At 33.6% G+C, this 114,604-nt stretch overlaps 9 protein-coding genes and 3 pseudogenes across 9 annotated transcripts; 10 read left to right on the plus strand and 2 right to left on the minus strand.

Moving 5' to 3' along the window:
- The first annotated feature begins 5,291 nt into the window (after positions 1 to 5,291).
- Positions 5,292 to 12,565, plus strand: LOC145632582 (UDP-glycosyltransferase 74F2-like; annotated as a pseudogene).
- A 2,163-nt stretch (positions 12,566 to 14,728) lies between these two features.
- Positions 14,729 to 22,272, plus strand: LOC145630442 (UDP-glycosyltransferase 74E2-like). The gene is made up of 2 exons (XM_081682698.1): positions 14,729 to 15,465; positions 21,399 to 22,272. Exons 1-2 carry the CDS (start codon positions 14,818 to 14,820, stop codon positions 22,122 to 22,124), a joined length of 1,374 nt encoding a protein of 457 aa, XP_081538824.1. The 5' UTR covers positions 14,729 to 14,817; the 3' UTR covers positions 22,125 to 22,272.
- Positions 19,595 to 20,287, plus strand: LOC145631255 (mogroside I-E synthase-like). Its single transcript, XM_081683346.1, has one exon. It carries the CDS (start codon positions 19,595 to 19,597, stop codon positions 20,285 to 20,287), a length of 693 nt encoding a protein of 230 aa, XP_081539472.1.
- Positions 22,273 to 36,881: 14,609 nt separating the features above from the next.
- On the plus strand, positions 36,882 to 40,429 carry LOC145631899 (protein GIGAS CELL1-like). The gene is made up of 3 exons (XM_081684125.1): positions 36,882 to 37,192; positions 38,139 to 38,499; positions 39,772 to 40,429. The coding sequence occupies exons 2-3, from the start codon at positions 38,158 to 38,160 to the stop codon at positions 40,096 to 40,098; spliced, it is 669 nt and encodes a 222-aa protein (XP_081540251.1). The 5' UTR covers positions 36,882 to 37,192; positions 38,139 to 38,157; the 3' UTR covers positions 40,099 to 40,429.
- A 1,369-nt stretch (positions 40,430 to 41,798) lies between these two features.
- On the plus strand, positions 41,799 to 45,982 carry LOC145631900 (uncharacterized). Its single transcript, XM_081684126.1, has 7 exons — positions 41,799 to 41,958; positions 42,596 to 42,811; positions 43,559 to 43,700; positions 44,176 to 44,264; positions 44,358 to 44,412; positions 44,612 to 44,697; positions 45,603 to 45,982. Exons 1-7 carry the CDS (start codon positions 41,920 to 41,922, stop codon positions 45,756 to 45,758), a joined length of 783 nt encoding a protein of 260 aa, XP_081540252.1. The 5' UTR covers positions 41,799 to 41,919; the 3' UTR covers positions 45,759 to 45,982.
- Positions 45,983 to 49,606: 3,624 nt separating this feature from the next.
- LOC145631901 (putative disease resistance protein RGA3) lies at positions 49,607 to 54,086 on the plus strand. Its single transcript, XM_081684128.1, has 4 exons — positions 49,607 to 52,610; positions 52,940 to 53,082; positions 53,573 to 53,795; positions 54,001 to 54,086. The coding sequence occupies exon 1, from the start codon at positions 49,619 to 49,621 to the stop codon at positions 52,565 to 52,567; it is 2,949 nt and encodes a 982-aa protein (XP_081540254.1). The 5' UTR covers positions 49,607 to 49,618; the 3' UTR covers positions 52,568 to 52,610; positions 52,940 to 53,082; positions 53,573 to 53,795; positions 54,001 to 54,086.
- On the plus strand, positions 53,022 to 54,887 carry LOC145632583 (peptidyl-prolyl cis-trans isomerase, chloroplastic pseudogene; annotated as a pseudogene).
- A 19,952-nt stretch (positions 54,888 to 74,839) lies between these two features.
- Positions 74,840 to 78,252, plus strand: LOC145632584 (mogroside I-E synthase pseudogene; annotated as a pseudogene).
- LOC145631904 (mogroside I-E synthase-like) lies at positions 78,078 to 79,881 on the plus strand. The gene is made up of 2 exons (XM_081684131.1): positions 78,078 to 79,592; positions 79,710 to 79,881. Exons 1-2 carry the CDS (start codon positions 78,945 to 78,947, stop codon positions 79,767 to 79,769), a joined length of 708 nt encoding a protein of 235 aa, XP_081540257.1. The 5' UTR covers positions 78,078 to 78,944; the 3' UTR covers positions 79,770 to 79,881.
- Positions 79,882 to 80,594: 713 nt separating this feature from the next.
- LOC145631903 (mogroside I-E synthase-like) lies at positions 80,595 to 83,518 on the plus strand. The gene is made up of 2 exons (XM_081684130.1): positions 80,595 to 81,380; positions 82,654 to 83,518. The coding sequence occupies exons 1-2, from the start codon at positions 80,733 to 80,735 to the stop codon at positions 83,374 to 83,376; spliced, it is 1,371 nt and encodes a 456-aa protein (XP_081540256.1). The 5' UTR covers positions 80,595 to 80,732; the 3' UTR covers positions 83,377 to 83,518.
- Positions 83,519 to 83,762: 244 nt separating this feature from the next.
- LOC145631902 (uncharacterized) lies at positions 83,763 to 96,863 on the minus strand. The gene is made up of 15 exons (XM_081684129.1): positions 96,694 to 96,863; positions 93,965 to 94,613; positions 93,511 to 93,823; positions 91,894 to 92,040; positions 91,719 to 91,807; positions 91,474 to 91,566; positions 89,959 to 90,085; positions 88,289 to 88,353; positions 87,994 to 88,168; positions 87,536 to 87,727; positions 87,391 to 87,438; positions 85,950 to 86,096; positions 85,776 to 85,858; positions 84,292 to 84,407; positions 83,763 to 84,096 (listed from the first exon to the last, which is right to left on the minus strand). The coding sequence occupies exons 2-15, from the start codon at positions 94,558 to 94,560 to the stop codon at positions 84,011 to 84,013; spliced, it is 2,277 nt and encodes a 758-aa protein (XP_081540255.1). The 5' UTR covers positions 94,561 to 94,613; positions 96,694 to 96,863; the 3' UTR covers positions 83,763 to 84,010.
- Positions 96,864 to 99,833: 2,970 nt separating this feature from the next.
- Positions 99,834 to 108,965, minus strand: LOC145631905 (integrin-linked protein kinase 1-like). The gene is made up of 13 exons (XM_081684132.1): positions 108,655 to 108,965; positions 108,009 to 108,488; positions 106,200 to 106,274; positions 105,992 to 106,096; positions 105,573 to 105,658; positions 105,113 to 105,233; positions 103,574 to 103,653; positions 103,392 to 103,454; positions 103,180 to 103,301; positions 102,752 to 102,837; positions 101,597 to 101,718; positions 100,511 to 100,681; positions 99,834 to 100,119 (listed from the first exon to the last, which is right to left on the minus strand). Exons 2-12 carry the CDS (start codon positions 108,426 to 108,428, stop codon positions 100,543 to 100,545), a joined length of 1,419 nt encoding a protein of 472 aa, XP_081540258.1. The 5' UTR covers positions 108,429 to 108,488; positions 108,655 to 108,965; the 3' UTR covers positions 99,834 to 100,119; positions 100,511 to 100,542.
- Positions 108,966 to 114,604: the final 5,639 nt, after the last annotated feature.

The following is a 114,604-nucleotide window of genomic DNA, read 5'->3' on the forward strand; positions in this document are numbered from 1 at the left end:
CAGTGGAAGGCTGGACAAAGATTTGGAAGTAGAGTAGCATTTAAGGAGGTTGTGGCTAAGTATGCAGTGTTTCAGGGTAGGAACCTAAGCATTATTTTAGGAAATAGGCCTAAGCAACAGAGAATAGTTGTGAGGTGTTCTGCAGGGTGTCCATTTAGATTGTATGGTTCCTGGGACTCTAGGAGGGGTTCATTTGTGTTGAAATCAATCATGGAGGAGCATAATTGCTTAAGGAATATGGATAAAAACAAGCAATTGAAGTGCAGTTGGTTGGCAGAGCAGTTTCTTGATGTGTTCAAGGCTAGACCACATTGGCCTGCTAAGGATATCATAGAGACAGTAAGGAGGGCTTATAGGGTTATAATTAAGAGAGATTTTTCTTACAAATTGAAGTACTATGCCCATAGAAAGCTGCATAGTTCTATGAGAGAACATTACAGTAAAGTTGGGAGGTATTTAGATGCAGTAAAAAAGGTTAGTCTAAACACACAATTGGACTTAGTTACTTACATGGATAAGAAAAAACCACCTAAAATTTTTCAAAGGCTGTATGTTTGTTTTGAGGGAGTGCAAAAGGGTTGGAAAGAAGGGTGTAGGAAGGTTATCTGTATTGATGCATGTTTCTTGAAGACATTTTTGGGTGGGCAGTTGATGTCAGCAGTTGGGAGAGATGGAAATGATCAAATGTATCCCATTGCATGGGCTGTTGTAGAAGGTGAGCACAATCTGTCATGGGCTTGGTTTTTGGAGAACTAGAAGAAGAGTCTTGATCTTGGAGATGGAGCAGGGACAGTCTTTGTTTCAGATGAGCATCAGGTATTAACATTTTCCTCCATATTCTAGTATTGCATCTTCATTACATATGTTTTTAAATTTGATATATGGCTTAGTAAGTAAATGATGTTGTTTATGTGTCTCAGTCCATATTAGCTGGAGTGTGAGCATAGACATTGTGCAAGGCACATTTTTTCTCATTGGCACAAAAACTTCAAGGGTGATGACATGAAACTTATGTTCTGGAGCTGTGCTAAAGCCTATAATGAAGCAGACTTCAATGAGAATATAGCTAAGTTAGCTATAGCAGACCCACTTGCAGCAGAAGCATTCAAGAGTTACAACCCAAAGGTTTTCTGTAGAGCCTTTATGAAGGCTGAGGTAAAGTCAGATGTCATCACAAGCAATATGGCAGAGACCTTTAATGGTTACATAATTCATGCTAGAGCAAAGCATCTATTGTACATGTTGGAGGATATTAGGGGGGGCATTAATGAAGAGGCTAGTTGTGAAAAAAGAGGAGATGTCCAAGTGGAAGAGTGCACTCTGCCCTAGGGCTAAAAAAAGTTAGAGAGGGAAAAGGAGCAAGCTGCATTCTGTGATGTGCTGCCATCATCACATACAGTGTTCCAAGTCAGCTACCAACTGGACACTTGCTCTGTTGCTTTACAACAGAGGACCTGCACTTGTAGAAAGTGGGATGTGTGTGGGATACCATGCTGTCATGCTGTGGCAGCTATTTTTTCAAAAGGAAGAGTGCTGATGATTTTGTAGATGACTCCTACAAGAAGGCTACTTATTTGAAAGCCTATGAGAATTCAATCCCACCATTAGAGGGTGAAAGGCACTGGCCTTTGTCTGATCTGCACTTGGATCCACCCCCAATCAAGATTGGCCCAGGTAGGCCAAGAAAGAATAGGAGGAAGGATCCTTTTGAAGACCCTAAGAAACCTGGGAAGCTTATAAGGCATGGAATGGAAATGACATGTACTGTATGTCATTCAAAAGGGCATAACAAAAGAAGTTGCCCTGATAAAGGGACCTCATTGTCACAGCCACCACCTGCAAAAAGACCAAGGGGTAGGCCTAGAAAAGAGCCACCACAACAACCTGCCCCACTATGTCAGCCACCACCACCTTCCCATGTTATTGCAACTGCAGAACCTTCTAGGATTGGAAAAGGTGGCAGGGTGATCAGTAGGGGAGGGAATATAGGAGGCAGCAGGGGAGGAGGCAGCAGGGGAGGGAGAAGCAATGTAGGGAATGACAGTACTAGGGGAAGAGGGAGAAGCAGTGGTCAAGGGAGGGGAAGAGGAAGAGGAAGGGGTGCTGCAACCATACCTGAAGGCTTTGGAGTCTTTGTATCACAAGATGGCAATTCATATGTAAGCTATTTCACCTGTACTTACTAAGTGTTTTGCATGTTAGTTCTTTCCCCTCATTTTAATCTGACCCTATTTTTTGAATTGTGCATACAGCTTCATGGAGGTGCAGGCGGAACTAATGCTACAACCACAAGCTTCTCATACAACTGTAGTCAAGGCTCCACCTCATAGATGCATTTAGTTAACTTAGTTCTTAAGTGAACATTGATCAGTTGTAATATGTGTTGAACACATTTAGTTATGTTTTCGGTTTAGTTTGATGATTGTATGGATTTTGTTGACACTTTGTAGTTTGATGACATTATTTAATCTATGGTTATTATCCTTGCATATTCTGACTTTATATTTAATTTCCATATAAATTTTGCAATCACAAAACAAACACAAACCATATTAAGCAACATCATATATTCATATCATTGAAATCAGTTGCCAAAATGTACATAAACTCTTCAAATCATATGCTTCATACCTTCATCTAAATGGCCACATCTGACCAAACTGAAAAAAAAATGAACTTTTTTTTTAAACCAATTGCAGTCTGTACCTCCTACTACAGACATACCAACATCCAATAGTTGCCAAAAAAAACAGAACATACTCCTAGTACTTCAACATCCCCAAAAGCAGATGCATCCACCAAGTCCTATTCAATTATACCCAAAAAACTGCAACTACAACTAATCCACCCCCCCCCCCCACAAAATATAGCATCACCATCATCAACTAATTTAGCATGAGCACCAAAGTAAAAATGCCCAAGAAAACACCAAGGTCAGCATGAGCCTCTTGTCACTGTTATTCTCCTTCAACTCGAACATGGTCTCCGTAGTAGCAATACCCATCTCTTCAACCTCCTCGAACAACTTCTCCTTTTTCGCCTTCATCTTCTTCACTTTGTCTCTCATCAGTTCCTGTTCCTGCTTCAGCATATCCACTTGATGCTCCAGTTCAGAGATAGTTTCCTCCTTCTCAATAACAATTTGTTGCAAATCACATACATCATCAACCTCATTAGCCCATTTGAAAAATCCACATGTTTTCTGCTCCTACAAATTAAACACATTAAAAACCCCAATTTGAAAATGCAATTTTAAAAATAAAAATCAAGAACAAAAAAAAATTAACATAAATCTCACACACTTACAGGCCAGTAGGAGCACCCGTAAAACTTTTTCCCCTTCGTCGGACCGTCATAACGAACAGTCCTCAACGGCGCAAACTCGTTGTGGTAGCACACCAATTTTGCAGGGGAAGAAATTCCCTTCGACCTAGACCTAGAAGAACCAGAGCTAGCAGACAGTTGACTTGCCATTTTTGGAGAGAGAACAAAGTAAGATTCTTGGAGAAAAATGGAAATGAGGAAGTGAATGAGAAAAAAATTTAGGGGGGAGCAGAGCTTTTAAGGAGATGGGATGGGAGAAGAACAGAGGAATTAATTACCAAATTAACTTCCACCTGCAACGGTCATAAATATGGAGGGAAGAAACCGGAGAAGTATCAAGTTTACCTGTTTTAATAGGTCATGGATCTGTTGGAGAAGGTGGGGGGCAAAGGTTGGATTTTTTGGGATTACTTAAAGGTTGGATTTTTATTGTCAGACCGGCCAAAGGTTGGATTTTTAGATTCCATTTTTCCTATTTTTTTTAGAGTTATAATCTAATAATTTTTTGAATAAAATTATAATTCAATTTATACATATGAAATATTTTAGAGTTATAATCTAATATTTTTTTTGAATAAAATTATAATTCAATTTATGCCTATGAAATATTGGAATTTTTTCGAAAATAAAACTCTCAACTAACAATTTTATTCTAAAATTTCATCCAAATTTGATTGAAACTAATTAATTTATCTTATGAAGTCTATCTAAGTACATCCAACGTGACGCGACATTTGGCGAAAAGTTGGAGTGTCAAGTGTCGCTGTCTCGTGGCCTGGCTAAAAGTTTAGATTTATATATTAGTTATATGATATGATATATATATATATATATATATATATATATATATATATATATATATATATATATATATATATATATATATATATATATAGTTGCAACTCTATTTATTATCAAAAAGAAAAAAAAAATAAAGGTGTAAGTACAAAGACAAGGACCAAAGGAAATTTACTACCTTCGTTTCTTATTATGTGCAACAAATCTAATATATATATCATCTAACTAACTTACTTACTCTAATATATATCATATATATCATACATCACCATGATTTAATGAACAATTTCATAATGGAGTGTCAGTAATAGATGCCAACTAACTTACTCTATTGCCTCCAAAAAAAAAAAAAAAAAAAGAGTTGTTCCGATTTACTGAAGTGAACTGAATTGAATTGAATAGCGCTGAAATGAATTGTTTATGAGAGAAGAAAATTTTGAAATAAACTAAACTGATTGTAGATGAATTGAATTGAAATTAAGCTGAACATAACAGGCCCTTACTCTAGATTTTTTAAATCTTACAAGGCATTCTTTACCGTACTCCCTCCGTCCCTTAATACAAAACCTCATTTCCTTTTTGGAGAAACCAAAATACAATAATGCCTCTTTTTATTTAAATATTGTATTTTTTGACATAATTACCCTCTTTTTTATGAGTTGTCATCTTTATTCCTTCACTTTTCTGTACTTTTAACATCAATTCTCAACACTTTCGCTCTCTATCTCTTTAATTATTCCCAATTACTTTTTCTTTCTCTCCATCTCTCTCTAACCCACATGCACATATTATATGCTTTTAATCATTAATTTAAAAAAAATTACAACTTTCTTAGTTCTCACGCAAAAACCAAAAGAGACTTTGTATTAAGGGTCGGAGAGAGTAGGATCTAAGATGACATTAGATCAAATCTCACATGCTTGTATAAAGTTGCGACTCTCTTTATAATGAACAAAAAAAAAAGAAAAAAAAATTGCAATGACAAAAGTACAAAGCAGACAAGGCCCCAAGGCCATATATTTACTCCGTACAATTATTAATCAATGTTTCAAACGATTTTCAACCACACGTGCTAAATTGCCTTATAAATCTTTCACCATTTGTACTAGTCTATTTCTAGTTTACTACAATTATAAACCGTAAGAAAGTTCTAGCGAAGTAAGAGAACCATGGAAAATATCACACAAAAACATAGAGCCCATGTTCTAGCAGTGGTTTACCCAGTTCAAGGACACATTTGTCCCATGCTACAATTTTGTAGACGTCTAGTCTCCAAAGGTGTCAAAGCATCCCTAGCCATCACTAAGCACATCTCCACCACCATAAACCTTAAACCCGACAACCATGTTAGCCTCGTAGCAGGGGCAGAGAGTGCTGCCGCGTACCTTGCTAGGTTTGAGACCGTCGGGTCTCAAGCCCTAGGAGACCTTATTGAGGAACATCTTGGTACACATGACCCTATAACGTGTATAATGTATGATGCATTTTTACCGTGGGGTCTAAATGTCTAAGAAATATGGAATATTTGGGGCTGCTTTTTTTACCCAACCATGTGGGGTAAATTATATTTTTTACTTGGTTTACCATAGGAAGTTTTCGATGCCGGTTTCTTCGCAACCGGAGGTGTATCTTCCCGGGTTGCCTCCGTTGAATGTCGGCGACTTACCGTCTTTTGTTAGCTCACCGGAATCTTACCCAGCTTACCTTGAGTTGGTTTTGAACCAATACTCCAATTTAGATGAGGCTGACTTTGTGCTTGTCAACACTGTCTAGGAGTTGGAGGAAGAGGTAATGTATATGCATGTTTTTGGTCAAGTGAATTAGAATTATTGTTGATATCATGTACAACTTATTACTGAAATTTACCTGATCCACGTTTTCAAAAATTATTTTGTGTGTAATCTGATAAACTCATACGAAGTATAATATAAGAATAAAAAAATAAAAAATGAGGGGGACGAAGAGGTCCCTTAAATTTATTTACTCGAGAACAACTAAGAAATATACGAGTATTATTCACCTATTTTTAGAATAGAGATGAAATTTATGAACTTTGTTACCATATATTCATTTAAATTATTTTACCCTAAAAAATGAAAAGGAGAATAAATAGGAGTCATGATTTTTTAGCATGCACCAACAAAATTAAGGGGATATAGGAGGACAGTGTCATTAGTGTTTTTTTTGTTTGTTTGTTTGTTTTATATATATATATATATATATATATATATATATATATATATATATATAATAATTTGCTTAGGTAGGATTAGCTGTGTCAAAATCACACCCGATCCTGCCAAAAAAATATTCAATTCAGATTTTAACTTGAGCAGATACAATAATCTAGCTTGACTCAACTTAAAAAATTGACCTGACCTCATCAAATTCGATCCGGACATTCGAATTGACACATTTAGGCAAGATGAAGGGTGGCTAGACATTTCGAGAAAGTGGGGGAAGGCAAGGGAACCCCTTTCTCCGACAATGTTATGTTGCAAGTAAATAAAAATGGAGAAATTATACATTAATTAGGTGGTGGATCATGGTGAAACAGACTTGCATACACTACAATACCTTTTATTGTTATAAAACTCTTTAAAATTACAATAATTTGACTTTTATACTATTCAATTGCACATATTAACTTTGATCATTGACTTCAATAATAATACATTAGAAAACACCCGGGGGTTGGGATTCTACATAGTGACCCTTTAGTATAGCGTTTTTCAAGTTATGTCCCATCTTTTTGGAATACACATTGTAACCCTCTGGTACAGTTAACAATTATACAGTCACTTCGCCGCCATTATGTAGCCGTTAGCAAGGTTACTATTTTCTACTTCCTCCATTTTCTTTTACTTGCAACACTTCCCTAAAAAAGAAATGTCACAATACTTGCAACACACTATAAAAGGAAAGTTACTTTATGGAAAAACTATACTATTTCCTAAAGATGGGCACGGGCCGTGCCCGTGCCGCCGCGGGCCGTGCCTGGCCGTGCCGGGGTGGTGCCCGTGCCGTGCCGTGCCGTGCCGGCTCCGCGGCGTGCCGTGCCGTGCCGTGCCTGGGATTGGCACACCCCAGCCCACGGCACGGCACGGCCCACGTGCCTAGCGGGCCGTGCCGTGCCGGGCCGCGGGCCAAACCGTGCCGTTTTTAATTTTTTTTTTTTTTTTTTTTTTTTTTTCTTAAAAAAAAAAATAAATGTTAAAAAAAACGAATTAAAAACAAAAATGCATATAATAAAAAAAAAATACTACGTGCCTGGCCGTGCCGGGCCGTGCCTAGCCGTGCCTGGCCGTGCCGGGCCGTGCCACGTGCCGTGCCGGCGGGTCGTGCCGGCGTGCCGGCCCACGTGCCGGCCACCGTGCCGTCCGCCGTGCCACGGGCCGTGCCCGTGCCGGTCCCAAAAAAGTTGTTCACGGCACGGCCCACGGCACGCCGGCGTGCCGCCGTGCCGTGCCGTGCCGGCCACCGTGCCCGTGCCGGGCCGTGCCGGAGTCGTGCCGGGCCCGTGCCGGCACGGCCCGTGCCCATCTTTACTATTTCCCTTATTTAAAGCACATGGCCCACTAAATTACACTCCTTACAACCACTCATCCCATTTTAAAGTGTATTATATCATGTGAACCCCACATTTCTTAAATACCGTGAAAAAGTGTGTGTCGCATCTAAAAGAAAACGGAGGAAGTATTAATCACCGTTGGTGGGGCCACTCTCCACCTATTAACATTTACTTTTCAACTTATGTATGTGCTGAAAAATGTTCTATGTATTAAAGGTTTGGGGAAGGCATTTTGGACAGAAAGGAACCAAATTGAGCTCATATTTGACCAAAAAAAAAATGTAAAACCAGAAAAATGTAAAACCAGGTAATTACATTTTTTTTCTCAATTTTGACCTCAATTTGGTTCTTAAAGGACTAAAATGACCCCCAAAACCTTTCTCAATCAATTTCCGCAGCTAAGAAAATAAAGACACAAATTGAGACATGTTATATACACAAAATTATGCATTTGCGTTACTTTTTCTGTTTTTTCCAAATACGAGTTCAATTTGGGTCTTTAAGAACAAAATGGTGCCCAAAACCTGTAACAGAACGTTTTTTAGCACATCAGTTAGGCACACTCTCCATATATAGTGTAACCCCCGTGAATGTCTACATAACGACAAGGTCACTAGATATAGTTATTAAATGTAACAGAGGGTTTCACTATGAGTCTATGACAATATGTAACTTTTATAAAGAAAACACACAACTTGAAAGTTGGAATACATAAAATAGTAGAGCTAGGGTCACTACATATGTAGAATTTAACTTTGTCACATGTTTATTAACTTATGTCAAACCTTTTTTTTTTTTCTCAGATAGTTGATGTTATGTCCAAAGAGTGTCCGTTGTTAACAATTGGCCCAACAATTCCATCATTTTACGTGGACAAACGAATTCCACATGACAAAGAATATGGCCTAAGTCTCTATCCCATTGACCCTACTCCTATCACCAAGTGGTTAAGCACAAAGTCACCGAAATCAGTAGTGTACGTCTCATTTGGTAGCATGGCATGTCTAACAAAGGCTCAAATTGAAGAATTGGCATGGGGGTTGAAGCAAAGCAAATACCACTTCTTGTGGGTGGTTCGAGCTTCCGAGGAGCACAAGCTTCCAAATGGCTTTGCTGATGAGTTGGCCGCGAAAGGCCTAATAGTAAGATGGTGTCCACAACTAGAGGTACTCTCTAGTGAGGCAATCGGATGTTTCTTTACTCATTGTGGTTGGAACTCGACATTAGAGGCATTGGTTTTGCGCGTCCCTTTGATAGGAATGCCACAATGGACTGATCAACCTATGGTTGCTAAGTTAGTTGAGGGTTTGTGGAAAGTAGGAGTAAGAGTGAAGGTCAACGAGGAAGGACTTATAAGAAGAGAGGAAATCGTGGAACGTATAATTGAAGTCATGGAAGAAAAAAGGGTGGAGTTCATTGAAAATGCTAAGAAATGGTTGGATTTGATGAAAAAAGCAATGTCTAAGGGTGGATCTTCGGATAGGAACATAGATGAGTTCATATCTAAAATCTTAAGGTCTTAATAGTCCATTTGGATTAAATAATAAATAGTACGTGCTAATAATTATCATTTGATAATGTGTTTTAGTACATACGAGTACTATTAATTAATTCAAATTAATGCATACTAGTTAATTAAGCTCAAATTTCAATGCTATATAAATTGGACCCTTAATTGCTACAGGTATGAGATGTAGTTGGAAATGATTTTGAACTTCTAAAACACTATCTATCTAAAAATTATATACAAGGTGTATAAAAGGGTTTTTTTTTTTCCTTATTTAAAAAATATTAAAATAAGCAAGAAAAAATATCATATAAGGAAAAAAAACTACCTTTAGGTGCATGTATCCACTACCTCTATGTGCATCCAACTGTATAATAAAAGGATTGCTATTTTTCTATCAATTCTGCTTTTGGTGTTACTATTGCTTAAACTAAAGAAGGGTTTTTATACTAGCGGTATGTTGATTTTAGCTTATCTTATTTTGTGTTAAATATCTTTAATTTTAATAATTAAGAAAATTATATACAAAATTCTCTTATTTGAAATATTCATATTAATACAAATCAAATATCATCTCATTTGATAATTTCTTATCTCCAAAATTAGTGTACAAATAAAATCAAAATTTGATCAAATTTAATGAAAGTTGAATTAGAGCACATTTGATTGAATAAAAATTAAATCGGATCTAGTGAACTGAACATAGCTTTGTTCATCCAACAAACTTTTAAAACTACTCCCTCTGTCCCTTAATTAGATTCCTACTTCTCTTTATTGTAAGTAGGGCTGTACAGAGTTTGGTCTGGACCGTAACCAAACCGCATTTTAGCGGTTTGGTTTGGTTTACGGTTTGGAAAAATACGGTTTGGTTTCGATTTTTTGGGAAATACGGTTTGCGGTTTGGTTTGGTTTTTCAAAAATTATAAACCAAACCAAACCGTAAACCAGTAAACCGCATTTTAATATTTATATAATATTTATAAAAATTAAAATAGTTATTATATATTTTTAAAAAGAAAAAAATAATAAAAAACATGAAAAATCATTAGAAGACGGTCAGTAATTCAGTATAATACTATACTCCAAGATCAGTTTAGCTCCGGCAATCATTGATATCGCATAATGTAGCCCCTGATGTTGTCAAGTTGCTGCCAATTATTAAAAACTATAATGTAGTATGATTTTTTTTTTTTTTGGACAAATGTATTATGTTTTTTTCCATTGTAATTTGTTATGTATTATTTTTATTATGTGTGATTGTGTTAGCACTTGATTAGTTGGTTGCTATTTTATTAAAACTTTGTAGTGTAATTTAATCCGTTTGGGCTAATTATTTGAATTTTATTATAATTTATTAATATTTGACAATTTTTAGGAAAAAATGTCGTCTTATCATAAACCGCAAACCAAACCGCATTATTACGGTTTGGTTTGGTTTGGTTTCAATATTAATATGGTTTGGTTTGGTTTGGAAAATTGACCAAACCGTATTTTGCGGTTTGGTTTGGTTTATACTCAAACCGCACCAAACCAGACCATGTTCACCCCTAATTGTAAGAAATAAATGCTAGAATTAGGAATTTAATTAAGGGACGAAGGGAATAGCAATTGGCTGATGTCATTAGCTGAATAGAGCTCATCTTAGGTCTTCTATGGTTGATAATGTTAACACATTTTTTAGATCTAGCTCAATAACATAAAGGAAAATGCTATACATAGCCCTAAGGGCTATATATAAGCATTAAAAATACTTTAGAAAATTGTTTAAATTTTGAAAATCATGACAAAAACACACTAATTACACTGAATTGCGCGTGTTTTTGTCATGAATTCTTAATTTTATACAATTTTCAAGGGTATATTTAATGCTTATATGTAGCCCTAAGGGCTATATATAGCATTACCCTAAAATAAAAATACATAAATAAATAAAAGTTAAAAGTATTTTTAAAATTTTAACAATGAAATAAATGAAACTACGAAAAATAATGGAAAGTAGATCACTCATTGCGTAAGTTTACGGCCAAGATCGCATCAATTATTGAATACGTTTTACTTATGATATTACACTAGTGGAGAGGATTTGGTCCCCTTAATTAATGGCCATAAATCTCGTTTTATTATTAATCTATTACTATCATTTTCATGACTTTTTTGCTAAATGAAACAACTAAGCACTTACCATTAGCAACAAAGGGGGCATGCTTCATGGAATCATGGGTCTATGTTCCTTTTTGACTTTTTGTCTGCCGGCCATTTGGTAAGTTAGAGTGTCAGACCTCACTTATGTGTTTATTAGATTTGGGTCTACCTCTGTTAATAGTTATGTGCAACTTTTGCCATTTTATCCGCTAAGTATTATAAACAACAAAAATATTTCTTTCCTCTTTTAGTAAAAAAAAATTAGTCAAATGTCAATTTTACCCTCGTTAAAAAAATTAAAACACAATTTACTAACTATAATCAGATTTAATTAAACATTAATTTCTCACCCAATTTTCACCCCACCAACCCAATCTAACTCATCAACTTTTCATCTTCCACTCAATGAACCCAAAACCATCTACATTCATCCTCATCTTCATTCATCTTCATCTTCATCTCCATTCATCTTTCCCCATATTTTCTCTCTCCTCTTTCAACATCATTATCTCTCTTCATCTTTTTTTTAATCTTCTTTCTCTCTCTTCAACTTTCAAAAAATTTGTAGTGGGTTTCATGGATTTGAGATCTTCTTTCTCTTTTTTCACCTTTCAAGAACTTCAATTCGTGATGGATTTGTTGGAGTGGTGGTGATGAGTTCGCATGTGGTTTCCGTTAGATCTATAGGGTGTTCCGTGAGAATGGTAGGTTGAATTTTGTCGGTTTTGTTTTTCGTGGGGGTGGGTTTAGGGTGGTGGTGGTTTTGTGGGGGTTGGTAGTGGTGGTGGTTGAATTTGGCAGTGGTGGTGGTTGAATTTTGCTGGGTTTTGTTTTTCGTGGGGGTGGGTTTAGGGTGGTTTTTCGTTGGCAATGGTGGTGGTTTTATGGGGGTTGGTAGTGGTGGTGGTCGGGGGTTGGTAGTGGAGTTGGTTTTGTAGGTTGGTAGTGTTGGTAGTGAAGTCGGCGGTGGTGTTGGTGAAGGCGATTGTGGTGTTGGTGGTGTTGGACTGTTGGCTTGTCGTTGTGAATTGAAGGCGGTGGTGGTGTTAGGGTGTTGGCTGGTCTTGGTGGTGGCCGTGGTGGTGTTGGCTGGTGGTTGTGGTGGTGTTGGTCTTGGTGACAGTGGTGATGGATTAATTATCCTAACATTCTCTCTCCACCTTAATTACATACCCCTAGAATACATTAATCACCATTATCAAATTTTGCATCGTGAACCGTGAACTCCCCCAAAGTTGCACATAACTATTAACGGAGGTAGTACATGATAAACAAAAATACGTTTATCTAGTAGTATTTTTGTAAATAAATTAAAAAATTTTGTCAAATGTAGACCATAATAATGTTGATTTATTTACAGAAACACCATGATGACTGAGATTTTATATTAATTTATTTACGGAATTGCCACTAGATAAATGTTTTTTGTTCATCATAAAGATGAACTGGGGCTCCCTCGTCTAATTTACTGAATTTGTCTGAATTGAACTGAATTGATTAGAGCTGAACTGAATTGAAACAAATTGTTTATAAAAGAAGGAATTTAGGAGTTGAATTGAACTGAATTGAATTGAACTAATTGGAGGTGAACTGAAATTAAGCTAAAGAGAATAGACCCTTAATTAGAGTACTCCGTACTTCGTAGTTTAATTATTATTATTGTGTCTTCTTGTCAAAAAATTATAGTATTAATTTATTTTTTTCCTTCTCATTGATGCATCATATATTCATATTATAGATTAAGGGCCTCTTCTCAATCTTCTTATTGACTTAAATGAGCTGAACTGAACTGAACTTATTACTTATTAGAGCTGAACTGAATTGAACTGAAATGAATATTTTATGAGAGAAGGAAATTAGGAGCTGAACTAAACTGAACTGACCTAAACTGAATTGAACTGAACTTATTAGAGTTGAACTGAACTGAAAATAATATAATAAGATCAGGACCTAAGGACTCGTTAGGTTGAATGTAAAAAATGCAAATTTCTTGAAAATTTATGTTCTCATGTAATTGATTAAACCCTCCCCTCCCCCTTCACTTTTTCTGAATTGTTGGTTATAAGTAATATAATACTACGAGTTGTAGCATTGTTGTTAAGTAGTACGGAGTATTATACTTGGTCTTATTTGAGCAAAAAGTTTAAGTATCAAACCTTAACCCCCTAAGTTTTGGCCCAAAATTCGCCATTGCCCATTGCCCATTGCCCATTGCCCTTATGGTTCCTTATGTAGAAATGAAATACCTTTTTAATCTTAAAAATAGAGTGATTTTATACCTCCTATGTTCTCTATTTGATCAAAATAATTTGACTTCAATGATTAATGTATTTTATTATCAATAAGTATGTTGAGACGACTTTGACATGATCTTATCATTTGAATATATTTTGCCTTATCAAATAGAACCTTGTGATCCCTCAAAAATATAACATTTGAAGTAAAAGAATACGGGGAAATTGTTTATTACTCGGATACAAAACAGGATTGAAAAATAAACTATTATACTACTCCTTGTTTATATGTTCATCTTTTTGCTTTTAATCCTTGTTTTTGGAACTTGTTCATTATAAACAATCATAGTTAGAAAAAACTTTAAAACAAGAATGAAATTTCTATTGTTGAATTACTGTTTAGAATATCCCCATGATCTGACTAGTATAAGTAAGACCGCTTCTTTAGTTTTCACACAAAAAACTTATGTCCTTCGTTTTATATTAGTTGACATGTTTCAGTTAGACAATTTTATCACTACAAACTTTTATACGAAGTATGTAAATTTCTTTATATGTATTAGCAAAAATAGTAAAAATTTTATATTTGAAAAATAAAAGTTGAAACGAATCTAATATAACCCCACATGATTATGATTTTAAAGCATTAAGGGCATGTTCGGCAAAATATAGCTGTGAAGGTAGCTGTAGCTGTGGAGATAGCTGTTAGCCGTGAAAAAAAGATAATTTAGGTATGATTGTTCGGTAAAGTAGTGGTTGACTAGCTGTTACATTTAAGAATCAATATTTTATTTTTAAAACTATGCATTAAATTTTCAAAAGCTACTTCAAAAGCTACCTCTAATTTCAAAAAGCTAATAATCCTAACTTTTAATAAAAGCTACCTCCGCCAATAAAAGCTACTTGAACCATTAATTTGCTAAACACTCACATTTTTTGTTGAGTAGTGGTTTGACTTGGTCAAACCACTAAAAGCTACTCAAACGCTAGCGCCGAACACGCCCTAAATCACAAAACAAAGTTAAAGGTGTGCTATATGAATTAATAGTGCATAAAGTCAAAACGTGTCAACTAAAAACAAATACAATAAAAAGTATTTTATATGGAATAGGTATCCACCTATGAAATCTCAATACGGCGGATAACCTAGTGTCCAACATTAACCAACATCCTTCATAAATATATAGCTATGTATGATATGACCACCAAAAACTATTGTTAATACAAAACACAAAATCAAAATGATGGAATCCAAAGCAAATATGGGTAGTGAAGTGCATGTTATAGTATTCCCTTATCCAATTCAAGGTCACATAAATCCCATGCTACAATTCTCTAAACAACTTGCTTCAAGAGGCCTAAATGTTACACTAGCCACCACTTCTTCCTTTTCCTCTAAATTCCATGACTTAAAATCAAGCTCAATCACCATAGAAACCATATCCGATGGTAGCACCGAGGCCGCAACACCGGGAACCGTCGAAGAATACATGAAAAAATTTGATGTTGTTGCACCAAAGAGCCTAACTCAACTAGTTGAACATAAAATTGGAATTGGTCATAATGTTAGGTGTCTTGTGTATGACTCCGGCATTCCATGGGCTTTGGATATAGCTAAGAAATTCGACATCGAAGGGGCGTCTTTCTTTACGCAATCTTGCCTAGTTAGCTTGATATTTTATCAAGTTCATCAAGGTATATTGAGTATACCAGTTGAAGGGCCGGAAATTTGTGTTCCTGGGATGACTTTTGATGCACGGGACGTGCCATCTTTTGTTCGTCGTGTTGGTTTGCATCCTAGTTTAGAGAAGCTTGTGATTAATCAATTTTCGAATTGTGGAGATGCTGATTGGCGATTTTTCAACACTTTTGATGGCCTTGAGAGTAAGGTATGTTTGTGCAATTTTGGTTCTTGAATCTTGATACTAGATTTTTATTACTTCGTTCTGTCAGACCGTCGATGAATAATGATTTTTATAACTTTATTCTTAAATATTGCCAGTCTCTAAATAATAGATCACATTTAAACAGTTTGTTATTTTAAGGTTAACATAACCCCACATTATAAAGTTTTTAGTTGATTGCACCCAACAAAAAAAAATATATATATATAAATAAATAAAGTTAAGAGTATGCAAAGTGACTTAATCCTACCCTACTGTTATGTGGACTATATTGATTTAATTAATGAATAAAGTAGGATGGATAGGGTATGGAGTAGTTTTTTAGTTTTCCTCCTAATTAATTAAATTTAAAGTAATGACTACTCGGAATAAATTGGGTCATTGTGATTTGTGATGAAGATAATATTGTGTTTCAAATTTTCTATGCAGCCAAAAGCCCAATTGATCAACAAATTTTTTGTGTCTTGGTTGTATATTAATTTGACTTTACAATATTTTACTAAGTTGGAGTAAGTTTTAATTAGTTTTGGGACAACTATAGGTAGCTATTTGGTACAACTTATTTTATCTAGAAATTATAAATACTATCTAGATTTTGCACTGTAATTAAACTTATACTTCCTCCGTTTTTTTTTAGTTGACATGTTTATTTAGTCACGTTTGCCAATGCACAAATTCGACCATTAATATCTATAATTGTCGATAAGCAAAAGTTATAAAAAAAATTGATATTTTGAAAATATATATTGTGACGAATCTAACAAGATGTCACATAACTATATTTTTCATTATGTATAAACTATAAAGTTCAAAACACGGTCAAAGAAGAGTGTGGAATAGTGCAAAAGTCAAAATATGTCGACTAATAAAAAATATAGGTAATATATGAGTGTGTCATAACTCATTGAGGATACATTTCATTTTAAAAGTTTATGATTAATATGACAATGTGTCAATGTTACATTGAGCCTCTTTCGTAACCGACATTTAATGCATCATTGCATGCAAAGATTAGAACGTGCAAATGTGAAATCAAATGAGGTTGCATTATCAGGCTGCACATGAATGGCTAATCTTGAACAATCATCATGATAGATTCAATAATTTTGAATTCAGTGGAAATCCATGCATTATTAGCGGATCTTAATTAAGGTTTCCATGCATTATTAGCGGATCTTAATTAAGGTTTTTTTTAGTGCGCTCTCCATAACTTTCAATAAAAATATCCCAGGCCAAACACAATATTAATGTCATGTTCGGTGGTATACCATAAGTAGGTCAAAATATTTGTTGGAAAAATTAGGGATTTTGAACAAGGTATTGATTTCGATAGTAGGTAATATTTGAATCGCGTTTCTCAAATGTAAAAAAAAAATATTTTTAAAAGGTACTTATTGTCGCTAGATTACCCTTGCACACTTAAATTTCAATATAAACATTATGCTGCTCAACTTAATACTTATAATTGAAAAGAGCGATATAACATATGTATGCACTATGCTCATTACGTGACACTCTATCTAATTTGTACTAATTGTATCCCGCTATAGTTAAACCCACTACCTTTTGATTGTGATTTTTTTTTTGGACAAATTTGACTGTGATGGTTGAACTACAAAAACATTAAACTCACCTTTTTTTGTTTTGCGGATAACTCATCTTAATACTTATAATTGAAAAGATTCAAAAGTATCGAATGAAAGACAAATGCTATGTTTCACTCTTAGTCTCTTACCCAACTTAAAACTCAATTTAATTCAAGTTACCCACCCATATGAATTTCGTCTCCTTCATCTAGATTAGCTCTTTCCGTCCACTATGAAAGCTCTTGAAATAAATTGACAATATCAGTTTGGTCATCCTTCATCGTCAATAATTCAATTCAAGATTCCATAACTCATACCTTCATCACACATCCCATCATTTATCATTTCTTACTTAACTTTATTACTAATTTTATTTATTCACTCTTGTCGATTTATAAACATCACCACAAAAACACATATAAAAACGGATGTTCTAAATGTAGTAGTAAACTAACTAATGTAGATTAATAATATATAAATCAATGCTATCACAAGGGTTTTGTATATTAGCAACCACTTAATTTAAATGACTTACAAAAATTAAAATGGCACTAAACCTAATTCAAAACCCAACATATATATGTGGCCAAAAATGATTTGTCATTATATGCTCACTCAATTTTAGCTTGTGGAGTAGTCATTTAATTTTAGCAACGACAATTTCCCAATATTTTTGTCGTTCTTTGCACCTTGATATCAACTTTCAAGGCTGACATCGTCCATCAATTTATTTAATAATGTCATGCGTAGCTTTCCAGAATTTAAGGCCATATTTGCTAAGTTGATGAATAATACGAAGTAAAGCATTATAAGCATATTTTATTATATAAATGACATAGACAATGTGTGCACTATATTATGAAACAAAAGAGTATAATTTAACATAAATGCTTACCGTGAAGAAAATTGACATGCATGGTGCATGACTGCATGTATAATTCACGCATCTAATCAACTTCATGTAATAATCTTACATTCTTTACATAATTCTTATTAAATTATTTATCAAAATAATCCCTATTTTTAATTACTTTTAATGTCATTTAAGATCTTGTTCTCATAACTCTACTAGTGAGCAGCCCGGGCGTTGCCCCGGATTGCTACTGTTGTAGCCGTTTAATCGATAAATTTTTTTAAAGGCTTTTCAAAATTGAAATTGTGATCGTCAAACAAAAATTGAGTTATTTTTTGAGTCCTTTCTTTTACAGTTATACCTTGTGGTTTGCACTTATGTATATTTGTTTACATATTATTAACATAGTAGGTAATTGGCTTAGTTGATTAAATAACCACCTTTGTTATAAAAGGTTGTGGGTTCGAATCCTATACAAAAAGAACTACGTGGCATATCGACGTTTTTAGAAACACCTTCTAATTTATCACATAGTAGTAAGTATAGATAGATCAAATAAATGTGTAAGGAATACTGTGCTAGCTAGTTTGATACAGTATATTAAAAAAAAGCATGACCTTTTCCTAAAAAAAATAATTAAAAAAAATGACCTTATATTTGGATTATATATAATATTATAATGATCTACTCTAAATAATGCTATTCCAAACATATAATTATTAAACGTTGAACATATTTTATGTTCTTGGATAAGATTGAGTGTTTAAAAAGGGAATGGCAACAAACTGTTGAACAATGGTCCCTAACTTATCACAAGCCTATTTTCCTTGCAAATTTACGTGTTACAATTTTCTTGTCTTTCTATGAAATATTTCTCTAGCTACCTAATATATTACTGTCTTTATTGTAAAGTCAAGCAAGCTAGGAAAAAAACCGTTGTATATATGTGCAATTTAAATTTGTAAAGCAAATATGTGAGGTTTCGTAATCAACATCACTATTATCTTCTCTAGTTAAATGTTATAAAGGATTCTAACTCCAAACCATGAATGTGTTGATATTTGATTGGCATGAATACGATTGCTATGCATTGTATGTAGACAAAATTGTATCGCAATTTAGGAGGTATCTAGGCCAGTGAATACTAGAATAAGTAAGTAATTTTTGTTAATTTAAACGATACTTCGTAACATTCACGGTTCAAGATATCGCCTTTTTTTTTTTTTTAGGAAGTTTCAAGACATCACTTACTATATACATAAATTTGTTAAAGTATTGTCAATAATTTGAAGGCTATTAAGCTAATTAAACCTTAATTATCAATCTTACCACTTAATGATTCCCAAACTAGGATTAGGAACAAAAGAAATTATTAAATCAACTTGCAAGAGCTAATGAGCTAAGTTACTACCTATTTCCATAAGTTGGTGGTTCCCAAATATTTTGGGACATTGTTACTTAGGTATACTTACTATCCTTCCACCCTCAAATTAAACGTTACTTCTCTTAGCTTTTGGCTTCTTATTCGTTTAATATTAGAACGTGGCATAACTTAAACATGCATGAAAATTGACAAATAACTATCCTATATCAAGAACCAATTTACATACACATATAAATAAGAAAAGAGAGAAATATCATAGAATTATTATTACTTCATAAACATTGGTGTGTAATGGAGGGTGAAGTTTATCAAAAACCAATTAAAGGAGCTCATGTTTTAGTACTCTCATACCCTTTACTAGGCCACATTAACCCTATGCTTCAATTCTCAAAACGCTTAGCTTCTAAAGGCCTTAAAGTCACCGTAATCACCACCACAAGTATCTCCAATCGATTATGCCCCCAAACCACGGGTGATTCCTCGTGTAACATCGAGTTTGTACGTGTATATGATGGTTATGAGGAAGAACCCGATAAAGTAGACGTAGAAGCATACCTTAATCGTCTAAGGGTGTCTATATCCCTTAGCTTGTTTAAACTTCTTGACTATTACAAGCAAAATAGCATAAATTTTTACCCTACACCAAAAATGGTTATTTATGATGCTTTTATGCCTTGGGTGTTACAAGTGGTAAAAAAGAGTGGACTTGAAGGAGCTCCTTTTTTTACACAATCTTGTGTGGTTAATTCTATTTACTACCATGCTTATAAAGGTGATTTGATCACTTCTCTAAGCGGGTCGGATCTTGTGTCTCTGCCTTCAATCGGGTCATTGTTACGGGTTGATGATTTGCCTAGCTTTGTTTCAACTCCTAGCTTATATGCAAATGCTTTGGTCAAGGTTTTGTTGGATCAATTCTCAAATTTGGAGGAGGTGAATTGTTTGTTTGTTAATACCATGGATGTGTTGGAGATCAAGGTATGATTTTTAGTAATGTAAAAGCATATATATTAGGAGTGAAATATAAAGTTAATTTAAGAGTATGGTTTCCTTGACTATCTAATTTAATGCAAAAAATAATACTGACATTCTGTTGTGGAAATAGGATTTTCTGTCTAAATAAAGATCAAGATAAAATGGATTGTATGAATTTTGCTTGTTCCATTATACTACTATGCTTGCTTTGTTTCTAAATGTTTGATTGGAATATATACCGAGTCAAAGTTTGAATTTTTTTTTTTTTTTTTATTATAATCCTTCATTGATATACTTCTTCAGCGCTATTCCTAAATATAACGTCTTTTTTGCTTAATGTGGACGTAATTAGTTAGGAAGATTATGATTGAAAAATTTGTGAGAAATTGAAATAAAGTCTCAATTTCTATAGTGTCTAAGAGAAAGTGCAATTTTATTTGTCAAATATGGAGTATTAGCAAAAAGAAAATTGAGGCTACGTTCACTTCGTGATCAAATATTCTAATATGACATTTTATTGTACACTAATCTTTAAGATAAAGAATCATACCCAAAAAAATATTCATACTAATGTGTACTTTTAATTTAATTTAATGTAAAGTTTTATACATTTAACATTTGTAATATAGAAACAAAAATAAAATATGATCAAACATAATCATTTTCAAAGTTAGCAAATATTTGATTAAATAAGTTAAATTGGACATATGGTTCCGAGTTAAGATGGCTCATATTTTCTTGGTAGACCCTACAAGGCCCTTATCTTGAAGTGGGATGTGGAGTGGAAAGGCCGAAAGAGTTAACTGGAAAGTTATGGACTAGTGGTACTATTGAGGAGTACCATTTGTTGTTCATCACCTTTTTTATAAAGGGTTCCTTTTTTCTCAAAAAAGGAAATATAATCATATATAATCAAGGTTATGCAATTTTAAATGACTCTATAACTCCAATTTTATTATGGGATATTAGCCTTGTTAGAGGGAATGTAAAATCTCTTGATTTAGAATTGGTCTTATTAGATCATGTCGTTTGAAATAGTTACTTAAGGCCGGTTATGTTCACTTTATTAGCTAACCAGACTGATAAAATTAATATTTTTATGTGTTAATTGAATTTGTAGGTAGTAGATTGGATGGCAAGTCAATGGGCTGTGAAAACAATAGGACCATGCATTCCTTCAATGTACTTGGACAAGAGGTTAGAAGATGATAAAGACTATGGTCTTAGTCTTTTCAAAGCCCAAACTGATGCTTGTATCCAATGGCTTGATGCAAGAGAAACTGCTTCTGTGGTCTACATATCAATGGGTAGTTTGGCTTCCCTTGGAGGTGAACAAATGGTAGAAATAGCAAAGGGTTTGGAAAAAAGTAACAAGTTTTTTCTATGGGTTGTTAGGGCTTTGGAAGAAAGTAAGCTTCCTTTGAATTTCAAAGAAAAGATATCAAATAAAGGTTTGATTGTCAATTGGTGCCCTCAACTTGAGGTTTTGGCTCACCGTGCCTTGGGTTGTTTTGTGACACATTGTGGATGGAACTCGACATTAGAGGCTGTTAGTTTAGGAGTTCCAATGGTTGCATTCCCACAATGGACCGATCAACCTTCTAATGCCAAATGTATAGTTGATTTTTGGAGGACCGGAGTTAGAGTTAAGGTAGATGATCAGGGTTTTTTGAATTCCGATGAATTAGAGTTCAGTATTCGAGAGGTTATGGAAGGAGAGCGTGCAAAAGAGATTAGAAGTAATGCAACAAAGTGGAAGCAACTCACTAAAGAGGCAATGGAAGAAGGTGGTAGCTCTGATAGGAATATTGAAGAATTTATTGCAAAATTGTTAAGCTACTCTTAGATTCAAACTTTGTATGATGTTTTATGTAAGAATGGTCATAAGATTTTTGTTTTATTGAACTAAGATATGGCTAGCAATTTCATTGAGCTTTTAATGATGTTTAAGGTCCAATTGTTGATATCTACGGTGATACTCCTAATACATATTGATATTTCTTACCCCCTAACAAAGAAAATCATCTAAGAAGTTTAAGAATTATTTTAAACAAAGGAATTTTTTTTCTATTTCATTTTCTTAATTTTGTGCAAGGTAAACAACAAATTAAAGAAAGTACATTGTATAATATAACAAATATTCATAGTAATAGACTTCAATGAAACTCCTTCAAAATAAGTATTAAAAAAACTCACATATAATATTACTCCGTATTATTACCAACAATATTGTTTATAAAAATCAACCTTGAAAACATTTAGGGAATTTTGTGTGTGGTCAGCTACACTGCATGGTTGGCTAACACACACTGGGTAAATTCTGACCAAGTAATCCTTGACTGATCGAGTAATTTTTGACTGAGTAATCCTTGATTGATCAAGTAATCCTTGACCATATAACCCCTAATCGACCAAGTAACCCCTGACTAGTCGAGTAATCCTTGACCATGTAACCTCTAAGTGACCAAGTAACTTCTAACCGACCGAGTAACCCCTGGCCAAGTAATGAAACTTTGTGAAAAATATTTGTCGTAAGGGAAAAAAATAAATCATATTGCTAAAATGTTTTACTATCTCCGTTTCGTATTATTTACAACAATTAGACACTTTTTAATCACACTTTATGTTAAATCATTGCAAATAATATGAAACAAGAGTAGTAAACGAACTTGGTTTTGTTACTAAGCTTAAACTCTCAAGTTGTTTAAACTAAGATAAAAACTACTCTAAATCGACATTATTACCAAACAAAAAAAATTTGAGTACTGTAACTCTGTAAGAAGGTTTGCATTATTAGGATTATTATTATTATGTAAGACAATTTTAAACACAAATCTGACACATGGCGGATGAAAATTATCTAAGAAGATCGAAGAAGGCTACATATAGTCAAGATATAGTCAAATAGCAAATAAATTTAAATATTAAAAAAAAAAACAACAAAAAAGAATAAAATCTTCAAATACTTTCTCTGATCTTCCTAGGTTTTCAATTTAAAATCTCAGTAATTTTCCCCTCACCGTGGGTGTTTTTTCTTTTATGTATGTGAGTTTCTTAATTTCTTTGTTGTTAGTTCACAATGTTAATTGGATAGTTGATTACGAAGTATGGTTTTAGTGCTTGTTCTGATTAACTGAATTAAGCTGATGAATTGAACTAAATATTTTATGAGAGAAAGAAATTAAGAACTGAACTGAACTGAAAATAATCTAAAGAGAACATGCCCTTAATATATTAAGGGACTTAGGGCCTGTTCTCATTGACTGAACTGAACTGAACTGAACTGAAATGAATATTTTATAAGAGAAGGAAATTAGGAGCTGAACTGAACTGAACTAAATTGAACTGAACTGAATTTCAACGTAAGAGAACAGGCCCTTAGTTCTGTTTTGTTTACATAGTTTTCACATCGTAATTCATTATTTAAACTTGTCTGGACTTATATAAACATATCTAAATTAAATTTTTCATTATTATTATTATGAACTAATTAGAATTTGTTTTAGCTTGGTTTGGCTATATTTTTCTTATATTATTTTTATTAAAATTTGATTTGATGAATTGAACTTATCTTACTTGAACTAAACCTAAAATGCATGCAGAGTCTTGAAGAGTGAAAAAAATTCATTTGTATTAAATATACTGAAAAAATTATTTAATATTATTTCAAGTAAGACAAGTTCAATTCAAATCCCTTCCCATCATCGGAAAGCCCAACCCCCTCCCCCTCCCCCTCCCCTTCCCCTTCCTCTATCGAAAAACCCAGCCCCCACCCTAAAACCCCATACCCCACCCCTAAATCCACCCAGAGCCCTCTTCCTCGCACCTGAAATGCCCCCCTAGCTCCCTCGTAAAACGTCCTCCTCCCCTTCCCCAACTCTCAAAATTGCCCCTCCCTTCCCCCACCCCCAAATTCGACCAGAGCAATTTAAAGGGTTAGGGAAGAGGATGGGGCATTTTAAGGGGCGAGGGAGGTTTCGAGGGTGAGGGAGGACAAATCGACGTTTTTCAAGGTGGGGAGAGGTTTCGGGGTGGGGGCTGACTTTTCCTGCGGGGAAGGGGGTGGGGGTTGGTGATTTAATTATTTTTTATTTTATTTTTTTTAGATATTGTCTTTATTTATTGGAACAATCAGAACTTGACACGTGTCAAATAACCTAAGATACGGAGTAATAGGCTGTTGACTTTTGTTGATTGATCAGGACCTGTTACACAAATACGCCCCCTCACTTTCCCCCGAAAGTTGAAAGTATTCCAGAATAATCAAAAATTGGAATTATTTAAAATAAATGGCTAAAAATAGATATTATTAAAACCAATTTTGCCTGAATTATAAACACTTCCTTAGTCTCTTGGAATATTTTGAAAACAAGACTCTCACATCGTCCAATACTCCATATAATAAGTAACATTATTTTCATAAATTAACCTTCAAAATGTACTTACAAAACTGCTTATCATTAATTTAACTACTGTTGAAAGTTGATGACAGTCCCAAAAGAGACGTGAACAATCATGAGATATAAAGAATGCCAAGTATTAATTTAGCTATTTTTTACTAAGCTAAAATTCCCACCTCAAGTTGTCTAAACTAAGATATATTTACTCTACATTCCATATATTCTACACCTAATCCGACAAATTGGATTGTTGTAAGAAGATTGGCCTAAATTAGGATAATTAATACTATGCATTCCGTACAATTTAAACACTAATGACGGTCGACGGAATCATGGAATAGTGGACTCTGAGGCATCTCACATTCTCACCACTTTTATGAACAAAAGAAAAAATGATGGTGTATAGTTTTTATTATGAAAAAGTTAAATCTCTTTAGCTATTTAAACTAAGAAAATTATACCTTTAAAGGCTTTAATCTTTAAGTATACATTAATACATACATTGCATTTTTCTGATCTACCGAAAAATTATTACTACAAGATTTCCATATAGCAAATATTCTTTTTTTTTTTTTTTTTTACACCATATAGCAAATATTCTTGTTTAGGTAGTAAATGGGCTATTGCATGCCTAATCAATTGGTATGAAATACCATTAACTCGATACGTGCATTATCAATAGAGAAGGTATTGCGTCAATTCGGACTGACGAAATGCAGATTTTTAATATCCTCAATTGGCAGGGTGATATCTTCTATTGGCGAGATGATATCCTCTATTGGCTGGATGATATTATCTGAACTATTAGCTGGATGATATGTTTTATTGGCTACATGATATTTCTATTGGCTGGATGATATCCTTTATTGGTTGGATGATATCCTCTATCGGCTATGTCAGGGATGATATCATGCATATAGCCAATAGAGGATATCATCTAGACAATAAAGGATATCATAGACATAATCATAAATGATATCATATAGCCAATAGAGGATATCATTCAACTAATAAAGGAGGAGCATTTGTATTTTTTTAATTTGGTAATAACAAAAATTACTCCATCCAATCTCTTTTTCTATGGTATACTTTGACTTTAATGATCTCCAATACACATCTTTGACCACATTAATATTAATTTAATATAACGGTTTTTTCACCACATACCCCTGAGTTTATTTATTTATTCACCATATACCTATGAAAATTTATGATCCGGTGAGAACAGACCTATATGTGAGAATTCATACTTATATGAGAACATATTTTAAATTTAGAACATGTGAGTAAAAATTTAGAACATACGAGTAAAAATTTAGAACATGTGTCTCAAATTAAAATTTAGAGCATATGAGTAATAATTTAGAATATCTGATTTAATAATTAGAACATGTGACATGTGAGTAAAAATTTAGAACATCATACTTGACTTTCTGTAGCATAGCGTTTAGAACAAAATGCCTAGAAATTAAGAACCTAGACTCAATGATTCTTAACATATGTAATAGTTCTTAGAAGAATAAACTTAGCTTTTCAAAATATAGTTTTAATTGGAACATGATACTCAAATTTTAAGACCTTGAACTCAAAAACAAATCTGAACATATATGCAATATTTTTTTAAGAACATATGCAACATACAGTATTTTAGAACACTAGTCGTTGGAGCACGCGCGTTGCGCGTGCTCCCTCGACGGCAAGATAAGTATGATTCGTGAAATTGTTCCTTTTTTGAGGTCTTTGTGATTTTGTTTAGGTTAAGTAATTATAGAGGCGTTTTAATTTATAAGTTGTTAGAAGGGGTAGTGATAAAGCTTGTAAGATAAGTAAAATTCGTAGTTGTGTTCGGTTATTGTAATATTCGTGGTTGTATTCGGGTTTTGTAATAGCAAGGATACAAGAATTTGTAAGCACTAACAAGGAATAGTGATAAAGTTTCTATGGAGATATATGTATGGAAAAACAATTGTTATAAGTGAAGTTATTTAGAATTTGTTAGAATTTAATGATTTTTAAAAAAGTATACTATTGCTTTAGATATTATTTCAGAACATAATATGGTTTATTGAGTACCTAAATATTATCGAAGATCTTTATTTTAAAATAATTGTGATAATAAGGATTAGTAATAAGGAAATGCAATATTAGAGGTTAAAGTTATGTAAAATGGATTAAATATAAAATATATAAAAGAATTGTATACATGTTTGTTAGACTATTTAAAGTAGAAAATTTTCGAGTGGTTCTTCTATTGAAAATTATAATTGTTAGAGTTTGTAACTGATACAGTACATTTAAAGGGCTGTTTAGTGAACTCTGGTTCTTGCAAAAAACTTGTTCTTGATACCCCTCATGTATAGCTTTCCTTGGAGTACCAGAGGACCTTTCAATTGGTGGATAATCTAGGACCTCCAAATAAAAATAAATAAATAAATATAAATACATAAAATATAAAAAAATTAGATGCTATGACTGGGGTGTGCAAAAGTGTGTTTTTATACTTCTCTTTTTTTGGGTGGGGGGGGGGGGGGGGGATGGGTCCGAAGGCTACTTTCTTCTTGTTATCTCTGTACACCATGCTCTTTAATGGAAGGAACAAAATAGCATAAAAGCATAGTTGCCTAAGCTCGTCCTGAAATGATTAAAACAGGACAACAATAAAATATGCAAAAACCCGAGATCAAGTAAAAAAATGACTGATAATGAAGTACAACACCTGAACCAGCAGCAACAAAAAAATTATAAATTTTGTCCTCGATTGTTCAATAAAAAATTACTAAGCTCTTCAGAGACAAAGTACACAATAAAGAAGTTTAGCACTTCATAGTGTTTATACATCTACCAGCAGTCCACCAGGTACTGAAAATCATATTCATGTTCCATGGTCAGGACCTTTGTCCCGGATAAAAATACAGTTCAAAGATTACAAATATATATTTCATATATACTTGTATAGTTGTATAGAAATAGAAAACATATAGACGCATAGTTCAAAGGTCAACAACAAAGTCTTAATCTTAATGTACTTGGCATTAACTTGCAAGTGCAAATCCACCAACTCTACAAAATTTTAGCTTAGTTTAAGAGCATAACAGCAGTCATAATATAGTATCTTAATAACTGCAAGAGATACACTCACAAACTTTTTGCCAACTATCAGCATCTACAATATGATGACTGATGAGATGAAATAATGCAGACTGACATATAAGATAAGAGTTCCCAATGAATGAACCAGCCTCCATGTTCTACCCATGAAAGCAAGACAAAGCCTGTTGTAAACAAAAAAAGAGATAGTAAGCACGGAAAAAGATCAGGCATTACTTACTTTTCATTTTGATCAGAGAAACTTTGATTTCTAGTGTATGCCAATAGATCGAGTTGTACCAATATTTGAAAAGTCACTTCAAATGGTTACATTATCAAGACTTATTTACTATGGTGGACTGGTGGTGGTGGTGGTGGTGGTGGTGGTGGTGGTGGAGGGGTATGTGTAGAAAGGGAGGGATGCCCTAGATTCCTAAACATCATCATCCATGGATTAGAAGCCAATATAAAGACCTTTACTTTAGCAAAAGAAATTTCAGGATCATCAGTTTACATGTTGACATTCACTGGTAATTACTCTTTCTAAAGTGACAAAGCATGCCAATTATGTACCAACAAGTAGCAACTCAAAACTTACCAATGTAGAACACTTAACTTATAATGAGGTAAGCAGATAAGAGAAAAAGGCTCAAACCTATCACACGCTTCTGGTAGTGAAGGCTCAACATTACAGGGAAGACCAAAGACAACCCAAAATAGTTGCAAAGCCAAATCAAAAAGATCAAAAGTTCAAAACTTTATCATCCAAGAAAACAATTATAATCAAAAGTAGTTTATAATCCAAGAAGCATAAAAATCAAAAGTTCAAAACTTTATCACCCAAAAAGCATATAATATAATAAAAAAATCAAAACTTTATCAGCTAATAAACTTATAATCATTCAATTTAACCAAAAATCAAAACTTTATCATATAGAAAACTTATAATCATTCAATTCAATCCAAAAAAATGAAGTGGAATACCTCAGGAGAAAGACGCTTGCAGTGACCACACTAAGGAGCGTGGAAATCAACGTAGACATAATCAAAAGAAGAAATGGTTTAACCAAAGTTTTTTGCAAAAACCAGCTTAGTTCACTAAACAACCCTTTAAATTTACTGCTTTTCTTTTCCATTATTATTAATGATTATAAGTTTTCTATATGATAAAGTTTTGATTTTTTGGCTTTATTCAAACAATTAGAACACGAGAGTGAAAGAAAAGAGAATCAAACCTGGAGATCAGAGAATCATCAAATAACCTCTCAAGCTTCTTCAATGGAGTGGAAAGTCCAGGAGTTGCTTCAGTGGAGGGTTGGAGAAACCTCAGAAGAGAAAGGAGAGAGTGAATTGTACCTAGAGATCAACAATTCAACTACGAATCAGACAATTCAACCCAAAAGAACGATAAGTCACTCAAATTCAACCCAAAAAGCGAAAACCAAAAACCAGAAACAAAACGATCAAATAAACCCTAAAATAATCGAAAACCAATTGAACAAATAAAGACAAAAAAAACGAAAACAAATCGATCAAATAAACCCCAAAACAATCGAAAGCCAATCGACCAAATTAAGTAAAAAAATCAAAAACAAATCGATCAAATAAACCCCAAAATAATCAAAAACCAATCGACCAAATAAAGCCAAAAAATCAAAAACAAATCGATCAAATAAACCCCAATAAAAACGAAGTGATTTTGCTGAAATACACCCACAAAGATTCAACCAAAAAAATTCGAATACACATTGAACATATCGAAAACAACAGGAACATATATGCAAAAATCCACGACAATCAAACCCAAAAATTTGAAACTAAATCAAGAGAGAGAAACAAGATCGAACTTGATAAATGTGACGATCGGAAAGTCATCTTCCACAACCTCGGACGCTGAGAAGAATCGAAGCCCCATCGTCGAAAGCGATGATCGGTGGTCTTGAGTTGCTGAATTTTTCTCTCTCTAGGTTTCTCTCTCCTTGCTTAATCAAATGATCTGACCCTTTCCTTCTGAGATGAAAACAGAGAGAGGGAAGTCGGTCTGGAAGCAAGGGGCCCACTCTCAATTACAACTATCACAAAAGGCAATTGATTAAGCAAGGGCAATTTGGGCAATTCATTAATTATAAGGGCATCTATGTAATAGCACCAGAAATTACTATTCATAAGCTACAGTATTTAGTTTTGCATTTTTATAATGGTTATGGATTGTTTAGTAAGCCCCTCTCTCTCTCTCTCTTATTCTCTCCCGACCCTTCTCACTTTCCCAACTCATCTCTCTCTTTATCACTCTTATCTCATTTCTCTTTCCTATTCATCCTTGCTTTCTTCACCTTCTTGTTCCTTTTTTCTCCAACCTATCCACTCTTCTAGTATAGCTCAAAGGGTTTAGTAAGCCTCCCTCTCTCTCTTATTCTCTCCCGACCCTTCTCCTTTTCCCGACTCATTCCCCTCTTTATCACTCTATCTCTCTCTCCCTGCCCCTCATTCTCTTATTTGCTCTATTTCTTTCTCTTCTGACTCTTATCTCTCTCTCTCTCTCTCCTCCTGGCTCATCTCTCTTTCTTTCACCCTTAAAAGCTTAATGTACAGCTATTGGAAAAAAAAACAGAGCATAATGTACAACCAATTAACAATTTAACATGCAACAACTTCCACTCCAAATTATCCAGAACAAAACAAATTGAATATATTCATAGACTATACATGTATCCAAAAGAACATATTAACACAACCAGTTTGACTAGAATCAAACCAAGCTATATAGAGCACACGATCAGAAGATAATTTACAAAGAATATAGAATTCTGGGCTTAGAAAATTCCCGACATAAAAAATGAATCTCAAAATGTGTAAAAGAACAAGCTAAAAAGCTACAAAGCTCGATATTATTACTCCGTACTACATATCGGTGAACTTTTTTGAAGCACACATTTTGTTTTGCCTGAAGGACAAGATAAAGAAAAGCAACAAGTTGCATTTGAAGTCATGATTGCCGTCGCTATATGCTTGATGCAATGAGCTGCGGTTGCTACCTTAGAGTATAAACCTGAAAGAGTCAGACCAGAACTTCAATTAACCAAAACCAAATATTTTAGTTGAAAAGGAATTCTTGATATCACACTTGTAGTGTCATCATATAACTTCTGCCACAAAGTTAACACAGAATAGTATGTTACAAGCTTAGATCAATACTGAGATAGTTTTCTTGTTTTTGCAAGCATACCTCATTGTTTTATCTGTTAACAAACATGTATTGATCCCTAATCAAAAGCATACAGTGTAATGATAGTATAATACAAGATTTTAAGCTCATAATTACATAAACTACAGACGAAATTATACGGATCGTTGAGCACTCTACTTATAATTTATAATAAAGTAATACATGGCTGTCCATTTTGGATCAAGAGTGTGTTATAAAGATTTAATCATTGAAGATAATTCAAAACAATTAGTTCAATTTTGAAATCATACAATCTTTTAATAAAAAAATATTAGAGTATTCTTTTTTTTAAATGAAAATTTACCGAAAAGCAACAGCTCCAAGATGGTAACGCGAGGATTCTTGACTCTTCTGCTTGGCAGAGCAAATTATCTAGCAACCTTCATTAAGAAAATAATCACTTAGACATTTAATCAAAAAAATAAATAAGGCCCCTAACTTTAGAATGCTGAGAAATAAAATCTCTATTTTTTACATATACAATAATCCTTATGATCGACTTAAGCAAATTATCAATTAGTCATTATCCAAATAGTCATTAATCAAAATTGGCCACATTTTAACTTTATAACTAATGTGTAAATAAATGGAAGAAGGAAAGACAAAATAAATAAGAGAAGCCCAAGCATTCATTTTAGCACCCCAACCAACTCAACACAACACCACCACACAGGCATCAAATGAGCAATAACAGCCCGCTGCGATAGAACCATGGTAGCAGACCACAGTAAATTCCAGAAGGCATAACTCCTATCACACAACTCCAAATCGATAAATTCTTGAGCCTAGATTGAATAACTTTTCAAGATCTAAAACATTGATGAAGGGACTATGAGCTAAAAACAACTTCAGGTCGATGATTTTTGGACGAACAGAACAACAGTAACAGGACAGCACCAGAATAACAGCGGCAACAACGTTAAACAACAGCTACCCGCTATAGTCACTCACAACAACAATCATCATGATACTTGCACAGAAGCTAAATAGAGCAGAAATTCTCCAAGCTCATAAAATTAAGGTTCAATACTAAGACTAACTCAATTGCATCAACTTTAAATAGAAATCATATACAATAAGCCTTGAAAATTAAACATGTATATGTTTTTAAAATTATTATAATAGCATGCAATTAGAACAACTATACTTGAAATAAAAATAATTCCTAAGCATAGCTAGAAACCAACACTGAGAAATACACAAAAAAAAAAAATGTAATACCCACAAAATAATTCCTAAGCAAATAATTTATGCTGGATAAGTGTTAATCAATTACTTCCATACTCAAATTAAATTCAACTCTGCCAATGCCATTAACAAAATTTTAGCATAATTAATCCATAATTCCTTAATATATAACCCATAATTCCTTAATCAATAACCCATAATTAACCAAAAAATTCTTTAAACAAATAAACAGATACATCAAGTACCAATTACTGATTTTGGGTATCTATGTAAATGGCACCAATAGCTTGTGAATAGTACCAATTACTGATTTTGAGTACCTGCTCGGAGGAGGCCTTTGTTGTTGGGAAGGGAGCCGTAAATGGGGGCGGAACTGATTATTGGTTTCACTGATTGTTTTTCCGTCCATTGAAGCTGAGGAAGTTATTTTTCACGCACAAATTACCATTACCTGAACCTGTAATACGAAGGAGAAAAAAAAAAACCTGATGAATTCATCAATCTCCCAAATCCTTACTAATTAAAACAACAAAAAGGCAGAAAATAAAAAAAATAAAAACAAAAATCTAGATTATAGAAAAGGGTAAGAATCAAATGCGGGAAAAACCCTGAAATAAACAAAAATTAAATCAGTCAAATAAAAGGAAAAAATCCAATAGAAGAGATGAACACCAGAAATAAACAAAATTAAATCATAATTTTTTTGGTTTTGTACCTCAGAAACTGTTCCAATGGAGGAGATAGAGAGTAAGAGCGGGGAGAGGAGAAACGGGAAGAGAGAGAATATAGTGAGAGGAGAAGAAGGAAGAAGACTTAAGAGTTAAGAGAGAGAAAGAAGACAACTGACTGAGACAGCTGCCAAAAGCCAGACCACCAAAGAAGCAGAAACAATAAAGGGTAAAATTGGCAATTCATTGAATTCAAGGGCGCATAAGTAATAGCACCAACAATTACTATTCATAAGCTACAGTAGCTAATTTTGCACTTTTATAATAGCTATGGATATGTAACATTTTTTAGAACATACTTAAATTTTTTAGAACATAATTCGTTAATATTAAACACGAATTGAAAGTCCATTTTTACAACGAATTGATTCAAAATCAGTTTATTCATGATTTCCAAGGTAACAAAAACATATGAATTGTTATTTAGTTTCTTATACTCAATTAAAATTCCTTGAAATTTCAAACTCTATAATTTGCCCAATTTGATTGATTTGGATGAAAAAATTTTGATTTCACATATTAAACTGTCAATTAAGCTTGGTTTACCTTTGATTAAGCTTCACAACCTGAATTATTGACTACAATTGTTCAAAAGTTGATACAAAACACATGAAATTCTTGAGCATGTGGTGATGATAGTCGTCATGGAGAGGAGAGAGAGTGTTGGCCATGATGTCGGGGAGAAGAGAAAGAGTGATGGTGGTGGAGGTGAGTAGGTGACGGCATAAAGGCTATGGAACAAGCAATGGTAGTGATAGAGGAACTAGAGATTGGATAGGATTGGTGAGGAGAGGAGAGAGAATGTTGAGGTTGAAGATGATGGGCTTAATTTAATTTCAGAACATCTACCTTAAGTCCTTAACATATTAGAATATAGATGTGTTCTCACATAAGAGAGGTGTTCTCACATGAGCCTCTCCTTATATATATATATATATATATATATATATATATATATATATTAATTATTGCACAGCTTGACTGGACATACTTGTTTTTCGATACATAAATTTGATTATTAATACCTTCAATTTCGATATTAAATTATAAAGGTTGGTATGATGAAAATTTACATTGTAATTTTGTAACAAATCAATACCATATTGCATGACAAAATTTATTTGTTACCGTATACATTAGTTAAAAATACAAGTCAAAGCCAACGTTAAATTTTAAAGGTTGGTATTATGAAGATTTACATTGTAATTTTGTTAACTAATTCAATACCATATTGCATGAAAAAAATTGTTTTCTACCTTATACATTAGTTAGAAATACAAGTCAAAACCAACTTTTTTCGTATTTCATATTACTAATCACATCACTCATAGGACATGTCTGACTAAATGTAGCTGTAGAGTTATCTGTTGGTTGTGATAGTATCTATTAGCTGTATGTGTAGATGTTAACTGTCAACTAGTTGTTAGTTGTGAATATAAATAATTAAGTATGAGTGTTTAGTAAACTAGCTGTTAACTAGCTATTAGTTGTGAAATTCTAAAAAAATATTCCAACAGCTACCTAGATTTTCACAAAAGCTACCCCAACCACTAAACTCTACTCTCACCACTTTATTGCCAAACACTATTTTCTCCATTTTAAAATACGTACTTGCTCCATTTATCTATGCGCGGAGTTCTATGATAAATTAAAGAAAGTAATAAAATATAGAGGTAGTGGGGTAGATGGTAGAATAAAAAAAATTAAAAAAAAAAATAGTAGAGAAAATTGGATGAGAGAAAATATGAAATTAATAAAATATGATTTATGTTAGGTCCACTAGATAAGAGAAAATGAAGTAAACATTGGATAAAATTTTCAAATAAGGAAATAGAGCAAGTGTTAAAAATGTTCGTAAATAGAAAGTAGAGCATGTATTTAAAAACAGAAGGAGTAATATTTTTTACAAAGTAATGGTTTGAATAAGTCAAACTACTTAAAAGCTAGTGCTGAATACTCCCATATGTATATATTGACAAACTTGTTAAATCAAAATAAACCAGCTTAATTTACCAAAATAAATAAATAAATAAAAATAGACCAGCAAAAAAAAATGCAAATAAAATATTTAAAAGGAAAATGTTAAACATAACCCTAAGGGCTAAATATAAGAAGCTTAAAATGGAAAAATAAAATAGAAATATAATATTAATTACCTTGATTTGTGCTTGATTTTACTATGTATTTCTAAATTAATACTCATATTAGATTACACTTATTTGATTACATAAAGAGTAAAAAGAAAATTTGTTAATTACAGCCATTTAAACTTTATATTTTGCAAATTGCAATCGTTTTTAAAAAAATATTGCAAATTGAAGCCAAAAAATTGTTATAAATTGTAAGTTCGTTGCAACCCAATTTAATTTTTTTCATCGGTTTTCGTGTTGAAAAGTTTTCGGTTCAGGTTTTAGCGACCATTTTAGCTCTTAAGGGTTCAAATTGAGCTCGGGGATTGACAAACAATTAATGTAAGTGTCTTGTTTAAACAACAAAAAATAGTTGCACACAAATCGATACATTTTTGCTACACAAAACGAGGCACTAACGTTATTTTTGTTGCTAATTTCGAGCTCAATTCGATTCCTTAAGGACAAAATTGACCCTTAAAACCTTTTACCCGAATATTTTTCAACACGCAAACAAAAAAAAAGCTAAATTGGGTTACATTTTACCGTTTATAAGAACTCTTGGGCTGCAATTTGCAAATTGTTTTTAAACGAGTATAGTACAATTTACAAAATACGAAGTACAATCTTTAAATGACTGCAATTAGCAAATTTTCCTTAAAAAAGTACTTAATACCTTTATTAAATATTATGTGCAACTTTGAAATATTTTATATCTTATAGATAAAACCCTAAAGTTGCAAATTACTCCATCTGTTTCATAATGTTAGTCACATATGGAATTAATCACATAAAATAAGAAAAAAAATATATATATTTAGAATCTAACATTAAAGTACAACATAATTCATAATTGCCTTATTTAATTTTTTTGATTTTTTATTAGGAAAGCTCAAGTCATAATTGCATAATTTAAGGTAAATATTTCTTGGATGATTTACAAAATATTGTTACTTTAAAACTTATTTACACTTTTGTGTCTGAATGAAATTTATTTACGGAACTACTGTCCACGTAGGCTCGGATAAGGGGTTTTTTTTTTTTTTTTTTTTTAAAAAAAAAACAATTTAGAGTAAAACCGCTACCTCTACCCTTCATAAATTGCTACTTCGTATCTTTATTTGGAGTACTAAACACAAAACGCTACCTAAGTAGCGGTTTTAGACTATAACCGTTACTTATGGTAGCGGTTTGTCTCTAAAGAAAAAATTACCCCCAAATGTATTACTGAGCCTACGTGGACTGTATTTTCGTAATTAAGTTTCATTTCAACGCAAAACCGTAAATAAGTTTTTTAAAAGCTACTATATTTTTGTAAATCTTCCATACTCCGTATTTCCTTACTTGGAGTTATGTCATATTATCATCAATCCATAACCAATTAATTCCAAAAAAATCAAGTTATAAATAAGATATATTCAATATGAGTAGATTTTTTAAAACGCCCAAAATAATAAATGGGACTAAGGGTCTGTTCTCTTGCGTTGAAATTCAGTTCAACTCAGTTCAGTTCAGTTCAGCTCAGCTCCTAATTTCCTTCTCTTATAAATATTCATTTTAGTTCAGTTCAGTTCAGCTTAGATCAGTCAATAAAAACAAGCCCTACCACTATAAAACGGAGAGAGTAACATCTAACGGAGGTAGTATTTAAAAATTACTCCGTAAGAGGTAAGACTAGCACCATAGGGCAGTGGAGCCCGGCGACCCCACTACCCCATGTTCTAATGCCTCTTTTCTTGGTCCATCCAACACCAACCCCGTTTTGGTTTTGGCTAACCCTAACCTTCACTTTATGAACAACAAAACTGTAAATTTCAGATCTCCATTTCAAAACCAATTCAAAATCCCGCCCTTCATACTGTAAATTTCAAACCCCAAATTTTAATCCAATTTTTTTCACTAATTTCAAATTCAAAATTAAATTTTAACCCCAAAATCATTTTTTAGCATGTGATTTCTGAACTACCGCTATCCATTACTTCCCCACTCTCTACTTGGCCACTTTTTTTCTCTGCTTTTTAATTTCTTTTTTTTGATTTTTTTGTTTTTGGTTTTCTCTCTCCTACTTTCTCCATATTCATTGACTTACAGAGCTACTAAACCCAATCATTTTGCCAAGTTTTGAAGTAAAGAAGACTCAACAATTTCAAATCTGGGTATTATTTCTCTGCCTCCCTTTTTATTTCTTATGATTCCACTATTTTTTTCTTTAAAAATTGGTCAAGATTTAGTATTTATACCTTCAATTTCTGCCATTTTCTTTCTTAATTTACTTGTATTCCTGCATCATTTAATGATGGGTTTATTTAATTTTGTTATAAGTTTATTTCATTTTTGGATTTTTATTCAATTTTTGTAAATGTTTTTTTTTAGGGTTGTTATTGAGAATTTTTTTTAATTGAAGTGAAATAATTTTTAGTCATGAGTGTGTTTTTATTTATTAATTTTTTCTGGGTTGTTGTAAATCTTAACAATTTTTCAAAATTTTTTTGGATTTCTTTTTAAAATGGGTATTTTTCCTTTCATCTTTAACTAAATTTAACTAATTTGCTCAATAACTTTAATATTTTTGGGATTTTTTGAGGGAATTTTTGGGTTGTTTTTGCTGACTTTACTCTTGTCTTAAATTAGAAAAATGGAAGTTAGATTTTTTTTCACTTTTTATGATACTCGGAATCGAAAATTCATACCAGACACATGAATGTGTCCAAGTGGCTTTTATTTTAATAAAATTTTTAATTTTCAATGTTTTTGATTCAAAATTAATGGTCAAAGTATTCAAACCCATGTCAGAGTATCGAGAGTCCAACACGGGTACTTAGGTAAATCGAAGAGTTTAAACAATCGAGTTCACATTTGTCTCTTAGATTGATTGAATTTGCTACAATCATAGATACATTTTTCTGGGATTGTTTTTTCCTATATAGTAAGCTTAACAAGTTCTTCAAACATTAATGTAGCACTTTATGTGATAAATTTGAACTTTAAACTATGTTTTTAATAGCTAAAATTACACTTTTATTTTGTAAGAAAATCATATTGCAATCACATTGTAATAGTCTAATTTATATATATTTATGTGATTCATTTGAAATGATCAAGGTATTTGGAGCTACACATTATGCATCCATCACGAGATAGATTACCAAGACCTGTTGACATATCCTCATTACTGCAAAATGCTGAACGCCAAGTTGATCTCGTAGTAGACGAACCGGGGTTACGGTGGATGGGATTATCAACCCAAAATGTATCAACAGGACAAAGTAGTGGTGACAATGTTAAATCAAATAAGCAAAGGGCTGGATTACAAAGAATACGACACCGTCGTCGGTATATGAATAGATCATTGGTTGGTAAAGAGAATCAAAGGCCAAGAAGTGTAAAAAAAGGGCATGGAAGCAGTATTTTGCCTTCTTGGTACCCTAGAGTACCTTTAAGGGATATTACTGCTATTGTTAGGGTAATTACTCTCATCTTTGTGATTTACTTTTGGTACATTTTTGTGTTAATTTGTTGGCATTTGGTATACTTAATGACTACTAGTTAATGATTTGATGAGGTGTTTGGTTATGATTATGTTTGTTAAGCATGCTTCCTTCATCATCAGATCAGGATTAGAGTATATTCCGAATTTGTGTCAGGGAATCATGGGTTTTAATTTTTTATTAACATGATTGTTTCTTTGTGGGTTATTTGATGGGTGAAAATGGTAATGAATTTGTTTGTAAATTTGCAAGGATTACCTTAACTCCTTAATGGGTACTATACTATCTCCAAGTATATGTTTTTCTTTGTATTTTTTTGTTGGGCTCGATACCATAGTTAATATGGTAATGGGTGATAATGAAAATTTTACAATAGAGACTTATACTTGAGAAAAGTTGCATTTTTGTGGATATTTATGTCACAAAAGTACAGTCAAATTCACTAACATTATTGATATTCATTACTCCCTCCGCCCCGCTAGGATTGCCTCATTAGATTTATGGATCAAATGAGGCAATCTTAGTGGGACGGAGGGAGTATTGCATACCAAATGAGTCTTCACGAGTCCAAGTCTCATAAGTAGGCTGTAAACTCGCTGAAGTTACATGTGATAGATTGCAAGTTGTGTTTAGGTTATAATATTGTTGTTTAGGTTGGCTGTAACTTTGGAATATGCTTGAATGCAATTTAGGAGGATCAAACATTGATTTGGTTCCCTCGTACGGGTATCATATCTAATGATCTGATCCTAACCGTTGACCTAAAAAAATGACAAGTCATTCTTGTAAAAATTACAGTACCTGTGTAACATATTTGTTTGGTGTACTAACTTCTGTTATATTTAAATTTTATGGGTATGATCTGTTACAAGATACTTGATTTTGGATTATTTAATTCCACCCACCTCCATTGCCACGACTTTACTGTTTTTTTGGTTTTGTCATGTATTCTCAGTCAACCTTTTTTTAGCTTAGCTTATGTTGGATCTTTACCGTATGGAAAAGAATCAACGACAACGATTGGTTTTCAAATTTCTTTTGCTTGTGTTTCTTTCAGTTTTGTTACATAGCTTAAGAGTTGGGAATTCATGTCGGACATGGGTTTGTGTCGAAGTGTTGGATTTGTGTTTTTTGTATAAAGATTACGTTTTTTTGGAGTTAAGGCAATTGAAATGAAGTGACTTGAGTATATCATGGTATGCTTATGTTGTCTGACGGAGCATGAATCTATTCTGATGCTTACACAGGCTATTGAGAGGAAAAGGGCCGAACTACGTGACCATCAGACGTTGGAAACTCCTCAGCAAGAAGCCGAGGCTTCAACATCCAACAGCCAACCTGATGAGAAGAGCATCTCAACAACCAAACCTGAAGCATGTAAAGTTAGGGATAGAAATGCTGATCATAAAGGGAAAGAAACCGCTGACATCTTCACTCCACGGAAGAGATTACTTGGCTCAATTGACAAGGTGAGGCATATTTGGTTGGAAGATCAGCGGAAACTAGAGAAGACACCTGCAGCTAAAAAGGCAGAGAGGCAGAAAATGGTGCGCGTTTTAATGTCAATGCGATGAAATGACAACGCCCAAGGAGATTCAAGGACATGGAATCTTAGCAAGAGACTTCCGGCAATCTGTGATGATCATTATATTGCCTGGCTAAGTTATATGCACAGATTTAGAGTGCAGAATTCATTGCTGCAAATAGGAGACCTGGTTACTGGTTAGCCTCTGCTAACAATTTTGGTACATTCAGGCTCTACTTTTAACTTATCAAAACCATAGGCTAATTTATGGTTGTAGTGTAGGACTATTAGCTCACTCTTCATGTACATAACTGGTAAAAACAACGCCTTTTCTAAGGCTTTTATTGCATATGCATGTATATTATTATGTTTTTGTTTAATACTGACATCTACCTAATTGTATTGGCGTTACTTTCCTTGATTAAATATAGTACTTTGCTGCAGGTCTTAACATAAATATGACTATATAAAGATGACTCGTTATTGTATGTCGTGAGACTTGTTTTGGAAAAGCAAGACCAAGACAACCTCGCGTACAATGGGATTGACATTAAATAAAGATAAATTGAGTGAAATTTTGGATGTGGATTTTGGGCACCCTTCCAAACTTATGACACAAGTAGTTAGTTTAGCTAGGCTAGTGAGCATGAACGTAGGCTGGGCTTATTTGGGCGTGCCCCATGAAGATTGGAAGCAAGGGGAAGTGGCAAATTGTTCGGCACTAACTTGTTGGTCACAATAACACGTCCGTGTTGCTCTAGCTTTAGACATTTCTAAATTACTATTTCGGAAAATCCTTAACAACGTCGAACATTTACTTTGTATGATATACACATTTTCACTATAGTTAAATATTCTTATGTTTAAGAAAAGTTGTGAAAGAGTTAGTCACTTAGAGAGAGCATTGAATGTTTGTAAATCAAATGATTGCTACTATTCAGTACTACTCTATGGTGCAAAGGTGGATTTTTATCTTCGTTCTTGAGTTTTCCATTGTAACTTTGTCTTCCTCTTTGGGTTGGTTCGCTTTGTTGCCATATTGATGGGTTCTATCCTAAACTCTCAAGAACAATTAGGTTGAGCCCAATGAGCCGCCTCCTATAACTCTATAAGACTATATCTTGTCCTTGTTAGATAAAATCCCTAATATACAATGAGATTTTGTGCAACTAACTTACGGAATTGCAAGTTTATAGGGTTATTATATCTCTAGTGACTAATTAAAAGTTAGGGTTTTATACCTAAAAGACTATTTTATGTACCTTTTGCATTTTAATTTTTGTTCGACAGTAAATTTTAAATAGCTTTTAGTGGTATGACTAATTCAAACCATCACTTAGTAAAAGTACGAGTGCTTGGCAATGTAGTGGTGGAAGTAGAGTTTAGTGGTTAGATTAGCTTTTTTGAAAAGTTAATATTATTAACTTTTGTGAAAAGCTAATTAACTGTTGGATTTTTTTCTTCTACATTACAACTAAACAACTCATCAACAACTACTTTTTTTTTTTTTACACACGTCAACAACTACTTTATCAAACACTCATACTTAATTACTCCGTATTTATTTTCACAGCTAACAACCAACCAGTTGATAATTAACAACTACATTTTGCCGAACACGTCCCTAATCTCTATAATCTTAATTGCGGCCTAAACAAACACCCGCAAATGCAGGATTAATACAAGTATTATTCGAAGTTTTTGTAAACTAAAAAAAAAAAAAGAAAAAATCTAGAATGTAGTTTGGCGTTTAGAGAGTGCAAACGGTACAACTATAGAAAATAGCCCTCCAAATATTATCCATTTCTAAGCAGTACTTTGCAAACCCATTTTCTCTCATTAGCTCCAAAGTCTGTTACAATTTACAACAATGGCGTCTTGCTCAGCTCTTAACTTGCAGTCACAAATGGTAATTCCCCTTGTTCTTCACTTTCCAATTTCAATTTCTATTTTCTTGCGTTTTAATTTCTGCTTCCAAGAATCAATTCTGAGGGTTTATTCTTGTTTTTTCATGTATTAAAACCCTATGAATAAAGTGTAATGTAATGTTCATTCTTGAATCGCATTTGCTATCTTTTGGTAAGGTATTTAATTGTTATTAATCCATTTCATTATAAGTTTCAGCAATTTACAAATTTGGTTTACCCTTTTTTCCCCAATTCCCCCTTTACCTGTTACGAATTAATAGTCACGTTGATATTGTAATTTGAACTAGTAATGTTACGACTAACCCGGGTATCCGGAGTAGTTTCAAGCAGTTTGAGTTAGGAGAGTGCGAGAGCAACAAATGTCACAGACCCCCATTGGGAAAAATTGTTTTCCTATGAAATGATGATGATATAATTAAAAATATTGTTTGAGTAAGAAAATGTTGATTGAAGGTTGAAAAAGGTTAGACTAAGAACAGTCAATAAGGTGGGAGATGGGGTTTGAGAGCTGTTGGTTTAGGGGAGGGAGAAGGGTTTAAAGAAATCTATGTTAGTTCTTAATTTCTTTTTGAGAAATAAGTAGTGCAAAAAATGGTGTTAATTTGGTTGAATTTTCAGGGTAGCTTCTGCAAAACTCGGTTTCATGTTCAAAGATTGCCTATCTCTACTGGCATTACCAATCTGCCACAATCTTACCGTCTACCTGAATCAGCAAGCTACTCAGAAAGTAGGTTGTCATCAACTAATCTTTCTGCATCAGCCTTTGGGTGTAAAGTTTCAAAGACATCTTCAATTCCACGACGTAGTATTCGCTGTATGAGCTCTGCAACTGATGTGAGTTTCCTGTTTATCTACTTTTATGTATTAGTTGGATATTTTTGGGTGCATATGATGTGTCACTGTGGTGCATTTGATGTGTGACTGTGGAATGTTGAAGTCAGTCATCATTATCACTTTAACTAGGGGTTTCATCGAGAAAACAAGGCCGATTGTCATGATAATTTTCTTTGATGCAAATAAGAAAAAAAAGACTTAAAAAATGGAATGAATCTAGGTTCTTCTAGACCCATTAAACTGGTATTAGTGTAACACTTTCGTTAAAATTTACCAAATGCACGATCAAGTTATATTTAAGTAAAACTTGATTATGCCTATATGTGATAAATTGTTTATTTGAAAAGAGTCATTTACTCCACTACCAAACATCCTGCTACCACTGATACTTGTGTGTGACTATATGCATAAACTGGTTTATCTTTGTGTGAGTTTGATGGCTACTTAAATAAAGTAAATTTCTCAGTAGGCACCTATAATAGTTTGGGAAAGAGTAGTGTCTCTAAAAATTGGAAATTTGGGTTAAATAGCCCCATTGAGATGATAGGTTTGTGACTTGTGAAGTTGTGAGTGTTGGTGGCCAACAATTATATTTCATGTTCCACACATTAATTTTCTGCTTCAAATATTTCATAACTTTGTGCTTTATTTAATTACTTTATGTAACCCTTATTGGTATGCAGATTAAATTTTCTTTCATGGTCCTTAACTTAAGATTTTTTTATATAAAATTTACTTGGTGATTAGGTTCAAGACGTGCAAGCAAAAGTGACGACAAAAGTCTTCTTTGATGTAGACATTGGTGGAGAGCCCGCAGGAAGAATTGTTATGGGCTTATTTGGAGATGTGGTTCCAAAAACTGCAGAGAACTTCCGCGCCCTATGCACAGGTAAATTTTATTTGTTATTTTGTCTAGCATCCTGTGATTCCTATCTTTCTGCTACGTGTATCTGCTCATCTGGTCTAAAATGTGATGTGATGAAGATTACCTTCTAAACTAAGTGAAAGAACCTTTTCTGTACTTTTTCAGCATTATTTGGTGTATTGAAAAAAGTTTGAAAGGTTTTTTAATCCAAGTAAGACAATTACAATGTATTGCTGCGGGGCCTGTGGCACTAAAGGCTTTTGTTCCACCGTGTTTAAAAGAAACAGATTGTCTAGGATAGAAAATCTTCCAACATAAAATTTACAACAAAACAGGAGGAAGACCATTTTGAACTTTACTTAGAAAATCCTTCTCCTTTCTTATTTTTAATGGGATTTAATAATTCTAGAAGTAAGATTGTTCTTCTGATATTTAATCTTAGCAACAAATGAGGATTAGGCTATCTTTAAAAGGTTGATGCCTGATATTTTTTTTACAGGTGAGAAAGGTTATGGTTACAAGGGGAGCCACTTTCACCGCATAATTAAAGATTTCATGATTCAAGGAGGGGATTTCACTGAAGGAGATGTGAGTTGTTATCCCCATCTTTTTACCTTGGTGGCTTTGTTTCAGGATCTGTAACATTAAGTGACTGAGTTTGGGTAATCCTGCTTCTTTCAGGGAACCGGAGGAATAAGCATCTACGGTGCCAAATTTGAAGATGAAAACTTTACATGTAAGTGTAGCACACAGGGAAAATGATACATTATTCAGTTAATTTGCTCAAAGTGGGTTGAGATGGTATTCTGTTACTCAGTGAGAGATTGTTCTACCCCCATTTGTAAATTATGACATCTGAAAGTTTCGTATCTCTGAATTATGGTTTTTTATTTATTTATTTATTTATTTACATAATTATTTATTTTATATTGCAGTGACACATGTTGGACCTGGTGTGTTGAGCATGGCAAATGCTGGTCCTGGTACCAATGGAAGCCAATTCTTCATTTGCACTGTAAAAGTGAGTTGAAAGATCTTATCTCAATTTTGTTTCAGTTTATTACAAATGAACAGATTAAAATCTGTTTAACATATACTTTTATATGTGTATACTCTTTGAACTCACACCTGTAGCTACAATGTCTAGTATCAACTAGCTATTCATGCTTGCTGTAGAGGGCCGGAAAAACTTGATGATGCTGATGTTGACTTGCCCTTACATTTGAGTGTTGTGGACTTATAAACCAACACTTTCTGTGTTCAAATGAGGGATGAAATGAAGGCTTAGAAGCTTGCATTTATTATAGAATTAAAATTTGCAGTTTCTTACATCTGCTTCTTCGTGTTGGGTCACCTTCCCCTATATTCCTTGCTATGATAGTATGATAGTGGAACTTTTGTTTCTTAATGAGGATACTAATTTGAAAGGTAGAAGACATGAGGATTTCAAACACCCTCTCAAAATCTGAGTTCTCAGAACAAAAATTTCAAGTAGTTTTACAAACTCCAAAAATTGCCTTGTGTTAACGGCTAGCTCTTGAGTTTCAGCTCATATCCGATTATTTTAATGTCTGAGAAATTATTTTTGAAGGACATTTTAATATACACGAGGATACATACGTGAAAGCAAGACAAATTGGATTGGGAGTTTGGGACCTAATATAAACCATGCTTCCTCGTGAATTTTTACCCTCTTTCCCATGCATTTAGCTTATTAATGTGGTAAAGTGGCCAATAATGTGTTTTGTAATTCAATTGTCTGTAAAATTAGCTTTTTAGCTGCTGCTCAACCGGTGTTCTTAGCCAAAAATGAAAGTCAAGTCATTTCTACACTGGCAAAGTCATGTCATATTAGGCTGATACCTTAAGGATCAAAGTGAAAGCATTATCCAGATTTGTGATTCCTTTGCATTCACATTTTTGCAGACCCCATGGCTGGACAAACGCCATGTTGTATTTGGACATGTTATTGATGGGATGGATGTTGTTCGAAAGCTTGAATCCACGGAAACAAGCAGATCAGATTGTCCTCGCAAGCCATGCAGAATTATCAACTGTGGAGAGCTTCCACTGGAGGCTTAATGGTTTTATTAAGACCACCACTGAGTAATTGCGTCTACTGATTGAGTCTTTTACTTCCGAGGCTTCAATGTTTTATTGTTTAGGCGATAGTACTTCTTGGTATGGAGATATTGTGTTGTACTCTCTATGAAGGCTATCAGTTGTAGAAAACTAGAAATGCTTGTGTTTTTTAAACAGACTGAAGGTCACTTAATAAAGATTATATATGATGTGATTCATGCTTATTTCAATCGCCTAACTTTGAATAGGGCTGTGTTTTACTTTAGAACATAGATAAACATAATTCTCCTCAATTCTTGCAGGATTGGTTTTACTTCATAGTTTCCATCTTGCAGGGAATCTCTTGTCCATTCTTTCTACTCAATCTATTTAAATCGAAATTATTTTACTGAATATTACCCCGTATTTTTTTAAAGTAAAGTCAATAGGGTCTTACCTAGCTTTAAAAAATGAATTCACAATAATTAAACTTAAATAGTGAAGCTAAGCATGTCATAATTGAGCTAAAATGGCAGACAAAAATAAAAAAGGATCATAGACCCACGATTTCATGGATCGTGCCGCTTTGGTGGTAATGTTAACTGCTTAGTTGTTTCATTTAGCAAAAACAAAAAAAGTCATGAGAACGGAAATATTGGTAATAAATGTACTCGTTTTTATATAATTGATGTAAATAAAGAGGTTGGTTTGTCCTAATTTTATTTTATTTATTTATTATTATTTTTTAATAATGAGTGTATAATTGATTTAATTGCTTATTTTATTGAAAATTGATGTTACCATGTTAGTTTAGTGTGACATTGTTTTACTTAATTCATAATTACTACTTCATCCGTCCCTAAATTACATTCCTCTTTACTATTTTTGGTATTCCAAAATTACATTCCTCCTTTCTATTTTTGGTAAGTTTTTTTTAGTAAATCAATTCTCTTTTTCTGTTTTATATTTAATGCTTTCTCACTCATAATCCTTGTGCCAAATTACAATGAATATGATTGGTTAAAAATTTTCAATTAGGAGCATGTGATTGGTCCTTTTTTTTTTGCAAAGGATTGATGACATGTCATGAGTAATAACTAATCTATCTTTGTACTTCCCATTGCATTATCTAATTATTGTTATTTGTCTTATTCTTTCCTCCTTAATTCTCGTGTAAATTTCCAAAGAGGAATGTAATTTAGGGACGGAGGGAGTAATTAGTATCGATTTGTTTTTTTTTTTGGTTACGAGTACTAATTACTTCAAACTTCTAATTCAATTAGTAGTTTCATGATATATTAAAGGTTTTATAATATAGGAAACCGCTGAGGAATTTTGTTTTAAACCGGGCAAAAAAAATATTTTTATAATTACATTTGCCCTTAAATTGTTTTAAGGTCTTTCCATGTATTTTCTATCCAACAACTATTACTAAGCTAATTGTTTAAAAGCTTATATAACATGACAAACTAATTGTCAAATTAGCTTGTCATTTTTTTTTTGACAAATTAGCTTGTCATTGGAGTTGACCATCTAATAACTTTTTTTACTACCTCCGTTACATATTATTTGCAACGATTAGACATTTTTCTTCTCTACATTATATCAAATTGTTGCAAATAATATAGGAAAAATACACTTTAATAATCCCAACTATGGGCTATTTACCTACAATAATCCCAACTAACGTTTATTCTACAATAATCCCAACTATTAAGTCAATTTTCCTCCAGCAGTCCCAAAAATCGGTTACCTGCTGAAATGGTAAACTTTTTTTTTTTGGTTTTTTTAATTGCCACATGTCAGAACCTGATTGGCTTAATTTAAAAAAAATTAAAAAAAAAAAGAAAAATCAGCTCAGCCTAGCCCGCCACCCCATCCTCCCTTCAGCCACGACAACCACCCTTTATTCCCAAATCTGACCATCGGGAGATCAACCATCCCGAATCCCAGCCCCGTAGCTAATCCGACCACCGCCTGCGATCTCGTGAAGCAATCTCAGGCGGGGGTGTCGCGGATTCAAGCTCCAATCAGTTCACGGGCAAGGGTTTCGGGGCGATTTGGGGATGCTGGTGGTTTCGCATGCAAGGGTTTCGGGGGTGCGGCTGGTTGTGACGCGCAAGGGTTTCACGGGCAAGGGGGTGTTGGTGGTGCGATTTAGGTGTTTCGGGGATGTTGGTGGTGCGATTAAGGGGTTTCGGGGTTGTTGGTGGTGCGATTAAGGGGTTTCGAGGGTGTTGGTGGTGCAATTCAGGGGTTTCGAGGGTGTTGGTGCTGGAGGTGGTGCGATTTAGGTGGTCGGCAGGAGGTGGAGGTGGTGGTTAGGGCTGGAGGTGGTGCGATTTAGGTGTTCGACAGGAGGTGGAGGTGGTGGTTAGGGCTGGAGGTGGTGTTTGGGCGGCAGGTGGTGGAGGTGGCTGCCAGATTTTATTTTTTTTAGTTTTCTTTTTTTTTTTTAATTTTTTTTGGAACCACTCACACGCTGACACGTGTCAAACAACCTACAATAATAGGTTGTTGACTTTTGTTGACCGGTTTGGGACCGCTGGAGGAAAACCGACCTAATAGTTGGGATTATTGTAGAATAAACGGTAGTTGGGATTATTGTAGGTAAATCGCCCATAGTTGGGATTATTAAAGTGTATTTTTCCAATAATATATAACGAATGTAGTAAATTTTTTTTTTCTGTTAAAGTACACTCGTTTAATTTTTTATTTTAAAAAAAAAAAATTTCCCACCACTCTTCGATTCCGATATTTGACTGCTTCGGCATTGACTTACACGTGCAAGACACGTGACCTACTTTTTTTTTTTTTTCTCCATTCTTTCCTCTCACTACTTCGCATCTCTTCTTCCACCCCATTGAAGCACACAGCGACTTCAACTTCACCATTGAAGCTCAAATCTCGCACACCAAAATTGCAATTAACGCAAATGGAAGACGCAATTCAGGCAAGTTTTTATACGAATTTCTTTATTTTTTAATGTTTGAACAAGTAATAAAGGTTTTCGAAAATTAGGGTTTGTATACAAACGAATTCGAATTATGAAGTTGATTAGGCTTTCCTTATTAATTCAAATTTTTAGTACACCAATTGAATTGATTTGTTGTATGCGAAATTTAGGGTTTGTGTTTTGCTATGTATAATTGATTACGAGTTGTATTGTCAGTTAGGATGGCTCGTGTTCCGTGGAATGTTGAGTAAAATATTGTGCATATTATGAACTGATTAATGGGAACAAATGGAGTTGTCAAGCATCTTTTAGAAGTGATTAAAGGGTACATTTTTTTAATTCGGAATTATAATGAACATTTTTAATTAAACAGCATGTGAATGTAGGGTAAAATATTGTATCATTTGTACGAAGTCGTTGAGCATCTTATGATTGAAGTGATGCAATTAACTAAACTAAGGCTCGCTCGTTATATAAAGACGATAGTACAGCTCGCATTTCTCACAAACAATAAAGAATTAACATCATTCTTGTTGTAGTTTCATCCTTTTCACTGCTTATTCTGTTTCTGTCTTACCTACAAATGGATGTCGCTTTGGCACTCACTGCTTCTCAGACATTGTTCGCAACACTGCAGTGTGCAGAAGTGCGAAAGCTATGCTCCATCTATAAGTATGAATCTGAACTTCTGAAGTTGCTCGACACTGTCAAAACCATCAAGACTTTCCTCATGGATGCCGACTCCAAGTGCCAAGAGCTCAGCAATGAAGGCCAAAACTGGGTTGAGAATCTTAAGAATGCTGTCTATGATGCGGATGATCTGTTGGATGAATTTAATACCATCGCTAACAAGCCTGGTACTAAAATCTCCAAGAAGGTACGCCGTTTCTTCTCTTCTGAAAATCAATTGTTATTTGCTTTTAATATGTCTCGAGAGATTAAGAAGCTTAGGGTAAAGTTGGATAGCTTAGCTGAAAACCATAGTAACTTTGGGTTTAGTGAGTTGTATAAGCCTATCAAGTTTAAAAAGGAAACTTGTTCTTATGTGTATAAAGAGAGTATAATTGGGAGAGATGATGACAAGGAGGTTATTGTGGATCTCTTGTTACAAGATGACTTGGAGACGAAGATTTCTTTTGTGACTATTGTGGGGATTGGAGGATTAGGGAAAACAACTCTTGCCCAACTCGTGTTTAATGATCTTCGGATTAGAGAGGCATTTCATGGAAATATGTACTGGCTTTGTGTGTCTGTAAATTTTGACACGAAATATATCTTAGGTAAGATGCTTGGGGTGAATGAGGAGCTAGGATTTGAGGGCCTGCACAAAAAATTCCAAGAACAGATTGAAGGGAATAAATTTCTCCTTGTTTTAGATGATGTATGGTCTGAGAATGGTAGAGAATGGGATGAGTTGAGAGACTTCTTGAATTTAGGTGGTAAGGGAAGTAGAATCTTGGTGACTAGCCGCAGCCAAAGGGTGGCAAGAGCTATTGGGAATGGGAGTTATGCAATGTATGAGTTAAAAGGTCTCTCTGAAGAGGAATCTTGGGAATTGTTCAAGGAAATATCTCTTGGACAAAGGGAAGACAAAGTCGTTACTAGTCTACTTGAGATCGGTAAAGATATTGTTAGAAAGTGTGCAAATGTGCCTCTCTCCTTAAGGGTCATAGCCAGTTTGTTGCGTAATCAAGATATAGCAACTTGGCAGTCTTTGAAAAGTATTGATTTGGCTAACATGTATGATGGTGCCGATGGTGTGGACGGCATTATTCCAACATTGATGTTTAGCTATTATCATCTTGCTCCTGAGCTAAAATGTTGCTTTAGCTTTTGCTCAGTCTTTCCTGAGGACTACCGCATTGAAAAAGAAATGCTAATTAGTCTTTGGATGGCCCAAGGATATCTTGTTCCAAGTTCTAAAACAGAGAACATGGAAGATGTAGGTGAAAGATATTTTTCAGTTTTATTGCAAAGGTGTTTTTTCCAAGACGTTCTGCATAATGTATATGGTGGAGTTGAGTCAGTCAAAATGCATGATCTCATACATGACCTTGCTCGGAAAGTAGCTGGAAAGGAAACTTTGACATCGTCTGCTTCTAGGTCACATGAAGTTGAAGGGAAAGTTCGTCATATGTTTATTGATGATATTAATAATGAACATCTGACTAACTGGTTAAGTTCAAGTAATAGTCCAAGTAAGACACTGCGTACCTTTTTAAATATTAATGATAATATTCTGATGAGTATTTCCAAGTGTAGTCGTTTAAGGGCATTGGATTTGCATGGCTGTTTTTTCATTAGAAACATACCAGATACACTAGGTAAATTATTGCACTTGAGGTACCTTGATCTGTCAGATAATACTTTTTTGGAGATGCTTCCTCAATCAATCACCAATCTTTACAACCTGGAAACTTTGAAATTGTGTCGTTGTAGAAGCCTAGAGGAGTTGCCTAAGGACACAAACAGACTAGTAAATCTTAGGGTGTTGGATATAAGGAGTTGTAAGAGGTTGACTTATATGCCAGCAGAGATGGGTAAATTAACATATCTTAACACACTACCGATGTTTATAGTGGTTAGGGATGATGATGAACTGAAGCAAGATAAAAAAGGAAAGCTCATAGACTTGAAAGCACTCATCAATAACCTCAGAGGTACACTCGACGTTATCCCACTAGACTGTATGCAAAGTCGGGGTCATACGGTTGTCCTACTAGAGTCTTTGCAGCTGAAGTGTAGATATGTAGCACTTAATGTAGAATTTCACGAGTCAGTGCTGGAGTGCCTATTCAGTAACCATCAATTTAGCACGTTATCCATGGTTGATTATGATGGTACAAAAGTGCCAAGTTTGGCGTCTGGGCTTGTGAGTATTAACTTGACATTTTGTGATGAGTTGAAATATCTGCCATCATCACTGAGCCAACTTTGTCATCTCAAATATCTTAAACTTTGGAAATGTCAGAATTTAGAGTACATGGAGGGTGATGCACCATCTCCATCAGTGAAATTTTTCCCGTCTCTTGAGGATTTAGAGCTAAGTGAAATGCCTAAATTAAAGGGATGGTGGAGAGATATAAGATGGATGGAAAAGGAAACTGTTTTCATTCCATCATTTCCACGGCTCTGTATATTGAGTGCTGAAGATTGCAAGAGATTGACATACATTCCTCCATGTCCACATGTAAAAGAATTGTATCTTCGCGAAGTCAATGAGGCACTGAAATTTTGTAAGAAAGGAGGCGGTGGTGGTGAAAGCAATCCAATCACTTTGGAGAGGTTGTCAATAGATAATTCATGCGTTCTGAATTCCGTGTTTAAGGAGTTTGTGGGAAGCGTTGTTTTTGTGAAGTTAATCAAACAAAATTTGGGGACTATTTGGGAGGGGTTTCAAGGCCGTGCCTCTTCTATTGAAAGACTCGAACTTTGTAACTGCTGGGGAGTGGAGAATCTGGGAATGGAGCAACTCACGAACCTAAAATCCCTCTCATTATCATCAATGAATTTAAAAGACACACCCTGGAAATCCCTTCACTCTCTTTCTTCATTTGGAATACTTTTTTGCCAAGAGTTGGTAATACTGCCAAAGGGGATTCAGTACTTAACGTCCCTTCAATCCCTCATTCTTGAATCTTGCCCTAATTTGGAGGACTTGGGGGAAAGCGTCTTCTTCCTTAAATCTCTGCAACTTCTTCAAATTAAAGACTGCGAAAAACTGAAATCATTGCCAGAAGCAATGCTACAACTTACCTCCCTCACTACACTTAGATTAATAAACCCCAGCCCTGAGCTCAGGGATAGATGCCGGAATCCCGATGGGGAAGACTGGTCCAATGTATGCCACATTCCAAATCTGGAATATGAATGAAGTCTACCATCATCAACTTACGAGTACTACTCAACGAGTCAAGGTAACTTAACTATTTATTTTTACTGTCTTTTTCAATATACCCTCTTTCCCAGTAGGTAGCTCTAATAGTTTGGGAAAGAGTAATGTCTTTAAAATTTGGAAATTTTGTTTAAATAGCTTCCATTGAGATAGGTCTGTGACTTGTGAAGTTGTGAGTGTTGTTGGCCAAAAATTATATGTTATGTTTCAGACATTAATTTTCTGCATCAATCCTTTCATAACTTTGTGCTTTATATAATTACTTTATGTAACTCTAATTGATATGCAGCTTAAATTTTCTTTCATGGTCCTTTACTAAAGATTTGTGATATAAATTTACTTAATGATCAGATTCAAGACGTGCAGGCAAAAGTGACAGACAAAAGTCTTCTTTGATGTATACATTGGTGGACAGCCAGCGGCAAGAATTGTTATGGGTTTGTTTGGAGATGTGGTCCTAAAAACTGCAGAGAACTTCCGTGCCCTGTGCACAGGTAAATTTTATGTCTGTTATTTTGTCCCACATCATGTGATTCCTATCTTTCTGCTATGTTTATCTGCTGTAGTCTGGTCTAAGATGTAATGTGATGAAGATTACCTTCTTAACTAAGTGAAAGAACCTTTTCTGAACTTTTTTCAGGATAATTTGGTGTATTGAAAAAAATTTGAAGAGTGTTTTAATCCAAGTAAAACAGTTTCAATTTTTTTTTGCTGTGGGGCTTATGGCACTAAGGTTGTAGTTCCACCATGTTTAAAAGAAACAGATTGTTGGATAGAAATTCATCCAAAATAAAATTTACAACAAAACAGGAGGAAGACCATTCTTGAACTTTACTTACAGAAAATTCTTTTCCTTTCTTATTTTTAACAAGACTTTATAATTCTGGAAGTAAGATTGTTCTTCTGATATTTAATCCTAGCAACAAATGAGGATTAGGCTATCTTAATTGTTGATGCCTGATATATATATTTTTTAATTTACAGGTGAGAAAGGCTATGGTTACAAGGAGAGCCACTTTCACTGCATATAAAGAATTCATGATTCCGGGAGGAGACTTCACTAAAGGAAATGTTTATCCCCGTCTTTTTACTACCTTGGTGGCTTTGTTTCAGGATCAGTAACATTAAGTGACTGAGTGCATAATCCTGCTTCTTTCTGGAGGAATAATTATCTATGGTGCCAAATTTAAAGATGAAAACTTTAAGTGTAAGTGTAGCACAAAGGGAATAATGAATATATGATACAATTATTCAGTTGATTTGCTCAAAGTGGGTTGAGAACTTGAGATAGTAATTTGTTACTTGGTGTGAGATTGCTCCATCCCCATTTGTAAATTATACTTCTGTAAGTTTTGTATCTATGAATTTGTAATCTAATTTTTTTAAATTTAATTTTATTTTATTTTTTGCAGTGAAACATGTTGGACTTTGTGTGTTGAGCATGGCAAATGCTGGTCCTGGTGCCCATGGAAGCCAATTCTTCATTTGCACTGTAAAAGTGAGTCTTCTATTCTCTTTGTTGAGAAAGTCTTCCATTCACTTTGTTGAATGAAGGTTTTCCATTTTTATTTGTTTAACAAAGGGTAACCTTCCCCTATATTCCTGGCTATGATAGTGGAACTTTGGTTTCTTAATGAGGATACTAACTTGAAAGGTAAAAGACATGAATTTCAAATACCCTCTTAAAATCTGATTTTTCGGAACAAGAAATTTCAAGTAGTTTTACAAACTGCAAAAATGGCCGTGTTTTAATGACTAGCTCTTGAATTCGCTCATATCCCAATTTTTTATCGTCTGAGAAAATATTTTTGAAGAAATTCATTTTAAAATTCACGAGGACAATGTGAAAGCAATAAAAATTGGATTGGGAGTTGGGACTCAAGTAGGATAAACCATGCTTCCTATGCACAACCCTTGTGAATTTTCCCTCTTTCCGTGTTTTTAGCTTATTATTGTGGTAAAGTGACCAATAATGTGTGCTGTGTATGGCTTTTCAATTGTCCGTGTTTTTAGCCAAAAATAAAAGTCAAGTCATTTCTACATTGGCAAAAGTCAAGTCATATTAGGCTAACACCTTAAGGATCAAAGTGAATGCATTAGCTAGATTTCTGATTCCTGTGCATTCACCTTTTTGCAGATCCCATGGCTGGATTACCGCCATGTTGTATTTGGGCATGTCATTGATGGGATGGATGTTGTTCGAAAGCTTGAATCCACGGAAACTAGCAGATGCAGATCAGATTGTCTGCGCAAGCCTTGCAGAATTATCAACAGTGTAGAGCTTCCACTGGAGGCCTAAGGTTTTGTTAAGACCACCCCTGAGTGATTGCGTCTACTAATTGAGTCGTTTACTTCCGAAGCTTCAATGTTTGTTGTTTAGGCAATAGTACTTTTTGGTATGGAGATACTTGTATTGTACCCTCTACATGGTGATTCATGCTTATTTTAATCGCCTAATATTGAAAATGGGCTGTGTTTGGTCACTAAGAAGATTATGGTCCATAGATAATGGGGGATTATTCGAAGAAACAGAAAATTTTCAATTATAGAATTTGATGGGCCCTGTTAATTCTTATGCTTGGGAAGAGATGCCACAATTTGTGTTAAATTTTCCTTTCACTTTCAATTGCATCCGTTTAACTAAATGTGTGCGAAAAATATTGTGTAGAACGGACTCATGTGAGTCCGTTCTATTTACTGGCCCGTGCTTGGCCCGTTTATTAAAGATTAGCCCGCGCGCGGTCCGAACCTTAAATAGCTCTTTTTTTTCATCGTTCCGCCTTCTTCCTTCTTCTTCTCACCCACGTTTTCTGCATTTCCACTCCATTTTTAACAGTTACACTCCATTACTATCGACTTAATTTCACGTTTCCGTATAATTCGCATAACTACTTCATTTTCTACCTTTAATTTCACTCCATTACTATCGACTTAATTTTTACTTCTTTATAAACCCAAACATTCTTCATTTTCGACTCAATTAATGTACCATTTCGTCGATTAAAGATTCTTCTCCCTTAAAAGTTTATCATAAACGAAGTAAACAAGCTCGAAAAAAAGAGAATACAGTTGCAATGGCTGAAAGGTTTATTATACTTCAGTTATTTTTTTTTTAACAATCATTTTTATAATTTATTATTCCGTTTTATAAGGTCGATTCAGAACCACCATTGAAGAAGCGTGGTCCTAAACCTGGCTCTAAACGAAGTCGGCCTGTTATGTGTGAAATTGTATTCTATTTATTTCGGAAAAAGACATAGCATTTTGTATTTGTTGTTTCATGTTGAATACTTGTATATTTTCTTGGGAAATAAACACACATATGTGGTTATTATATTGTATTTTGGTAATAGATTATATTTGTCAGGATTACCTTTTGTTGTTTTGCCCTTTGTTATGGAAATGGTTGTTTCACTAGTCATATTGCTATATTATGATGTGAATGTTTATGATTTTTGCATTTTTAAGTCAGGAATAAGATTATTATTTTCAAGAATTATATTTATTAGCCAAGAATTAGGATTGTGTAGTCAGATATTAGATAGTGTGTTTAAGGAATTGGTGTATTCAAGTCAGACATATATTTCTAAAATTTAGAAATTATTATGTTTTAGTTAGATATTAGTAAATTTATATCAGGAATTGATCTAGGTTTATCAGTAATAAAAAAATAAAATACTTAATTGATGATGTCAATAGTTACAGTTTTGTATTTAAAAATTTGAAGCCAGAAATAAGATTATTATAATCAGGAATTAGTTTGCTTTCTTCATATATTAGATAATTTAATTAAGTTCTTTGTCTATTCTGGTCTAGCATAACATTCTAAATTTCAGGAATTAGCAAGTTCAAGACAGAAATAAGATTAATATAATCAGGAATTAAATATTATTAGTCAGGAATTAGAATGGTAAGAAAATAAATCTCATGCTTTGGTTAATTTTATTCAGGAATAACAATTTAAACGTCAGCATTTAGCACGTTTTAGTCAGATATTAAATTAATTTTGTCAGTTATTAGTCTTTTATTTTACTCAGAGTGGTTCTCAGTACTTTGTGATTTGCTTAAAGATTTTTATCTTAAATATATGTTTTAAAAATCTCTCAATTTTAATGTGATTTTTTACTTTTCAAACTTTCAGCATTCTTAGTGAAGATGATATTGAAGACTTAGAGCTTGGTAATAAATCTGGTCCTAATCATCTTTGTCAAATCATGGAAGATTTAAGTGATCAGCAAAAAAAGGATGTGAAAGATATTGGGTTTGGTGGGTTGCTTAATATGAACTTGAAGGATAATATCAGTCACCAGTGGTATGGTTATATGGTAACTCATTATAATCCTAAGGCAAAAAATCTGATTGTTGGTAAAAAAGAACATGCTATTCATATTGACAGTTCTGATATTGCTGATGTTTTGGGCATTCCTTTTACTGATATACCTGTAAAAGAGATTTCCAAAAACAAAAAAGGTTTTAATCCTGATGATTATTTGAAATCAGAGTGGAGAAAATTTTTAGGTTTGGATGGAGAAGAAGATTTGGAAAAAGAAAATGAATCTGAAAGTAACAAAAAAAAGAAGAGGAAAACTGGTGATGAATCTGAAAAAAGTATTGAAAGCAAGAAGAAGGAATTTGAAAGACCAGTTCAAAGTAAGAAGAAGAAGACATATGTTAATTTTCTTACTTATCAATCATTGTTTGAGAAATATAGGGGTGGAGGTTATGAATTTAAGAGACTCTTTGTTATGTTTGCTGTTTCTAATTTTTTGGCTCCAATTGGTGATAAGTCCCCTAATTTTAACATCATTAAGTCTTTAGAAGATGTACGTTTCAGAAAGACTTACAACTGGGCTGGTTATGTGATGGATTGGTTATGTACATCTATAGCAGAGTTTCAGTCCTTTGTTTTGAAGAAGAAGGAAGGACAAGAATTGAAAAGTAAATCAAAACAAGTAAATAGCTGTTTGGTTGCCTTTATAATTGCTTTTTTGCAAAAGTTTGAGTTTAGGACCACTTTAGATAGGAAGCAATTTGTAATGAATTGGTCATGTGAATCTCTGAATGAGCGGATTAAAGCGGTTGCTGAAAATATTGATTATGGTTCTGTGAAATTGTATCCTCAGACATTACCATTACAGTATGCTGGCAAAAGTGAACAGGAGATTCTTAAAGATTTTCAGCTGGATAACATTGAGTTTAAACTTGAAGATACTGATGATGATGAAGATTCTGGTGGAAATATGGAAGGTCGGGGTGTACAATCTGCCCTAATTGATTCTGGTAAAAATAAGGATGGTTAGGGTTTACAATCTGCCCCAATTGAGTTCAAAGCTGATGATGACAAAGCTAGATATGTCATGTACAAAATTCCTAAAGAATACCCAACTGATGATGAGATTGATAAAATGGATATTGATGTAAGTTTAAAATCTCATTTTTTTTTAATTAATTTATTAAAGCTTTTAATTCAAGAGTTCATTATTTATTATCTGTTATTATGCACTAAATTCTGAAAGCTTTTTTTATTATAACCTGTCATTTAGTTTAGTTTGGTTTAGTTTTATTAGGACTAAGAAATTTGATATCAATATTAATATGAGAATGTTGATCAGGAATATCATAGTTTTTTTCAGGAATGGAATAATTTTAGTCAGGAAATAACTTATATCTCAATTGCATTCAAGTCTTACATATAATACTAAAAGTTATAAATTATTAAGTTAGATATAAGAATATTTATATCAGGATTTGATATATGTTTATCAGTAATAAAAAAATTAAATACCCAATTGATGATGTCAATAGTAACTGTTTTCTATTTAACAATTTTAGTCCAGAAATAAGATTATTATAATCAGGATTTAATTTGTTTTCTTCATATATTAGATAATTTAATTAAGTTCTTGGTTTATTTTAACATTCTAAATTTCAGGAATTATTAAGTTCAAGTCAGAAATAAGATTAGTATGATAAGGAATTATATATTATTAGTCAGGAATTAGAATATATCTCAATTAGGTAAAACATTGTTTAAATTAGAAATTATATTACTTTTAACAGGAATAGCATTATTTTTGTCAGGAATGTGTTATTTTTTGTCAGGATTTAATTTTTTATAGTCAGGAAATAAGGTATCAGTTTTAGGAATAATGTTGTTTTATTCAGAAATTATTTAATTTTTATCAGGAATTAGAATATTGAGTGACTTTTATGTTGTATATGTTATTATATTTAACTCAATCATTTTTTAAACTCAATTTTTTTTATCAGGCCGTGAAAAAGAAAATGATGAAATTTGGTCGTGACTTGAAGATTGTATCAGAGAACCAAATTCACTGTCAGGCATAGCAATAAGTTAGTCAGGAATTAAAGTGTTTTATTTACATATTAAATATATAATGTCAATTATAAAATTTATTTTCTTCATCAGTTTTTATATTATTTTCATAAGATATTACATGATATTCATTAGGTATTAGTAAAGTTATAGTCATTACTTTGACAGAAATCAAATAATTTCATTTTACAGTCAGATATTATATAAATCATGGCAGTAATTGACATATTTTTGTCAGGTATTAAAGAGTTAAAGTCAGATATTAAATAACTCCATTAATTTTTAATTTATTTTTGTGAGGCATAACAGTTTATTAGTCAGGTATTAAAATGTTTAAATTAGATATAAAATTTTAGTCATCTATTCGTATATTATAGTCAGATATAAAATAATTCTTGTTAGATATAACAATATTTTAGTCAGGATTTAAATATTTTAGAGTTTAATTATTGTTTATTATTTGATATTTTTAACTCAGAAATACATTTAACTTAGACAGGAATTAGAAAATATTAGTCGGATATAATGTGTTTTATCTTAGGCATTGATTGATTTAAGTCAAGCTTAATACTTTTTCAGGTAATACATTATATAGTTAGTTTATAATTATCAAGAATTAAATAAAAAATTCAAGATTATTTTATTTGATACAAAACATATCCCAATATAAAATACAAATACAAATATTAAGCTGAAACTGCTTACCTCTGGTATGGCGTTGCTCATTGCAAGATCTTGATCAGTGAAGATTGATTTTGGTTCAATTCCACACATTGACTTTTTGAAGATTGAAAGCAGCCAAACAAATGTATCAGTCTTTTCATCAGTTATGAATGCACATCCAAACATTGTTGTTTTCCAGTGATTGTTTATACCAACAAATGGAGCACATATCAACCCATATTTGTTTGTTCTGTATGTTGTATCGAAGATTAAAACATCACCATAAGCTTTGAAATCTTCAAGCATTTGGGAGTCACGCCAAAAATAGCTCACAACATTATTTTCTTCTCCAAATTTCAATCTATAAAAGAATGAGGGATCTTGATATGCTCTTTCTTGAAGGGTGTCTAATACATTTTGCATGTCTCCACCATCAACCATACTCATTTTCACCCTTGATACATAATTAAGGTGATCTCTCTTAGTATGACCTACACATTCTTCTCCTCTAGCTTCATTGCTTATATAATTATAAGCATCCATTGGTTTAATACCACTCTCAATCATGCTCTCAATTAGTTCACCCATTGGAGCTGATATTTGCCTTTTTGATCTTAGATGATGTCGTTGAACTGCTATAACCAATTCATGATTATGCTCCAACTCATGTGTAACAACTTCGAAATTTCCTTCTTTGTTTTTCTTGAAACGAATATGGGCTTTGCATCCAGTTCTTGTCTCATTTACCTCCCTATCTTTTCTTTTTTTTTTTTTTTTCGTCAGTTTTACCCAATATGGGTATTTCCACTGAATTTTGTTCACCTGCTATCTTCATTTTTACCCTTTGTATGTCCTTTCTTAGAACATCTAAAATAAAACTCATACAATTTATCATTGGTATCTCTTCTCTTTGTTGATTTTCTGACACTGAAACCAATAGATCTTGAATGAGCTTTGTATAACACATATCCCTCATTGTAGTTTGATACTGTATAACTTGCTAGACATCTACTTATGTTTTCATCCTTGTCATATTTGTAATAATCTGCAACAAAAGTATACATATGAAACATATTATAATTTATTTTTGTCAGGAATTACAATATTATAGACAGTAAATAAATATTTTTTAAATTTATAATATTTAAGAATTACCATGTCTTAGTCAGGAATTAGATTATTTAAATCAGGAATTACTAAATACTAGTCAGGAAATAAATCATCTCAGTCTGGTTTAGGATTATATTAATCAGGAAATAGGTAATATTGGTCAGTAATAAAATTATATCATTCAGAAATAATAATATTTGTATCTGATTATAATATGTTGTTCATTGTTCGTTATCTTCAAGAATTAGATTATTTTTTTCATTTATTAGATTTGTTTTGTCAGGAATTAAATTTTGTATGTCAGGTATTAAAATGTTTTGATTAGGAATTAATTTGAATATATCAGGAATTAGATTGTATATTTCAGGAATAAAATTGTTTCAATCAGAAATTAAATTGAAACAATTTTATTAATCTAATTTCAGTCACAAAAAATAGTCAAAATATTACTCAAAAAATAGTCAAAAAATTGTTTGAATTAGAAATTAGATTATAATAGTCAGGAATAAAATTATCTCAGTCAGGAAAATAGATAATAAATTACTCAGGACATAAATGATATAGTCAGGTTTAAGATAAAAATAGTCAGTTAGATTATTGCATACAAGAATTAGAATTTGAAAAGTCATGACCTTCCCTCTTCCAAAACATAAACACTCAAAACACTCAAAAAACACGTAAAATCATTTACCAGACATAAAATTAATTGAATAAAATGAAATGAATTTACTAGAACAGAGGTTAATTATAAATGAAAAACACATATTTGAAAAGGCATGACCTTCCCTCTTCCAAAACACTGCACCAATTCACATTCTAAACATTATATATAAGAAACCACAGTGTACAAGAAACTATATTCAGAAAAAAAAAAATTATTGCATACAATAATTAGAATTTGAAAAGTCATGACCTTCCCTCTTCCAAAACATAAACACTCAAAACACTCAAAAAACACGTAAAATCATTTACCAGACATAAAATTAATTGAATAAAATGAAATGAATTTACTAGAACAGAGGTTAATTATAAATGAAAAACACATATTTGAAAAGGCATGACCTTCCCTCTTCCAAAACACTGCACCAATTCACGTTCTAAACATTATATATAAGAAACCACAGTGTACAAGAAACTATATTCAGAAAAAAAAAATCCATATAAAACTATAAATTGCTTCAGTTTGAATTTTAATTAATTTTATAAGAATATAACTACTGCTACTACAAAACGTATATTTTTTTTCATATTATGATCATACATTTGTTAGTTTATTTTATTTTGTTTTGTTATGATTTATGTGTTTATTTTGTTTTGTTTAGATGGCTAATCAAATTGCACACCCAATTGATGCCTTAGAAGATGCACATCCAGCACTAGCAATTGAAGAGATATTATGCATGCATATTTTTCCTAGGTGCACCTTCAAAGCCCAGACGATGATTAATTGTACATGTAAATATTATAATGAATTATGGTATTATAAATTTTGGATTCCAGAAATAGTAAGAAGAAATCATAATTCAAATGAATGGTGGGTTGCATATGACATTATGAGGCATAATGGTTATGGTTTTCACAATGGCATGGTGCAAGACTGGGCTGAATTTCTTGATGGATTATGTTTAATTTTTGCGGAAGAAGAAGCCAACAAGAGAAAGAGAAAAAGAGAAGAGGCAAGCCAACCAGGTAGAGAGGCAAACAGAATTAAAATAGAGGATGTTATTAGTAGCTTATCTTCAATGTTTTGCACTTTATTATAATTAAAAAACATAACATTTCAGTAATATGTAATTTTTTTGTAAATTTAGTTGATGTTATTTTATTTTTTGTTTTGTATGACGTTATAAAGTAATTAAATGTTTTTTGAAATTTATAATACTCAGGAATTAGCATATCTTAGTCAGGAATTAGATTTTTTAGATCAGGTATTACAATATATTAGTCAGGAATAAAATTAACTCAGTTAGGTTTAAGATAATATTAGTCAGGAAACAGATAATAATAGTCAGGAATTGTATTATCAATATTATATACAGTAATTAAATGTTTTTAAAATTTATAATACTCAGGAATTATCATATCTTAGTCACGAATTAGATAATGCTGGTCAGAAAACAGATAATGATAGTTAGTTTTAAGATAATAATAGTCAGATATATTATAGCATACAGAAATTAGATTTTTTTATCAAGTCAGAAATTTTTTTCTGGTCAGAAATTACAATATATTAGTCAGGAAATATATTATCTTAGTCAGGAAATAGATAATGATAATTAGAAATTATAGGAATTGGAAAGAAAAGAAATAATATTAGTCAGGAAATAGATAATGATAGTCAGGTTTAAAATAATGACAGTCAGTTTTAAAATAATAATAGTCAGGTTTAAAATAATAATATTCAGGCAGGAATACTAGTTTTTTTAATCCAGTCAGAAATATTTTGAAATAGTCAGGAATTACATTATTTTCACTAATTTCCATATAATTTTTTTTAGGAAATAGGTTTCCATAGGAATAAAATTAATTCAGTCAGGTTTAAGATAATATTAGTCAGGAATTATATTGTCTGCAATTACATCAATAAATTACAGAGCATTTAATAATTTTACAGAACATTTAATTATCAGTATACCTATTATACTTGCAGCATCTTCATCTCTTTCTTCATCATCTCTTTCTTCATTGATATTATCTCCTAAAATTACATTATCTGTTGTATTCATCGTTAGTGTTAGTATATTTGAATTTCACTCTAAAATTATCAAAAAACTGGATTCAAATTAAAATTAATTTTCTGCGACATGTAATATATACAATTCGTGAAATATAAATTAAGCCTGATTTCAAATTCGATTGAAATATAAATTAAGCCTGATTTCAAATTATAAGTCGAAATTAACTACGATCTGAAATTCGATTGGCGTTGATTGCATATAATAAGTCGAAATTAACTCGAATTTAAATACGATCTGATATTAAATCGAAATTTAATACGATCTGAAATTCAATTTGGCTTGCATGCGAATTATAAGTCAAAATTCATATTTCAAATTCACTATGATACAATTTGAAATCATGAACTAAATTATATGTAGTTTGAAATTAATTATATATGATTCGAAATTACATACAATCAAAATTATGAACTAAATTGTACCTTTTTCAACAGTAATTGAGCTAGAAATTGATTCTATAGGTGAATCATAATCTCCTTCAATCATCATTCTATTGTTTGATTTCTCCATTTTTTTATGAAATTTGAATTCTCTGAAATTTGAGGAAATGAAGTGGTTGAAATTCGACGAAATGAAAGCGTTCGAAATTTTCAGTGAATGACGGCGCACGAAATTTTATGAAAATGATGAAAACAAAATATTCAGACACTTTATAAAATGGCGCGCGGGCTTTGGTCGGGTAGATCAGGCCCGCGCCTTTTTAATTAAGGAGCCCGGACTCACGTGAGTCCAGTCTCACGCAAAACGCTTTGAAATGTGTGAGCTTTCTGATCAAATAGGTGCAGCTCAAAATAAATGAAAAAGTATTGCAATTTTTTTTTTCTTTTTTATTTATAGGCTTTTGGGGAGGCAAAGCCAAACCAAGATTATTGAGTACTCGTAAGAAATTAGGGTGAGGAGATATGGGAAGAATATGTTATAATGCTCTCAAAAAAAAAAAAAAAAAAAAAAAAAAGAGATTGTGAATACTGAAACTTGAAAGTATATATACTACGACTATTTCACCAAATGCCATTGAGTACTTACAAAATTCACCAAATGCTATCAAAGTTTTCAAAATTCACCAAATGCCACTGACTAACAATACAATGACACCTTGTGTGTAATCCCCCGTATTTTTAAATATATTATAAATGAAATTATATTTTATTTATAATATTTATTTGTATTTTTCTGGAATTTAATTTCAAAAGTTTCAAATTATTTTGGGTAAAAATTATTTTTATTACAATATGATTTTTATGGACCATCATTCTATAATTTATGTCCAACAAACAAACCTAACCCACTTTACTTGCTTAATTGACCCATTAATTTTTGAGGCCCAATCTTACTACTTACTCTACAACTCTCTCTCCTATAAATACCCCATACATCCCCAAATTTTTCCCCACACAAAAAGGTTAGTAAACTCTCTTCTTTTTATTTTATTTCTCTTATTTTCCCTTTATTTTTCTTTTCTTTTATTATTTTTTTCCCCTTCTTTTTCCTTTTTCTTTTCTTTTCTTTTCTTTTTTTTCCTTCTTTCCCTTTCCTCCTCCTTCACGTGAGGAAATCCTCACTCACCCCACCGACTGCCGCCTGCTGCCCACCACCACCGCCCACCACCGTCGGCGACCCACCAAGCGGCCCACCGTGGCTGCCCCTCTTTCCTCCTCCTTTTATTTTTGTTCTACTATCTTGTTTATTATTAAATTGTTTTGGGTTTTGATTTTGTAGTATAAAGATTATATTTTTAGTATCAAAATCATGTTTTTGATGTTTTAAACTAATAATTTCGTATTTAAATTATGTTATAAATTTTCAGATTTTATGAATTATAAACCAAGGGTTTTAATTTATTGAAATTGGGATTTTAGGATTCTTATGATCAATTAATTTGGGGCTTTTTTTCCTATTGTATTTCTATTGATTAATTAAGCATAAAAACGTGTTTTTAATGAAGTTTTAAGAACTTTTAATCTAAATTATATTGCTGGAAATTTGGTTAAGTATTAATTTATTGTTGTTGCTTGTTTTCTAGGAAGTGATTATTTCTTAGGAGATTTTTAAGTGATTAAAAGTGGAACAAAGGATTGTTTATACGAGGTACGTACATGTCTACTTCGTTGTAAGTAGTATCATGTTTAGGTACCAAAGAAAAGAACTTAGTTTCATGATTAGAGAACACTTGGATGAAAATTGTTTGATTATACATTTAATTAATTCATGTGCTTATGTTTATGAGACATGTTTTGGTGAAATGATTATGTTTGTATGGAATTATGGATGCAAGCATGTTGAATTATATTGTTTTAATTATTTGTATGGAATGTTGATACAAGCATATTTTTATTGGATTGGTTTGTTAACCACATTTGGATTATTAAAGGATTGGAATTGAATGGTTTAAGTGGAATGAATTTATTAATTATTCCACAAGGTTATTATTATTTTATTTATTACTCGAGCATGACTTGTTAGTATGTTGAGTAAAAGTGGATTAAGCCGAAATGGCAAGGTGGATTGACTATGTTCAACAATTTGGATAATTTGGAAGTTTAATGAAATTAAAGGTCAATTTGTGATGTGATCACCATTGTCCTAAATAAGATTAAAATTAAATTGATGTACGATTTTTATGTATGGATGAGTCGGCTATTAATTAAAATTGTAATCACGTAAAGTGAAACATGGATGAGCAATAAAACTCTTTAAAGCATTCACTTCTAGAGTATTGACAATTATGGGTTGGGGTACACGGTGGTAGCCCGTGGCTTTCCGAGGCTTGTTTGATCAACATGTCCTCTTTTCTTTTGGTATTTACATTTTTATTTTATAATGAAAGTTAGATGGGATCCTAGACTAACTTTGTGAGAATGGAGTCGCGCCCATTCTTGCATCGCGCTAAAATTTTATTTTAAATGGTCATTTGGGACCAAAATGATTTGGTGGATTGGACAACCTCGTCTATTGCTTACTCCAAATTAAATTAATTAAATTAAATATAAAGAGTCAAGTGTTTAGAATTGGTTAGAAAGTATGTTGAGTCAATTGAATTGTTTAAGTGTGGAGTCTTGATTAATGAATTCATGTTGTATGTTTATTTACTTTAATTAGTTGAGCATGTCAGGTTTTGTGCGTTGTAGCTTGTATGTACTCAGCTTTGCTGATTGCGTGATTTTGTGTGTTTTCTTTTGGTCATGGCCTTCGCCTTTCAATGACCCTGTGATGATCCAATTATTACACTTGTATTATTGGGGAGCAGTATTGCACAGGTTAGCTTGATGATGTGAAGTTCGGGGATTTGACATACGCATTGTCAAGGAATTGGTGTGATTGAGAGTATTTGTTCTTTGTGTTGAACTTATTTATGTTTTACTATTTTAATTATGTTTTGGGATTTTGAATATTGGTTTGGTTTTAATAAGGGCCTTTATGGTTCCAATTTGTAAGCTTTGAATTATTGATTTTCTAAATTATATTATTTTAATATTTAAGTTGGATTTCCGCTGCAATACTTTGATAAAGCCTTAACGTTTTAACACGTGGCGGTAACATGCCAATGGTTCTCCTCTATTTTTATTTAAAGTAAGTGGTTTGGAAAAGGGAGAATTATTGGGGTGTTACATCGTGCTACTAATAGCATGTGGACGTTAGTTTTTCGTTAATGCAATTCTTATTTCACCAAATGCCATTACTTTGGAAAATCATTTCACCAAATGTTATTACTTTTTAAAATTAATACACAATAATAATTTATTTTAATGAATAAAAATAATTTTTTTTCGATTTTCGTGATGAATATTGTTCGGGTAAGGTTTTGGGGGTCATTTTGACCCTTTATGGATACAAATTAAACTCAAAATTGGTAAAAAAAAAAAAACGTAAATACCCCGTTTCGCATTTTTTTCCAAAAAAAAATACTATATCGACATACAAAATGGGGTATATATGTTTTTTTTAGTCAATTCCGAGCTTAATTTGTTACCATAAAGGATGACCCCAAAACCTTACCTGATCAATTTTGATGGTTAAAAAATAACAACACGCTAATCGAAATAATTTTCAACACACAAAACGGAGCATTTATGTTTTTTTTTTGTCAATTTTGAGCTTAATTTGTACCATAAAGGGTCAAAATGACCCCCAAAACCTTACCTAAACAATTTTTTATTTTGAAAAAATTTACCTAATCAATTTTGATGGTTAAAAAATAACGACACGCTAATCGAAATATTTTTCAACACACAAAACGGAGCATTTACGTTATTTTTTTGTCAATTTCGAGCTTAATTTGTTTCCATAAAGGCTCAAAATGACCCCCAAAACTATACCCAAGCAATTTTTGCCACGAAAATGAAGAAAAATAATATCTTTTTATTAATTAAAATAAATAATTAAAATGAACCAATCATATTATGACACGTGTCAAGATTTAATCTTAACGACTAACGGAGTTAATGGTCGTTAGTAATTAATGACATTTGATGATTTTTTAAAATCTCGATGGCATTTGGTGAATTTTGAAAACCTTGATGACTTTTGGTGAATTTTTTAAGTACTCAGTGGCATTTGATGAAATAACCGTATATACTATTAATATTAGTGTTAAGATTAGTCTAGCAGTGGCGGAGGGAGCCCACTTCAATAAAAAGAAAATTAGTTAAAACTAATTATGTGCAGCATTAAAAATAAAAAAAAGGGTTTGGTTCATTGGTTTTAGGGCTTACTAGTATAGTAGTCTCCATGGTCATGGGTTCAATCCCTTTGACCAACATGTTTTTCTTCTTATTTTTATTTAAAAGTTTTCCTCTTTTTGAACCTATATATGGATCCGCTATTGACCAAATTTGAATAAGAAATTGTTTATTTGTTAGGATTATCGTGAATTAGAAATCACATTTATGAATTATTTGATAATTTTGATTGTATATCACTTTCAAAAAAAAAAAAAAAAGAATATTTGAAAGTGAAGTTGTAATTGTAAATATGCTTTTTTTTTTCTTTCTATTTTTGGATTGTATAACTGAGAAATTTGGATTTCTAGGTTGTAAAACTTATAAGTATTAAGCATAGTTCCTAAAATTTCTTGTATGTTTAAAAGATTTGTCCATTTATAGAATGTACGCCACCTTTAGTCCGTCCCCCTAAATGAAAATCCTGGCTCTGCAGTCTAGTACTAATTAATCACCCAAATAAAATTAAATTTACTTGTGTGTTGATGGATTCTCTTGGAAATGATAAAATTTCTACTCGTGTGGATTGTAAATTTCCCGTCATAATCGTTCGAGCTCATATATACTTTTGACATATTACTAACATTTTGACTCACATGTATCTAGTTGCGGAGCCAAAATTTTAACAATAATAGGGCACCATCCATCGGAAAATCCTCTTATCAGGACCCTGAACTCGTCTCCTTAAACTTTTCAATAAACTAGGGCAGCTAACGCGCGCGATGAGCGCGTCATAGCTAGCCATATCTTGAAGGTTTTTTTGGTTTGGCTTTTAAATCACAAAATTAGTTAAATTAACAATAAGAGAAATTTTTCCTAAAAAAAAAACAATAAGAGAAAATATGTAATCAACTATATTTAGGTGGTATAAATGTTCAAGACAACTAACATTTATGAAAGCATAAAAGTACATAAATATTTTAGAGGGTATAGTTGTCTAAACACTATTCATTAAAATAGCATCTACATATTAATGAGGGTATGTATGTAAATACACATTTTGAAGGGTATAATTGGCATTACACTATTCATAAGAGTATGTTTCTACTTTTTATAAGGTAGGGATAAAAAATCAAGATACAATTGCGTACGCATATCAATAATTGTAAAAAGATGTTCTCTTAATATCAAGATTCAAATTTATTTAACAATCATATTTGTCAGACCTCAATTACAGAGTATTATTACTATTATCGTTTTAATTATGATTATTATTGTTGTTGGTTATTTGTTATTATTATTATCATTATTATTGTTGTTGGTTGTTTAAAGTATTATTATTATTTTTAAAGTATTATTTTTTAAAAAGTATTTATAACTGTAAAAAAAAAGGAAAATTTAGAAAAAATAATCCCAACTTTCATCAATTTTCATAGAATAATCCCAACTTTGAATTATACTGGAATAATCCGAACTTTGGGGGTAGTTCTTTTTCTTCAATCCCAAATAATGGTTACCGGTTCAATGGGTTTTTTTTTTTTTTTTTTTAAATAAAATGACACGTGTCGTACAACAATTGGATAAAAAAAATTAAAAAAAAACAAAAAAAAAAATTACCCAGCCTGCGAAAACCCCAACCACCCTGAGAACAACTCCGGCAACTCGCCACCACCATAGCCCAGCCACCCAGTTGCCGAACCTTCGTCCCTACCCCACCACTAGACTCGCCGCTCCGGCGCTTCCCCTTAGCCACAGTCCCCTCCCCGAATCCCCATGCAACCACCTATAAAAACCCTTGAAAACTTCCATCCAATTCGCTTTGAGGGTGTTTCGACGGTGTTTCGAATGGTTGGAGGGGGTTTTCGATGGTGAGGAGGTGGTTGTTGGGGGGTTTTCGGGAGTGGGGGAGGGGTTTTGAGGGTGTTTCGAATGGATGGAGGGGGTTTAAAGAGATTTCCAGTTATGGAGGGCCGAAAACCAAATCGGGAAAGGAGGGTATTGGGGGTGGAGGTGGGTCACGACACCGGCACCTGGGGTTTGGGGTGAAAGAGGCGCACGGTTGGGGCAGGGGAAGGGAGAGGTTACGGTGGCAGGTGGTGGTGGTGGTGGTGGTGGTTACGGGGGTCAGGAAGGGGGATAAGGGTTTGCTGGTTTTTTTTATTTTTCTTTTTTTGGACCAATTGCATTTTGACACGTGGCATATAACCTGTAATATCAGGTCATTGACTTTGGTTGACCGGTTTAGGATTGAAGAAAAAGAACTACCCCTAAAGTTCGGATTATTCCAATATAATCCAAAGTTGGGATTATTATATGAAAATTGATGAAAGTTGGGATTATTTTTTCTAATTTTTCCTAAAAAAAAAAGTATTATTATTATTATTATAAAAATATCAAAAAACCTACAAAGTCAATCAATTTACAAGAAATTGGTGGGAAGCCGAGATACAATCTGGGCCCCCACCCCTCTAGCTATAGAGAACCCGATCCTGCTGAAGATGTGAGCAACTGCACAAGCACCAATATCATGAGTCTTAGTGAACACCTGAATCCGCTTCAGCAACACAATAACATCCTTCTCTAATTCCCCCAATGAAGAAAAGGAGAAAGGAAGAAAACCATAGCCAATAGCCCTGCAACGCACCCCATACTTGTCTCGCTTCTGATAAGCCGCCGCCGACACAACACGACCAGGTTCGAAGTCAAACAACCCCGATTGTGTCAAAGGTGAAGACCCCGTTAAGTCAACACATATATCAAGTTCTCTATCCCAGGAATAAAGCAACACATCTGCTAGTCGTAGAGCCTCGTCGTTCCCTCCAGTCAATCCAACGTTAACCTCCTTTCGAGCAGAAATCCCAGACCGAAAACAAATATCAACAAGGGTGTCACGAACAACGTTGTGCCAATGTTAAATACCCACCATCCCAGCACAAAGACACTGCATGATCCCCATAAATATCCTCATCAAAAACCCTTGAGCAAGCAGAATACGGTGTTGAAACGAAGAACAAAGGAATACCCAACTGGTAGCAAAGAACACTACGGTAAGTCTTACCATTCATAGTCTGACCCAAACTCGATATCGGGACCATCCGCAACCAAGACAAAGAGTGATCCCCTTGTTGGGACTTACATAAGGCAACTTGACGCGGAGATAAGGAGAAAGTGAAATCCGCAAATGCAGTGACCTTCGTGAAATATATATCTGCCAATTTTTTCATGAGTCTAGGGGCAGTGATCTCACTAGGGTTACTTATAAGGTCAGTCTCCACAGCCGTGTTAAAAAGACTAAGAGCACCATCGAAGGCCGGTCCTAGACCAACAATACCAGAATTGCGAAGAAGCGTAGCCTGAAGACCAGAAGATTGGAGACGTGACACAAGGAAAGCATAATGCTGAATATCGCCCGCGGAATAGACACCCAAACCACCATAAGCAAAAGGTAAGGTTGCAATTCGCCATTGCCAATCACCAAATCCAGGCCCCGAAGCAGTTACAATGCGCTCCAAAGAAGCCCGAATGGCCACGTCAAAAGAAACCTGGCCTGTGCCGTTTCAAAAAAGACGAGGAGGACAAGTGCGCATAGCAAAGTAGAGTTTTGAAACCCAGTATACGCATGAAGAAGAAACAACTTGCATCGGGGATCATCAAGCTTAGCAACAAAATCCATTAGCACAAAGATTTTCGACACTCTCTCTCTGCCTCAAAAGAACATGGGTATTATTATTATTATTATTATTATTATTATTATTATTATTATTATTATTATTATTATTATTATTATTATTATTATTATTATTATTATTATTATTATTATTATTATTATTATTATTATTATTATTATTATTATTATTATTATTATTATTATTATTATTATTATTATTATTATTATTATTATTATTATTATTATTATTATTATTATTATTATTATTATTATTATTATTATTATTATTATTATTATTATTATTATTATTATTATTATTATTATTATTATTATTATTATTATTATTATTATTATTATTATTATTATTATTATTATTATTATTATTATTATTATTATTATTATTATTATTATTATTATTATTATTATTATTATTATTATTATTATTATTATTATTATTATTATTATTATTATTATTATTATTATTATTATTATTATTATTATTATTATTATTATTATTATTATTATTATTATTATTATTATTATTATTATTATTATTATTATTATTATATTATTATTATTATTATTATTATTATTATTATTATTATTATTATTATTATTATTATTATTATTATTATTATTATTATTATTATTATTATTATTATTATTATTATTATACAAAAGTCATACGACCTACAATAAATTAGTGGGAAGCCGAGATACAATCTGGGCACCCACTCCTCTAGCTATAGCAAAACCTGTCCTAGTAAAAATATGAGCTGCAGCACGTGCTCCAATGTCTTGCGTCATCGAGAACCTCTGAATTCGCTTAAGCAACGCAACAACCTCCTTCTTTAATTCACCAAACGAAGAAAAGGAGAAGGGAATGAACCCATATCCAATCGCCTGACAACGAGCCTCATACTTAACCCGCTTCCGATGAGCTGCATCAGCCACATCCCGTCCAGGAATAAAGTCAGATAGCCCTGACTGTGTCAAAGGAGAAGATCCTGTCAAATATACACAGACATCGCAACCACGATCCCAAGAATAAAGTAACACATCAGCAAGGGCCTCGTCGTTCCCTCCAGACAACCCAATGTCAACCTCTTTCCTTGCTGAAATCCCAGAACGATAGCAAACATCAACTAGGGTATCCTGAACAACATTATGTCTATGTTTAATACCCACGATACCAGCACAAGACACCGCGTGATCGCCAAAAATATCCCCTAGAAAAACCCTCGAACAAGCAGAGCACGGTGTCGAGGTAGAGAACAACGGAACATCCAATCGGTAGCATAACACACATCGGTAAGTCTTTACGTTCATAGTCTAACCCAATCCTATAAATAGGAACGGCCCGAAGCCAAGCATACGCGTGATCTCCCTGCTGAGATTTCCACAATGCTGATAGACAAGGGGATAATGAAAAGGTGGATTCTGCAGAATCGGTAACCTTCGTGAAATATATATCTGCCAATTTCTTCATGAGTTTCGGGGCAGCGACCTCACTAGGATTACTTAAAAAATCAGACTCCATCGCGCCATTAAACAGACCCAAAGCGTCTTTAAAAGCTCGACCATGACTAACAATGTCAGCATGTCGTAGAAGCTTTGTCTGCAACCCAGCAGACTGTAACCGAGAAGCAAGAAAAGCATAATGTCGAACATCACCTGCAGAATAAACACCAAGCCCTCCAAACGCAAATGGTAAAGTGGCAAGCCGCCACTGCCAAACCCAGGTCCTGAAGCAGTAACAATATACTCCAAAGAAGATCGAAGAGCCCCGTCAAAAGTGCGCTGAGCCGCCTCAAAAGTACTAGGGGGACAAGTACGCAACGCAAAGTAGAGTTTAGAAACTCCGGTACAAGCCCTAAGTAACAATAGCTCACACTGAGGATCATCCAGCGTAGCAACCTTATCCATAAGCGCAATGGTCTTGGTCACCCTATGCATCACAAGCTCACTACTAAAACCAGAATCAGAACTAGCAGGACCACCAAGCAACTTAACACCACGCGAAGGTCGAGCAATGTTAGGTGGAAAGACACCCACAAGCCTGCTTCGGGGGTCTTCTGTAGGCCAGAAAACTTCAGTTTTGTCCACGTTAAGATGTAACCCAAAACGAGGCCCTTCCTCCATTATCAGCTGCAAAATCTTCCCCACCACCAATGTGTCACCAATAATAGTGCCGTCATCTAAATACCAAGCCTGAAGACATACATCAAAAGTATCTCTGATTTTACACACCAAGGGTTGTAAAACCAAAGCAAAAAGCAGAGGACCAAGGGGATCACCTTGCAAAGCAGATGTCTCCTCAAAATTGCTAGAGCAAAGCAGTTGCCTCCTCAAAAGAACATGGGTATTGTTAAATTTCAAATTAGTATGAAATGGGCTTGGCAACCCGAACAAAGAGAAGGAGAGTTTGGTCCACAAACAAGGCTTAGGAGCTTCCATACTAAAACCAATTGGCAATACTAGGAGTTACTCCTCTACCTTATAAAGTGGAACCACCTCTCCTCTTTCTCCAATGTGGAACACTCACAAGTGGGCTACAATGGGTTTCAACAGGTATATAGCATGAGCCATGAAGTTCCCAACTAAAATCGATTAATTGGTAACAATGGATAGGAATATCTCTAACTTATGAAGTGATTTTTATCTCCTACTCTTTTTTCAATATGAGACGACTCATATGCAACTATAAGTGAATGGTAAGCTATAAGATTTAACATGCACAAGTATTTGTCTTAAATAGGTCAATCATATAAGATGAATAACAACTTTTTAATAGTTAATTAATTAATAATACTTGACCTTTTAGTAGGTCAAGCCAAATAATAATAATAAGTAAAACATTTAAAGGTACTAATTACATTATACTACTCTACTTCATTTTTGCCACCAAAAATGCGTCCCACATTATAAATGATCACCTTATGACTTCCCCAATCATGCATACATGCACTACTATTTTACTCAATCTACACCAACGCACCACCCATCGTACCTTATTATCTTCTCAAAGAATTTGGAAAATCAACAAAGAAGAACATTAAGCTAACTAAGAGTGAAAAAATGGAGGGAGAAGCAAAGACATCAATACCACCTCATGTTTTGATATTCCCATTTCCCTTACAAGGCCACATAAACCCAATGCTCCAATTCTCAAAACGCTTAGCTTTCAAAGGCCTTAAAGTCACCTTACTCACAACCCAATCACTATCCAAATTACTTCCCCCTCAGTCTGAGTCCAGTCTGATCCAAATCCGATCCATTAATGATGGCCTCAATGACCGCGAAAAACTTGATCATGTGGCATACTTGGAGCTTTTCCAAAGAGTAGTCCCTATAAGCCTAGCTAACCTCCTTGAACAGTACAAAGTAACAAGCCACCCTGTGAAGTTTATAGTGTATGATAGTGTGATCACTTGGGTCTTAGACTTGGCACGGACGGTTGGGATCGATGGGGCCCCGTTTATCACTCAAACAGCAGCCGTTCATGCCATACACTACCATGTATATGAAGGAGCATTGAAGTTTCCCTTTAAAAGTTCATTGATCTCAATGCCTTCTATACCTTTGTTAAGGGTAAATGAAATGCCTTCTTTGATAGTTAATCCTGGGATATATCCTTCTCTCAATGACCTTAGTATCAATCAGTCTTTGAACTTCCACAAGGCCACTTTGTTGTTCTTCAATACTTTTGACAAGCTGGAATCTCAGGTTATTTTCATCTTCCTACTTCTGCTTTTCTCCTTTTATGTTAAAGAATTTTCCACTTTTATCACTCCTTTCCTACTGTGCTACACATATAACTACTACATCTCTTTTATATTATTTATAACAAATGAGCTTGCACGAACTCTTATGCAAAATTTAATTATGAGTGTTAAATGAAAATAAAAAGATAATGATACATGTGATGAGGAGAGAAAAGACAACTTATATATATATATATATATATATATATATATATATATATATATATATATATATATATATATATATATATATATATATATATATATTCACATAATATGACAATTTTTTGTTTTTCTAAGAATTAATTTGTATTTTATTTTTTAGGAAATTTTGTAAAAAACTACCAATTAAAGTGCGTGTTTTGAAAACAACTACCTATTAAAAAAAAAATTTAAAAGAACTACCACAAAGTTGTAAAAAGTTTAAGTAGCACTACCATTTTAATAATTTCAACTAGAATATTCGGCATGTAGGTTCTACATTTTACATTTACCTCATAAAATCACCATCTAAATTAACTAAATTACCCTTCATAAAGGTAAAAAGTGATAAAAAGTGAGACCCAAATACCGGAGATTTTAGCCAAAATTGTTTAAGTGGTAGTGCAAGTTAAACTTTTTATATCTTTGTGGTAGTTCTTTTAAAAAAAAAATTAATAGGTAGTTGTTTTCAAAACACGTGCTTTAATTGGTAGTTATTGAAAAAATTTCCTATTTTTTATAGGAAAAAATTGTCTTGATTAGACAAACTTTTATATGTGTCAGCCATTATAGGGGTTACTTTGTTAGTGTTATAGGGGTTTTCGGTTAGTGTTATATGGGTTACTTTGTCAATGCTATATGGGTTAATCATTCAATGTTATAGGGGTTACTCGGTTAATATTTCATTAGCTACTCAATCAGTGTTATAAGGGTTACTTTGTTTTTGTTTTTTTTAATAAGTGACCACTACATGGTGGTGCTAGCCGCTCACAAAACACATTGAACACAGTTTCAATGTCGGTCACATCGTGTGGTAAGACTTATTTGGTCAGGGGGTATTCAATGGGTCAGGGGCTATTCGATTAGTCCAGGGTTACTCGGTCGATCAGGGGTTATTCGGTTAGTGTTTTGGTGTGTGTCAACCGGCCTCACGGTGTAGCTAGTCACACAAAAACACGCTGATAAGCATATTTATATTTCATTTCACCTAAATGGAAAATAAAAATGCACAAGTTTTAATTTAAACTTGTAGGTCTTGTTCACTTCACCTTATTTTGCTGAAACGGAAATATTTTTACTGAATTGAAATTAGTTTTGCTAAACTTAAATTATTTTTACTGAATTGAACTTATTTTTGCCAAACTTAAATTTTTTTTACTGAATGGAAATTATTTTTACTAAACTGAAATTATTTTTACGGATTCTTTGTTATATTTATTTTTCAAAGAAACTAATTTTTTTATTGAACTAAAATTATTTTTATTGGACATTAGTTTTATAAGATGAAGTGAACAGGGCCTTACACTATACTAAAAATAATTTTTTAAAAATGAAACCGAGTCACCACTAGACTTTTTTTTTTTTTTTTTTTTTTTTTTTTTTTTAATGTTTGGAGTAATCCGTAAAGTTTTTTCAAGAGCCGTATTATAAACCAAAATTTCATAATACCTTTGGAAATATTAGCTAAAAGTGTCATAAAGTTTGTATATGAACTTGCCCAACCCGAATAGATCTGATCTGTCGTGGATCAACCCAAACTCTATCTGATTATTCGAATTGACACCCTTAATCCCATATCACAATATTACTTGGTTTTTTTTGGTCTTTTGCCACTAATATTGTGTTAAGCAACATACCAAGCTTGCTTATGGTGAATGGTGATCATGGGAAATTTCAATAATGTGATGTTGAGATCACAAGTTCAAGCTCCTAAATGTGCTTATGCTTGAATTAGAGGGATTCTCTTACCTCCTCCCACTATATACCCTTATGCTTGCGATTAGAGGGATTCCTTTAATTACCTTAGCTTCCCCCTTTATTCTTAGGAAAAATACACTTTAATAATCCTAACTATTAGCGATTTACTTTCAATAATCCCAACTAAGTTTTATTATCTAATAATCCCAACTATGCTATGAGTTTTCCTCTAGCAGTCCCAACCGGTCAACGAAGAGTCAACGACCTATTATAAGAGGTAACCATGACACGTGTCGATACATGATTGGTTCAAAATTTAAAAAAAAATAATAATAAAAAAGAAAAAACGCAAAACCCCAGCCACTCCCATCTCCCCTTCCCTCACCGTATAACCCCTTAGCCCAACCCCTTACGGCCTTACCCCACCCGGAACCAGCCGCCGCCACCTTAACACCCTTAAAGAGCCGCCAGACCCATCCCAACCCCTAAATCCAACACAACGGCCAGCGGGATTACTTCAATTAGCAGACCAAATCAGCACAGTCGTTGATTCAAGAGCCGAGGCTGGTGAGTGTGACGACCATGGAAGTGACATCGTCGGAGGAGTTTCGGCGGCGAGGAATGAATAATTTGAGGACAGAGGTTGAAATGGTGAGAGATTGGCCTGGGATTCGAAACGGTGGTAGATCGGGGGTGGGGTTTTACGAGGCTTGAGATTGGGATTCGAGTTGTGTCCGCCATTGATGCAAGTTTCTGGGGGTTGAGATTGCGGTGAGTGGCGGTGTTGATTTGCAGGTGGTTTATGGCGGTGAAATTCCGGTGCTATAATTCCGTCAGAGTTCTCGGCTCTCACTAAGCTTGAGGTGTTGGTTTGCAGGTGGTTGATTGCGGTTGTGTTGGTTTTGGGGGGTTGGGATTTGGGAGGGGTCGGCCGGCCGTTTTAGGGGGCGGCTGGCCGGTTTCCGAGGGAAGTCAGGGGTTGGACTAATGGTTTTACGGTGGGGGAAGGTGGAGAAGGGAGTGGCCGGGGTGTCTGGGTTTTTTTTCTTTTTTTTTAATTTTTTTTTTCTAGACCAACCACGTGATGACAAGTGGAATTAAAAAAACAAAAAAAAAACATTTACCACTTCAGTAGGTACCCGGTTACTCGGACTGCTGGAGGAAAACTCATAGCATAGTTGGGATTATTAGATAATAAACCTTAGTTGGGATTATTGGAAGTAAATCGCTAATAGTTGGGATTATTAAAATGTATTTTTCCTTATTCTTAAACGTTGACTTGCAGTGTAGCTAGGTAACTTGTGAGAGGGGTTGATTTAGTAGCCTTTTTTTCATTGTATATATATTCAACAAAATTATATTATTATAAATTATGATCAACAAACTTATGTATTTCCCAACCATACACTATTTTTTTTACTCCTTAACCAACACCACACCATCCACCATATCTTATCTTCTTAAAGAATTGGGATATTCAACAACTTAAGGAGAACATTAAGCTAGTTAGGAGTAAAGAAATGGAGGAAGAAACACCGACATCAATACCACCACATATTTTGGTATTCCCATGTCCAATACAAGGCCACATAAACCCAATGCTCCAATTCTCAAAACACTTAGCTTCCAAAGGCCTTAAAATAACCTTAATTACAACCCCATCACTATCCAAATTACTTCCCTTACAGTCCCAATCCAGTCCGATCCAAATCCAATCCATTTATGATGGTCTCAAAGACGGCGAAAAACTTGACATTGAGGCGTACATAGAGGTTTTCCAAAGAGTAGTCCCTATAAGCCTAGCTAACCTTATTGAAGAGTACAAAGTAACAAGCCACCCTGTGAAGTTCATAGTGTATGATTGTTTGTTCACTTGGGCCTTAGACTTGGCACGGACGGCTGGGATCGACGGGGCCCCGTTTTTCACTCAATCAGCAGCCGTTCATTCCATACATTACCATGTATATGAAGGAGCATTGAAGTTTCCCTTTAGAAGTTCACTTATTTCAATGCCTTCAATACCTTTGTTAAGGGTTGAGGAAATGCCTTCTTTGATAGTTAATCCAAGGTGTTATCCTTCTCTAAATGACCTTAGTATCAATCAGTCATTGAACTTCCACCAGGCCAGTTTATTGTTCTTCAACACTATTGACAAGTTGGAATCTCAGGTAATTTTTTATTTTAAAAAAATGTTTATGTTTACGAAATTTATAATTTTATGTATATGCTATATTATTAGTGTAACTAACTTGCCTAAGGGCCTATTCACATTTACTTAATTTCAGTTCAGTTCAGTACAGCTCCAATCAGTTCAATTCAGTTCAGTTCAGCTCCAATTAGTTTAGTTCTGTTCAGTTGAGTTCAACTCCTAATAATTTCCCTCTCTCATAAAATATTCATTTCAGCTCAATTCAATTCAGTTCAGTTCAACTCCAATCAGTTCAATTCAGTTATGTTCAGTTCAATTCAGTTCAGTTCAGCTCATTTCAGTAAATGTGAACAGGCCTTAAGTATTTACTCCCTCGTTATTTTTTATCCCAATTTGGCCATTCTATTTTATTCTATTCATTTTGCTTTATTCTATATTATTTTTTATATAATGAAATATTAATGAAAATTATATAAGAAAATATTATGAAACTTTATACAACACGTTTTCGTTCTGTCGACTAACACATATCAAAATATTAATCGGGTAACTCCTGACCGACTGAGTAATCCATGACCGACCGAGTAACCCTTGACCAACCGACTAACCCCTGATTAAGTAACCCCTCAGTGATCGAGTAACCCTCGGCTAAGTAACATCTTACCGATTGAGTAACTCCTGAACAAGGTGTGGCCAGCCACATATATATATATATGAAACTTTGTGCAAAATATATTAATACCTAGCTAACAACATATTTTAATATGTTTTTATTATTTTATTAAAAAAACTATAGAAAAAGTTAATACATAAGTAATGAAAAAAAGTTTAATGTGTCAATTATTTTGGGACAACCGCAATAAATGAATTTAGGTGACAACAGTGGATTTAGTGATGACAATAAATAAATAATTTTCCTTGACCCTTTTGTAGGTCAATCCTAATCAAACTTTGAAGATACCAACTACACAATATCACTTGATTTTTGCCACCGATAGTAATGTGTCCCACAATCATAAATCAACCTATGAGTGCCCCAATCATGCATTACTATTTCACTCCTCAACCTACACCAATACACCATCCATCACATCTTATCTTCTCAAAGAATTGATGAGAATTCAACAAAGAAGAACATTAAGCTAGCTAGGAGTGCAAAATGGAGGAAGTAACCAGGACATCAATACAACCTCATGTGTTGGTATTCCCATTTCCTATACAAGGCCACATAAACCCAATGCTCCAATTCTCAAAACGCTTAGCTTCCAAAGGCCTTAAAGTCACCTTAGTCACAACCCAATCACTATCCAAATTACTTCCCCCTCAGTCTGAGTCTAGTCTGATCCAAATCCGATCCATTTATGATGGTGTAAAAGACGGCGAAAAACTTGATCATGAGGGCTACTTAGAGCTTTTCCAAAGAGTAGTCCCTATAAGCCTAGCTAACCTTATTGAAGAGTACAAAGTAACAAGCCACCCTGTGAAGTTCATAGTGTATGATTGTTTGATAACTTGGGTCTTAGACTTGGCAGGGACGGTTGGGATCGACGGGGCCCCGTTTTTCACTCAATCAGCAACCGTCCATTCCATACACTACCATGTTTATGAAGGAGCAATAAAGTTTCCCTTTAAAAGTTCATTGATTTCAATGCCTTCAATTCCTTTATTAAGGGTTAATGAAATGCCTTCTTTGCTAGTTAATCCAGGAATATATCCTTCTCTCAATGACCTTAATATCAATCAATCTTTGAACTTCCACAAGGCTAGTTTGTTGTTCTTCAATACTTTTGACAACTTGGAATCTCAGGTAATTTTTTATTTTAAAAAATGTTTATGTTTTACTTGTATTATTTTAGGAAATTTAGTCAAAAACTATCAATTAAAGTGCGTGTTTTGAAAACAACTACATATTAAAAAAAAAAATTTAAAAGAACTACCACAAAGTTGTAAAAAGTTTAAGTAGCACTACCACTTTAATAATTCCAACTAGAATATTCGGCATGTAGGTTCTACTTTTTACCTTTACATCATAAAATCATCATCTAAATTAACTAAATTACCCTTCATAAAGGTAAAAAGTGAGACCCAAATACCGGAGATTTTAGCCAAAATTGTTAAAGTGGCAGTACTAGTTAAACTTTTTTTATATCTTTGTGGTAGTTCTATTTAAAAAAAAATTTAATAGGTAGTTGTTTTCAAAACACGTGCTTTAATTGGTAGTTGTTGACAAAATTTCCATTTTTATGACTAAGTTGCCTAAAGTTTTTATATAAATATGTTTGTTAATGGGAAGCTTTTGATGTAGTTTATACTAAAGTAGTTTCAACCACATGAATCACCATCACTAGATGATAAATTTGTCTTGTTTCAATATATGGCCAAGGTTTATTTATTTATTTTAAATTTTTAATAAGGTATACACAAACCTTTTATGGTGTGGCTGGTCATACCGTGTGACCAACCATTACTTCATTAGTGCTATAGGGGTTACTCGGTCAGTGTTATAGCAATTACTTAATCAGTGTTACAGGGATTACTCGGTCAGTATTATACGAGTTACTCGGTTTAGTGTTATAGGGACTACTTTATTCTTTTACAAGTGACCACATGGTGTAGCCAGCTGCACACAAAACAAACTGGTCCATATTAGAAATTTCTAAAGTCATAAAATGGACCAAAATTTATTGATCAAATCGAAAAGTAGGTCCATTTATTAGTTATGATCTTGTACCGCTAATCTGCTATCAGGAAAAATAATTGGGAACTCTTTCCACATCTTTAGTTAACTTAAAAACTATTACAAGCTCTTGCCCCTATTTAATATCCCACTTTTGATTTTGGGGTGGTTTTAACAGAATTTAGTTGATATACTATTGTCCAAAGTTGTCCTTATCATTCATTGATTTCATTTCCATCATAACGAGCAACATTACTTTGAAAATCTTAGCTAAACATGTCATAAAGGTGACCTATTATTTTGGGATAACATAGCAAAAAGTCACACAATTATTTAAGGACGAGGGAGCATCAATTTAAGTTTGAAATTATATTGACAATTGCTAACAAACATTTGTGGTCAGGTACTAGACTGGATGAGAAGCCAATGGCCTATAAAAACAATAGGACCAGCCATCCCCTCAATGTACTTGGACAAACGCTTGGAAGATGACAATGAATATGGCCTAAGTTTCTTCAAGCCCGAAACCGATGCTTGCCTACAATGGCTTGATGCAAGAGAAACTAGTTCAGTTGTCTACATTGCAATGGGAAGCTTGGCTTCTCTTGGAGCAGAGGAAATGGAAGAAATAGCTAAGGGTGTACTAAATACCGAAAAGCATTTCTTATGGGTTGTTAGAGCTTCAGAAGAAGATAAGCTTCCTCCAAATTTCAAAGAGGAAATATCAGGAAAAGGTTTAGTTGTCAATTGGTGCCCTCAGTTAGCTGTTTTGGCTCACCGAGCAATAGGGTGTTTCGTGACACATTGTGGGTGGAACTCGACTTTAGAAGCTATAAGTATCGGGGTTCCCTTGGTGGCAATGCCTCAGTGGGTTGACCAACCTACCAATGCCAAGTACATAAGCGATGTTTGGAGAAATGGTGTTAGATTAAAGGTTGATGAAAAGGGTATTGTAACAAGGGATGAACTGAAAGCCTGCATACTAGAAGTGATGGAAGGAGAACGTGCAAGCGAAATCAGAAGCAACGTCGCAAAATGGAAGAAATTGGCTCAAGAGGCTATGGATGAAGGTGGTAGTTCTGACAGGAACATTGAGGAATTTGCTACTAAACTGAAAAACATGTAGGATTTTTTGATAGCTCAGTAGCCTGTTTATGAATTGTTATGCTGCTTGGACTTGTAGCGACTTGCTGTTTGTTACCTTCAGTCGTAATTGACTCATTGTACTCCTTCTGGCCTTCAATAATACAATAGAGTAAATTTGATAACTCGGGTCATCCCTCAGTTTTAGTAAACTACATATTCGTCACACCAAAACAGACACTTACATTATCAATTAATTAAGGTAACATGAAAAAATTTACGAAAAAAAAAAAATGATACGAGTAGGTTACAGTGATTGAAAAAAAAAAATAGAGTACTAATTAATTATTGGTTATTGCTGTAATGAAACCATCAGAGGTACTCTGAAAAGATTGACAGACAGTAGATATAATAACTAAAAAAAAAACAGGAAATAAATTTAAGGATCATATTAGAGTTGAGAGTTACAATTCTTACAAACTACTGGTATTGTAAGACCAGGTGTAGTGCCTAAATAAACAGAGCAACACCAGCACCATTTTAAAACAGATGCGGGAGCTCCAATTTCTATATCAGTGGTTAATATACTTCTAATACTTGTGGTTTATTAAATGGTAACCTATAGGATGGGGGAAACTAGAGCATCAACATTAAAAAGGTAAAGGCAAGCCTTGATATCATTCTCGTCTCTCTGGCTCAGTTGTGTTGTCATCCTCAGCTCGGCGGCCCAATCTGACAATGTCTTCAACAAGAATCTTTCCATCTGGTAACATCAGTTATACAATTTTTTTTTATTAGCTTGATTATGGTTTAGAAAGTACTTATATGTAATATGAGAAACAGCGCAACAGCCATCAGACAACATTCAGGGCAAAAATTATCACACACATTAACCGCTTTATTAATCAAAGACTATGTGTATTAGACATAGATTGTCTCGCTTTGCTTAGTAATTTACCTCTATCTTTTGCAAGGTTGCTAATTAACTCTTCAACACCCTCCTTGCCAAATCTGTGCTTCAAGTACATAGCAGCAGCAGCCACTTCCTCAGGTGTCACTTTCCCGTCAAAGTCCCTGTGCAGAAAAAGTGTTAGTTATAGTGAGACTTACAGATAATGGCATCAATTTCTAATTTTCTATCCATCTCCAAATATCAAGTTACTAGCTTGCAAAACCTTGAAATGTAATTCTGTACTCATTTTTAGAATTTTCAAACAACTTGCATAGAAAGAAGCCAATGAGCATCCAATTATTTCATTATGGCTACCAAGCATCTTAGCTTCATTTACATTCACCGCTTTAGACTCCAGAAGGTCATGCAATAGATAACATAAGAGTTTGTATACAAATATTATTTACATAAACTTTTGGAAAAATGGAATCTAAAAATCCAACCTTTTTGAGGTCTGACAAAAAAAATCCAACCTTTAATTAATCTCACAAAAATCCAACCTTTGCACCCCACCTTCTCCTACAGATCCATTTGACCTTTAACCTATTAAACAGGTAAAAAAGTTTTTTTTTTTTTTTTAATTCTCTTTAATTTCCCTTCTCACTCCTCTTTCTCTCTCCTCTCTCCAACAACCCACCCAGACACCACCACCAATTCGCCACCCTAACACCAACCACCCTAAACGGCCGAACACCCCAGAACGCAACCCTAACACCAACCACCCTAAACGGCTAAACCCCGACCACCCCAGAACCCCAGCCACCCACGAAACTCGACCCACAAAACCGGGGGTTGTTGGATTTGGGTGGAAGGGGGCTAATTTGGGTCGGGTTTAGGGTGGGGAGGGGTGGAAATGGGTCAAGGCGGCGGTGGGGAGGTTCGGGGAGGGGTTGGGCTGGTTAGGGGGGGTCGAATAGGGTGTTTGGTGTGGTGGTTAGGGTTTAGATCGTAGGGGGTTTTGGTGGTTGGGAGGTTGCGGCAAGGGGTGGGGGGTGGGGGGAGATCGTCGGAATCCGATGACCCCAATGGTGGGGCTGGTTGGGGGTGGGGGGAAGTTTCCGGGGAGTGGGGGAGGTGGCTGGGGTGGTGCGAGGGATGGGGGAGGTGGCTGGTGTTGGTTGGGGGGAAGTTTCGGTGGGGTGAGGGAGGTGGGTGGGTGGCTGGTGTTGGGTTTTTTTTTTTTTCTGTTTTTTTTTTCTTTAATTTTTTTTTTGTTTTTTAATAATTAAAAAAATAATTGACCAATTAATGACTGACATGTAGCACACAACTTACAAAAATCGGTCATCAACAGGTAATGGATCTGTGGAAGAAGGTGGGGTGCAAAGGTTGGATTTTTGTGAGATTAATTAAAGGTTGGATTTTTTTGTCAGACCTCGCAAAGGTTGGATTTTTAGATTCCATTTTTCCTAAACTTTTTTGTTATCTACTTACAAATTATAGGTCTGAAGATAAGTTGAAATAATATCCAAAGCAGTTAACTAATTCACCTGTCAAGTAGCTGCCAGCGATCACCTATTTTGGCATCCACATCATCAATTTCTTTTTCCAGTTTCTGAAGCATCTCATCAACCTACCGGCATGAATAAGACAAACTTAAAAAGTGGGTTAATGCTAAAAGTTATCAGCATTGGATCATGAATCTATAGAAAATCCAAACTTACCTGTTCTATGAGAGCTGATGAAGCCTTGTCCCGAACAGCTACTTCAGCAGCATGGTCACTTTCTTCTCGAGCAGCTTTATACGCTTTCAGAGCATCAGCTTCACCATCAGTACCCTCTTTCTCAACCATGGTATTATACAGATCTATCTGAAAGGATCAACGAATACCAAACACCAAAAATGAAGCAAGATCATAAAAACGAAAATTTTGCACAGAAGTGTACAATTTCTTAGAGGTGATTTTCCATATTCAGTTTGCTCTATTTCCAAGAATATGTTTCAAGTACAATTCTGTAGGAGCTACTAGGTCACACTTAGACCCAGTAATAGAACATAGAAGCATATCATTTTTTCTAGCAATGCTCCTTTTCCACTTTTTTTGATGGCAGATTGGGTGAAAGGAAAAGCATAGACGCCACCACCAGAGAGCATGTGTTTAGGGTAAATAAACATGCTCACAAATCAATATGAAGCAGTATAAATCTGACCCAAATCATCTTCACGATAGCTAGTAAAAATTAGGCAGCTAAATTCAGCTGTCAAGTTAATCACGAGATATCAAAGTTCCAACTTTGAGTAATGAAATAAATCTCAAACATAACCCATACTATGTACATGATATATACATATAATAATTTTAATATTCCAAAATCAAGCCAAAGAAACATAAAGAACCCCAAAGAAAAATGATTGCGGAGCTCAGTCACACAAACATAAAATAAATACAGAGCGAGATGTCATGGTCTAACTCATAGTCCCCATGTATCATTGGGTGTGTGGGTATAGCAACATAGGGAGCACTCATTGACTTCCTTCGATTGGGGGAAATTATATTTTGGAATTCGCATATATTTCTTCTGAACACTCAAAATGACAGTAACATAATAATGGGCCTAGACGAGATTCAATTGGGCTAAAACTTGAGGGTCCACCATTTTTTGGGCCAATGAGGATAATGGTTGAGCTACTATTTTATCGAATCCCGGATATATTCTAGAGTCCTTGGCAGCCCAACTGTAATTACTTAGAGGCTAGGAATTGTATGGGGAATTCCGGAAGCATGTACCTAGGAGAGCCTAGACCAGAATTTGTAAGGAAGTGCGTAGAAACCTCTAGGAATTAAAAGCATCTGTACATACATTCAAGAAAACTCACTTGTCCTTCTCTCAAGCATTACAAAGTAATCCTTATAATGATAAGCATTCTACTCTCTTCTAATTAGCAAGACTTTATGTGTCTTCTGACGTGAGTGTGAAGCAAGTGGCAGCGACGAACCGAAAAGCATAGAGAATACTATGCCGTTCTTTGATCCACCCTCCCTCCACCAAAATAAAATATAATTTTTGCATAATAAAGCTAATGATAAACGAAGAAACCCCAAAATTAGAATTAGCACCTTCAGGATATATATGATCAGTGTATATTAATACTATAGTGCATACCTCTTTGTTGACGAGCCTCAGGAACTCCTCACGTTCCCCGCTCACTGACTACAAAGTTAATACAAATGTACTCAGTATCAATTCAGATTAGTCAATTCAGCAGGTTACATGACTGAAGAAAACAAGGTTTCTACAATTATCATACAGAAGCAGAAGCCAAAACAGCCAATGCACGACTGAGTTCACAGAGCTGTTCTTGTTTTTCAGCTGCTCTTATTCTTGCTTGTTCTTGTGATTCTCTTGCTGTTGCGATGTTCATCTCTTTCAATGCAACATCTTTGTCATCCTTTGCAGAGCCTTTGGTCTCGGCATCTTCTTCGTTCCTCTCTTCTTCATCCTGTGAGTTAATTAGATAAAGCAAAATCTATCATCGAATACCAAGGTGAAAAGAAAGAGAACGGCATAATCTCCACAGCCCCCTCCCCCCCCCCCCCCCCCAACCAAAAAACAAAGGAACCAGAAGTTCCTTACATACGGTTTCAGTATAACCATAGGTCTTTAAGAAAGTAACCAAAATTCTTACAAAACAATTTTTTGCAAAATGATATGCAGGAGTTAGAGGGAGGAGGGACTAAATGAGCATAACAGAATAGGAGTCAACACCTTAATTAGCTCCTCCTGCATCTCCAGGTATTCCAATTTTCTCCTCCTCTCCGAAACAGAATCTTCAGAGGGCAAAGATGTGACACCAATGGTATCTACAACCTCATCTGGAAGAGAAGACAAAGTTGCCTGCATGACCTCTTCAGGCTTCAGCTTTCCGGACACCATAAAAGCCCTGCTAGCACCCAAAAAAAATAAAAAAAATAAAAAGAGGATGATGATTTCATGTACCTTTTAAGTTTCACAAAGCTTTCTAATCATACTTCACACATATCCATATGTTAGTGTACGCTACCTGGAAAGGATTAACAAGGAAGACGGGACAGAGTGATTGAGGGACAGATCCAGCCAGTCGCGAAGCTGCAGACAGAAGTTAATAACCCTTTATATTCAGTACAAATCGTAGCCTCTTATTATAATCATTATTTTTGGGGTAATTTCTACTAAAAGTCAGTAGCACAATTGAGCAACATGGGATGGAAAAATGGTAACAATCCCTACCATGTAACTCCACCGAAGGCATAAATGAAATTATACCACAAGATGGTATATACCATGCCTTGATCCACAAATATTTACTGTTGTATTTTAGTTTTAACAGCTACCGTATTTCTTTAAAATAAATAATTAAAAAAAAAATTAAACACGATACTTAATGATTTTTTGGAGCTTTAAATAGACACCCATTTGACATATTTTGAAACAAAAACTAATCTATTGTAGGAGAGAGGAAACATAGGAAAGAGAAAGATAGGTAACTTTCTTTAATATTTATGAGTGGGATGATTTTTTTTTTTTTTTTTTTTGACGGGATGAGTGAGATGAAGTTTGATGCAAAGAAATCATGGGATGATATAGATGATGTGGAGGAGTCAGAAAGTGGTAGAGAAAGAAGGATGGTATAAAATCTTTTACCAAGGTTGGGAATGCTCTTAGAGCAACTCCAGTGGTTGGGTAATCCACATTATAGCTTGCCATGTCCATAGTTTAAAAAAGAGTGCCTAAGGTACTAAGCCAAGGCGCACCTAGGTGCAGCAGGACCTTGCTTTAGCACCTTCTGTTTTTTTATACATTGGCCACATAGTATTTGTGTATAAAAATAGCGCGCCAGGCAATTAGGAATTTAAGGCAGAACACTTTTTTTGCACTAGGCGATGCATTCAAAGGGGCATACATGCGGCACACTTCATTCAATTTTTTTAGATGTTTATACACAGCGCCCTTCAAAAAGGAGCACCCAGGTGCAGCAGGAACTCCATTGCTTTAGTATGCCTTGTGCTACTTTTTGCTCTAATGGACTATTTGTCAATTAAACTTTTGATTTTAAATTTAAATAATGTCAATTAAAAATACCAACTTAGTTTGCTCCACAAAACAAATTTGTTATCCAAAGCTTATTGACAATACGTGTAAAAATAGTGTAGCTACTAGCTTAAGATTTTTATATGTTTGCAAATTGCAAGCAACATTTTCCCAACCATTGAGGTTGCTATTATTTGATGAAATTTCCGTCCTGGCTAAAAGTATAAGACTTATATGTGATGCAATGAATTATGACAAAGGTTGATTAGTGTGAAGTCAAAGAGTCACAGGTACAATATTGAGAAAAAGATTGAATTTTCGAATGAAAATATATCTTATGGTCAGCTTCTCTTCGAAAAGAGCATCACCCACAATATCAAAGCAGTATGATGGAATCTCACTAAACAAAGAAAAAGCTTTTATTTATCAAAAAACACTCCGTGAGTAATATTCTGTAAACATAACAGGAAGAATTGCTTAGATATGCCCACAAAGTGAGGCCTATTAAGGAACATTATTCATTCACAACATTAATTAATGTTATTTTCGGAGCCAAACCACCAAACAACTACATTACTCACACCAAGTCAATCACTTACAAAATGATGTTTAAAGAAACAATTGGAAGTGATATGAGAAAAATATTTGTGAGAAAAAGCATACCAGCTGGCGCATTTCCTCCACTGAAACTATTCCAAGCATGCCACGTTCTCTGCATTCTTCACGAAGTTCAGCTTCTGAAAGTGACTCAATACCCTCTGCTTGAATCAACCTATCATCAGCTTTAATTCTGTGGTTTCAATTTAACCAGCAAACAAGGAAAACAGAAAACATGAGTACAAGTAAAAAACCCTTCACTACATAATACACAATGCATTTTATAATTAGACATAATCTATAAATCTGCATACTATTTTTGCACTTTTTTTTTTTTTCATTTTTTAATTACATTTGACAGTGAGACTCCCTACGTTTTTTTTTTTACAAATGCACCATTTGGAATATCTCGCTTGTCAATGCACATTTCATATCCTATGTTTGGATACTTGTGTCAGTCACAGCCTCACAGGTATCAATCCAAGTGTCTGACCTGACTAAACTGTGAAAGTTTCCATGATTTTTGCCCAAAATCAAGTGACATGTCGGTGTGTCGAGGATCCGACACGGCTACTTGAGGTAAAATGAAGAGTTCGAGTAACATAGTTCATTTCATTAATGCTATAAATTATTCCCAATAAATAGGAAAAAATATAGTTAAGTGGGGTCTTGTTTGATTCCTCTCAATGAATGATAAGATCATAAGAATATTAATTTTTATAATTTTTACTATAACGCAACTAAAGATATCAACAATCAAAGATATGCACTAGCAAACATGCACAACCAAAATACGAAGAAATAAAAACGGAAATAGTATCTTTTATAATCTTTTAGTAAAAATTTTGATATTTTGAAAGTATATATTGAGATGAATATAAAAAATTCTGTCAAATGATTAAAGTTTACCTTATGTATAAATCACAAAAGATGGTCAAGGGGAATGCGTGAATGATGCAAAACCTCATATAGTGAAATCAAAGAATGTTTCCAATAATGCGTCTTATACTTCCAGTTATTGTATATTTATTTTTACATTTTGCTCTTTATTCTTGGTGATGCCCTTCTCATACGTACGAAAGAGAAGATCATGATTTGTTCATGTATTTTTTAATATGAAGTAATGTCAAGGAATTTTTTGTTTTTTTTTTAATCCTATTTTCAATAGTGTTCAACTATACTTCAAATATTTAGATATTGATGTATAATAATTGTAACAATTCTTAATTTAGTAAGAATCCACCACTATTATATTATTTCTCTCTCCCACCAACCCCACTTGCATAAATATTTTAATACATCTCTATCCTTCTTAGTTCTTACCCCACTTATACTACTCCGTACTTTTTTTTATTATTTCTCTCTCCAACTAACAATTAAATGTATCTCCACCAACTATACTTTATATTATAAAATTCACCCTATGATCCCTACTCCATAAATTTCCTAAAACCGTGTGCAAGCCCTACTATTGCGATTATTACGAAAACGGATGGAGTAGCGATTCCAAAAGTTATAGTCCCCATGCAAGTCCATCTAATAGATCACTTCAGCCATGACAAAGATGAAAATTAAACTTACCGCTTCAGCTTATCACGAAGATTGTAACGCAAATATGCATCTGTACCAAAAGGACTGATTCCCATATATTTACACATGTTCACTAATCGTGGCCTGAAACAGAAAGTCAGAAATGCATTAATAGCCTTTTTTGTATAATTGCATCAATAGTGAGGAAGGAAACAACACTAGGCAGGGGTTGCGCAAAAAAAGACTGTCAATACTGATAACTGCTACACAGATTGCACCAGAGGAAAGAAATGAACCTGCTGATATTATCAAGGGTGAGTTCATCATTGAATAGCTTTGCAAAGCCCAATATTTCTTCATTTGAGACACTATCACCTTTTCTAACCTAAAACAGCATTTATTTGCCTCAATACAAGATGAACACCAAGAGCAAAGAAATAAAATAAAAAACTCAAAATAATATCAACCTACTTTGTTCAAAAACTCATCAAGGTCTTCAGCAGTTTTCTTCATCTCTCCACTGTGTGAATTCTGCACTTCTTTGGACATTTGTGTAACAGTGTCCTGAAGAAACTTTGCATATTCTATTCTTGCAGTTAGTCTTCGCTTTAAGGCATCCTATAAGATGCATCCATTGTTAATGAAGATATTATGCTAGCAATAATGTTAAGTGCATTATGAGATACCACATAGATATTTACACAATCAATATCCCTGACAAGAACACCCCAGGTATGAATAAAATAACTACCCCAGGTATGTCATCATTTGCAGAACACCACCTAGCTAATATCTGGCAGTAGAATCAAGTTTTCTTGGACATGGTTTGATTAACTCAGACAAGTATTGATTTGCTAGAAATCTCTTCAATAACCATGAAACCCAAATCTTACATCAACACATCATATAGCTTCCAACAAGATAAATAGATAATACTATAACAAGAACAGGACTGGATCTAATCTGCATAAGCAACACATTTCAAGTGATAGCCAGCTAAAAAGGATAGGGTTTGGTCAAGTGCATATACCCTTTTTTAGGGATGGCCAAGTGCCTAAATAAATAAATAATTGTAATAATAACCCTTTCTCTACAAAAGATGAATAAGTTCATCCAATTTGCACTCCTATCCGTTAGAGTAAAAAGCAGTTGGCATCAGATCAAGGACCTTATGAAATAACCTTTTTGCAAAATTGCAAATAGCAACTGCAGGTATGAATAAAATAACTACCCCAGGTATGTCATCATTTGCAGAACACCACCTAGCTAATATCTGGCAGTAGAATCAAGTTTTCTTGGACATGGTTTGATTAACTCAGACAAGTATTGATTTGCTAGAAATCTCTTCAATAACCATGAAACCCAAATCTTACATCAACACATCATATAGCTTCCAACAAGATAAATAGATAATACTATAACAAGAACAGGACTGGATCTAATCTGCATAAGCAACACATTTCAAGTGATAGCCAGCTAAAAAGGATAGGGTTTGGTCAAGTGCATATACCCTTTTTTAGGGATGGCCAAGTGCCTAAATAAATAAATAATTGTAATAATAACCCTTTCTCTACAAAAGATGAATAAGTTCATCCAATTTGCACTCCTATCCGTTAGAGTAAAAAGCAGTTGGCATCAGATCAAGGACCTTATGAAATAACCTTTTTGCAAAATTGCAAATAGCAACTGCAGGTGTATTGTTCATTTGATCTCCCCCCCCCCCCCCTCTCTTTCTGTTCTCCTTCCAATAACCCTAGGCTGGAGACTTGTTTCCAGACATTGGGGAAATGGTATTTCATGATGAGCTGCAGAAAAAGAAGTGAAAGGAGCATGATCAAAAGTTTCAAGCCTTTTTGTCCATATGGTGTTGTATGCAGTATAGATAATGACCTCATAAATCATCACAAACATATGAAGCAGAGTTAATTTATATTTGTACATAACATGATCAAGGAAAGATATAAACCCAGTACACTGACTATCCATCTTTATCAGTCATTTAAAATCATAAGACCTAAATACAATTTCATTGTATTCAAAACATAAAAGGAAAAGTTTAATATTTAAAATTAATTCTGAACAGCAAACCTGCTCTCTCATCTTGTCTTGAAAGGTGGATGGAAGCATGTTTGGAAAAAACTTTAAAAACACTGGCAGTAAAAACTCCATGAATGGGACAATGACAAAAACTGCAAGGGGAACAAGTCGAAAAATGTCTGCTGTTGTCCTTGTAAGCTGTTGTCTTTCCCTTCGAGAGAGACTTTTTCCACCAGCGAGTTTAAGAAGCAACCTTGAACTAATTCGCACATCTGCCCACAACAGTTTGCAGCCCAACCAATAATGACGTGCGGTTGATTTGACAACATCATTCCAATGAACCATTTTTTTAGCCCAATCCTCTCTGCATCCAGAATCATATAAAAGATGAGCATTCATGCCATTCAAAAACCATAGGGATGACCCATCAAATGTCAACCAATAATATCTACAGCCCTATAGGGATGGCAAGAGCACCACCTAATTATTACAAAAGCCAACTAACCTGCTCATGGAAGCTATAGCTTTCATAGCAGGACCTATTCCCAAAAGTGTAGCCCAAACTCTATGCAGAACACTCTTTGCACTCTTTTGTGAATCCTGCAATTTAGATCTTACTTTTGCTTTGGCACTACTCAAGCCGACTACAGCTTGATCACATTCCTCTGGAGATGCATCCTTTCTCTTCTTAGCAGCAACTTCTTCATTTTCATCATCATCATACTCTGGTTGTCCAGCTGTGGCAGTGGAGGCATGACGTATGGATTGTAACCTCAATGCAATAGACATTGGCATCCCATTTTTCTGTCTATCATATTGATAAGCAGGTGATCTAACTACATAATGAGTAGACCTATACACTTCTTGTGCAGAAAAGTCTGTTACTTGGCTTTTAGGATTAAAAGATGAAAATGCATTTCCCTCATTCACATGATTTGTCTTTGAAGAAACATTGTTTGCAGTAGAGCTAAAACTTCGAAAATTAAAATACTGACTGGACTGATCAGGGCTAGCACTCTGGTAAATCTGGATATACCGTAATTGGACATTTAAATAATCTAAAAGACATTTTTTCCTTCTCACTAGAATTCTAGCTGCCATTAGCAAGATATCCTGCCTTCACCCAGAAAAAACCACATTCACACTTGCCAAGCCTGCATTCAAAGCAATTTGGTCACTATCACCATTATGAAGGCCCAGCAAAAGTATACCAACACAGAGAGGTGAAAGTGTAATTTTGTTCACTAATAATGAAAAGAAGAAATTATAAAGCTCCATATGATGCATTCATTTCTTAGTTATGCTTAATAAGACATGTCCTCCACCATTTAGATTCTTTTCTACGTTTGTCTTTCCAAAGATTAATAACCCTTTTAAACAATTATATTTGATATATAAATACTGTTCATGTTGTGCAGTCATCCACATAGAGTATAGAGATTATATAAAACAGCAATAACATTAAAAAAATAAAATAAAAATAAAAAAAAAAGGGACAATTGTCAAGAAATAGAGAATATATCACTTTTTGAAAGCAGCAACTACAAAGATTTTGGACCTTTACTTTAGCAAATTCCACTTGGTGGAATTTTTTTTTGTCAGGCAAATTCCACTTGGTTTAATTAAGGTAGGTTAGTTATTATACTTAATTATGTTAGCGAATTTGCCATTTATGCATGGATCTGATTTAATCACGATTAGTATACACTATGTACACAAGCAAGATCAGGGGATTGCTAAAGAAATTGGCAAACAAAATAAATAAGTTCCACCAAATGAGATTTGCAAAAGCATAGGGCCACAATATAATTTTCCCAAGGTATTTATTTTTACATAAATCTATATTATTAGACACTACCTCATAACTCTCTAAGCAAAAGGTACTTACTTTGACCATAGAATTCACTTAATTTGTCAACCAAAGGACAAATGATGGCAATACTATCCCTCAGTGGGCAATTTAAGGACATACAATGATCGATTGAGGGTCAAATTAGAACATTTTATAAAAGAAAAGGTAATGTTTCCTGACGAAACATGTCTTAGAAAGAATTGTTGGAAAAAATACAAAAAATTAACAAGTTGCTTTTTATGTAAAAAGCCCTTAGATTGCCACTGTTACCACAATCCTTTATGCAATTTTCTAAGGACATAATATATGTTACACAAACTCTTCATTTTACCTCAAGAACCCGTGTGCCGTGTCGGACCCTCAACATCGGACATGGGTATGCCACTCGAACACCTCTTTTTAGTTCAAAGTCATAGAATTTTTTCACAAAATAGCCGAGTCGTACAACATACCCGTGTCAGACATGGGTACCCGAGTCAGACATGGGTACCCGAGTCCAAGTAACATAGGACATAATTGACTAATTGACCATCATGATTAGAAGTTGCGTTTGATTTCTATGCACTAGATTTTAGTTGCATTTTCCCTCATTAGTTTTCTGGAATATATACTGTATTGTGTCAATCAAGCATCATATTTTACTGATTGATAATCTATTTTCCTATAGAGGGGTTAAAAGAACTGATACATAAATGATTTTTCTAATCACAATTAATAAAATGTTGATTATTGTATAATATTGAATCACAATTATTATATACAAAATAATATTGTTTTTTATTTTTTTTTTGAGGAAATAGTATTGCTTCCTACCTTTTAAAATAATTAGTTACATTCAAATCAACAAGGAAGCGATCTTAATTCACTTTTAATAGCTCGAACTCTTCATTTCACTTCAAGTACCCATGCCACACTCCGACATCAGTACGGCCACTTCCGACAGTCAACTTACAATCAAAATCATGGAATTTTATGTTTTTCTCAAATTCATGTAATCGACCTGGAAACCACGGACCATTAGTAACAGAGGCCACATTATTAAGTGTCAAACATTTTTCTTTTTTCTTCAACAAAGTTAAAATTGAATACTACTTTGTACTTTGTATTATAAATTCCTAAATTGAAAAATCAATTGCAACTCATAATTTCATATTTTTAGCCATTAATAATAATATATGGTCTTTGATCAAATAAATAAATAAATCAATATAGCACTTAAATTAATTTCTCCTAAAATTACATTCAGAAAATTATACGGCATATACAGCAACAAGGAAAATGATTGTTAAACAAAAGTAGCACAAAATGTGAAACTAACAGCAAATTAAACATCAATTAATCGAAATTAACAAATAACTCGAAACAAATTTAGATGAACTTACAAGATAAGAAATGAAAATGGTGAGATGAACTGCACAAAAATGAGAAAGTGATAGTAAAAAATATATGGAGAGAGAGAGGGGAAGATTGAGAAGAGTGAGAAAATAGCTGAGTATGGAAGCGTGGAGTTTGGAGAGTGGAGAGAAAGAGAGGGAGGGTTTTAGTTTAATTTTATTAAATTAAAAAAAAAAAAAAAAAAAAAGGGGTTTCAGTTTTGACGGTCGCTGTCCTTGTTGAGAATTGAGATTGCAGCGTACGAAAATTTCATTCTCTCATGTCTATATGACTCGTGGCATTATCTGTTTTCTCATAATTTTATAAGGAAAAATTATCAGGAACTCCATGCTAAATAGGGGTATTTGAAAACAACTATCCACTAAAAAATTTTATCAAAAAATTACTCCTAAATTTAAAAAGTTAGAGTAGCACTATCCATTTGCATTTTCCGGTGAGAAAGTCCGGCGTGTGAGGCCCACTTTTTCAATTTTTCTTCTGAAAATTCCTAATTGAAAAAGTGAAAACAAGTAGGGTATGCAATTCATAGGTAATTCTTCTCTTTTAATCCATTAATTATGAAGTTTGATTTTAGGTGTAACGATTTAAAAAATTAGGGTTCTTAGAAAATGTAGATAATTTGAAATTGGTTGAATTTGTTGCTTTTAATTCAAATTGGTTATCTTAGGGTTACAAATTAAGGTCCAATTAGTCATAGCATCGTGTCTTTTCAGAGAAAATTTGAAAAAGTGGGCCCATGCGCCGGACAATCTCGCCGGAAAATGCAAATGGGTAGTGCTACTCTAACTTTTAAAATTTAGGGGGTAGTTTTTTGATAAAATTTTTTAGTGGGTAGTTATTTCCAAATACCCCTATTAAGTGTGTAGTTCCTGACAAATTTTCCATTTTATAATAACAAAGATTTTTAACCATTAATGTATTTGTCAAATTTTCACTTTGGTTCAATATGAAGTTACAAATAAAATAGTGGAAAGCTAAACGTCGCCCTCAAAAATCTAACTAATGCCCGCAAAATAAATTAAAATTACAAATTTAATCTTTTTAATTAAAAAAAATTACCCCGTCAATTTACCCCCCTCTTCATACTACCCACCACTACCACCTCTTCATACTAACCACCACCACCACCACCAACTCCTCCTCCTCATCCTCTCTTAACCACCAACTCCTTACCTCCGGTGTCACGATCTACACTACAGTCGCGGTAATGACGAGTAAGGACAAGGAAGTCGGTCGCCGGCGGAGAAAATGTTTGTTTTTTTATTATTATTTTCTGAATTCGCGGCAAACACCTAGATTTTTCGCACGTCCTAGGCTCAAACGCCTAGTTCGTGCAAACAATCGTGTGGTTGTATGAAAAATCTAGGCGTTTGAGGTGAAACTCCTAATTTTTTAGAGTACCCTAGGCTGAAACGCCTAGTTTTTTCGAATAGCCTAGGATGTTTCGAAAAAACTAGGCGTTTCAACCTAGGGTATTCGAAAATTCTAGGCGTTTCTTGGGTTTTGAATTTTTTTCAAAAAATTATCGCGACGTATCGATTTCGTATGTTTCGATGAGCCTTTGGCGAGCGTCTAAGGTTGTGTTTCTGGTATTTCGTCGTTGTCCATAAAATCTAACGAATTTGATTTTGCAAAATTTTAAAAATTTGTTTGATTTTGAAACTCATGGTGGTTGGGGTTGTTGTTCGATGAGCGTTAGTGGCCATTGACCACTAGAGAGAACGGTAAAAAGTTTTGTGTATAGTAAAAGCATGAAATTAAAGTAAAATGAATTATTTTTATAATCATTATTATAAGGATAAATACGTTATTTTATTTTATTTTGCAGGCGTGTTAGATATTCGAGGGCGATATTTAACAACCCAAAAAAAATGATGTCATTATTAGTTTTGGCGGAAATTTTTTTTATAAAAGGTTGACATGTGAAAAGTAATGACATCAATGGTAATTACTTTAGTTATATCTATAAATAGATTGATTAAATTCTTTTCCCATTAAGTTTTAGGGCCTGTTCACATTTACTGAACTGAACTGAACTGAACTGAACTGATTGGAGCTGAACTGAACTGAACTGAACTGAACTGATTGGAATTGAACTGAACTGAACTGAACTGAATTGAGATGAAATGAATATTTTATGAGAGAGGGAAATTAAGAGCTGAACCTGAACTGATTGGAGCTGAACTGAACTGAACTGAACTGATTGGAGCTGAACTGAACTGAACTGAACTGAAATTAAGTAAATGTGAACAGACCCTTAGCTTATGTAAATGTGTTATATTTTGAGTGGTAATTTTACACCTTTATTTCTGGTTTATATGATATGGTTGAGATCTAAGCAATTTAAATTAGACTAATACTTCCCCTGCTTTTAAATCATGGTCACCTTTTGAATTTTGGTTTTATTAACAAAGTCCAAAGACTCAATATAGACTTTGTTAGTTTGTGAATTGGACCAAACTCAGAAGGGCAACCATTATTTCGATTCTAAATTATACACTAAAAAAAATAAATTAACATGGGATTTTGATTTCGTATTTTTTTGAAACATTAACTTTTACATTTTTAAATATACCTAATTAAAAATATTAGTATTCATAGTTTATTGACAAGCTTGAAAAGGTGAAGTGTAACAGATGATGAGATGAAACTCTTCAAAATAAAAATCCGAAATTATAGTGATCCTTGTTTGATAGCTGGGACTTCGATTGCCAATGTTGTATAGGAATTGGGAGAGCTGAGGTCTTTTTCATCTCTGTTGAAGGATGGAAGTAATGCAGCAAGTCATATAGATACTGTATCAGTGTATCGAAGTCGGTATACAATAAATTCATGCCTGTTGAAAGTAGCAATGCATTAAGCCTGGTTTAATATTTTGTAGAAAACCTTATCCTTGATAATTTAGTGAACATTTTCTTTATTTTCCATCTGGTTTAATTAGTCCAAAGCCTGATTTATTAATTTGTCGAAAACACACATCCACAATATGGTTTAATGTTTCATCCTGATAACATACAGCTGAATTTGTTTAGCATTATGACATTTCTTATGTCTTCTGATGTCATGATCCTATGAGCCTAAAAATAAAGAACAAAAGAGGGAGAAGGCGTAATAAGATACATTATACTGCTTATTAATGAGTACAAACAATATGGATATATGTATTTTTGCACACAATATACATGGAAAGAAGCTGTTCCAGTCCTTTCCAGAAAAAGAAAAACAGATGAAAGGAACAACAGAACTACGGACTGAAGTGATCGTGTCGTGATAATAATAGACCAATTCTCTCTGTTTCATACAGGTCTCTCAACCAAAACCTATCACAGCAAGTACAATGTAAAAATTGTTCTTGTGGGATTAATCTGGGCTTCAACAAAGTATCCGTGGTTCTAAACAGGTTCTTTTGTTTCCTGCAAGGACACGAAATTTCCTAAATTAAGACCACAAATGAATTGTTTTCTTGCTCCAATATAAGCTACAATCAATAAATATGTGGCAGATGTTTATTTTGCCACTGAAACTATGAATTTACTATGGAAGTTGCTCTCCGAATTGCAAGCATCTCTAGGATATTTAATAATCCAGAGAAAATAAGCGACAACAAGACTGCAGTAAACCGATAGTCCGATAGAGATCTTTGTTCTATTATCTAAGTGGCCATGTGTTTCATATAAAGGCTAGATAACAACGGTTGTATGTGTAGTGTAATTCATAAAGACATGGCCGGAAAGAACGCATTATTGAGGGAAAATTTCAAAAGAACAAGTATTCTAGATAATAGGGAACCCAGAAGATGCATACCATATCATATTTTTAGTGTCCTTAACATCTTCCTACAACCATGGAAGCTTGAAGGTGTCTTTCCACCATCCCTGTTTACAACCATTGGCAACCACACTGTCCAACCGCAAAATGATCTCAGCGAAGCTCGGTCTAACATTAGGAACTCCACTCCAACATAGTTCGATCAATCTGTAATTGCATTCTGTTCAGATTAGTTTGCACATATGAAGTGGGTTTTGGAATAGGGATTCCGTAAAACAATATAGCCAATTAGAATGCCAAGAGGTTGGTCTTGGTCTTTAAACAATGATATACTTCTGAAATATTTGAAAAGAAGAAACTCCAACACCATTACACCATTACGGGTAAATGACAAATAATCTACTTGAACCAGAAATGCTAGAGGTGAAAAAATAAAAGTAGCCTTCCCAAAGTGGGTATGATACCTGAATCCCCCCACCATAAATTCAGCAGTCAAAAGGAATTTTATGTAAGGGGAAAATAATACTCAACAATGTCAGTGTTCGTTTTGGCCTCTTAACTCATTATGTACCCAGAAACTAATAAGCAACAATTTAATTATAAGAATACTCTAGAGGCAACCCAAGGTCAAATATTAATGTTCTAAAGTCTCAACATGCAACAAGCGAGGGCCAACAAGTGAATTCCACCAAAAGCATAGAGGTTTCCCTGCATAAAATGATATATATTTAAAAAAGTGGGATAGCTATATAAAATCAATTAGCTTTCTCAGTACATCACAATTAGCTTTCTCAATAACAACATTAAGGGAGACGAGTTCAACAAACACTAAAGTGACAGAAAGATCACCAATACATCCTCAATAATATATACTGAGAAATTGATTGATCCAAAGTCAAATGGGGGTAGAAACCATGTAATACAAGTTTTCATCATCCCTCGTTGAAAATTAAGACAAAAATTCCCAAGAGATCAAGGTGGCATTAATCAAGCTGAAGATTTAATAGACTAACAAAGAAACATATAAAGTTCCTTCACTCAGAATGTGCTTAAAATTCAGCCCTTTGAAAGTGAAAACTAGCTAAACAGTCAAATCTAAAATCTTGCATGAAATAAACTTACTCTTTTATTTCCGTTGGATAATTTTTCAACTTCTTAAATGGTGGTCTTTTCCCCTCCAAACACATATGTTGAATGGCTTCTTCTGCAGGCTTTGGGTGGAAAGGAAGAACACCTTCAATCATCTAATAGGAAAAGAGAAATGATATGAGTGAGCCAACAGGCAGTTCTAGATCAATTTACAAAAACAGATAAGATCATATTATCAGATTATCCTGTTTCCTTGTCTGGTAAATAGCTTTTTGGAAAAATTTTAGCTTATTAAGCACTATTAGAGGTTTGACCATAATAAAAGCTAATTTGGGTGTTTGGTACATTACTTATTAAAAGATCTTTTTGGGCTCAAAAAGCACTTTTAAAAAAAGCTCATTATAAAAGCTTTTCGATTTTTAACTTATTCAACAATTAGCTTTTGGGGTATAAAATACGCTGAAACAGCTAGAAATAAACATCTATTTACCAAACACTTTTACACAATAATCTTTTTATAACTAGCCAGTCAAATTAGCTAATATAACCAACTAGTCAAACTAGTTAATACAATCAACTATATCAATCAGCTAACAGCTAATTACCAAACAAGGACATAACGACATAAAGATCTTGAGATCAGCACATATGGGGTTTGGTAAAGCCATCGTTATTAAATTGGAACCAAGTTCTTCCTTTGTTCACCTAGGAACAAGTGTATAAACAGGCAAAGGATCTCACTAATTGGATTGATGGTCCCCACAAACTAATGAATATTGGTAGATTGTAAATTTTAACCATCAATAACATGTTTCTTTTGGGTTTAGAAAATCAAAATTATCAGTAAAGAAGAGGCTAATTTGCAAGAACATGAAACGCAATTAGAACCTGCATGGCCTTCACTTTTTAAATACAAACAACCTCTGATGTTACCGGATATTACTAAACTCACTTGACTCTACCGCAGGCAGCAGGCTACCTAGCCAACCTAGGGGACAAATTGACAAGCAAGAAGTATTTACATGAAGTCATGAACACTGATGTATACTAACTGTGCAATAGCACAAAAGGCTGGGGACATTGCATCTGACCCACTTCAACTCGTTGCAAGAAGTTGAAGGTAGCTTAACAATGTGAGATTATGAGTGTGACCATAAGCTGGTGTAAAATGTACAAGATTCAAAGTACCTCGTAAAGAATAATGGCAAAGGAGTATGCATCCACTCTCTTGTCAAAAATTTCATCTTTGTACAGCTCAGGAGCTGTATATACACCTAAGATTACAAAAGAAATAGTGGTAAAATGAGAGAATGGCCAGAAATTTCATTATTCCAGTCGAATACCTGAAAATGAGCATCTCATAAAAAACTAAAAATCGTAAAAAAATAAATAAATAAATAAATAACCTAAGTAGTAGACATGAAAATTTTCTATTTTGATTCATATAACTCAAGCTACTGTCAAAAACTAAAACGACCTTCTCACACTCAAGAGAAGCTTTTATAGATCTTTGTCTTTTACTGTATAATAAAAATAAAAATAAAAAAATGCAAGTGTGGACCTTACTTGCTAAGAAAATCCAATGCAGACTGTTTTGCCTTAATGCTACTACTTACTTGCATTACGAGTGGACGTTCTGGAGTCGGCTAATTTAAATTTATCAGCTGATATTTTTGACAATCGTACCAAACCAAATCCAGCTACCTTCAATTGTCCTCCACTATCGAGCAAAATATTTCTGGCACCTTATCATAATTTCAAATATTAAAAAATAAAATATCATCTTTGTGAATAATAGTAAGTGATCTTTTGCATCTGGTTGTCTTACTTGGGCATTAGTTCACAATGGACAACTGGATCAGGTTTGCACTCGTGAAGATAATTCATCCCCCTGATAAGAAACACCACAATGAGGAGAGAAAATAATGAAACTCTAAGCAACATGCAAGTTACAAACGCATCTTAAATTCTCAGCTTTTAAGAATTGTAGTTTCTTGGAATGAGATATACCTTGCAATGTCAAGCGCAAATTTTAACGATTTAGATGGTGATAAACGTCCTTTCTTTTGAAGATAGCATCCTAAATCACCCTGAAAAAAAAGGAGCAAACACATATATCAATTTATAATAAATACAAGCAAAATTGAAGAGAAAATATCAAGCCAATAAAGTCAATTCTCGGGATTTTCATCATTAAGTTGACACCTCTATTATACAGACCAAGATTTTGTATCAGATTTTTACCCATCAATGATGGATCCTGCATGGCCTGCATCCCTGTGCCAACTCTATCTAGGTTATGAGCAGGCAATTATAAACACAGAAGGGAACGCATATATACTGGGATGCACTGTTGGTCATCTGTCTATCTGCATTTCTTTTTATTTTTCCTGTCCAGCCTTAATCCTCCCCCTCTTCCAAGCCCAGGGACAAATATAAATAGAAAAGTTAACCAATAAAGTTCAGATCTTGAAAACTAACATTTCGTTTACCTCAGTTATGAAAAAAACCACAGCCGCACTCTCTTTACAGTTACTGGTACAAAAGTGACGAGAAAACTTTTGTTTACATATCAACTCAATCAATCATTATTTAATTTTACAAGTTTGCCTTAAAGTAATGTTTTTTCAGTAGCAGAGCACAGTGACCATATCTGCTTCTGAAAAAAAAAAAAAAAAAAAAAAAACATGTACTTTAAGGCAAACTTCTTTTTTCTTCTTTTTTTTTTTTTCTACCCATCGTTTTAAGCAAATTTTATCTTACAAAATCTTATATTCACTCAGCGTATACAATTGAATCAGGGCAGTTAATAGAAAGATAATGATGTGCCAGGGGGAGTAAAGTTTTCAAATCCTGTGTACAATTGAGCTGAAAGACAAAAGCATAGTTCCATAATTGCTAATTCAAGGCCCATAATATTCATGCGTTCAAGTTCAAAAGTTATGCAGAGTAAGATGTAATTTGATCTCATAAGCTAGTATCTACACAAAGACATTTGTGCCCTTCCCAAAGATCATCGATACTTTACACTTATATTTATTACTGTGCAGTAAATCATACAAAGAAGTGCAAGCCCATGACATAAATCATAATTGGTAATGATTTTTTTTTATAAAAACATTAGGACTGCGAAATCCAATTCCACAAAGATCCAAAATGCACTAACTGATTTTCTTATTTTAGAGCACACAGGAGATATTATTTATTAACTATTCATAGCATAGGGCTAGAAAATTTTGAGACTGTAAATAAACCAAGTTTCTGAGCCATGTAATACATGTTATGGAAAACTCAACAAAGCCATATATACAAATTAACAAGCGATTCAATTGTATTCAAGCCGTAGGTAATTTCAATCCCCTGAGTATTTTGTAGACTGCTTTCTATTATTAAAAACAATCAAGGAGACATATTGCTTTATATAGGTCTAGAGTCTTTACAGTCAAAAACTATAATTCCATCCAAATTACTCATTAATACTACATAAGAATCAAATAAGCTATCCAAGGAGTGCATACACATTAATATTGGAAGAGAAATCAAAGATACCTTTGGATGGAATTCCACAACAATCATCATTGGGATATTTTGGGTAACAGCTCCAACGAACTGAATGATGTTAGGATGTCGAACCTTTTCCAATAATGTCAACTCATTTTTAAAAGCATTTCTGCAAGGAATTTATCAAGAATAGAACACGGTCAGAGATTAAATAGAATTGCAATGAGATTCCTATCTAAAACTAGCATAAAATGCAGAGATATAACTCATGAAGCAGCACAGAAGCAAAGTATAAGTTCACCATAATTCAATAGCAAATTTAGGATTTAAGATGATAAAGGATAAAAGGAAGGTGTATGAGCAACGCTATCTAATTACCTGAGCATGACAAAGCAATTCATGGTATAAATACTAAACAGTGGGTGGTAGACTCCAAATATTAAGCAACCATGAAAAATTACATAAATTCAGTAAAAAGATAAATTAAGATAATGTTTCAGAAAAATACATGCTTTCTGGATCAGAATAGCTCTCTTTATCAAGTATTTTTACAGCAACCTTGGTACCATTCCACTTAGCAATTTGATATACTCCCTGCAAAGTAACATACAAGCACAAGCATCAATAAAATTGAGAGAAGAGCAAAAGGAGAAGAAACAACAAAACACACAACTACACAAGCTTATCGGAAATGATCAAATGAAAGAGGTTGTTCAATAAACACTTCAAAATAGCAAGAAATATTTTAACACTTAACACTAAGGCTACCACAGTGAGACATAGGTTCTGTTTTTAAGGATCTATCAGATTAAATGTAAAAAAAGTAGACATCTAAAGACCATAAAACAAGAATGAGTAAATTGACACCAACATGTAAATGCTTAGTAGGAAATATAAACAGAAAAAGAAGGAAGAAAAAGACCATACCTTTGCAATACCATCAGATCTACGAACTTGAAGCTCAAGTGGATTAAGTTCATATTCTGGGACTTCTTTAGAATTTGCAACTGCCATTGGAGTTTTCCTAGTTTTCTGTGATTACAAAGGGGGAAAATTTGCAAGTCAAATTATAATTGATACAGTGACAAAAATAGAAAAAAGATTGGAAAACATGGGAAAGAGACTGGAATCATACTGGAACTTTTGCACCCCGAGCCTTCAGAATATTGTAAACATCCATATTTCCATAATACTTTGCATCAGCTGCTGCCTGTGGAGTTACAAACTCATTGTGAGGACAGAATTATTTATATAATGGGCTTGAAGAAAAAGCAAGAAACGAAAACAAGAAGTTCAGAGAACAGTAAGGCACTAACCACAGAAAATTACCAAAAATTAACTCACAGAAGTTTCTTCAAAATTCAAACTCAAAATTTTATATAAATTGACAGTCTGCTGAAGTAGAAGGAAATGAAAAAAAAAAGGTAAACAAGGGACAACCATATTGACCCCACATGCAGTTTCGGAGCAGAGAGAATATGCAGCTCAAACATTAGTGAAGCTTCTTAAGGTAGCCTACATGTTGCAACAAAAAAGGATTGTGTCTAACTCTCTGAATCAGTAAGCATTGAATCAGAACTACAATAAGTATGCAGTGACAAAATTGAAGACTACAATAAGTTATAGGCTTAAAGCTGAATGCTCCACCGAAATCCTCAGCAACGACACCCAACAAAATATTAGTCCATCTTTTGTCACAAGTAAGTCCAAATAAGCCATAAATCCCAACTTTACTATAGACCAAGAGAAAAATTGATCACTTAACTAAATGTTAAGTTTTTGATTGGTGGATCCTTTCAAAAATAAAAATAATTCCAGCTAACTAATCCTGTAGTAGTGTAGCATATATTAAACTACCAGCTGCAGACGCCTAAGGATCTCTTTTCATTCCTTCTCTTTCTTTTTACGGACTGAAACAAACTATATGGAAATTATCAATATATTGTGTGTGCTCCTTGGTTGTTCATATGGTCCTAACACCATTCGTTACAAGAGATCCTTAGACATTCATATGGTACTAAACCTTAAGTCCTTAACAGTATTTTCATATAGATGCCTTATCCAAATAGCTCCTTACCGAATGATGAACTAGCATTTCATATGAACACACAATTTTTCCAGTTCTATTTCCTTTGAAAAGACGGACTTTGACCACGAGTATTCACCAATGTACATATAAAAAATACATGTGAAATATTGTTAGATTAGTATCAATGTGTTATTTTAATAGTTTAGACGCTATGACGCTCTTCTTTGGACCCCAACATCATAAAACAAAATGTTACATAATATACTTAGTAATCTAGCAGGAGTGTAGGACACTTACTTACCCATGTTTAGCATGAGCGCATGATCCGAGTAACGAAGATGATACTCACTTTCTTCATCACTATATTTAAGTGGTAAGTGGGGCATACACTCATAAAAAATAAATATTCCTATCGTCACTCATCTTCACACTTCCCTAATACTATAATTGTCCCATATTGTATTTCACATTTTCTATTCAAGTTAAATTCCCAACCTTCATTTATTTTTCCCCTCATCCATTTTTTTAATATTCCAACTTTAACATGTCCTGCCCACCGCCAAATTCTGTTGTAAAAAACAATGGAAGGAGATTTAATTTATTAGCTATAATTCTTCATACTATAATATGATATGATACACATATAGATTAATAAGATTGTACAAGCTATACCATCCAAATTATTTATAATACTAGTATTTCTTTTTAATCATAAACATTGTCTAGTTTCTTTCAAACTTCCTAATTTATCAGTATCTTAATCCAATGTAATAAAGCAGGTGCATTTGTTTCATGATATCCACAACAAAAGTTAGGCAGTATCATAACAAACACATTAGTACTACAAGCATGTGCATCATATTCGTCGGTAAATAACTCAATAGATAGAAAACACAAAAGGGAAAGAGCGTATACCGTACTACCCCAACGATCACGAGCATCAATATTGGCTCTCCGACTCAACAACAACTTAACAACCTCAACATTTCCTTCGCAAGCAGCAATATGCAAAGCAGTCCTTCCATCCAAATCAATGCTATTAACATCAGTACCTCCATCCAACAAATCCTGAAGTCCTTTCAAATCTCCTGTACAAGCCATAAACAACAACTGCATCGTAGCGTCCAGATTATCCGGCACCGTCAACGGTTCCTCCTTTACCGTGCTTCGGCGAATCGGATCGAGCGACGATTGCCGCCCGAAACTAAACCTCATTGTGTTCCTTTGAGGATCCATTGATGACTGTCTCTTGAAGCTGAACCTCCCTGATCTTCTCAACGATCCTGTTGAGAATTGCCTCGATATTCCTCGCTTCAATTGCGCTGCCATCTCCATTTTTACTTCTTTTTCTCCGATTTTGTAACCTAATTTCTCGCCGATTATCCCTCAATTAACCTTAAAAAAAAAGTCAAAAAAAAAAGTTCAGAATCATTGAATTTATTCCAGAAATGTCACAATCAAATGCAATTGAAATTCTGAATAATATAATACTCTATAATTCAATTGCAACAACAAAGTAATCAAAATTAAACAAAATAAAAAAGGATGAATTAATGCATACATTTTTGCAGAAGATTATTGATGATGATGATGAATGGTAGAGAGAGAAAAGGGGAGCTCAATCGAGAGCTCGAGCGAGGAGCAAGAGCTCTCGAAAAGGAGCATAGAAAGGGAGAAATGGGGAAGAAAAGAAAGGAAGAAGATGATCCGAAGGAGAAGGAGGAAGAAGAGAGAGAGAAAGAGAAAGAGGTGTGAAAATGGCGGAAAAAGGAAGGAAATGGAGGGAGGGAAGAGAAAAGGGGACAGATGAAAAAAAAAGATGGTTTCCAACTTGCTTCTCCGAAAAGACCGTTATTTTTCTATGGTTCTCGATAATTGCTGTTCACTCGTACTCTGTAATTCCGTATCATTTTTTTATACATACTACTACTCGTCTACTCTTACTGTAGGCATTTTCTCCCGCGTATCGCAATCGGGAGGATTCGACTTTATGACCTCGGGTTTTATTTAGTACGAAGTACTTTGCAAATCAATTTATAATGTTATGTACTGTAAAATAAATATTACCTTTGTTAAAGGTTATGTGCAACGTGTGCAACGATTACTCCTTCTCTGTTTTATGTCAAATCGTTGCACATAATCTGTAACAAAGGTAGTAATTGATTCGAAACGAGAAGGGTTTATCAGACTAAAATCTCTCACAAATCCTCAAAGCTCAGTTAACGGGTAGACACTTTGAAAGTGGGGAGAAAAGGTAAGGTAATTTCCACCCAAAGTGCCTATGGTGGACTTTGAACCTTACTCCATATAAAAACATAAGGTTAAGTAGATTCAAATATCGAACCTCTTATAACAAGGATGACTATTTAACCATCTAAATCAATTACCAACTATGTTATTAATTTGTAAAAAAAAAGTAAAAGATTATACAAATGAAAAACACAAGGTTCAATTTTTTTTTTTTTTAATAAAATAAGATACTCAAATAATAAAATCAATATGTTTACAATGTAATTATTATCATACCTTTTGAGGTTGAAAGACCTGTCAAATTCATTTACATAAGTATAAAAAAAAAAAAATTATAATGCAATACTTCGTAATATATAATGTATGACTTGAGACGTCGCCTGAACTAAAACTAATTTGTATTTGTATGTGACAAAATTAATACTCGAAAAAAGAGAAGTTGTGATTTAAGAAAAAGTTAAATTTGATGTATATCGGTATATAGGACTTTATCTTGTTCATCCATAATTTTCTTATTGGAAAATTTGCAAATTGCAGCCATTTAAAGTTCGTATTTTGCAAATTGCGGCCTTTTAAATTTTTTTTTGCAAATTGCAGCCCAAAATTTCGTATAAATTGTAAATTGCAGCCCGATTCAACTTTTTCATCGGTTTACATGTTGAAAAATCTTCGGTTAAGGTTTTAGGGGTCATTTTAGTCCTTAGGGGCCCGAATTGAGCTCGGAATTAGCAAATAACGTAAGTGTCTCATATTTACAGTTTCCTACAAATCGATACATTTTTGTTACGTAAAACGAAATACTTATGTTATTTTTTTGCTAATTCCGAGCTCAATTCGGGTCCCTAAGGGCTAAAATGACCCCTAAAACCTTAACCGAAAATTTTTCAACATGTAAACCGATGAAAAAATTGAATCGGGCTGCAATTTACAATTTATACGAACTTTTGAGCTGCAATTTGCAAAAAAAATTTAAATGGCTGCAATTTGCAAAATACGAACTTTAAATGGCTGCAATTTGCAAATTTTCCAGTCTTATTTATACATTTGCTTGTCTTATGTTCATACAAATTTCAATCATTGATGTACATCCAAGTTACCAAGTACGCTATTTTTATTTTGTACATCCAACGAGTCTTTATCTATATATTCACCTTTTCTTATGTATATACTAAAATTCGTGTATATACTTTCGAAATTTTCTTTATCAAAACATCTAAAAACTATATACCAATATTTTTTTTATTATGGAAATTAATTTTGGCACATTCTTAATTTATACTAGGTTAGATTCCGTGTCATACATGTTTTTTCACTTTTTGTTACGGAGTACCAATTTAAAACTATATTTATATAAAAATAATTTAGGGCATGTTCACATTTACTGAATTGAGCTGAACTTAACTGAACTAAACTATACTGAACTGATTGGGGCTGAACTGAACTGAGCTGAAATGAATATTTTATGATAGAAAGAAATTAGGAGCTGAACTGAACTGAACTGATTGGAGCTGAACTGAACTAAACTAAATTGAACTGAACTGATTGGAACTGAACTAAACTAAACTTAAATTAAGATGAAGTGTACAGGCCCTTAGTCCATAATCTATTTTTTATTCAATCCCAAACTAAGCAACTTAAAATACTATTTTTATTTTTAAATTTTTTATGACTGCATATTATATATCTAATTCAAACTTTCTTATATTTTGAACCTTGATGGCATAATTTTTTATTTTTTTTTTTTTAAATTTCACATTTCAAAAATTTTCATTCACTAATGTTAGGTTGAAATATATTTTAATGATTTTCTTACTATAAATAATAATTATATACATTAAAAATAATTATTTGTATAGGAATTTATAGAAAGATATTGTTAGATATCTAAGTTGACAAATATATTATTATACAAATTTTTTTTTCTAAATTTTGGAAGAAAATATTGTGTATATTTCTATATCAATTTATTTCAATTTTTTTTTTTTTTAAAAGTACTAAGGACATACCAGAAAATAACATAATAACATGTGTCAATGTGTCATCGCTGGTGTATCTTCTAGTATATAGTAATTAATAAATGATTAGCACATCTCCATGTAACAAGAGCATAAAAAAGTATGGTCTCACACAGGATTTGCCAAAATCAGCTCATGGTGTGTCAAAACTCAAAAGTATTTTCCTCTAAATAGTCATACTCTGTCAAAAAAAAAAGAAGTCATACTCTAAGTATAAGTAAAACACATAAAGTCATAAAACTCTATTCTCTGTATAATATTCTTAAAATACTACATAAAACCAGGGCCGTAGCTGACCCAGGGCAATCGGGGCACCTGCCTAGGGCCCACGAATTAAGAGGCCCCAATTTTTAGCTTTTAAGTCAATAAGAGTATGATACTATGATATATATATTATGCGAGCAAATATCTTTGTGATTTATTCTGTGGCCTGGTGGTTGAATAACCTGCATGCATGCAACTTGGCAGCTCAAGGGTTCGAAACTCAATACTTGTATTTTTTTCCTTTTTTTTTTTTTTTTAAAATAACCCTTTTCCCTCATTACATACTCTAGTTATTTTTGTTGTTTAATATCAAACCAACCTTGTATCATTAATTCATTATAAACCATAAAAAAAATGTATATACTTAAGTTTTAATTTTATTTATTCTTCATTTTATTGACAGGAGCACATTTTTTTTCTTCTTGTCTTATTAAGACATAGACCTAACTTATACTACCAAAGACCTACTAAAATTGGATATGAACTACAAAATATATTTTTTAAACATTTGAGTTTATAAGGTACTTAAATTCATATTTCAAAACTACTTATTTTCATATATTTTTCATTTAATAATTCATCATTTAAATACCGAAGAAAAATATAATTATAATTTTTCGCTCTATCATTTTAAATTGTTTGTATCACAATTTATTTTGGTTATAGAAAGTAGTAAGAATACTAAGATATTGGATCATGAAGAAGTTAGCGATCAATTCATTTACGGGAGAGGGACTTAATGTTATTTTATTTTTGGTAGATGAGGCGTGTGTATCTACATAAAGTTGTCTGCAATAATAGATATTATGTATTTTACAACACTCAAATTTTTTACAAAATTGGTTATTACTATACTTTTAGTGCTACAACATGTAACCCCTCAAAAAAAAAAAAAAAAAAAAAAAGTACTACAACATGTAAAATTAGATTATTTGTTCAAAAGCAATAAAAAATTAATATATTTCTTTTAAAAATTATGTTACTATATAGGGCCCCAAAAATTTTTTTCGCCCCGAACCTCCGAAATCTCAGAAACGGCCCTGCATAAAACACATACGTAGTATAATACAAAATAACTGATACGAGTACTTATAATACTCGGTACTCTAGTTTGCTCACTTAATTATTTAAGCCATTTCAATTTAATATATATAATCTAAGAAAATGACAAGGACTTGTATCTTTCGGCTTTCGCTATTTAAGTTGGTTAATTTTTCGTATGGTTTGGTTAAGATTTGACAACCAATGTTTGTCTTTATGTAATTCTACAATTCTACGACCTAATGGGGCCTATACACATGTGAAGATGTGATTTGTCCATTGGCACAACTGTGTGATGTGTGTCTTTGCTATAAGCATTATAACCAAATTAGGCAATTAGCATATTTAACAACATTATCAACTTATTATGACATATGAAATGAAATCATTATATTGTTTGATTATTATTCTAATATGGGGACTATTCTAACTAAGTAGCTAGAACTTCCATATATAGCACATAATTTTGAAGTGGTGAAGGCATGGGACAAAATGGATAATGTTCTTATATTGAGTGATGGAGATAATTAATGGGGGTATGTAGAACAAATTATTGTTATGCAATTGTATATATTAAAGGCTTCTTCTATATTCTTGTTAATTTTTTAAATAATTTTTTTTTTTAATAGCAAAAAAATTTCATTAATTAAAAGTCATACGACATCTACAATAGAGATTCAATGTTAACAGATATATAAGATATTGAATCAAATAGAATTTCCCTTCATAAAAACTACGATCGTCGAGTAGATGTTGCATTGCGGAGCATCTCCCGCTTATATCGCTGAAAATTACAGCCTTGTTGGAGAGACAATCTAACGATCCTTTGTAGCCGTGAGGATGTTTTCCTTCTGATTCATCTATTCGTATTCGAAAACTTGATAACTTTTTCACCAACGAAATAATTTTACAACAATAATCCATTAGATCTGCTACCATGGATTCAAAACTAAGAAATTTCTCCCTCAAAATGAGGAGATAAACCTTGTCTTTTGAAGGAGGTCGAAAAACCCTTGTCTTTCGAAGGAGATCGGAAACCTTTTCTTTCGAGGGAGAAAAGTTCCTCCCAAAAGGAGGAAGTATTATTATAAACCTGAAAAACAATAAAGAAACAAGGATTGAGGCTTTCCACCGATTAAAATCGATGAAAGCCCCTTCAAAATTCAACAATGGAGGCTAGGGTTTTGGAGAGAGAAAGGAGGAAAAAGAAGTTTAAATTAATTATCTTTCATTTATTTAAAGAATGCATCATCTTATGCAATACATAATAATACAGTAAAAAATCAATTACATTTTTTGAAGTTTATGCTTATCTATAATTCATATCTTACAATTAAAAATGGTAGTGATGAGATAGGAGACTAAAACAATTGACTAATTCTCCAACTTTCAGACGTGATGTTAGGGGTCGAATCTCACCAAACTCATTCTAAGAGGAATTTTTCTAAAATCCTCTCTCGTAGCCTTATAAAATGAGCCTTATTCTTACCATATACTTCGTATTAAGAATGGTGGTGCTTGGAAGGTCTTGTACAATGTACACTACAGATTTGCTAGTAGAGCATGGCCGCAATCCAAGGTCCAATATGAATTCTTAAATTACCCTTTTGCAACTTTATTCTATCATTTTATTTTCTTATGTAATCTACACATACCATCGTTTTTTATTAGTTAACACGTTTTGATTTTAGCACTATTCACACATCTCTCTTTGACCATGTTTTGTAATTTGTAAGTGAAGAAAAATATAGTCAAGTGAGATCTTATTAGATTCGTCACAATATAAATTTTCAAAATATTAACCTTTTTATAATGTTTGCTTATCGGAAATTAAAGATATTAATGATTAAATTTATGCATTGGCAAACGTAACTAAAGAAACGTGTCAACTAAAAAAAAGGAGGAAGTATATAATTAACGATCAATTTGATTGATACAATA

The sequence above is a fragment of the Chenopodium album genome, chromosome 5, assembly GCF_948465745.1.
Source record: "Chenopodium album chromosome 5, dcCheAlbu1.1, whole genome shotgun sequence".
Classification (NCBI taxonomy): Eukaryota; Viridiplantae; Streptophyta; class Magnoliopsida; order Caryophyllales; family Amaranthaceae; genus Chenopodium; species Chenopodium album.

Bases quoted from the DNA above. Each gene is read 5' to 3' on its own strand.
- LOC145630442 (XM_081682698.1), top strand. From the start codon at position 14,818: ATGATGGAATCCAAAGCAAATATGGGTAGTGAAGTGCATGTTATAGTA. The intron at 15,466-21,398 runs GTATGTTTGTGC...TTGAATTTGTAG, and splicing joins TTGATGGCCTTGAGAGTAAG to GTAGTAGATTGGATGGCAAG.
- LOC145631899 (XM_081684125.1), top strand. From the start codon at position 38,158: ATGCATCCATCACGAGATAGATTACCAAGACCTGTTGACATATCCTCA. The intron at 38,500-39,771 runs GTAATTACTCTC...ATGCTTACACAG, and splicing joins ATATTACTGCTATTGTTAGG to GCTATTGAGAGGAAAAGGGC.
- LOC145631901 (XM_081684128.1), top strand. From the start codon at position 49,619: ATGTCTCGAGAGATTAAGAAGCTTAGGGTAAAGTTGGATAGCTTAGCT.
- LOC145631900 (XM_081684126.1), top strand. From the start codon at position 41,920: ATGGCGTCTTGCTCAGCTCTTAACTTGCAGTCACAAATG. The intron at 44,265-44,357 runs GTGAGTTGTTAT...TGCTTCTTTCAG, and splicing joins GGGATTTCACTGAAGGAGAT to GGAACCGGAGGAATAAGCAT. The intron at 44,698-45,602 runs GTGAGTTGAAAG...ACATTTTTGCAG, and splicing joins TCTTCATTTGCACTGTAAAA to ACCCCATGGCTGGACAAACG.
- LOC145631902 (XM_081684129.1), bottom strand. From the start codon at position 94,560: ATGGCAGCTAGAATTCTAGTGAGAAGGAAAAAATGTCTTTTAGATTAT. The intron at 91,808-91,893 runs GTAGGTTGATAT...ATGCTGTTTTAG, and splicing joins TTGATGAGTTTTTGAACAAA to GTTAGAAAAGGTGATAGTGT. The intron at 91,567-91,718 runs GTTCATTTCTTT...TTTCTGTTTCAG, and splicing joins ACCCTTGATAATATCAGCAG to GCCACGATTAGTGAACATGT.
- LOC145631904 (XM_081684131.1), top strand. From the start codon at position 78,945: ATGGAGGAAGAAACACCGACATCAATACCACCACATATTTTGGTATTC. The intron at 79,593-79,709 runs GTAATTTTTTAT...ACTTAATTTCAG, and splicing joins TTGACAAGTTGGAATCTCAG to TTCAGTTCAGTACAGCTCCA.
- LOC145631903 (XM_081684130.1), top strand. From the start codon at position 80,733: ATGGAGGAAGTAACCAGGACATCAATACAACCTCATGTGTTGGTATTC. The intron at 81,381-82,653 runs GTAATTTTTTAT...ATTTGTGGTCAG, and splicing joins TTGACAACTTGGAATCTCAG to GTACTAGACTGGATGAGAAG.
- LOC145631255 (XM_081683346.1), top strand. From the start codon at position 19,595: ATGGAGGGTGAAGTTTATCAAAAACCAATTAAAGGAGCTCATGTTTTA.
- LOC145631905 (XM_081684132.1), bottom strand. From the start codon at position 108,428: ATGGAGATGGCAGCGCAATTGAAGCGAGGAATATCGAGGCAATTCTCA. The intron at 105,659-105,991 runs GTATGGTCTTTT...GTTACTTTGCAG, and splicing joins GATCTGATGGTATTGCAAAG to GGAGTATATCAAATTGCTAA. The intron at 103,654-105,112 runs GTATCTTTGATT...CTTTTTTTTCAG, and splicing joins TTGTGGAATTCCATCCAAAG to GGTGATTTAGGATGCTATCT.